Here is a 140444-nt window from a genome sequence, read left to right on the forward strand (position 1 = left end):
GGATGTGCACCTCAGCTGCTGACTGCTCACATGAAACCTGAGAGTTTCTGACTGCTAGTGCTATTTGCATGTGGGTAGTGCCCAGGGCCTAGGTCTTCACCTAACGATACCTACAGTTAGGGTGGAAACTGCTTTTCTGGGATACTCTGCCAGACTTAGGAGAGTAGGTGTCTTTCCAGGCTGGAGAAACGGGCCACAAAGGAAGCAGCCCTTGGGATAAGCCTGACTCTGTGTCCTTCATAGTCAAGGAGACATGTGACTAATGTCCTAGCCTGCTCCTCTGTGTCTTAGAAAGAGGTGTGGGGTGCTGGGCTCTAAGTCCTCCCCTGTATTGGTAGTGAGAATTCACTTGTCTGGATTTGGGGAAGCCAGAGCTCAGTCCATCTGGAAGGGACAGTCTGGACAAAGAACATGGAAAAGATTGGTTTCAAATCAAGTGGCTGATGTTGTAGGTCAGGAGTGGGGAGGTGAGGCATTTCTGAGGGAGCTGCACATGAAGTGGAAAGTGTCGCTCTGTACCTTTGTCTCTGAGCCCTAGCTGAAGCCTTGAAGGATTGCAGCACAAAGCCCCTTCCGAACAGGTGGAGTAGCCCGATCTGGCGGTACACTTATTTATCCCAGCGCTCCTGGGGCAGAGGAAGGTGGATCTCTGATTCCGAGGCCAGTTTGGTTCACATAGCAGGTTCCAGACCAGCCAGAGCTGCGTAGTTGGGGGAGGGGGGTTGGGAGAAGGAGGATGCTAAGACAGTGAGTTGTGAAGGGCTTCTGTCCTGCCCGAGTACCATCTTTCCTGAGTCCCGCTTAGATCTAGGCTGCGTCTAACTAACCTGGAGTGAAAAGAATCAGGAGAGAACAAGTAGAGGCAGTTTTAGCACAGCTCTTTGAAATAACTGTTGACAAAACTGAATCCACAGGCATGGGCCAAGAGGGGAACCCCAGTTGCTAAAGATGTCCCTGATTGCCACTGTGCTCCCTAGACCTGTCCGTGACACGTTTTAGAGCAGTATACCACTGCAGACAGGTTTGGAACAGAAGGTGAAGGTGCTGCCTTAGGACTCTCCCCACCTGCGGTTATGATGGGTGCCTGGTGGGAGGGGTGTGGCTAGGAGCAAGGCTGCTTCTGTCCCTGGTGGCAGTGGACAGGATTTAATCACCTTTTGGAACACAATTGTTAAGCTGGAACAGGGGGAGTGCAGGCAGAAAGAGCAAGTATCAATGGTTTTAAACAGCGTCTGTCTCTGTGCGACTCTCCTGACGTGAGGCAGTGAAACGCGTTATCGAGAAGGCCCGGAAAGTGGCTAAGTGCGTTTGACACACGCCAACTCCCTGCCTCCACACTGGATAATTGCATTGTCAACTGTTCAGCGAGGTGGCAGGTGACACTGCAGGCCGATTGATTGTCCCGCATCGCAGCTCCCCAGACTGTCAGCTCCCCAATCGATGGCGTTTACACAAGACACCGTAACTGCATCTGTAACTAATTCCAGTGTAAAACTCCCCGGAAGCTGCTGCCCCTGCCCTCCTGTAGGCGAGCACTGGGCTCTAGAAGGCCCCAAGACTTTCCTTTCTCCCCAGGCTCTAGTTTGGTTGGGAACAGCAGGTGAGGAAATCAGTGGTTCCTTTTTTGTGGTTTCAGGTTCCAGGATGTTACTGCCCCCAGTAAACGGGCATCTCCAGTTTCTCAATCGATCATTTGATCAATTGATTAAATTAACACTGATTTCCCACCCTCCTCAGTGGTCCAGGAAGAAATGAGTTTATGGGAGAAGGGTCATTTTCATAAGATTTAGACTTAGATGTCATCTGTGCACTTAGCCCTCTCCCACTCTGTTCCAAGCATTCACTGGAGGGAAGGGGACTCCGCCAGGCACTGTTGACCATCAGACTTAGTTCGTCAGCCATTTTGGTGACCGGGAGCTGTTCTGGATCATCTTGGAGGTCCTAGGGACCCAGTTGTTTCCTGCACAGCAGCAGCAGGAGCAGCAGCTTGGCTGGTCTTCCCAGAGCTACATGGAAGAGAGGCCAGAGACTTGGAAAGGGGCTGTCTGTGCCATCTTGCCTCTGAGTACTGGCTTGGGATATTCCAGCAGCTGAGAACATAAAATGACTGTGAAGCCTTCCTCTCCAAGATTGAGGAGGGGGGCAAGCTGGCAGGGCTGCTTTCGGCATAAAAACGGCTTTATGGCCGTTTCTTTTTATTATGATTCTGCCAGAAGTCAGCAAGTGACATTTCATTAAGAAAATAAAGTTTAATGTGCTGGGAAGGAGGTTGGAGCAGGTTGGGGCAAGTACCAGAGTGAAATTGGTGGTGGCAGCCTGCTTGGAACACCTGTGGGGATAGGGAGAGGTTCCCCACATCTGTCTCAGCTGGGGGATAGAATCAGTGTCGGAGTAGACTGCTCAGGCCAGAGGCAGAAAGGCCTTTTTTTTCCTTAGCTAACAAGATGTGCCATCCCCCCCACCACCCTTTGCTCCAACCCAGTCGGAGGAACAGAAGGTTGCTGCCAGCCTGGGGTGAGACTCTTGGTAGTTTTCTCTGGACGATAATCAACCAAGCCTTCCTTCTGGTGCAGGGTTCATAAGACATGGAGCAGTATTGGCAGTATTGAGCCAGTAAGTACTGCTGGGGTGTGCTGTGTGGATGGATGATGCTGGAAGTCAGGCCCAGGAGCCTGGAAGGTTCCAGTCTGGTGAGGAACAGTAGCATACAATAAATACGATCTTAAGTTGTAAAAGAGCTGGGATGGACATCTAGGAAGGGACAGATATGTGTAAGTACCTGAGGAAGTTATCACTCAGAGCACCTGGAGAGTGGGACCCCATCCTGAAATGTTCATACCGGGCAAGACAGGATGACCTCCAAAAGGTCGAAAGATATTGGAGGTGAAAGATCATTCATTCCTTTAGCCAAGAGGAAAATACTTCATGTCCCTGGGCTGCTTCACCTGTTAGGGCTTCCTGGCAACTTTGGTTTCTCTGTTTAGCCAAGGGAGCCATACTGGGCTCAGAGGTGTACTAAAGAGCTTTTCATTTTCCCCACCCACAAGGCAGGGGTAGGCTAGGCTGAGCAGGGAATATGAGGCTGCTGCTGAGCTGCGTGCACTTGGGAGTGGGGGCTGGCAAGGTTTGGCAGGACTTGTGGGGTGCGGGCTGTAAATGAACCTGATAGCTACATTCTGATTGATGGCGGAGTTTGTCTCCCAAACTGTCAGAGGGTTTATAGAGGTGCCACTCACCCTCGGGGTGGGAATTGCTTGTCAGGACACCTGGCTGTGAATAGGAGACAGAGCTGTAACTTGGTGTTTTCTCAGCTTAATGGCTCTGCTGCTGACCTGCCTGCTGCCTCAAGTGTGTCAGTCCCTCTGGGGATGTGCCAAATGAGGACTGTCAGGAAAGGTAGATCCTAGGCACTGACTAGCCTCTGGGTGGATGGATGGGATCTCAGACCTTAGACTGAAGGGGTAAGAGGGATGCGTCGGGAAGCGGGTACTGCTTGAAAGCGCATCCTGATGAATGGTCTGCATGAGTGAAGTCAGTAGCTCTGTTTTCTGTGTGCACACACAATGAGAGTGGAGACGTGGAGACTCCACCAACCAGGCTGGGGAGCCCCTGGTGCTTCTGGAGTCAGACAGTACGATTAAGTGGGCCGAGGCAGGAAGCAGACTTTCTGAGATCACTGGGCAGAGCTCTAAGCTTCTTCCTCGATGCAAAAGATTCCTTTGCTGGTCCTTTGAGCAGAGTCCTTCATTTTCTTTTGTCCCTGGCAGAGTTGCTGATCTGGCTAGTAAGATGTCACCTAAGATCTACTAGGACAAAGATGTGGGGACAGCTCTTTGGTCTCTGACCTTGGCCTGTCAGGAAATGTAGTTCTGGAGTCAGAGACCACCTGGCATATGAAGTGGGCTTGGTGAAGCCTTGGTAGCTCACCCTTTACATTAGCCAAGAGTCTGCCTTTGGTTGGGCCAAATGCCCCCTAGGGATCAGCAGACTGTCTGGCCCTCAGCCTGCCCTGGCCAGCCTAGCTGTCTTCGTGACTGCTCTGAGAGGCAGGTGTGCATGCCGATCCTCCCTTGTCTGTCCCTTTCTAATCCCTTTCTAACTACACTTGTCCAGGAATCTGAGCTGTGTGAGGTGGAGATGAATAATTAATGTCAGGCGCTTCAGACACCAAATATTTGAACAGCTGCCTGGTGTTTTTGCTGGCAAAGGACCTAGTGGTCCAAATCAGGATGTTGGCTGGGGGTCCTACTCTGTGACTCTGACTGGCTTTAGCCAGCCTTTTCTCCTCTGATGGACCTCAGGCTGGACAGTGAGATAGAGAAAGTCTCAGGTCCTATTCGGGAGTGACCTTTGGACTCGAGTTTCTCTACCCTCTTTCTGCTCTTCTGGAACTGGAAGACAGGTGTATAGGAGGCCGGTTATAGCCCTCTAAGGACCTGACCTAGTGTATGATTGTGCCAGTTTATAAACAGAAACAACCTGGAGCAGCATGCAGTACGCTAAAAGGTGAGGGAGAGGGACAGAAATAGAGTCAGAAATATCTGAGGGTTGCTAGATGGTGGTGGTGCACGCCTTTAATCCCAGCACTTGGGAGGCAGACTAGTAGATCTCTGAGTTCAAGGGCAGCCTGGTCTGCATAGTGAGTTCCAAGACAGCCAGGGCTGTTATACAGAGAAACCCTGTCTCAAAAAAAAAACACACAAAAGGAAAAGAAAAAGACCTAAATCCTACCTAGAAGCAGCAGCAGGGGCACCCTTGGCCTAGTTCTTGGCCTCTTGCCCTTCTTACACTCTGCTTCCCACAGGCTCTGGCTTCGTCATGTGCAGTGGCAGAGAGAACCCCGACAGTGATGCAGACCTGGATGTGGATGGAGATGACACTCTGGAGTATGGGAAACCGCAGTATCCTTGGGGTCCAGTGGGGCAAGCCACCAATACCCAAAGTAGCTGGTGCCTCTAAAACTTGACCCTGCTTCTGGAGCTAGTCCCAGCTTTGGGGGGCATGGGCGCTCCTGAGACTCAGAGCCCTTGTGGCCTACCACAATCTTGGATCGACTGTCCTTGACCACCATGCCAGATACACAGAGGCCGATGTCATCCCTTGCACAGGAGAAGAGCCTGGTGAAGCCAAGGAGAGAGAGGCACTCCGGGGCGCAGTCCTAAAGCAAGTGTGGGCAAAGGCGTGGGCAGTGTCTGGAGGGCTCTCTGCAGGCAGGGCTCCGCTGTCCTGACTCGGTTCTTTCTCCTTCCTTCCTCTAGTGGTGGCCCCCCCAGCACCCGCATCACACCCGAGTTCTCTAAATGGGCCAGCGATGGTAAGTCCTGACCCAGATTAGCAGGACTGAGGTTGGGAGAGGACATCTTTAGATGGTGGTGACTGTCTGAATCCCAAGCCCTCAATTGTGCTGCTCACCTGGCCAGAGTATAAGTTGAACTTTTGTCCCTACAGAGATGCCGTCCACCAGCAATGGTGAAAGCAGCAAGCAGGAGGCCATGCAGAAGACCTGCAAGAACAGCGACATTGAGAAGTAAGTATGGTTGGCTGGGAGAGTGGCCCTTTGCTAGCAGGAAGGTCTGCTGCCAGGGCTTCTGGCCCTCTGGGTATAGCTCAGTCCTGCTGCCCTGGGCACACAGCCGGCAGTGGAGCCCAGCTGGTGCTAAGCGTGACTCTGTGAATTGATCACTGGGCCATGGCCCTGGGAGCCTGGTGGAGAGAGAAGCAGTCCTCCCCTGCCGCTGTGGCCGCCCCCACCCGTGGAATGTGATGTATGGCCACCCAGCCCAGCCAGTGCACTTGATTCATCTCCAGTTTCTGTTTCTTAATCGGGAGCTAAATTGGTTTCATTTTTCTTGTCCCGGGTGGCGCTTGCAGCAGGTTTTAGGCAGGAGCATTGGGTCTCATCACTTCCAGTAGGAATTTTTGGCCAGAGTTCTCCAGCAGGGGAAAAGGAGATCCATTGTTACTTTACCCGGGGCTGCTGGACAGCGCCACAGGATTTGGTATCAGCTGGCCATCCTGCTGCCTTTTCAGAAGCTGAGAAAAGCCAATACCGGCCTCAGGAGGTGCTATTGTCCAGTCTGGCTGCCTGGAGTGACTGCCATTGGTCATTGCTTATCTCCCTGCACCCACCCCTCCCTCCAGCTGGAGGCTAGGTTGCCTGGGGTTAAAAGGTATCCTCTTCATTCTAGGGCCAGTGTTCCATTTTGCCTCCTGCCAGAAGAGTGGCTTGCAGGCCAGTGCAGGGCTGGGTCGGTGGCCTGGGTCACCTCCCATTTGTTTCCCTCCATTTTGTGTTGTCATAAATTCATTCCAGCCCGTTGTGCTTGATCAGTTTATCTCGGCCGGGGCCGCAAGTGCTGCTGGCATGATGTATGGGCCGCAGCGCAGGGCCCGGCTGCCCATGAATCACCGCAGCTGCTCCGTGTCAGCGCCGGAGCGGGCCATACGGATTCGGTGTAACCAGCTTAGGGAGGGGGGGTGACGTATGGATGTTTATTTAATAATTCTCTCCTACTCCAGCTGAGCGGGGCGGGCGGGGCTGTAAGGGGCGCCTACCCTCGTCTGGAGGGGCTGCTCATAAATCAGAAAGACAAGATCATTAATCAAGGATGGCGCCCAAGGGGGAGGTAGGGGCCAGAGCCAGTGGCCATCCATGAAGGTGCTACCCACCCAAGGCTGGGGGAAGTCAGCCTTTCTGTCCCACCTGTGTGAGCACAGACTCCAGTAGGCGGGGCACTCTAGGACAAGGTGGAGACTGATTGCTGCTATCCAGAGATCTCCATTGGGTCTAGATCCACCGGGATTGATGCTCTTCGGTCCCCATGACATCCTAGTTCACAAAGTACAGGTTCCAGCCCGAGGTCCATTTTATATCCAGGGAAGGGGAAGAGCCCATCCATGTTGAGAATTCACTAACAGTCCAGCTAGGGATGGCACAGAGAGCATTGAGCGAATGCCAGAGAGGAAGCTAGTGGAGTAGGTGCTAGGAGGGAGAAGTGGGTGAAGACTTGCCAGGGTCTTCAGATGGAACATGGGGCTCCAGCGAGCCCACCAGCACTAAAAGGAGCTGGCAAAAAAAAGCCTTTTCACTATCTCTGGGGGCGTGGGGTGGATAATTATGGGCCCATCATGCCAGCCACTAGGGAGTCATATTCTGTATTGCTGCTGATATCCTAAAAAAATTAGAGATTGAAATCTGTTGTACATTAAATGTTACTCCTACCAGCTAGCTGGGCATGGTAGTACATTCCTGTAATTTCAACACTCCAAAGGCCGAGAAAAGAGGACTAGGGGTTTGAGGCTAGCCTTAACTACATAGTAAATTTGAAGTTAGCCTGAGGTATGTAATGAGACACCATCTCAAAAGCATAAAACAATAAACATGTTCCCATGACCGTCCCTCTATTTCCTTCTGACCATTGTGTCCAGTAGTCACAGACCACCTGTAAGTTGTAGTGGTGTTTGCTCTGCCTGTGACCTTGGACCATACAGCCCGAAGGAGGCAGTGCTCTCCTTGCCTTCGTACATGACACTGACTGATGTTCCAGAGGAACCGGGTTCAATTCCCAAGTGATCCAGAGTCCAATCTCGCCGGGGACAAAATAAATAAATAAAAGGAGGAAGGGACCATGTGACTCCTCCTCTCCTCCTTTAGACCTTATAGCCAAGGTCGTGGGCAGAGCAAATACATTACATTAAGTTCTGCACTTTTGTGAACATATTGTCCCCATGCTAGCCAAATGTCCCCCTCACTCCAGAGTACTGTCCGTTCCCACACCATTACTGTGTGGTCCACCTAAGCCTCCACTACCGCAGTCCAGTCCTGATGGAATGCATCTTTTAAACCTCCCCTGTTCTGTCATACCACACCTCTACCCCAGCTTGCTCGTGACTTAACCAGTTCCTGCTGTTGGCCGGACAAGTCTCCTTTCACTTTTGACTGCTTGGTCGTCTTCGTTTCTACCACCTTGGCCTGGGGGACTCCTCTCCTTGTAAGCAGGATGGCCTTGGTCTGCCACAGTCTGGGCAGGCTACCTGGTTTTTCACATGTGAAATGAACATCTTCTCACAGAGGTTTAGGAGGTATAAATAATTATCAGTTCCTCGGTAAAAATACCTGGCAGTTAATAAGTACTTAATAAACTTCAGCTGTTTTGTTTAGTATTGTCATTCCCTAAGGCGTATTCCCGGTATCATTGTTTCTTCTGCTCCAGGAAGCATTTCTCTCCTTAGAGTGTCCCCCTTGGTACTGTTGCTTTTCAGAGGGATCAGAGGGGCAGGTGGAGGGAGATCTTGGAGATTATTCTAGCTATTCCTTCTTCTCCGTGCTGCTGGTTTTGTGTTTCAGGAATTGAATCACAGGCTTGAGACTACCTAGAATAGTTAGGTCCCACATCTCTCTTCCCTGGAGGTTGGACTGGCAAATATTTTCTCATGCTTACATGCCCCAAGTAGGGCTCATCCACTAGTAAACAGTCACTGGGAGATGTTTTCAGCAAGCAAGCCTTCGCCTTCAGGGAACTCAGGCTTGCTGGGGAGATGACCCCTTTGCTGTGAAGGGTTCAGTACAGAACCTCGGGAGAGCCTCTGGGAGGAGCCTGAGCCATAAGGCAGGGCTAGTGCTTCCCGGAGAAGAGGCCGGGGGAGCGGGGAGACTCTCTGTGAATAGCATAAGGATGTGGCACATGACAGGAGAGATGCAGCTAATGCTGACAGAGACACTGAAATGCTGGAAATACAGATGCCTGGACTGGCCTTTAGAATGGAGGTTCTGCCAGGTGCTGGCAGAAGGGGCCAGAGCAGGGATCACAGCAGAGAAGCGTTGGTTTGGGTTAGTAAAATGATCCTTAGAAACCTGAAGGATGAGGGGCTGGAGGTATGTCTCAGCTGCTGGGATGTGGGAAGCCCTGGCTGTAACCTCAGCACTCTGGAGGGGCGGGAAGTACCTCTTTAATATGCCCTAACGAAACTTCATGTTTTGAATGTTAATTTAAGAAACAGATGGGGGTTGGAGAGAGGGCCCAGCAGTTAAGAGTTCTGGCTACTCTACCAGAGGACTCAGGTTCAGTTCCTACATGGCAGTTCACAACCATCTGTACCTCCAGTTTCAGGGGATCTGATGCCCTCTTCCAGCCTCCACAGGCACAACACCCATGCACATAAAATGAAATTTTTTTTCTTTTTTTTCAAGACAGGGTTTCTCTGTGTAGCCCTGGTTGTCCTGGAACTCACTGTGTAGACCAGGCTGGCCTCAAACTCAAAGATGCAACTGTCTCTGCCTCCCTGAGTGCTGAGATTAAAGGTATGTGCCACCATGCCTGGCCAAAAAAATTTATAAAAATTTTTAATAAATTTAAAGATTTAGTTTTAAATTTTCAAGGTTATCCTTAGTTATATAGAAAGCTTGAGGCTAGCCTGGGCTACATGAGACTGTTGGTTTGGTTTGTTTTGAGACAAGATCTGTGTAGCCCTGGCTAGCCTAGAACTCCCTTTGTAGACCAGGCTGGCCTCAAACTCACAGAGGTCTGCCCGCTGCCCACTTCTGCCTCCTAAGTGGTGGGATTAAGGTGTGCACCAACATATTCAGGGTGAGTTGTTTTGTTTTGTTTTGTTTTTTTAAACATAAGGGCCACAGCATAGTGGTGTGTGGTGAGAGTGGGAAGGAGCGGAGATTGCAGAGAAGCTGGGAAGAGGTGACAGGCTTAGAAAGCTGAGGGTATTTGAAGGTGAGTAAAGGTGATGATTGCCAAGGCTCGGGCTTAGCCATTCGTCAGGTAGACACGCAGGAGTACTGAGTTCAGCTCTGCAGGGAGAGATGTTGAGAAGAGGTTCCTTGTGTGAGTCTGGGCCGAGAGCACCACCTTTACCCCACTGTCCATTGTCTCTACAGAATCACCGAAGACTCAGCTGTAACTACATTTGAGGCCCTGAAGGCTCGCGTCAGGGAGCTGGAACGGCAGCTATCTCGGGGGGACCGATACAAATGCCTCATCTGCATGGTGAGTGGGACGGAATCAAGGCATGCTCTTGGTCCAGTGGCCTGTGGGTTGGGGAGGGTCTCGGCTGCATTGGGCTCTCAGAGGGTGAGCTTGCTTCAGTGACTCCTTCTCTGCCACCTCCTCCCTAGGACTCCTACTCGATGCCCCTAACGTCCATCCAGTGTTGGCATGTGCACTGTGAAGAGTGCTGGCTGCGGACTCTGGTGAGGTGGCACACGACGGAGGAGTGGGTGGGCAGCTGTTAGAGGCACTGTCCAGATGTTCACATCTGGGGCTGCACCTGTTTGGGGGAGTTAAGGAAGAACCTGAGTCAGGGATTCAGCCGCCAGGTTGAATACCTTGTCTGCGCTCTCACATCGGGCTCATTCAGTTCTCCTCCATGGACTCACTTCACACTCCTTCTTCCCACCCCGAGGCAGCCCCGTATCACGTATATTGCTGAGACCCCAGATCAGAAAGAGGCTGGTGGTGGGTAAGCCAGACCAGGGCCTCTGCCCCTCCCCCTCCCATTACTAAGCTCCTTCTGCTCCTGCCCTGTTCTTAGCTCAGGAGCAGCCATTAAAATGTCGCCCGGAGACAGCAATAAAAGGCCCGGACGTGGGCTCTGTGTCCTGATCAAAGGCCGCGTGTAATCTCGTTAGGGCCGAGGCAGCCACAGCTGGACCCAGCCTTGTTCTCATTACCAGGGCTCCTGCTGAGGGGCTGGCCAGGCGGTTTGATCCTGGCGTCTCCCCAACACAGGAGCATGTCTGCCTGCTCAGAGGCAGCCCATGCCTCCCTAGGCTGGCTGACAAGAATGAGGTCCCAGCACACTGGTGCAGACATGGCTGCAGGCCCAGTGCTCCTGTGCACAAACACAGGTCTCCTGTGTCTAACCGAGCCCTCCCCGTTCTTCTCTCCACAGGGTGCCAAGAAGCTCTGCCCTCAGTGCAACACCATCACAGCGCCTGGAGACCTGCGGAGGATCTACTTGTGAGCTAGCCATCCTGGCAGGCCTTGCCTCGAGCAGCCCCACCTGCCCCAGCCTCTGTGACAGTGAACCCCTTTCCCTTTGTACATAATTGCACACAGGTTCCCCGTGTACATACATGCACATACACACCCAAACACACCTATAGGACTCTGGAGCCAGAGTGGAGCAGCCCTTCCTGCTTGCTCCTTCTGAACTTGAGGACCATGCCTCTCTTGGCTATTTCCAGTGTGGGGCAGGAAGGTAGGGATGGGGAGTAGCGGGGCAAGGCTCCTGAGATCCATCCCCTGGACTGACTGACAGACATGCAAACACCAGACTGAAGCACATGTAATATAGACTGTGTATGTTTACAATGTTGTGTATAAATGGGACATTTTTGCCCTCCACCGCTTCCCCTTTGGTTGTATGATTTTTTTTTAATGACTCTTGGAAGCAGTGCTCCCTTCAGGGCTGGCTGGGGGCTCGGCCCATCCATCTCTTAAGGTGCCTGCCTTTCCCTCTCCATGGCGTCCCTTCCCCTTCCCTTTCCATGTGCTCGGTGTTCAGTGGTGTATATTTCTTCTCCCAGACATGGGCCATGTGCCCCAAGGGATATGATCCTCTCCTTAGTCTTAGCTCATGGGGCTCATTTTGAGGAGCTGGGGGGTAGGGTGGACAGTGGGACCGAGCAGAAACAGAGGCTGCAGTCAGGCTGGCTGAGGGTGCCCAGCCTGCTGTTGAGAGCAACTCCTGGGAGTAGAATGGTGCTCCCAGGGAAGGGCTGTCTCCCTTGCCCTCCCGTGGGCCCTGTGGTGTGATGCTGTGTCTGTATATTCTATACAAAGGTACTTGTCCTTTCCCTTTGTAAACTACATTTGACATGGATTAAACCAGTATAAACCAGCTGCCGTCTGTGTGTGAAAGGGGCTGATGGGAAGGTGGTGACTGAGGCCGTTAGGAGGGTCATTCTCTGCAGCTTTACGCTGGGGTGTGAAGCCATGCAGGGATGGTGGGGGCACCCTGGAGCATCCCAGCAGGTGTGTGGGGGTGGGGCTGGGGAATCTGGCCTCCCAGCTATTGATAGGCAGGGCTCTAGGTTAATTCCTTATCGATGGAGCATCGTCAGCTCATTAATCACAAAAGAGGTCAGAGCTTGGGGTACAGAGGGGGGATAGAAGCTCTAGTCCCCAACCTAGGGGAGAAGCAGCTACAGACGAGGGAAATGGGCCTGGGTCTCTGACCCCTTTCAGTCACCTAAAATGTGCCCTGGATCACCTGCTGAGCTTCCCTGGTGCCCTGTAGCCTGGTATAATTCCTGCCTAGATCCGTGTAAAGAACTGTTTGGCTGCCGGGACTGCCAATGGGGCTCCTTGGTAGTCATCTCCGCTGTCCCCCACCGCCAGGGAAGAACTGGCCACCTTCCAGGCAGGCCTTCAGAGGTATAGGTAAGCCCTTACCACAGGAATGTCTTGAGGAAAAGGTGGTTGCTCAGACTCGAAGGCCAGGATCCAAACTCCTTGACATGTTTTCACAGTGAGAGCCACCTCCCACCTCCTCAAATCCTTGCCTTAGATTCCCACTTGTGGGGTGCCCACAGTACTACACAAATCAGGTCCTGTTGGCAGCCCCTGTCTCCCTTTGTACCCAGCAAAGGAGATAAGACCTCCTTGTTGGAACCCAGCAAAGGCCCTTCATGGCCCTCATGCTCTGTGCCTGGTGGCACCAAATATCCTGAGCAGAGCTGCTAGGGCTTGAAATCAAGACTGCATGGCTTCCACTGTGAAGTGAAGCGGCAGCCTTGATGGTGCCCGGGAAAAGGTAACCTGCTTCAGTGGTCCGTTCTGGGCAGCCAGATCACATCTACCCTCCCCTTCCATGCCTTGGACTCAGTGGGTCCTTGGCAGCTGCTTACCCCACCCCAGGGGCCAGGTACTCTTAAGAGGGAGGGCACCAAAGCAGCATGCCCTAAGCTGTCTCATGGCACAGGCAACACTGCCACCTGTTGGCCATGGCTAGGAATGCACCCACATCTCCAACGAATCAGAAAAGTAGCTGAGAACCAGAGGTTTGATGGCCTGCAAATAGAGGTGGCTGCTGGAGACTTAGGGTCCATCGCTCAGAGAATACCAGGAGTTTCCTCCCACCCACAGGTTTCAAACTGCTGGCCTCAGCCAAAAAAAGCCTTTAGTTCCTGTCTCCTCACGACTTACATACCTTTCTCCACCCAGACATCACTTCCTGGGAATGAAGGCATGTGTGCTTCCTGGTACTGGGATTAAAGGTGTGTGCCACCACTTCCTGGCTCTGTTTTCTCTCCTAGACTGAGTCAATCCAGGGGGCCTTGAACTCACAGAGATCCAGATGGCTCTCTGCCTCCTGATTGCTAGGATTAAAGGTGTGTGCCACCACTGCCTGACCTCTATGTCTAATCTAGTGGCTGGCTCTGTCCTCTAATCCTCAGGCAAGCTTTATTAGGGTACACAATATATCACCACATTTCTCCTTTTTATTTTTGTCTAAAATAATAAAAGGTTATAACTAATATAAGAAAAACTATAGACAATAAGTATATATAATACATACAGTCAAGAATTACATTAACAATGTGCAGTCCATTAACATTTGACAGATTCAGAGAAAATACTCCATTATTTATCCTATTTGGTGAGTCCAAAATGTTGTACCTAATTCACATTCTATCCTTTTTTTTTTTTCCCGAGACAGAGTTTCTCTGTGTAGCTTTGGAGCCTGTCTTGGAACTCACTTTGTAGACCAGGCTGGCCTTGAACTCCGAGATTCACCTGGCTCTGCCTCCCGAGTGCTGGGATTAAAGGCATGCACCACCACCAACCAGCTCTATCCTAACTTGTACTACCAACCAAAAACTATATTTTGATGTCTTTCAAGCTTACACACTTTACACCTCTTTTTTTTTTTTTTTCTTCGAGACAGGGTTTCTCTGTGTAGCTTTGCGCCTTTCCTGGAACTCGCTTTGGAGACCAGGCGGGCCTCGAACTCACAGAGATCCGCCTGCCTCTGCCTCCCAAGTGCTGGGATTAAAGGCATGCACCACCACCGCCCGGCCACTTTACACTTCTTTAGTGAGTTTCTTTTCTGAATTTGTTAACAAGGAAAACTATAATTATCTAATCTTCAACTCCCTCAGAGACCCAAGAAGGAAATATATCACCTAAGTAAGCAGAAGTACAAACAAGTGACTTCCAAAAACTGTGAGAAATGACAGAAACAGCTGGCTGCCTGGACAGTTACCCAAGGTTCCTCTGCAATGTTGAGGCATCTATCTTCTGCCTACAGGCCTAGCATATCTGACAGACTCATCTGTGAAGCAGGATTTTCTGAAGGGCCTTCCTACCTTATCTTGACAAGGTTCGACAGTCCTTTCTTTTGTGTCCTGCTTGTCCATTTGTACAGTAGCATACTGTCAGCAGTTGAGGGAAGGACACTTTCTTGTGCAGTGGTTAACTTGCCACAAAGAAAGTAAACTCCATCTGGAGTTTCTTCGATGCCCATCATCTTCTCTTAAGTAGATTGGTGTTTCAAGGAGCAGACATGTCTCATAGTCATAAAAAAAGAATCTATGTTATTAAAACATCTTAAATGCCATATTCTGTAGCTCTCTGAAGTGTTTGAAGATGACCTGTATATCTAAAATACATCTGCTAAATGGCTGGTAATAACTTTCAAGGACTAGAAAATTGCATTACATTGTTAAATGAGCTGTATAGGTACAATACCTTGAACAAGATTAGAAACATATGTACAGTATGTTCTAACAAAAATAATCTCAAATTTGTATCAATATACAAAAATCTAATCCAATGTAAAATATTTAAAACTAGTAGCTGCTTTTTAAACATAGATTTAATAATCTACCAATTCATCTTATCATATCCATATTCTCTCTTTTTTCTTTTCAGAGTAGATTCAATAATCTGCTCTTTATCCATCATTTCTTTTTTTTCAGAGTAGATTCAATAATCTACCTCTTATCTATAGCCTTTTTTTTTTCTTTTTCTTTTTTTCAAATAAGAACCCTGAATCTGGGGGCTGGAGAGATGGCTCAGAGGTTAAGAACACTGCTTGTTCTTCCAAAGGTCCTGAGTTCAATTCCCAGCAACCACATGGTGGCTTACAACCATCTGTAATGAGATCTGGTGCCCTCTTCTGGCCTGCAGGCATACATGCAGACAGAACACTGTATACATAATAAATAAATCTTAAAAAAAAAATTGTCAATCCATTGTTAAAAAAAAAAAAAAAAGAACCCTGAATCTAATCTCCTTTGTTTGGATTTTTTTCTTGACCATTATCAACTAACAACTTGTAACTAACCATCCTAAATGACAATGACAATTATTTATAACCCATTGAATAACCAAAAACCACCCACTCCACCTCTTGGGGATGTGGGCGTCATGTTCTTAAAATTACTTTCTGCTGATTGGGGGTGCTGTTAATCTTATGAGGACACAAAGAAAATTTAGGATTATGATCAAGTCCTGATTGGAGTAGTCTACAAGGTTGTATCGTCTCAGCTAGCCATCTCAATATTGTCCTGAGCAGTTTGTAGTCCAAAGCTGATCTTTGGGTGGTGTTTGTCAGCTTAATGGCATTATCATGGTCCTGATGGAATTGTTGTTGTGGGGTCCCATCATCTTTTTGGAGACTTCAAAGTCACTGTTAGGCATAGTCATGGTTCACTGCAGAAAACTGATAGACTCTCAAGCCCAAAATCATGTACAGGAAGCTAGATGAAGCCTTTTTTTTCTAGAATTAGTACTGTATATGACCGTTAATATCATGACAAAAATTTAATATATATATATTAATCTTATAAATGTTGATTTAAATTCGTACCTTAAGAAAAGTTTTAAAGAGTCAAAATAAAACCAAAGGATCGTGAGATTAATAGCAATAGGATAGTCCCTTAATTTTGGTTTTTTTCTTCTGTCCCATATGAGGTCTGACATGATACAGAGATTTTGCACTTTCTTTTAACAAGCATGCTTGGGTTTAGAGAAGTAGAGAGCCACATTCCAACTCCAAAGCCAGCTTTAATTTTTAATTAAACTGGGACTACATAAAGACCATTTGCATTATGTGTCTGTAGAGAACAGCAGAAACAAACATTTAGGAAGACTTATGAAATTTTATCCTGTTAGATATGTGATATACCAATAGGCCAATTTACTCTTTTTCTTGGGACATTTTTTCTGGATGATTTGTCCTTTTTCTTCAGATGTCTCATTTGTCCAGTGTTCTTCAGATTCCTTAGCCTTCATTCTCCTGAAACATAAAAACAAAACCCTACCCCAACCCTAACTTTGGGGAGTTTCTCTTTTGCCAAGTTATATCAGATCTAATGAAAAGCATTTGTTAGTGGTATAAGTTAGTTTAAATTGGATGGTCATGTTGGTTGGTGAACTATCACCTCTTCTAAGTAAGAGGTCTCTCTTGTTCAAATCAAACCTTTATCAATTTTGATGGTATCCACAGCTTTTCTTCTTCCGTGGAAACAAAAGCAAAACCTCATCCCCAATGTAACACATATTCTGGTTTCCATTCTGAGGTCAGCACATCTTTAAAGTATACAGGCTGATTTTATTCTGTAGTTTTTTTCTGTCATCCAATGTCTCTCTGCAGCTGTTGTTCCTTTCTCATTAGCACTGAGAATTCAATGTTAATGAGAAATTAAAATTATAAAGTTAATAAAGCATTATGTAATCTATTTCTTGGGGTTTTTGTTACCCCTCTCTGTTTATTTAGCATATCCTTTAGAGTTCGATTTGATCTTTCTATGACTGCTTGGCCTATGGAATTGTGTGGTATACCTGTAATGTGCTTTATATTGTAATAAACAAAAAACTGTTTCTTTTTACCAGAGACATATGCTGGAGCATTGTCAGTTTTAATTTATACAGGTATACCCATGCTAGCCATAACTTCTAGCAAATGCATGATTACAGAATCAGCCTTTTTGGAACTCAGAGCAGTTGCCCATTGAAATTCTGAATAAGTATCAATGGTGTGGTGTACATACTTCAATTTTCCAAATTCTACAAAATGAAACACATCCATCTGCCAGATTTCATTCCTTTGAGTACCCTTTGGGCTATATCCTGCTGGCAGTGGAATTTGATTGTATAAAGAACAAGTAGGACATTTCCTCATAAGTTCCTTGGCTTGTTGCCAGGTTATGGAAAAATCCTTTTTAAAACCCCTACTATTGACATGATGTTTTCAATGAAATTCTGAGGCCTCCAGCACATTTCCTATCAATAGTTGATCGATCTCATCATTACCTTGTGCTAGAGGGCCTAGAAGACCCATATGGGACCAGATGTAAGTTATATATAAGGGATGATTCCTATTCCTGATTATTTCTTGTAACTGAATAAATAATTAAGTTAATTCTGACTCATCAGGGATAAATTCAGCAGTTTCAATGTGTAATACCACTCTTTCAGCATACTGAGAGTCAGTAACTATGTTGAGAGTTTCCAAAAAATCCATTAATACCATCAGAATGGCATATAATTCCTACTTTTGGACAGAATTATAAGGACTTTGAACCACTTTACTTACATTTTCTGATTTGTAACCTGCCTTTCCTTTTTGGTTTGCATCTGTATAAAATGTAGGGGCTCCAGATATTGGTGTTTCCCATACAATATGAGTCAGGATCCAGTTAGCTCTCTTTAGAAGTTGAATTCTATTGCTTTTGGGATATTTGTTGTTAATCTCTCCCAAAAAATTACTGCAAGCCTTTTGCCAAGGTTCACTTTCTGCCCATAATTTGTAAATTTCAACATTAGTTAAAGGCACGACAATTTCTGCTGGATGGCCGGGTGGTGGTGGCGCACGCCTTTAATTCCAGCACTCCGGGAGGCAAAGCCAGGTGGATCTCTGTGAGTTTGAGGCCAGCCTGGTCTACAGAGCAAGATTCAGGAAAGGCACAAAGCTACACAGAGAAACTCTGTCTCAAAAAACCACACACACAAAAAAAATCTGCTGGGTCTATTCCTGCTAGTTGACAAAGTCTCAATTTTCCTTTTTTTTTTTTTTTTTTTTGTGGTTTTTCAAGACAGGGTTTCTCTGTAGCTTTGGAGTCTGTCCTGGACTAGCTCTGTAGACCAGGCTGGCCTCGAACTCACAGAGATCCACCTGCCTCTGCCTCTCGAGTGCTGGGATTAAAGGCGTGCGCCACCACCGCCCGGCCAATTTTCCTTTTAAAATCAACTGAGAGATCTTTTCCACACAAGTTTTAGTTTTTCAGTCTGTTTATTTGGTAGAAATATCCATTCCAGCCAGGTGGTGGTGGCACACGCCTTTAATCCCAGGACTTGGAAGGCAGAGTCAGGAGGATCTCTGTGAGTTCAAGGCCAGCCTGGGCTACAGAGTGAGTTCCAGGAAAGGTGCAAAGCTACACAGAGAAATCCTGTCTCAAAAAACAAAAAAAAAAAGAAAGAAAAAAAAAGAAATATCCATTCCAATATAATATCTTCCCTCTGCATTAAAATTCCTGTAGGAGAATGCCTAGAGGGTAAAATAAACAAAATGCAATCAGGCTTTGGATTCAAACGATCCACATGTGCATTCTGTATTTTCTTTTCCACCAAAGCCAATTCTATCTCAGCTTCAGCTGATAATTCTCTTGGACTATTTAAGTCCTTGTCACCCTCTAAGGTTTTGAATAAATTACTCATTTCATCATTTTTTACCCCAACAGTGGTTCGTAGATTAGAAATGTATCCTAATAATCTTTGAAAGTCATTAAGAGTCCATAATTGATCTCTCCTAATTTGTAGCTTTTAAGGTCTAATTTTTTGTAGAACTATTTTATATCCTAAATAATTAATAGACTATTATTTCCTCTTTATATCTTTTCAGGAGCAATTTGTAATCCCCAACAAGGCAAAATTTTCTTTACTTCTTCAAACATTCTTTCTAAAGTATCTGCATTTGAGTCAGCTAGTAAAATGTCATCCATGTAATGGTAAACTGTAGATTAAGGACATTGTTTACATATTACTTCCAATGGCTGTTGTACAAAATATTGGCACAGGGTTGGACTATTTAACATTCCCTGTGGGAGAACCTTCCATTGATATCTCTTAACAGGCTAAGAATTAGTCCAAGTAGGCACCATGAAGGCAAATTTTTCTCTGTCTTCTTCTTGTAAGGGTATTGAGAAGAAACAGTCTTTTAAATCAATAACTATAAGAGGCCATCCTTTAGGGAACAGAGTAGGCAAAGGAATTCCAGACTGTAGAGAGTCCATTGGCTGAATTACCTTTAATAGCTCTTAGGTCTGTTACCATTCTCCATTTACCAGATTTCTTTTTAATAACAAATACAGGAGAATTCCAAGAGCTGGTTGATTCTTCAATATGCTGAGCACTTAACTGCTCTTGTACCAGCTGTTCTAAGACCTGAAGTTTCTCTGTTGTCAAAGGCCATTGCTGAACCCATACAGGCTTGTCTGTTAACCATTTTAAAGGTAGGGCTGTTGGTGTCTTTGAAAGATCAGTAGCTGTTGTGCCCTGTTCTTGTACAATCTGGATGGTTGGTGACTGTTCTTTATAATATCTTCTAACATTTTTCTCAGAAGCATATACTAGTTTGTTTCTGAGATTAGAGGAATGTTAATCTGGGTATTCCATTGTAACAAATTATGGCCCCATAGATTCATAGCTATATTAGCCACATATGGCTTTAATTTTCCTCTCTGTCCTTCTGGCCATATACATTCAACCCATCTCATGCTCTGTTTCACTTCAGATAATGTTCCAATCCCTAAAAGCTGAACATTTACCTCCTGAAGAGTCCATTTGGATGCCAAGATTCTGGTACAATTATTATTGCACCTGTGTCTACAAGACCTTCAATGAGAACATCATTTATTCCTATTTTTAATTTTGGTCTTTGTTCATTTATAGAAGTTTGACAAAAAATTCACTTTATGGTTTCTCCTGAATTTTTTGTTCTCTCTTCTATAGCTGTTCTATCACTCAGAGTAGTGTGGTTTTTTACAATAGGCATTAAATTCTTTAATTGCTCTGGGAAGGAGTTTCTTCCAGGGTGACAGGAAAGGACTGAACCATATTTGTCTTGGGAGCCTGTGGGAGGCCCCTCAGGTAGTACCCTGACAGCAAAGGCAAAGGATTACCTTGTCTGTCTCTTGTTGCTCTACATTTGTTAGTCCAATGTTTACCTTTGCCATACCTTCTGCATAATCCAGAAGGGAGGGACATTCTGTTGGAATTATTCCTTGAAAAAATTTTGTTTCTAGGACTGCCCTGTTTATAATCCCTTTTTAGGTGAACTTGTTTACTGCAATTGAAACACCTGATATTACTATTTTTCTTCAAATCTCTGGAAATCACCTCTCCTATCCAAGCATCATCATGGTCATGAGATTCAAAATTAATTGTATCTCAGATCCATTCCTCCAGTGGTGCTGATCTTGCCTTTAATGGCCTAATTACCCTTTTGCATTGTGTATTAGCATTTTCAAAAGGCAGAGATTCAATTATTATCTGTCTAGCTTCTGAATTGAATATCATTCTATTTACTGCTGAAATCAATCTTTGTAAGAAATCAGTGAAGGTTTATTTTGTGCCCTGTATAACTTTAGTAAATGACTCAATTTTCTTTCCTACTTCTTCAGTTCTGTCCCAAGCATTCAAAGCTGCCATGCAGCATAAAGTTAGGGTGTAGTCATCATATAAAGATTGTCTTTGTATAATAGCATAATCACCTTCTCCAAAAAAGTTGATCTAGGGAAATTTCAAGACCTCTAGCCCTACTCCATTGTTCAATGGTCTTAGCCTCATCTTTCCAACCAAGTCTTCCATTGTAATTGTGGACCAGCCTCTAAGACGGCTGTAACCAAATCTCTCCAGTCTTGAGGGATAAAAATATTACAAGTTTAACATCTGCTTCATGAAAGATGAGTGGATGCCATATGAGACTATTGCTTCTTTGAATCTTTTCAAATCTAACATTTGCACAGGAGTCCAGTCAGCTCTTACACAGCCTTGAGGATATTTCTCACTCGGTAGTTCCTGTAAGGTTACTGGATAGATTAAGGTTGCTGTTTGAAAGCCTTAGGCTGTTTCTCTGTAACCTTATAATGCAATGTTGAGATTGCTTCTCCTTTAAATTCTTCTGTCTGGGTCTAAACATATCTATGATCTGTTTTAACAAGTTTTTCTAAAACTTTTATCTTGGCACTCATATTAACCAATTTTTTCATGATAAAAATGATCAAATAATATTTATAATTGACATTACATCTATTCCATCAACATTAATTACCCTCTCATTTAATTGTTCCATTTTCAGACCATTTAATATATAATCAAACAGACACCAAATGCCTTCCATTGTAAAAATGTTTCCCATTTTTTAATATGGTAAAAATTTTAACTAATTCCTCCCTTTAAGAAATCTTAATTGACTCACCAAATCTTCTGACAACGATTCAGAAAACAGTGTGGCAGCAGCCTGAGGACAAGGCCCAGAGAGGGTCAAAGGAAGGAAACTAAAGAGCCTGCTGTTTGTACAGGGAGCGTGTGAAAGCCGCTAATTCCAGCGTGTTCCAGCCTGAGCCTGGGGAGTTTGCTGCAGAGAGATGCAACAAAAGCCTGGCCAGCAGGGGAGGGACTCTTGCCCAGGTCGGGTGGAGATTCCAGACACCTGTAGCTCCGGCCTGAGCCACAGGCAAGTAGCTCTTTTCGTGAATTCGTGCCCCAAAAGTTGGACGCCAGATGTAACACGAACTGCTAAAAGGTCTTATTAATAAAAAAAACCCAGTACCAGATGTTGGGGAGAAAGCTGAAAGATCAGAGAAGCAGACCTAACCACAGCCGACCTCACCTTGCCAACTCCTCAGCCAATCCTGTTTCCACAAATTCTCAGACTGAAAACCTGAGTCCTCACCCAAAAGGCCTCAGCCAAAAAGAGCCTTTAATTCCTGTTTCCTCAGTCTTATATACCTTTCCCCACCCAGATATCACTTCCTAGAATTAAAGGCATGTGTGCTTCCCAGTACTGGGATTAAAGGTGTGTGCCACCACTGCCTGGCTCTGTTTCTCTCCTAGACTGAGTCATCTCATGTAGTCCAGGGTGGCCTTGAACTCACAGAAATCCAGATGGCTCTCTGCCTCCTGATTGCTAGGATTAAAGGTGTGTGCCACCACTGCCTGACCTCTATTTCTAATCTAGTGGCTGGCTATGCCCTCTAATCCTCAGGCAAGCTTTATTACGGTACATAATATATCACCACATTCCTCAGATTCAATGGCTCCCTAACAAAGTGTGTGGCACCAAGCAGGCCCCAAATACCCAAATACTGAGACCTCATCTGGTGTCTGTCTCAGATTCCCAGACCACGAGATCAGAGACAACCTCTCTCAACCTCTCTGAGTGACAGGCCAGGTGAGGACAGTGCTTAATGTGGATCTTTGTCCTTCCAGAGGGAGACCACAGCCCTGCTCCCCAGCTTCTCTCCTTTCATTCAGGAACTCAAAATTCAAGCCAGGAATGGTGGCATATGCCTGTAATTCCAGTACTTGGGAGGTGGAGACAGGAAGATCAGGAGTTCAAAGTCATCCTCAGCTATATAATGAGATTGAGGCAGCCTGGGCTACATCACACACACACACACACACACACACACACACACACACACCCCTAAACTCAATTCTGGGAACAAGTATAGAGCTTCAGTTATCCAAGATGATAAAGTTCTAGATCATGCAAAGTACCTTAGGACTGGGGATCTGCTAGACAGGCTGTCCGCATAGGGACTGTGCTCCCACAGGTAACAACCGGGCAACTGACTACACATCTAGAATTTTGTTGGGAGGTCCCATGTGAAGGGTTCTTACCACAATCTGGGTGTGTGTTTATGTGTGTGCAGCTACACTGTGTGCAAATGCATGCGGAGGCCGAAGTCCACCCAGGGTGTAATTCCTCAGGTACCACTCACCTTGCTTTTTGAGACAGGTCCTCTTGCTGTCCTGGGGCTCAACAGTAGGGTAGGCTAGTTGCCAGTAAGCCTCCAGGCAAGTGACTATCTCACCTCCCCAGATTTTAAGTGTGTGCCACCATGCCTGGCTTTTTTTCAAAAATGTGAGTTCTGGGTTTGAACTTGTGATTATATAACCAGCACTTTACCAACTGAACTAGCTCCTCAGCCACCACTTTTTTTTTTTCAAAACAACTCTGGGGTTTAGCCTCAAGCCATTCACCCACCCCACACACTGTTAACCTTTTATATGGCCAAACACCATAAGAGCATTGTACTTGTCCAAATAACTGCAAGGCTGCCCCACAGAAACTTGCCCTGGCACTCCCACCCCAGGATCTGTGGGAGTGCCACAGCACTGTGGCAGCAGTCCCCCAGGACAGATGTAAGTTGAAGGGATGTTCCCGGCTTTTATTTCTGGTCAGCCCTGGACACAGTTATGCATGAAGTCAACACACAGACTTGTATAGTAAGTGGGATAGTCACGGAGGTGGCTGACATGTGCAGACGACACAAAGTCCACCGAGCGCACCAGGACCTGGTGAGCCAGGCGTGACTCTACCATGCGCTCCACATCCCTGGCTGAGACCATCCGATCAGCTCTGGAGTAGAGGTAGAGCTCAGGCCAGTGGGAGCCCGAGTCCTGCAGCCTGTCATAGAAGTGGGTGTGGAAGAGGGCAGTGAACGGAGCCAGCAGGAAGTGGAACAGTACTACCACCAGGGCAAAGGCCACCACGAGCAACAGGCGCAGCACAGCGGGCCGGTGCTCCAGGATGGTTGCCAGGGCCCTCAGGGACCCTACCAGGTTGCTATCACCGGGACCACTGTCAAAGATGGTGCCCACGACGTGCAGGTGGCCGAAGCGCTGATGGGTCTGTAGGAGCTCTAGCACGTAACGATAGAGCATGACCCCAGCGTTGCTGAAGACATGGAAGAGCAGAGGTTCCCGCTCAATCTCGTAGTCAAAGAGGAGCTCGAGCAGCTTCTGGGCCATCACACGAAGTGAGGGGATGCCCAAGGACTCAGAGAAGAAGACCATGTGCCAGGGGGCCGTGTATCGGATCACAATGCAGCCCTGGAGAGAGGAGAGGGCCCAGGTCAGTCCCAGGGACACGGTGGGGTGGTGGGTGCAGGTTAGCCCAAGGAGCCCAGGAGCTCTGATTTCCACAGCTGTGTCGCAGCGAGCTCACCAGCTGCAGCACAGGAACACTCAAAGCCTGTTGCTTTGTTATTGGGGCTGGGGTTGTTTGTTTTCATTTTTGTGTTGTTTTGTTTTGTTTTTCGAGACAGGGTTTCTCTGTGTAGCCCTGGCTATACTGGAACTCGCTCTGTAGATCAGGCTGGCCTCGAACTTACAGAGGATCTCCCTGCCTCTGCCTCCCAAATGCTGGGATTAAAGGCGTGCTCAAGGCCTGTTTTTGAACACGCTGCTGCATGCTGTTCATGCCTCCTCAGCCTGGGATGGTATTTGAAGCCTGGAGCTGACAGCATGTTTTGGAGACATCTGATCCAACCAGAAGAAAATCTCTTCCCTCTGGTTCCCTCAGGCCTCCTGACCAGCCCTTCCCCAGACCCTGCAAAGCTTTGGGACTTGGATTCACTGGGTTGCAGCTACTTTGCAACCCCCTGAGACAGAGAGGACGGCATGCAGGCCCCAGTCTTAACCACCAGAGGGCGCTTCTGAGCCAGAGCCAGCTCTGCACGGCAGTCCTGTCCCCTTCCCTGCTACAGCGCCCTGAAAACAAGAGTCCGCACTGTCTGGTTTGGGGGTCTGACCTTTAGTTATATCTGGTTCCTGGACTTAGGATCATTCCTCACACTCACCTTCAAATTCCAAACCAGAAAGAGAGGGAAGCGGGGAGAGAGAGGGACAGGGAGAGGGAGGGAGGGAGAGGGAGGGAGGGAAGTAGAAACAAAACAATGAAAGAAATTCCAAATCCAGAAGACATTGTTGCTTTTAAATCCAAATATCTAGACCCAAGCTCACTTTCAGCTCCCATACCCTTCCTGCGTGTGTCAAGTGTACCTTTAATCCTCTGGACAGGTCCCCTTGAAGGCCAGTTGGAGAAGGCACCAGACGCTACCCTGTCTGGGCCTTAACCCCTCTTATTAATTTGTTCTAGAGACAAGGAGCCTCTCTGTCAGGGACATCTGAGCGGGCAGGCTCTGGGGTCAGACAGGCCTGTGCTTAATTCTTGGCCCCGCCATTTACTAACTGTCTGGGCAAAGAGTAATTTACTTCCTCTTTCTCTGTCTGTGTTCCCATCTATAATTGGGATGACACCCACCTCAAAAGGTTATCGTAGAAGTTAAATTTAAAAAAAAATGCATCTCAAGAGACAAAGATGGTACCTGGCACAAAGTGAATCCAGGTACAACAGCCAAATAGGAAAGGCCAGCCATGGTCGCCAGCCAAGGTCACCAGCCATAGACGCCTGAGCTTCCAGCCAGTGAGGCACTAAAAACTCTGAAGGGGGTTGCTGAAGGCCACCCACACTCCCAAATGGTTATGCCTGATAGAGGCTTTTGAGCCCCCATTGGTCCCCCCTCCCCCGCAGCAGATGGGACTACACACTCTGACTATATATATATTCCCTTACAGCCCAGTCTTCAGTAGGCCAAAGTAAGGGCCTTTTTAAATCACAAGGAAGAATATAGAGTTAAGGAACAGAAGAATTAACTGCAGTTGTGTGACCCTGTATTGGACTCCAGGGTTGGACAAATCAGCTGTAGAAGATGCTTTGGGAACATGCTACTTGGGTCTCTAGACACAGACTGGAAAAGGCATGCAATGAAAACTTACTAACAGGACAGATGGAGTCTAAAAAAGCAGGCTGCACATAGTAACTAACTAGAACCTACGTATACAAAAGGTATACAGAGAAAACCTAGAAGGACGCAACCCTTACAGGGTAAGCCGGGGCAGTCTCTAGATGGCAGAATAAAGTGGCGTTATTTTCTTTCAAATAAAAAAAAATTGGAGTTTTAGACTGGAAAACTCTTCTTCACAGCCATCTTCTCTTCACCAGGGGTAAAGGCAGGCCTTCCTCTCTGAGGCTGTCCCTACCACCTCAGCTCCTGTCTTCCCTGGGACCTTCCACCCCCCACTTTCTTCCTCACGCCTTCTGCCCACATAACGGCCTCACTCTGCAAAAGGCAGCCTCCCGAACGTCTATGGACGGGCATGCCCTCCGGGGTTTTCTTGGCCATCCCCTCCCCTTTCCCTGTGGAAGTCTCTTCATTAAGTCTGGGTTCCTCATTGCTTCCCTAAACGAGTGCTGCTGTCTCCTCACACCCCTAGTGTCTCATCACCCTAGAACCTATGAATTCTCTTTAATGTTCCTGTCTCAAAAACACAACTCTACCCAGAAAATGCCCCAGCCTGGACCCTGGCATGACCCTACGCCTCCTTATCTTACTCCCGATCTACGGGTAATCTTCCATTCTTCTTCCCAGAGCTCCGCAATCCATCACCGGGCCCCGGGCTCCTCGGCACCCGAGTCATTGAGACCCCTCTAAACTACTTCTGGTTTCTAGTGCCAGCGTTTCCAATCCTCCCGCCCCACACTCTGCAGCGAATGGCTTTTTTTTGCTTGCTTTCCCTCTCTTTTTTAATGTGTGGTTTTTTGAGGCAAGGTTTCTCTGTGTAACCCTGGCTGTCCTGGAATGGCTCTGTAGACCAGGTTGGACTTAGAGATTCGCCTGCCTCTGCCTCCTGAGTGCTGGGCTTAAAGGTGTGTGCCATTGCCGCCCGGCTTCAATGGGCTTTCTTAATGGCAAACCTAGCTTTACAGTGCCATCAATTCTCTGAGGACAAGGCTCTGGTGTCGCCTCTAAACACATACACTTTGTCTCCTTATTTGTACCCTCTGTTGAAGGCTGCTTTGAGGAGATCTGACTAAGCATGTAAAAGGGGGTTTTCCACACTGTACTCAGGCCCTCCTGGGACTTTGTCAGTTACCACAACCTCCACAGCCAAATTTTAGAGCGGTCTAAGAAGTGTGACTCTTCTCCGAGAAACCCTGTGATCCCGGGAATGGCAAGGGGAAGGTGCTGTCAGTCCTGAGCTCACTTGGTCAGAAAGGGAGGAGGTCCTAGAAAACTATGCCCGGTGTACCCTGTCCTGGCTCCTGCCATCCAAAGAGGCACAGTCCAGGGTGTGGGGCGTGGGCTTACTTCACAACCAGGGAACACATCAAGGCCTCGGGGGAAGAAGAAGCAGGTCAGGGGACTGAAGCAGCCGCAGGAGGACATGGTATAAGCCTGCCAAAGTCCCAGGAGTCCACTGCCTTCCCCACAGGCCTTTGGCACGGCTCTAGGGCTACCACACAGGTGCTCAACCTTTGCTCCAGCCCAAAGGTGAAGCAGCCAGGCTTCCAGCTCCCCACAAAGCAGCCAAGAGTAGCGGAGGCCCACAGCCGGGGCAAGCACTTACGCACAGTACTTACCCTTTTGTGGTAGATGGCACTGTACTTGGCCAGGTTCTTGTCTCTGCAGCCACCCCAGCCCAAGAGAATCACCACAGGCAGTCGCTTCCTGGCCTCCTTCCCATCTTGGCTGGGGTTCTCTGAAAAACAGATGGGGACTGTCAACACCCGAGGCAGGATTGGGGTTCTGACCAATTTAGAGCTGTGGGCAGAAACCAAGGTGGCTCCATTTCATGTGGCTCCTGCCCCCATCCCTCTGGTCAACTGCCTTTTCGTGGATCTCTGTGGAGGCACCATGGCATCACTGGAAGAATCCACATGAGGACACCACATTTTAGTAACTCAAATCCCAAGAAAATAAAGTGAATGCCCTTTCCAGACAATAGCACCTTCCAGCCCAGGGAACCATGACCTATGGGCTAAATCAGACCCTTTTTCTTTCATTTTAAAAAATTACATTTATTTCTTTGTGTGGAAAGGGCCACAGCTGCCAAGATGAGAGTGTTTGGAGGTCAGAGAATAACTTTGGAGTTGGTTCCCCTTCCACCACGTGGGTCCTGGGCATCAAACTCAAGTCATGAGACTTGGCAGCGAATGCCTTAACCCACAGAGTCAGCTCACCAACCCACTGTTTTTCTACAGTCTATGAGCTAAAGTGGGGCATGTATGTGTGGTGTGGGCCCTTGTCCATGTGTTGTGTACATGCACTGTGGATGTCAGAGGTCAACACTGGGTGTCCTTCCCAACCATTCTCCACCTTGTGTGTGGAGACAGTCTTCCTATGAACCTGGAGCTCCCTGACTCATCCAGGCTGGCCAGCCAATGAGCTCCAGGCTCCACCTGTCTTAGCCTCCCTCAACCCTGGGGTCACAGATGTGTGCTGCCCTGGTTTTTTTGTTTTTTTTGTTTTTTTTTTGATAGTGCTGCTGGGAATATGAACTCAGTGCTCAGCCTTGAACAGGAGGCACTTTACCCATGAGCCACCCTCCCAGCTCCAGCAATGGTTTGGATTTGTTTGATGTGTTTGTTTTACATTGCTAGGGATCAAACTTTGGGCTCCACGGTTCTCTACCACTGAGCTACCTGAAGCCCCAGGCTTTTACTTCTTCTTCTTCTTCTTTTTTTCTTTGCTGGCCTAGAACTCACTATGTAGATCAGGCTGGCCTTGAACTCACAAAAATCCACATGCTTCTGCTTCCTGATATTAAAGGCATGCACCACCATGCCAGGCCCCCACACTTTTACATTTTTAAATGGTTAGAAAAAAATTAATATGGTGACACACACACCTATAATCTAGCACTCAGGAAGCTGAGGCAGGAGGACTGAATAGGAGAGCAGCCTGGGCTACATATGAAACCACAGTCTTTAAAAAATCACAATAAAATTATATGAACTTAAATTTCTGTGTCTAGCCAGGCGGTGGTGGCGAATGCCTTTAATCCCAGCACTGGGGAGACAGAGGCAGGCAGATCTCTGAGTTTGAGGCCAGCCTGGGCTACAGAGTTCCAGGAAAGGCTCCAAAGCTACACAGAGAAATCCTTTCTCAACAAAAACCAAAATAAATAAATAGATAAATAAATAAATAATTTTCTGTGTATATAGCTGGGCATGGTGGCACATGCCTTTAATCCCAACACTCAAGAGACAGAAGCACATGGATCTTTGGGAGTTGAGGCTAGCCTGGTCTACATATTGAATTCCAGGACAGCCAAAGCTATATAGAGAGATCCTAGCTAAAAACAAATAAATAGCAGGCAGTGGTGGTGCATGCCTTTTAATTCCAGCACTGGGGAGGCAGAGCAGGTGGATCTCTGTGAGTTCAAGGCCAGCCTTGTCTACAAAGCAAGGTCCAGGACAGCCAGGGCTACACAGAGAAACCCTGTCTCGGAAAAACAAGACAAACAAACAAACAAACAAACAAATCTAAATTTACACAAAGTCTCATTTGATGTCAGAACTGTAGATCAGTGGCAAACAGCTGACCCAGCACGGATACAGCTGTGGGTTCAATCTCTATCACATGATCGTGCAGGCCCCCCACCACCCCGCACAGAGTTTTATTAGGGTCTGGAAATGTAGCTCATTTAACAGACACTGACCTAACACGTGTAAGGCTGTGAGTTCAATCCCCAGCACCAAAAACCCAGCATGGCAGTACATGCCTGATATCTCAGCACTTGGGAAGGGAATCAGAAAAGATCAGGAGTTCAAGGTCACCTTTGCCTACATAGTGAGTTTGAGACTAGCCTTTGCAACATGAGACTCTGCCTAAAATATAGATAGATGGATGGATGGATGGATGGATGGATGGATGGATGGATGGATGGATGGACGGACAGACAGATGAGTTACATTGGAACATAGCCATTCTTACCCAATTTATCTATTGTCTATGACTACCTTCAGATGAAAAAAGTACAGACGAGTGGTTACAAAGGAGATCGTTGGCTCACAAAGCCTTAACTATTGCTGTCTCTTTACAGAAAAAGTTTGGCAGCCTCTGTTCTAATCTATGAATAGATGGAGGGAAAAGATCTTAAGAGTGCTTGCCTAGTATGCTCAAGGACCTAGGTTTCACCTATGGAACCACATTAGGCATGGTTGTACACCTCTATAATCCTAGCTCTCAGAGGATGGAAGATCAGAAGTTCAAGCTCGTCCTCAGCTACAAAGTAAAGTCAAGGCTCAAGACCAGCCTGGGGTACATGAGATACCCATCTCAAAAAAAAAAATAAAAATAAAATAACAAAACAAAAGACCTGGGTAAAACAGCTTTAGCAGTGACAGGAGGCTGACTGGCCACACCTCCCCTGCTCCCCCAAGAGTCTACTGTGGCCTGTACTCACAGAAGTTTAGCTCCGTAACACCATGATGCAGGGACACTGTGTAGTCCCGGCTCCCCACCCTGAGCACCCCCGGGGTTAGCCCCATGCACAGCTGGAAGCTTGCTTCCTTCAGTGATAGGAGCACAAGCTGCCTTCACCATGCCTGTCTGAAGAGGCCTCCCTAAAACCATGTCCCACCTACCTCATTTCCCCCCCCCCCCCCCCCCCCCGCAAGGTGAGTGTCGCTCCTTTGTGGGGCATCTGCACAAGGACTGTCTGTAGCTAGACAGCCGGCCTCTAAAGAAGGGCTGGTGCGTACCCGTCCAAGGACCAAGCCACTTGGCTATGCTCAGCCGACACCTGAAATTTATGGATGCTGGTGGTGACCTGCCAACAGTAAATTTCAAGGCTAGTTAAGAAGATGGTAAATATAAATCACTAACCTTTGGACAAAAGGAAGACAACAATTTCCTGTGGAAATTAATGTGATTGAAAAGTTCAATGTTCCTGCTCTCCAGTAGCGGCGACTCTGGCCTTCAGAGATTAACTGCCCGCACCCGCAGGGCTCTAGGCCAGATGGAACAGAAGCTGCCAGACCCCCAGTCCCTCGCTGACACCCACTACCCCTTCCAGGCTCCACTAACTCAGGTAGCTCCAAACAGTCACAGCCTTTCTTATCCCTGTGCCCGCTCTATCTTCTGCCAGGGTGGCACCTCAGGACCTGCACTATGTGGGTGGAGACCAGCCCAGTCTTGCCCACCACGAAGCTCTGGCTTAACCCAGGTTAACCAGCTGCCTATTCCCACTGGATGACTCTCTAAGGTGAGCCACTGGATTTGATATCCTCCAGTGGCCACTTGACAAGACCAGCCCCTCACAAACACAGAACGGGCATTTCTAAACAAGAGATTTGAGCAGGTTCTGCAGGGCTTCCAAACTGTCCTTCCAACACTGAGATCTAGAGCTCTGCTCAGCTCTGGGGTGAGATCTGCTAGGTCCCTTAAGAAATGATTCTCAAGATGTTCATCTCTATGAAGACACCAGTGCCCGGACATCCTGCCCACTCCCAGAGCCAAAGCACTCCTTCCTAGAATTCGTCTCTACTCTCCAGCGTCTGTACCCCACATGCTCTTCACCAGGTCGGGGAGTGCCCACTGCCCCTCTGTAGTTCACATTTGCTTTTACTTCTTTGTGGTGCTGGTACCCAGGGCCATGCGCATGGTCGGCAAGCATTTTAGCAGTAGGCTCTACCCATAGCTGTCCCTTTGGATTCTATACATGAAAATTCTATAAAAGTACCTTTCAAATATGGCTTGGAAAGTGATAGTGGCCAAGAAAAGTCTGTCAGAGGAAGTCATGTTCCCTACCGTGGCCTCAAAGGCCCAGTGGGGCATGCAGGGTAGACAGAGGGCACGGGCAGGGCAGGGCTGTGATAAGCTGTCCTGGTGCTGAGAGCCTGAGGACAGAGAGCAATGGGCAGAAGGGCAGCAGAGAGGGGACTGGGGCCTGAGTCCATGAACTAGGGGCTTGATTCCACAGCAATAAAGAGTGAGTGAAAATTCTGGAATGGCAAAGTGGCATGATCCAGTCTGTTCCTGATGACTGTAGACTCCCACCACTGTTGAACGTCTCGGTCACTCTCCCCTTAACCAGCAGGTTCCACAAAGCAGGAAGTGACATCTACCGCATTTATCCTCCCATGCCCAGTGGACAGCATCATGGCTGGCCCGCACAGGAGCTCACCCCACCGCGATCATCAGACTAGTCAGGAGCACCCGCCGACACCATGCTCTCCTCATGTGGCACCGCCAGTGTCTGCTGGAGAAGTGAGGCTGCCACGGCAGGCAAGGGTGGTGAAGGTCTCAACCAGGGGAGTGTGGAAAACCAGAACCGGAGAAGCCGGGCGGTGGTGGCGCATGCCTTTAGTCCCAGCACTCAGGAGGCAGAGACAAGTGGATCTCTGTGAGTTCAAGGCCAGCCTGGTCTACAGAGAGAGTTCCAGGACAACCAAGGCTGTTACACAGAAAAACCCTGTCTCAAAAAAAAAAAAAAAAAAGAAGGAAATGACAGGGCGAAAGTCACAGGCTTGGAGTGCTGTCACACGCTTCTAATTCTAGCATTCTGGAAGTTGAGAGTTCTAGGCCAGCCTGATCTACACAGCAAGAAAAATAAAGCAGATTCATAATAATTTTGAAACATGAAATTTCAGTAGGTCACAAACCTCAATATAAGAATTAAAACTAGGGGCTGGAGAGATGGCTTAGTGGTTAAGAGCACTGTCTGCTCTTCTAGAGGACCTGAGTTCAAGTCTCAGCACTCACACAGCAGCTCACAACCATCTGCAACTCCAGTTCCAGGGGATCCAGTGTCCCCTCTCCTGACCTCTGTGGGCACCAGGCACGCACATGGTGCATAGACAAACACGATGTAGGCAAAACACCAACACACATAAAATCGATTCTTTTGGAAAGGAGAACATCTTATGAACTCAACTGAGCAATAGTTTTGGACCGTGACACCAGCATCACAGGGAACAAACAAAACAGATAAGCTAAAATTTCAACATCTGTACTTTTATTTAATTTTATTTTATGAGTGTGAATGTTTTGCCTGCATGTACGCATGTGCACTGTGTGTGTGCCTGGTGCTGAAGCCAGAAGGCTCTGGATCCTCTGAAACTAGATCAAGGTGACTATGAGCCTCCAGGCGGGTAGAAGATCTGGAACTTGAGGCTTTTGCAAAAGCAACAAGTTCTCTTAACCTCTCCAGGACCAACTTTTATACTTTAAAGGGCACTTTCAGAAAGAGAGAGAGAGGGAGAGACTCACTCACCTCTGAACCTCTGATATGGTACTTGTATTCAGAACATACTTAAAACTCTTACAGTCTAAAACCAAAACAAATAACCCAGGTGTGTGTGTGTGTGTGTGTGTGTGTGTGTGTGTGTGTCCACACTAGAGGTGGGTGGGAGCAGAGAATGTATATGTATATGAGTGTAGTATGCACCCTTATATAGGCACCCATACACATATATGGAAGCCAGAGGAGGACAGGAAGTGTCACACTATGTGAAAGGTGGACATCCGTACAATGGAATACTACTCAGTCATAAAAAAGAATAAAGTACTACTCAGCCTGTAGTATAGATGAGCCTTAAAAACACCATGCTAAGGGAAAGGAGCAAAAGGTCACATATCAGAGGATTCCATTGATATAAAATACCAGAAAAGGCAAATCCATCGAGACATAAGGTAGATCTGCGGTTGTCAGCAGGTGGAAGGAAGGGCGGGGAGTGACCACCAATGAGTCCAGGATTTGTCAGTGTAAAAATTCTAGAATTGGATCCTACCAATGTTTTCACAACCTTGTGGATATACTAAAATGAATTATACATTTTAAAAAGATGAATTTTATGATATGTGAATTATATTTCAATGTCATTTTTTAAAATGGTAACTGAAAAAGTAAGCTGCAAAATACTATCACAAAAGAATATCATCTGAATGAACAGACAGCCATTCTCTACATGGCAAAAGCCCCGACTCTTAATGGCAAATTTCTCTGAAATTAAAGGCAATTTCTTTTTTGAGACAGGGTCTCACAGCTTTGAACTTGCTGCCTAGTTGAGGATGCCTTCAACTCTGATCCTCTTGCCTCTCTAAGTGAGGGGTTACAGATGTGCACCACCACAGCTGGCTTAGAGTTCTTTTTTTTTCATGTTTTTTAAACCATTTTCTAAAACATATATGAGGCTGGGATGCAACTCAGGGCTAGAACTTGTCTGTCTTGTGTAGGACCCTGAGATACTCCAAAAACAAAAAAAATTTCAAAGCAGAGAGCATCAATTTTGCAAGGAAAGTTACAATACCATTTCAAAACTACAACTGAGAAGATAGTCCCATCAAAGCAACCAAACCAGCGTGGTTAAGGATACCCAGAAGCCCCTGGGAATGAAGAAGCATTCTTTTCTACCCTGACACTACTTAAGCATGCTACAAAATAACTCAATCCCAGGCCGCCTGTCATCTGTCAAGGAATAACGGGATGCTGGGAACACGAGAATTACAAATATGTCTGCTGTTCAGCAAGCAGTTCAAGTCATAAACTAAAGCATAAATTAGGTTGTGTGTGTCCCCCGGGCGTGTAGAGAAGACAAAGAGGGCGACTCAACACAGGCTGTTTGTAATGGGAAGCGAGAATCACACACAAGGAAGCCATGTGTATTTAAAAGGCAAACAAGAAAATGACTCCCCATTTCCCCTACCCCCCAGAAGTCCTCTCTAGAGTCTCACTGCTCCTACATTTAATCCAAATTATTTTAAATTTAGCCTTTGAAATAACATAGTAGAATTGTATTCCATCTAAGAAGCCACATCGTCCAAAGCTGTACATCCGTCCACATCTTTAACTCTGTGACTATGAAACAGACCTAAGGTAAGCCCTTTAATTCCCAATTCCTCTATCTGTGGAATGGGCTAATACTTACTACAAAGAATTCAGCAAGATCATGACTACAGAAGGCTCAACAATGTATCCACCCAAAGAAAGAGTTCAGTAAGTGAAGTGATTATTACTTTGCTGCATGCCTACTGTAGAAAAAGTAGAAAATGAGTATCAAATAAAATCGGAATCATACTCTTTGTCATCTGCTTTCTTCTGCTCAGCAATATATCGTGACCATCTCTCCCTGTCAGTTTCTATATTTTTACACCATTATTTTCAGTGGCTGCAGAACAGCTGTAGAATGTTTTCATAATTTATGGTCACCAATCTCCCATTATTGAACATGATGTTGCTCCCAATTTGAGGCTATAATAAAAATACTTCAGTGGACGACTTTCTTTGTGTACAGCCCTCACTGTGGTGTCCTGTTCCTGCAGCCCTTCCTGACGCCAGCGGAAACCTTCACAGTCACAAGCTCTGGAGTAAGGCTCTCAGGCTGAAAAAAGTGTTACTTGGAGCAAGGTATTTCATGCCCTCCATACGCCCATCCGTCATCTGTGAAACACGATTAAGGGTACCCCTCCTGCCAGGGTGACAGTGAGGATTAAAAACACAATGAAAGCAGGTCCCAGAGGACTGGCATGGGGATGGGGCACAGCATGGTCAACAGCAGAGGATGACAGGTGCAAAGGGCACCCTGGGTCTAGCCCTCAAATGCAGGGGCCAAAACAGAAGCAGGCATGGAGCAGGCCCCCGGGAAGAGGTTTCCATTGCCTTGTTAATGGATGAAAGAGAAGGCATGAGAATTCAAAAATAAATAAAATCTGTGCTTCAACAACACACTAAAATTGGCACAATTACAGAGGAGATTAGCATGGCCCCTGCACAAAGATGACATGCAATATATGAAGCATTCAGTGGGGTTTTGTTGTTTAGTTTTGGTGTTTTTTGGTGTTTTTGAGACAGGGTTTCTCTGTGCAGCCCTGGCTGTCCTGGAACTCTCTGTAGCCCAGGCTGGCCTCGAACTCAGAGATCCACCTACCTCTGCCTCCTGAGTGCTGAGATCAAAGACGTGAGCCACCACCGCCCAGATGTGGTCAGCGGTTTTTAAATAAATGAATGGAACACTTCGGAAGAAGGTGGCAGTCTCTGGGGTCCTACAGATAAGAACAAATATTAATTGTCCTTTCCTCCATCCTTCCTTCCTTCCTTCCTTCCTTTTCCTTTTGAGACAGGGTCTTGCTCAGACTAACCTGGAAATTGCAATCCTCCAGCCTCAGTCCCCTCTGTGCTAGGATTATCACCATACACTTCACACCTGGCCACCTCTCGAGGTTCTCGGCTCTCCGTGAGCAAAGCTTGCCAAGCCTCCCCTGGACCCCTGCCTCCTGCAGCCCCTCTGCTCTCACTTCTCCTCCAGTGCCTTTATTTTGGCACCTTTGCTGATCACCACGACCTGTCAGGCTTCTGGAAGCTCCACTCGTCAACACCCGCCCCTCGTGATGGTGGGGACCCAGCACTGCTTCTGTGCCAGAAAAAGCTTCCTGAGTTTAAAGATATGGCTCCATTTCTTTGACCGTTGCCACTGGCAGGCAAAAGAGAAGGCTCACAATAAAGTCTGGAACCCTCAAGTCACCTTAGGTGGCTGCCTTGAGGCCTCTGGTAACTCAAAGAGTGAGAGCCCTGTCTTCAAAGTTTCTATGAAGTTTGAAGCGTGGTGTTGAAAGATCAAATCCAAGATACTACACGTTAGGCACGCCAGTCTGCCTAGCCTGCCCCACAACGACTGAGTGACTCCAGCCCACCATTACAGTTAGCAACGGCTGCTCACTTAACTGTCAAATCACTCCAGTGCTTGGCTCTGTGGCTTTGATGTGATTTCCTATTCGGGGAAAGGGTAAGGCAATTCCAAAAACTGAAGATGACTGACCATCCTGCACACTTCCTCACTAAACAGCAACCACAGAGGAAAGGCAATCTCTGTCCTGGGCCTTCCCATGAGAGCCATTCTGTGCAGCCCGGCCATCCTACAGAGGAACTCTATCCAAAAGGAATCCATAAGTTCAGAGACCACAGTGTACAGGTTGGGGTTGGGGTTGGGGTTAGGTTTGGGATTAGAGTTAGGGTTGGAGCTAGGAGTTAGGGTTAGGGTGAGGGTTGGTGTTAGGATCAGGGTTAGAATTAGTCTTAGGGTTGGACTTAGGTTTAGTGTCAGGATTAGGGTTGGAGATAGGGTTAGGGTTGGTGCTAGGGTTGTGTTTGGGGTTTGGGTTGTTGTTGCTAGCATTTAGATAGTGTTGAAGTTAGTTTTAGGGTTCGTTTTAGGTTTGGGTTAGTGTTGGATTAATTCTTAGGGATGGAATTTGTAGGGTTAGTATTGGGGTTTAGGCAGGTGTTGGGGTTGGGATTCTTTTTTTTTGGTTTTTCGAGACAGGGTTTCTCTGTGTAGCTTTGCGCCTTTCCTGGAACTCACTTGGTAGTCCAGGCTGGCCTCGAACTCACAGAGATCCGCCTGGCTCTGCCTCCCGAGTGCTGGGATTAAAGGCATGCGCCACCACCGCCCGGCGGGGTTGGAATTCTTAAGCAGTCCATGTCCTCCCACTTAGCTCTGGGTCATGCACACCTAGCAGGCAACTCAGGAAATAACTGAATGCTCGGGAGGACTTCCTCTTGGAGGAGAGATTCAAGGAAGTAGGAATGCTGTCTCTTAGAGAGGAAGAGGGCTTACTTTGTAGATGGAAACCACAGAAATGTGAAACCACTGCTTCCACATTCCTTCTCTCTAGAAACCACAGCTCTCCTCAGCTGCCTGTACATGAACCCCTCGAGGCACCAACAACTAACCCTTGGAAGACACAGTAAACGCCAAACTGAGCAGAAAACAACCTGAAGGCTGATGTGGTTCAAGAACAGGAAGTGCTTTCTAACAATCCCTCCAATAGGCCCTGGTGTCTGGGAGGAAGCGTCTGCCAACAACACAATGTCCTGCAGAGGAATGCAGGGTAAACTGGCCCCTCAGATGTCTTCCAGTGCTAAGGCCCAGCCTCCTAAAGCAGCCTGGGGAAGCACAGGGGAGGAGAAGGATGGACAGAGCAGCCACTCTGTTCCAGACACACACTTCCAGCATCTACCCTGTGGACCTTTACAATCCTAGTGGTTGTTATTATTATTTCTGACACAAGAGAAATACATGGCTCAGAAAGATTCAATGATCGGCTAAAGCCAAGAGTAGCAGTGCACGCCTTTAATCCTAGCACTTGGGAGGCAGAGGCAGGAAGAGCTCTGTAAGTTCAAGGCCAGCCTGGTCTCCATCATCATCATCATCATCATCATCATCATCATCATCTACCAAAGCCAGTTCCGGTGGCACATGCCTAGAATGCTAACTACTAGAAAAGATTAAACAGTATTTGTAATTTCAAGCTTATCTGGGCAGTAGAGTACGTTCAAGGCCAGTTTAGACAACAGAGTGAGACCGTCAAAAAGGAGGGCTGAGCTGGTGAGAAGGTCCAGCAGGTTAAAAAAAAAAAAAAAGCACTTACTGCTAAACCACATGACCCAAGTTAGATCTCCAGCTCCACAAGGCAGAAAAAGAGAACCAACTGTCCTCTGTACCGTGTACATACACTATGCTGTGTATGCATACACACAAATAAACATGTATGGCATAGTGGTAAAACACTAGCCTTAGCATGCATCAGGCCCTGGGTTCAATCCCCTAGTCCTGCCAAAATAAATAAATAATAAAAACTTGCCAAAGCCAGAGAGCTACTAAGAGATGGGGCAGGAAACACAAACCAAGACTCTCTCTACCCACCTGGGCAGAGAGAGCATCCCTGCCTTCCTGGCCATGCAGAAGGGAGTGCCAGCCCTTTGCAGCTAATGGTTCTGCAAGGATAGCAATATTAACCGACTTCATCTCATGCTAAAATCAAAAGCCCTTTCATAGCATAAGCCCAATGACCCAGCTCTAGGGACAAACAGATAGTGGCAGCCATCCGTGCTTTGGGAGCTGAGAGGCTGCTGCCCTGCTCTAAACTCCAAGCAAGGAACACACAGTAGGACCAGAGGGACCTGGGAAGGCTGTTGAAGGAAGCTAAGCTTTATGATGAGCTGGACAAGTGAGGGGCAGCGGACTGGAAACACTATTCCAAACAGACCAAAGAGCAGAGGCAGAGGCCGACCTGTGTTCCAAGCCTTCTCTGCCGTAGTTTCCAACAGAGACAACTTTCCATTCTCTGGTCCAACAACTTATATTGCTTTACAAGCTACTAATCTTATGAAGCCTCCCACACATCTTTTTTAATGATATGAATGTAGGGGGTAAACAATGTTAATTCTAAATGCCAACTACTAAACTCATTTCCATCAGGATCTATGCCAAGTTCTTTACACAAATAATCCCAGTTGTGCAACCAGCAATTTTTCCTCATTTTTGCAGATAGGGAAAACTGAAATTCAGAGTTGAAACTCTACCGAAGGTCATCCAGTTACTAAAAGCAGCTGATAGGATTTCGACAGAGTTCAAGCCGGCCTAACAATCGGTTCTGTTAACCACTGCCAAGGATTGTGGGGAAGCGGAGAACCAGGCACGCTGGCCCCTGGGCATTTCTGGGGACCAGAGACTCCCCAGGGACTCCATTCGTTCTGGAAAATGAAGGGTGGGCCTAGCCACACTTGGCGATGAGGGGAGAGAAATAGGAAGCCCGATCCAAAACAAAAGAATTAGGGTGAACCTCGAGGGTCCTCCTGCCACAAAGAGAAGCAAGAACACGGGCCTTGAGAACCTGGCGTGGAACAGAAAGACCCTCAGTCGACTGGGGGGGGGGGGGGGGGCGCGGGGGGCGGGGCTCTGCGCGCCCCGCAAGCTCCGTCCTGCCCGGCAGACCCCGGAGGGGGCGGGCCGCGAGAGGGCGGGGCCGCGGGGCAGGCGGGGCGTCGCTGCAGGGCTAACCTCCCGAGTCCCCTTCCATACTCTGGCTCCAGCAGGGCTGATCCGGGATCTCGATGCTGTAATCCAGCTCGGCCGAGGCCATGGTGAAGGTGCGGGCCGTCAGCACGGGCCTCCCGCCGGAACTCCCGCAGTTTCACCTCGCCTGGGCCGGACGCCGCCAGGCCACGCCCACACCCCGCCCACGCCTGGCGCTGCCCAATCCTCGAGCCGCGTTCTGTGACCTCCCTCCTAGCAACCACCAAGTCGCTCCGCGCCTCCCGCCGCACCCACTAGCCGGGCCCTAGCAACCACGCTCTGGCCCCTCCTGTCTTTGGCCCACAGCAATTGGCTGACTCTCTTGATATAGATCAAGTATTGGTCAGCGGGCCGCACTCTTGGAGCGTCCCCATCCCCCTGTGAAGGTAAGAGTAGGTGGGAGAGTGGAAGTATTATGGACATCTCAGAACTTTGACTTCTCGAACCTGGTAGAAAACTTGGACTTGCACATCTAACTGCGTGTACCTCCATCACCAGCCACAGTTCACAGGCTGGAGGCAAAAAAAAAAAAAAAAAAAACGAACAAAACAGCGTCAGGCGGCAGGTGCGGACCGGTCCTCCCACTCGTGGGAGACTGGCTGCCTGGCTGGGAAGGGGTCTTCAGATAATGACTTAAGAAATGCCCTTTCATGGGTGTGGCCAAATAGCTTAGACTAGTACAGTTTTCTTGCATTTAGTAAATATTTACTGAACAGCTAGCTGTATGTGCCAGAGACTGGACAACATACAAATCTTTGGGCGCTAGTGAGCTCCGCCATTGGTCCAGCGGTTCTCGGCCTGTGGGTCATGACTCCTCATAGCAGATATTTGCATTATGATAACAGTAGCAAATGTGCCGTTATGAAGTAGCAACGAAATAATTTTATGGCTGGGGGTCACCACAACATGATGAACTAATTGTATTAAAGAGTCTCAGCATTAGGAAGGTTGAGAACCACTGCCTTGGTCCTTATGGTCTTAATGGGAGAGAGGGAAGAACCGTGTATGAACCACCTCTAATCCGATGGGGAGGATAAATACTTCAGAAGAGTAAGGATTGGGGGAGCCCAAGAGAAGTAGCAATTGTGACAACAGGCTAATTGTGGAGCTGGGTCTTGAAAGACTTGTGAAGAAAGGGAAGGTAAGAACCCACGACTGAAAAGTTTAAAAGGGGAACAGAGAGAGGTGAGTACAAGAAATGACGTGAATTGTCTTCTGGCCGGAGGGGAGACTAGTGCAAAAGAAACATAGGAAGGACAGGCACAGACCCAGGGCAGCATTTGATGTCAAGCTCATCTTGGAACTTGCAGATAGACGATGCCAGTGGTAATATGTTTTCCCATGTGTCTTGCACCTTTGAGTACAAGGGCTTAGATTTACCATGAAGACAGCAGGAAGTTGTTTTAGTACAATGCAGAGCCCGGATTGGGGTTTGGAAGAAGGAGGGAGGCCAGTTAAGAAGCTGTTTGAGGCCGGGCGGTGGTGGCGCACGCCTTTAATCCCAGCACTCGGGAGGCAGAGCCAGGCGGATCTCTGTGAGTTCGAGGCCAGCCTGGGCTACCAAGTGAGTTCCAGGAAAGGCGCAAACCTACACAGAGAAACCCTGTCTCGAAAAACCAAAAAAAAAAAAGAAAAAAAGAAAAAGAAGCTGTTTGAGTGATGGGGAAAGCTTTGGGTATGAACCTAGGAGATGAAAGCCAAGGGGAAAGTGTTGAGAACTGGTGGTTAAGTAAGGTAAATAAAATCTCAAAGATGACACTGGACTCACAAACAAGGAAGTGACTAGTGACCTTTGCCAGGGCTGTTTCAGTAAGCAAAGATTCAGTGGCTTGAGAGGTGGATTGGAGGTGACAGGCACGGTGGTAACCTGTAATCTCAGCATTTGAGAGGTAGGCTGAGGAAGCTGATTGTTCCAAGGTCATCCTCGGCTACTTAATGGGTTCTAGGCTAGCCTGAGCTACCTACCCGAGACTTATCTTAAAAGAAAAAAAAGAGATGGAATACTTTCAAGGCATTTGCCATTTATTGGCAACCTCTAGGTCTATAGGCTTTTGTTCAGGTGGGAGAGAGCGAGCAAAGAGGTAAAAGGTAAAACTGTAGGGGGGAGAGAGCAGGTAAAAGAGTGTGGCCCCCAAAGTGGAAAAATTTAAACGGTTGAGGAGTGACCAGGGAGATGGCTCGCCAGTAAAGTGTTTCCCGGCTGAGCATGAGGAACCAACTTGGATGCCCAGGACTCACGTAAAAACTGCACAGTGACAACAAATTAATATTTTAAAAAAGAATAAAAAGGATCTCTGTGAGTTCGAAGCCAGCTTGGTCTACAGAGCAAGTTCCAGGACAGCCACAGCTACACAGAGAAACCCTGTCTCGAAACAAACAAACAAAAAACCAAAAGAATAAAAAGGTGGAGAGAGAGAAAGACACTGAGTGTGGTGGGATCCAGATATAGAACTCTCAGCTACTTCTCCAGCACCACGTCTGCCTGCATATCACCATGTTCCCTGCCATGCTGACAATGAACTAAACCTCTGAACTGTAAGCCAGCGCCAATTAAATGCTTTCCTTTACAAAAGTTGCCATGATCATGGTCTCTGTACAGCAATAGAACACTGACTAAGACAGAAGTTGGTACCAGGGAACAGTACTGGTATTACTGTGACAGGCCTGACCATGCCCTTATGGGTAGAGTGTGGACTTTGGGACTTTGGATTAGGTAACCTGTTGAGGGAAAGCAGGGAACTGGGGCTTAGTGGGCCACACTAGTAGGTGTGGAAAAGAATGGTGCTGAGAGCAATGTAGATCATGATGGCCCATATAAAGAGGTTTTAGAAGAGAAGATTATTAGTATGTGGTCTAGAGACCATTCTTGTGATATTTTGGCAAAGAATGTAACTGCTTTCTGCCCTTGTCCAAAAAATCTGCCTGAGGCTAATGCAGCAGGCTTTCTTTTAGGCCACAAACCAGCTCCCAAATAAAAACACAGAGACTTAATACTAGTTATGAGTGCTTTGCCTTAGCTTATGCTTCTCCCACTAGCTCTTGTAACTTAATCTAACTTGTTTTTCTTCATCTATGTTTTACCTTAGGACTTTGACCTTTCTTTCATTCTGTATGTCCTACTTCATGTCTGGCTGGCCTTGGGTGTAGTTGGTTGTTTTACTCTTTACTCTTTGGGGGTCCCTCATCCAGCTCCCAGATAAACCACACAGAGTCTTTTTTTTTTTTTTTTTTTTTGGTTTTTCGAGACAGGGTTTCTCTGTGTAGCTTTGCGCCTTTCCTGGGACTCACTTGGTAGCCCAGGCTGGCCTCGAACTCACAGAGATCCACCTGACTCTGCTTCCCGAGTGCTGGGATTAAAGGCGTGCGCCACCACTGCCCGGCCCACACAGAGTCTTATTCTTACTTATAAATGCCCAACCTTAGCTTGGCTTGTTTCTTGCCAGCTTTTCTTTTTTTAAAGATTTATTTATTATGTATACAGCATGTATAACTGCCGACCAGAAGAGGGCACCAGATCTCATTACAGATGGTTGTGGGCCACCATGTGGTTATGGGAATTGAACTCAGGACCTCTGGAAGAGCAGTCAGTGCTCTTAACCTCTAAGCCATCTCTCCAGCCCCACTTTTCTTAACTTAAATTATCACATCTATCTTTTGCCTCTGGGCTTTTACCTTTCTCTATTCCTGTATACTTTTCTTTACTTCTTATCCATGGCTGGCTGTGGAGCTGGGTGGCTGGCCCCCTGCATCCTTCTATCCTCATTTCCTTGTTCCTTGATCTTTTTTTCTCTCTTTTTCTCCTTCTGTTCACTCTCTTTACCAGCTAGCCCTGCTCATCCATCTACTGCCTAGCTATTAGCCATTCAGCTTCTTATTAGACCAATCAGTGCCTTAGGCAGGCAGAGCCACACATCTTTACACAGTTAAACAAATGCAGCATAAACAAATGTGACATACCTTTACATAGTTAAAACAATATTCCACAACATAAACAAATGTAATTCTCTTTGCCTAGTTAAACAAATATTCTGCAACAGGCTAAACTGAAGAGTTTTGGATTAATGGCACTGGCAGAGGAGATTTCAAGGCAGCCTAGTATTGACTCTGTCATGTGGTTATTATATCACTCTTGTGTAGATCTATAATTAAAGGAGCAAGCCAAGCAAGGAAAATACAAAATGTACAATTTGAGGAGGAAATGAGCACCCAGGAAATGTAATGGAGCTAAGTCCAATACTCAATGAGATAAAAAGATTAAGGAAAAACCTGATGCTCCATGGAATAAAGGGAGTGGTGACCTCGGGGCAAGACCCCCACACAGCTAAGCCTCCAACTTATGAAAAGGAATTTTAAAAATTAGCCGGGCGGTGGTGGCGCACGCCTTTAATCCCAGCACTCGGGAGGCAGAGGCAGGCGGATCTCTGTGAGTTCGAGGCCAGCCTGGACTACCAAGTGAGTTCCAGGAAAGGCGCAAAGCTACACAGAGAAACCCTGTCTCGAAAAACCAAAAAAAAAAAAAAAAAAAAAAAATTAAAGGAATTTAAACAGTGAAGAAAACCATCAAAAGCAGAAAGCTGATGAAAATGTATTTGAACAAGGTGGCCAAGTTCCAGCCCCAGCAAGCAGTAGAACTTGTCAGCTTCAGCCACATGGTTATGGCTTTAGAGTCCAGGATACAAGATGGGGTTGTGGAATCTCCCTCCTCGACTAAGGAAAGCCGCCAAGGTCAGGCATGTGTCAGTGTAGTCCCTGCTTGGAGCCCAGAAAGGCTGTTGTGTGAAGATGTGAAAGTGAAGCCTGGATTTTGTTGGAGACACCAAGATGTTGGAGAAGTCATAGTCGTGGGATACCTGCTGAGGAAAGCTGCTAACAGAGTGTGAAAGCAACCCAAGAGAGAGAGGTGTGTGGCGGTCAACAAAGCTGCAAGGAGTTGGAGATCTGAAGAGCATTTTGACATCTTGGAAATGCAGAATTTGGAGTTTTTCCAGCTGGTTTTTGGTCTTGCTTTGGTCCAGTGTTTTCTTACTATGTTTCCTTTCCTCCCGTTTGGAATGGTAATGTATATTCTGTGCCATTGTATGTTGGGAGTATGTGATCTGCTTTTTTATTTTGATTTTATAGGGGTTACAGTTAAGAGATTTCCTTGTGTCTTAGAAGAGATTTTGGACTTTTAAACATTGTTGAGACTGTTATAGACTATAGGGACTTCTGAAGTTGTACTGAATGCATATTTGCATTATGATATGACTATAAGCCTATGGGGGCCAGGGAGTGAAATGTGGTGGTTTGAGTGAGAATGCCCCCACAGGCTCATAGATTTAAATGCTTGGTCACCACAGAATGACACTATTTGAAAAGATTAGAAGATGTGGCCGTGTTGGAGGAAGTGTGTCACTGGGGGTGGGCTTTGAGATTTCAGAAGCCCATGAAAAGCTGGTGGTTTGAAAGAAAATGGACCCCAAAGGGAATGGCACTATTAGGAGGTGTGGCCTTATTGAAGTAGGTGTGGTCTTGTTGGAGGAAGTGTGTCACTGTGGAGGTGGGTTTTGAGGGCTCATATGTGCTCAAGCCTCACCCAATATCTCAGACTACTTCCTGTTATCTGTGAATCAAGATGTAGAACTCTCAGCTCCTTCTCCAGCACCATGTCTTCCTGCATGCTGCCTTGCTTCCCACCATGCTGATAATGGACTAAACCTCTGAAACTATAAGCAAGCCCCAATTAAATGCTTTTCTTTATAATAGTTGCCATGGCCGTGGTGTCTCTTCACAGCACTAGAACACTGACTAAGACACCCAGCATTGACCTCTGACTTCCATATGCATACACACACACACACACACACACACACAAAGAAACATTTGAAACGTGACAGAAAGGAAGAATGCATGTTGAGATTAAGGCATTGGTAGGTGTGGTAATGAGAAACTTAGGGAATTCTTGTTTAATGGTGTATTAGTCAGTGTTTTTAGAGGAACAGAACACAGAATGAATATATATGGGGTTTATTAGAGTGGCTTACAGACTGTGGTCTAGCTATTCCAACAATGGCTGTCTCCCAATAGAAAGTCCGAGAGTCCAGTGCTTGTTCAGTCCATAGGGCTGAATGTCTAAGGTGGTCTTCAGTAAATGCTGGAATCATAAAGAAGTAGGTGCTGATATCAGTGAGTCACAAGTGAGGACAACCAGACAAAGAGCAGGTGCTTCATTCTTCCATGTCCTTTATATAGGCTGCCACCAGAAGTGTGGTGCAGATTTAAATTGGATCTTCCCACCTCAAGAGATCTGGATTTAGGGTGGGTCTTCCCACTTCAAACAGCCCAATCAAGGAAAATTCCTCGGGCTGGAGAGATGGCTCAGAGGTTAAGAACACTGGCTGCTCTTCCAGAGGTCCTGAGTTCAATTCCCAGCAACCACATGGTGGCTCACAACCATCTGTAATGAGATCTGGTGCCCTCTTCTGGCTTGCAGGCATACATGCAAGCAGAAGAGTGTACACATAATAAATCTTAAAAAAAAAAAAAAGAAGAAGAAAGAAAGAAAGAAAGAAAGAAGAAAGAAAGAAAAGAAAAGCCCCTCAAAGGTGTACCCAGCTGATAGGGTTATAGTTAATTCCAGATGACAACCAGTAATAGCCAGCACAAGTGGCACGTTCTCTCTGAGACACAGGGACCTGTTAGCCAGTGAGAGTCAGGATTAGAGATCCTGTTTGAGGTTGGAAAGAATAGATAGCAACAGTGAAGGAGAAGACATCTAAGGAAGTCTAGAGACTTCTACTGTCATGTGCCTGTTGTGGTCTGAGAGCCGGAGCCGTAGCACCAGTCTGAATGGCAGTACATTATCTCCCCCCCAACAATATTCAGCTACATAATGGCAGGTGCGGGGAGGCTGGGGGAATCGCTGAGTTTATCAGGTAGATGCAGTGAGAAGACAAAGGGCAGGAACTTGAGGATTCTGGCAAAGGAGTGATTGAAGTGATCAAGCCCTAAGACCTAATGTGGATAGGAGAGAGAGAAAGTGGCATGAAACCTTAGACTCACAAGTATAGGATAGATAGGATATCTTCTTTAATTTTGCCAAATACAAATAGACTAGATATTATAAAGAGACTAGATATTGTAACTGTAATTCTTGCTTGATAATTGTTTTGTTATATGTAATTTTACTATGTGAAAGTTAAAACCTTCCTTTTGGAAAAAAAAAGAAAAGGGGAAGTGCTGTGGGATGTTCTGGATGTTAAATGTGTTGCTCTGATTGGTTAATAAATAAAACACTGATTGGCCAGTAGCCAGGCAGGAAGTATAGGCGGGACAAGGAGAGAGGAGAATTCTGGGAAGTGGAAGGCTGAGAGAGACACTGCCAGCCCCCAATGTCCCAATGAAGTGAAGGAAAAGAACCCACATCTTGAAAATAGATAAATAAGATAGTGATGTGGTTTAAGTAGTTCTGGGTGAAGACAAGGTCTCAGGTGTGGCCAACATGGAGCCCAGGAGACAGTCAGGATGCTGACATTGGATCCCTTCAGGCAGTGGCGGACCTTGAGCGGGCATGGGTGGGGAGAGCGTACCTGTGAGTGAAATATTAATCCTTTATTCTGTTTGTTAGTTTGTTTGCCACCACACCCAGCCTAATCATTTTCTTAAATTACATTCTAGCCGAATACTGTGGTACACACCTTTGAATCCCAGCACTCCAGAGATGGAGACAGATGGATCTCTATAAGTTCAAGACTAGCTTGGTCTACATAGTGAGCCCCAGGTCAGCTAAGTCTATAGAGAGAGACCCTTTCTCAAAATACCAACAAAATAAAATAAATTACTCTTTATTTATGTGCATGTGCCACAGCACATGTGTGGAATTCAGAAGTTAGCTTGCAGGATTCACTTCTTTCCTTCCACTTTGTGGGTCCTGGGGATTGAACCCAGGTCACTAGGCTTATCAGCAAGCCCTTTTACCCACTGAGCCCTCTCATGGCCCCTTAGATATTTATCTTTGAAGAATAAAACAGGTCTTTTTGGTGTCAGCATGGGGGACAAAGGTACATACACATGAATGGCCTGACCCTTAGCATCTCAGGGGCTTTTAAATGAGGATATAGATCTCATCCATTTCTCTGTCATTGGGCGATCCCTGTGTCTTTCTTAGGGTCCTCTTTACTAGGTTACCTCCCTGGAGTTGTGAGTAACAGTCTAGTCACCCTTTGTTTTACATCTAGTATCCACCTATGAGTGAGTACATATGTTTGGAACCTGGGGCCTACCTATGCTGAGACACTTTGCTCAGCCTGGGTGAAGGGAGGAGGGGACTGGACCTGCCTCAACTGAATCTACCAGGTTGAGCTGAATCCCCAGGGGAGTCCTTGCCCTGGAGGAGATGGGAATGGGGGGTGGGTTGGGGGGGAGGGGGGGCAGCGGGAGGAGGGAGGACAGGGGAATCCGTAGCTGATATGGAAAATTAATTTAAATTATAAAATAAAAAAATAAATGAGGATATAGGATAAGAAACTTGGATGGGCTTTGCTGAGGAGACACCAGTTCCCCCTCTCAGTCCTTGGGATGTGAGAGTATAAGAGGCCACCACCAGTGAAGGCTTTGCAGAGCCCAGGACACAGCTTTGGAGCTGGGCAGAGTGGTCGTGAGGGAGCTGAGGGTGGAGGAAGAATTGTCACGGCAGAGTGAGGGGGCCAGGAAGAGGAAGAAAGACGGGAATGAAGGAGATGAAACATGGAGCCTTGGGAGGGGTGAGGAGAGTGGGGGAGAGTGTGGCTGTGGAGCCTTGGGAGGGGTGAGGAGAGTGGGGGAGAGTGTGGCTGTGGAGCCTTGGGAGGGGTGAGGAGAGTGGGGGAGAGTGTGGCTGTGGAGCCTTGGGAGGGGTGAGGAGAGTGGGGGAGAGTGTGGCTGTGGAGCCTTGGGAGGGGTGAGGAGAGTGGGGGAGAGTGTGGCTGTGGAGCCTTGGGAGGGGTGAGGAGAGTGGGGGAGAGTGTGGCTGTGGAGCCTTGGGAGGGGTGAGGAGAGTGGGGGAGAGTGTGGCTGTGGAGCCTTGGGAGGGATGAGGAGAGTGGGGGAGAGTGTGGCTGTGGAGCCTTGGGAGGGATGAGGAGAGTGGGGGAGACTGTGGTGAGATCTAAGTTGTGTTTTGCAGAGCTGGAGAGGAGGTCTGGGGAATAGAATTAAGGGCAGAGTGAGTCTGGGTAGAAGAAAAGTGGGGCTTGTGAGTGAATAATTATATATTAATAATTATATATAGGTTATGTAAGGAGATATAGGGAAAGAGGTAAAAGCGTGAAATCAAACATTCTAAATTGGGGCTGAAGAGGTGGCTCAGTGGTTAGGAGCACTGGCTGCTCTTCCAGAGAACCTGGGTTCAATTCCCAGCACCCACATGACAGCTCACAACTGTCTGTAACTCCATTTCAGAGGACACCCATGGCAAAACACCACTGCACATAAAATAAAAGTAAATACATTTTTTTAAAAGCTCCAAATTGAGCCCGGCGGTGGTGGCGCACGCCTTTAATCCCAGCACTTGGGAGGCAGAGGCAGGTGGATCTCTGTGAGTTTGAGGCCAACCTGGTCTACAAAGCGAGTTCTAGGAAAGGTGCAAAGCTACACAGAGAAACCCTGTCTCAAAAAAAAAAAAAAAAAAAAAAACACCTCCAAATCTTGTGTTGACTGTGCAAGTAGGTTTGAACACCAGAGTTCAGATCCCCAGAACCCACATAAGTTGGGCAGAAATGGCAAGCACTTGGGAGGCAGAGACAGGGAATCCCTGGGACAACCTGGCCAGGTATACTACCCAGAATTGGCAAGCTCTCTGTTCGTCAAGAAACCATGTTTCTGTTGTGTGATATTTTGTTTGTGTTTTGACAAATAAAGCTTGCTTGGAGTCAGAGGGTGGAGCTAGCCACTAGTTAACCATAGAGGTTTGGAGGACTGTAGAGAGAGGGACAGGAAGTGGTAAGGCAGGGCTGAGACAGGATCTCAGCCTTTTTGGTTGGAGGAACAGAAAAGGTAAGAAGTCATTGGTGGCTGCTCCCTGCTTCTCTGCTCTTTCAGGTTTTTACCCCCTATCTGACTCCTGGTTTTTATTGATAAAATTAATTAAATTTATGCATCATCTGGTGCCCCATGTTGGGCACCATATATAAACAGACATTTCTCTCCTGCCTGCCTATTCCCAAATACCCAGAAGCCACTTCCCAAATTACTACACAAAGGCTTATATTACTTATAAATGCTCGGCCAATAGCTCAGATTTATTACTAACTAGCTCTCACATTTAAATTAGTCCATTTCTATTCATCTATGTTTTGCCACATGGCTCGTGGCTTTACCTGTCCTCTCGCATGTCTTGTTCCTCCAGCTGGTGGCTGGCATCTCTCCTGACTCCACCTTCCTTCTTCCCATCATTTTGTTTGGCTTTCTTTCCTAACTTCTTGCCCAGCTACCAGCCTGTCAGCTTTTTATTAACCAATGAGGGTAATACATATTCATAGTGTAGAAAAGGCTTGTTCCACAACATTTCAATAAATAAAGTGGAGAGCAATAAAAGACACTCAGTTTCAGCACATGCACCTATCCACATACATACAAACGTGCATACACACACCACAAATACACATATGCAAAGAAAATCCATGGTCTTCCTCCCCCATATAGGGAGTCTGAGGCAAGCCTGGGCTGTATGAGGCTCTGTCTTTAAAAAGAGAGAAAAGTACTTTAAAAAGAACTGACATTGTGTATAGAAAGTAACAGTAAGTGCTGGGTATGGTGGCACACGTCTTTAATCCCAGCACAGAGGCAGGAACACAGGGATTTCTGTAAATTCCAGGCCAGCCTCATCTACATAGTGAATTCTAGTATAGTCAGGGCTATGTAAAGAGACACTATTTCCAAACAAACAAACAAATAACAGTAAGCTGAATATGTTGGACAAGTAGCAAAATGCTTTGTAACAAAATGAGAGAAGCAACTTAAATAGAGGTTTACTGTGGTTCATTCTTGAGAGGTTCCAGGGTTTGGTCGGCCTCTCAGCTCCCCCGCTGGTGGCAAGCAGAATGCCAGGATGAGGAGACTGTGACTGTGGGAGAGAGAAGCCACAGCCTGGGGTCCCAGCATCCCCTTTGACAGCGGGCACCGGTGATTGGCCTCTTCCCAACAGATCCATCTCCCAAAGGGTTCCACCATCTCCCCGGGTTCTCATGCCTGCTCACCAGGCCTCTAAGCTCCAGCACATTTTCATTTGTGTTTTGTTCTTTGTTTTAAAGTGAATTTATTATTGAAGAAATAAAAATGTTTATACATGTAATAACTGTTGCTGGAGATCTTCTCTCCAGGTCCCACCAAGCCCCACAGTCCCACAACCCACGTATAAAATAATCACTCAGATGCTTATATTACTTATAAATTGTATGGCCGTGGCAGGCTTCTTGTTATCTACTTCTTCTATCTTGAATTAACCCATTTCTATTAATCTATAAGTTGCCACGTGGTTCATGGCTTACCGGTACCTTACATCTTGCTTGTCATGGCGGTGGCTGGCAGGTCTCTCTCCCTCAGCCTTCCACTTCCCAGCCTTCTCCTCTCTCCTTGTCCCACCTATACTTCCTGCCTGGCCACTGGCCAATCAGTGTTTTATTTATATAGAGCGATAGCCACAGCAAATAACAGCCCAGAATGTGGTACTTATAAAATCTGTACACAGACCCGGCATGGTGGTGCACACTTTTAATCCCAGCCTTGGGAGGTAGAGGCAGACAGCTCTGGGATTTCAAGACCAGCCTGGTCTACATAGTGAGTTCTAGGATAACCAGAGCTACATAGACCCTGTCTCAAAATAATTAATAAACAAATAATAAGTAAAATCTACATAACCTACTCTAACATCTTAGGCCTTCACTCTCACACTACTTACAGTGTCACACAAAACAACCTCGGATTCTCTAGGCTCCATTAGGAAGTGCCCTACACAGGTGTGTCATTTTTTTATGGCTATGATATCAAGCCCAGGGCTTCACACGTACTAAAGCAGATTCTATGCCGTTGAACTACATTTCCAGCCTTTTAGCTATTTATTTTATGGATGTAATTGTTGTGCCTACATGCATGTACATGTATCGCCTGCAGAGGTCAGAAGAGTTCATCTGTCTCCTGGAACTGGAGTTATGTGTGGTTACAAACCACCATGTAGATGCTGGAACCTGAACCCAGATCCTCTGAAAAGTGCTTTTAGCTATGGAACCATCTCTCCAGCCCTTGACATGTTTTCAGTGTTCAGATATGCAGTGACTAATGTGTTACGTTACCTACAGCTAGTGTGGTAGCATGCTGTATAGATTTGTAGCCTAGTAGCATCAGGCCATATCATATTGTCTAGATATATGAGTTCATGTAATTACGTTCTGTGATGTACACACAAGGATGTATTTCTAAACACGTTTTTCAAAGTGTATTTCCATCTTTGAGTGACACACAATGTCTTAGTTAGGGTGACTATTGCTGTGATGACACACCATGACCAAAAGCAACTTGGGGAGGAAAGGGGTTATTGCACTCACACTTCTATATGACAGTTCATCATCAAAAGCAGTGAGGGCAGGGACTCAGGCAGGACAACAACCTGGAGGCAGAAGCTGGGGCAGAAGCCATGAAGGGATGCTTCCTTTTTGGCTTGCTGTCCGTGGCTTGCTCAGTCTGCTTTCTTATGGAACCCAGGACCATCAGCCCAGGGATAGCCCCACCCACAATGAGCTGGGCCCTCCCACATTAATCACTAATTAAGAAAATGCTTTACAGCTGGATCTTAGAGAAGTGTTTTCTCAACTGAGACTCCCTCCTTTCCAATAACTCTAAATTGTGTCAAGTTGACATAAAACTAGCACACACGACTTATCTATCTCTGTGTGAAGGCTGAGGGTGGGGAAGCAGGCCAAGACTCCAAGGGGAAGGCCTTGTTTCATTCTGACCTGTGACCTCCCCCAGGAATGGGATCCAGTGACCTCTTTGTCTGTGAGGGGACCTGGGGAGCGTGAGCCAGGCTGATAACCATGTCTTGGAAGTTTCTTGCTTTTATGATGGCTTGCCATGGACAGCAAGCCAAAAAGAAGCACCCCTTCATGGCTTCTACACCAGCTTCTGCCTCCAGATTCTGTCCTGCATTTAGGGGACAGAGTTGGCAAGGGGAGCTCTCTGGGAAATTTTATCCAGAAACAAGACGTAGTGAGCTCTTGTTTGTTTTTGTTTGTTTGTTTGTCTGGCTTGGTTTGTTCTTTTGAGATCTTGCTATACTGTCCTGGATGGCCTGGTGCTTGTTACATAACCCAGAGTAGCCTTGAATTTATGGTAGTTCCCCTGCCTCAGTCTCCCAGGTGCTGGGTTACAGGCCTGGCTCCTCATAGTTGTTGATGGTTGGTAGCTTCCTTCTGAGTGTGGCTAAGGACCTCTGACTTAGCATGGGAGCTAGATTTTGAAATTTTGTGATTTTGGTTTGCTTGCTTGAAGGACTTTTTGGCCACTGTAGAAATGATTTGTGGATAAGACCCCACTTCTTAATCACCTCTGATGATGGAGGGGAAATCAAAGAGTTCGTTCTGGAAAGAAGACAAGGCATGCTGGTCATTCTTGCAGAAGACTTTGCCAAGGCTAGAAGGCCACAAACAATTTGGATGAAGGTTTCTAATCTGGATTTTAATTTCATGTACTGTGATTTCTCACATCATTTTCTCTCCAAGGTAAAATAATGAGTTGTAATTGGCTGCCACTTAGAGAGAGAGTCCAATGAGCATGATGGAGTCGGACGTTTTTCTCTGGCATTCCACGGGAGCTCCGGTTCGGATCAAGCTGGTGAAACTGACTTTTATTGCCCGCTGCATGCCATGATGGGCTGACTGTAATTTAAATCCTCTTCCCCAAAAGCCATTTTCCATTAGTGCTAATTTGTTTGCTTCTCATTTCTCCTGATCATTAGAGTCTCTGCTGGTGAGCACCAAATTGGAAATGATTTCTTTGACATTTCAAAAAATTTTTCTCCCCTTCTTGGATGCCATTTGGCTGCAACTGAAGAACATTATGGTTTTCAGAAGAACAGCTCTCTCCAATTACAATTTAACTGACCGTTCATGGCACCAAATCCCTGTCCTTAGTGTCCAAAGATGACGCCACGCTGACATGGCCGTCCCTGTCGCTGCCGTAAAATGCCTCATAGACCTCGTGCTGGCCTCCTTGGATGGTGCTTCCACCACTCTGCACATGGCAGCTTGGAGAAGGCAGTAGTTTTATGTACCTACATATCATGGGCATTCGGATATAACCATCAAAACAAGAGCTGGCTGGCTTCTAATCAGGCGGCAGGCATTTTTAAACATCTATTTTATGCCACCCTGCCCCGGGACACAGGGACAGGGACATCAACCCTTACCCTTGAGCTCAGCCTCCAGCGAGGGGAGGGTTCATTTTGACAGCACAGGGAGAGAGAAAGGTGATAGAAGAAGGACCACAGAGCCACGAGTCCCAAATGGCCCAGAGGTTTTGCCAAAGGACAAAAATTTTTTATTCTGGTTTTTCAAGACAGGGTTTCTCCGTGTAGTTTTGGTGCCTGCGCTGGATCTCATTCTGTAGACCAGGCTGGCCTCGAACTCAAAGAGATTGGCCTGGCTCTGCCTCCTGGGTGCTGGGATTAAAGGCGTGCGCCACCACTGCCCGGCTTGGAAGCTGGCCACTCTTGGTGGCAGGGCATCATTGAGAGTTCTGGAAGGTCTGGGAGATTGAGCACTGGAGGTCTAGTCATATGAACGTGAACAGGGATAAGGTTAGATAGGGACCTTCTTTAAAATCTATTTATTATTATTGTGTATGGTGTGTGTGAGCATGTTCAGGGTCACCCTGGGCTACATAGCAAGTTGAGGACAGCCTAGGCCACATGGAGTGTATCTCAGTGGCATAGTGTTTGCCTACATTGTAAGTGACCCTAGGTTCTATCCCCAGCACTGCAAAGAAAAATGGAGACGTGGGCTGGGGTTCTCCTGACGGGCCCTGCGCTTCCTGTGAGCATGCTTGGTTCCTCCCTTCTCTCATCCTCCGGTCCTGTTGTCTCTTCCTGAGAGGAGTTCTGCTTCTGTCTTCCCCGTGGTGCCCTGAGCATGGCTTCTGAGCTGGCACCCACCTCCAGTCTTGCCTCTTCAAGCATCCTTTTATTAGTTACTTAATTTTCAAGGTTTTTTTATTGCTTTATGTGTATGAGTGTTTTGCCGTATGAATGTCTGTGCACATGTGCATGCCTAGTGCCTTGGAGGCCAGAAGAGGGCATCTGATCCCCTGAAACTGGAGTGACAGAAGGTTGTGAGCCACCATATAGGTACTAGGAATCAAACCCAGCTCTTCTCCAAGGGCAGTCTGTGCTTCTAACTGATGAACTGTATCTCCTGCCCCATCTTTTTTTTTTTTCTAATGTGTATGTTTGAATGAATGTATGCCATGTGTGTGCAGGTGCCCATGGAGGCCAGAAGAGGGTGTCAGATCCCCAGAACTGGAGTTACAGCAGTTGTGAGCTGCCCAACATGGGTGCTTCGAACTGCACCCCAGCCTCTGGAAGAACAGCAAGCACTTTTAACAACTGAACCATCTCTCCAGTCCCATTCTCCAGTCACTGGAGGCAATAATCAAGAGATTGCCAAAACAAGCCATGCCAGGCATGGTGGCACATGCCTTTAGTTGAGCAGAAGAGGCAGGGGCAAGGGGATCTTTATTGTCTGCTCACTCACCTCTGAACTAACTGCATGCTTTAGTCCCTCTGCCTAGAATTTCTCCGTGTCTCCCCTGGCTGGCCATAGGCCTTCCGTAACAGCCAGCACCCAAACCAAAGCAAGTGTCCTGGGCTGATGTCCTGTGCTGGCCCTATCAGATCACACTATTAGAACTATAATGATTTCTTCATAAGGCTCTATGGAGGGCTGGAGAGACGCTCAGAGGTTAAGAGCATTGGCTGCTCTTGCAGAGGCCTTGTGTTAGGTTCTCAACACCCACATTGTGGTTTACAACTACCTGTGACTCTGGTTCCAGAGAATCTGAGGTCCTCTTCTGGCTCTGAGGAAGCCCCAGACACAGGTGATATATATATATATATATATATATATATATATATATATATATGCATGCAGATGAACACCCATACACATATGACAAAAATAAAAAAATCTTTCAAAACAAAAAGGGGGTAAGGATGGCTCAGTGGTTAGATGAGCTTAGTTCTATTCTGGGACCCATATGATGGAAAGAGAGAACCTGTTTCTACAAGTTGTGCTCTGACCTCTGCACATACAGTGTGGCATGCACAAATGTGTGCGTGCACAAATAAATAATTGTATTTCTAATGTTTTTTAATACAATAAAATAAAAGGCTCTGTGCCATCCTCAAACCTTGTACCCATCAAGCACAAGATCTGTGCCCATCTCCGCAGTTCGAATTATTCAAACAGGACTCACGCATGCTCAAGTTAGCGCTCCACTACTGGGCTTCATGCCAGGTCCACAGTTTCAGAAAAGGTTTCAAAGTCCTGAGGAGAGGAGAGCCACCAAGGCACAGGCAGGAATCAGAATGACGTCAGACTTACCAACAGAAGCAAAGGGGACTGTGTGATGGATCAAGCCTTGCCTTATTTGTTACATGGAGTCACACACCCAGCCCGTCCAATAGGGGTTAGCCTCCAATAGAAGAGGCGTTAGCAGATTTTCCGGGACACACCTACATTCACCACTACAGAGCATGCCCCAGTTAAACAAAGGAGTAAATCAAGAAACAAGGTGTCCGGTGCTACGATGAAGAGCGGCCAGAGGAAACCCCAAGGCAGATTTGTAAACCAGGCTTTGTAACAGCCCCACCTGAAGGAGAAAGAGGTCTGTGGACACAGGTCTCCAGGGAGAAGAGGCTAGTCAGATGTGGGTTGAACACTTAGAAAAATAAATCCTGCTACATATGGAACATTTGCAGGGTAAATCACTGCAGATAATTAGAACTAAATGATTGAAAAGAAATGGCCATGATTGACTCTAGGTAAAAGCCAAACCGTAAGGAAAGAAAATGTAATAGTATTTTATTGCTTGGCTGAAGAGTTTATTTACTTGGTCAATAATGTAAACACTATTGATTTAACTGTAAATTGTGGGAAATTATATTGTGAGGATGGGCAAGAGGAAAGGGAGGGTTGGAGTACTTCAAGAGAACTAATTCCTCATCCGCCAGAATAATAAATAATAAATTTTGTCCAAGATTGATAAATCAAGTAATAGTAGTATATTAGTTGGCTGAGGCTACCGTGACAAAGAACTGCAGGCTGGATGGCTTAAAGAACAGGAATAGGGCTGGAGTCGTGGCTCAGAGCTCACCTGGGTTCTATTCCTAGCACCCACATGGTGACTCAGCCACCTGTAACTCCAGTTCCAGTGTGTCCAACGCCCTCTCCTGGCCTTGGTGGGCAATGCATTACATGGCTGACACTTGTCCATCTTTTTTTTTGGGGGGGGGGGTGTCCGAGACAGGGTTTCTCTGTGTAGCTTTGCGCCTTTCCTGGAACTCACTCTGTAGGCCAGGCTGGCCTCGAACTCACAGAGATCCGCCTGCCTCTGCCTCCCCAGTGCTGGGATTAAAGGCGTGCGCCACCACACATGTCCATCTTTAAAAGAAAAAAGCAGAACTGTATTACTGCCCAGGTCTGCTGGCTGAGAGCTGAATTAAGAGTGCTGTAGGGCTGCTGGCTCCCAGACCTCTCTGCTTTCATTGAAGATGGCCATCTTTCCCTATATCTTCATTTGGCTCCCCATGTCCTAATACTTTCTAACATTTTGTTGTTGGTGGTGGTTTTTGAGACAGGGTTTCTCTGTGTAACAGCTCTGGCTGTCCTGAAACTTGCTTTATAGACCAGGCTGGCCTCAAACCCATAAAGATCTGCCTGCCTCTGCCTCCCAAGTGCTAGAATTAAAGGCGTGCGCCACCACCACCCGTACATTCTTTTGGTTTTTGAGACAGGGTCTCACTATAGCCTATATCAGGCTATAGCCCTGGCTGGTCTGAAATTCACTATGTAGACCAGGCTAGCCTTGAACTCACAGAGATCTGCCTGCCTCTGCCTCTCACAAGTTAGGATTAAAGATGTTAGCCACCACATCCAGCCCTGATCTGTTTTGTATATAATACCTTCACATTAAACAAAGGTGCACCTTGATGACCCCACTGTACCTTCATATTAAACAAAGGTGCCTTAATGACCCCACTGTACCTTCATATTAAACAAAGGTGCACCTTGATGACCCCACTGTGTCCTAGATGCTTTTTAAAAGACCCTGTCAGGGCCAGAGATGACTCAGTTGGTAAAGTATTTGCTTTGATTTCACAGCCTTGAGCCCAGGCTGGTTCCAAAGCTCCTGCTCCTCCCCAGGAGTGCCTCCAGGGCCCTGGTGAGGCCACATGCACCTCTTGTCTCCCACGCCTTGTAGAGAGCTACTCTCGATAGGTCTTCCCTGCACACTTGAGAGTTGAAGCTAGGTGTGCTGGGCACAAGAAGGTCATGTTTGAGGCCCGCCTAGTGAGACCCTGTCTCAAAGGAAGAAAAAGCAAAGAGAAAGGAAAGGAGAACAGAAGGGAAGAGTGAGCTCCTGGGACTCTGGGGGACTGTCTCACGTGGCGCATCCTGCCTGGAGTTTTCTACCCCAGAACTGCTGGATGCTTCTCTGATAGCACTCGAGTTCTGACCCTATGAAGAATCCATCCTGATATGGTTAATGCTGGTGTCTCATCCCCTCCTCCCTGGGGTCTGAAACAGCCACTGGTCCCATCTTCTTCAGGCTGGTTTGGCTGTTGAAGGTGGCCACAGCCTATGACAGTATTTTTATGCCTCTGACTGCAGTAGATTTGCCATAATTGATGGCATCCCATGAGGCTTTGGTCATCTTTTGTGTTTAGGTTGGTCCACACTTGTTCCCCCAGTTCTAAAGACTGATTGGACCCTGCGGTGTCTTCCTGAAGCTGCGTGGCTACCCTTCCCAGGAGCACGGACCCCGTGTCCTCTGGGGAGTAGTAGAGGTTGGTATGTATGTACGTCTGTCTCAGCCTGCCTCAGATTATCACTCCCTAATAAAAGCCTGATAGCAGGGCCCCATCAATATCTCAAATACATGTGAGGAAACGTTAATTTAGAATCAATTTTAGGATGTTTCAGACTGTAAAGTCCTTTTAACTAGATCTCTGGCGAAGATGTAGGAGCACTTTATGGGACTGTAAATTTCATGTTGAACAGTCTTCGTGAAATACACATCTCCCCTACACACAAGCTGTTCCCTCCATATCAATCATGGCCGCTGCAAGTAATGTTTCACAAATATTCTGTAAATCACAGAAAACCCCATGATAATGTGAAATATGACTTTCACTTGTCTGTCAGACAAAAGAATCGCACATGCCTCTATCCCATCAGCACTAACATTTGTTATGGATAATAACACTTTCAATCACAACTATTTTTGGGAAACGGGTTTATTTTAAACCTTCCCTCCCCCCACTGAAAACACTCTCCCAAGGACACAGGCTCCTACAGACCACAGCCCATTAATCCAGCTGTGGAATAAGAAGCTGTTCTTCCCACTAACTTTACTTTGCGGTGTTTTAAAGAGTTAGAATAAACGCTTCAGGTACAAGGTTAAGAAGAACTTTGCCTAAACTAATCAACAGAAAGCGGGCGGAGTCTCGAAAGACCCCAGTCTCCCATCATGCTTGAAATGCACTCTGAGAGACACTGAGGCTTTTAGCAAACACCTTCTCCCTACCACCCTGGATCTTGTGTTTCTCTGCTCCGGCCTTCATGCTGATGCCAGGCATGGTAGCCCTCACCTATAAAGCCATCACTAGGTGGTTGCCAAGGCAGGCGTATCCCTGGAACTCCATGGCCAGCGAGTCTAGCCAAGCTGGTGAGTTCCAGATTCAATAAAAACCTTATCTCAAAAAATAAGGTGGCAGGGCCAGGCATGGTGGCGCACACCTTTAATCCCAGCACTCGGGAGGCAGAGGCAGGCGGATCTCTGTGAGTTCGAGACCAGCCTGGTCTACAGAGTGAGTTCTAAGTCAGCCAAGCCTAAATAGTGAATCTATCTCAAAAAATAAAAATAATAAATAATAAACTAAAAAGCAGTTAAGGAAGATACCAAACATCAATCTTGGACCTCCACATGCATGTCCACACACGTGTGCACACCAACATACACACGCACATTTTACACATCCACATGCATGTCTACACACGTGTGCACACCAACATACACACACATTTTACACATCCACATGCATGTCCACACATGTGTGCACACCAACATACACACACACATTTTACACATACACATGCATGTCTACACACGTGTGCACACCAACATACACACACACGCATTTTACACATCCACATGCACGCCCACACATGTGTGCATACCAACATACACACACACATTTTACACATCCACATGCATGTCCACACACATGTGCACACCAACATATACACATGCACATTTTACACATCCACATGCATGTCCACACATGTGTACATACCAACACACACACACACACATTTTACACACAGTCAGGAAAAAAATGTTTATCTGAACTCCTCTAATCCAGCATTCAAGAGGTTAAGGCAGGAGGTTTGTCAGAAGTTCAAGGCCAGCCTGGGCTCAAAAAGAAAAAAAAGAAGCAAGCAAGCACTGTGGTACAATCCTAACACCTGGGAAACAGAAGCAGGCAGACCTGAGTTCAAGGCCAGCCTGATGTACGTTATCAATGCTGTTGAAACAGCTCTTTCTCAGCTTCAGCCCATGCTAACTTTGAAATCCTCCTCCTCCTGCCTCAGCGTCTGGAGGTCCTGGGACTGTAAGTCTGTGTCACTTCCGGACCACCATGATGCTTTTCACTCCGTTACAACCTGGCTAAAGCCTGCTCAAGTAGCAGTTGGCCATTCTGATAATGGATTTTTTTCCTAGTGTTGGGGATCAAACCCAGGGCCTTGCACATGCTCAGCAAGTACTCTACCTGTGAGCTACAGCCCCAGCCATCATTCGTTCACTTGTTTTGTTTTGCACACTGCTAGGGATGAAATTCAGAGGCTCCTGCAAGCGCTACCAGTGGGCCACGCCCTCAACCACCTTAGCATGGCTTTTGTACACAAGTCCATCAGCACGAAGGGTCCCCTTGCCTGCAGTAGATCAGTAGAAAAGCACAGCTTGCCGGGCGGTGGTGGTGCACGCCTTTAGTCCCAGCACTCGGGAGGCAGAGGCAGGCGGATCTCTGTGAGTTCGAGGCCAGCCTGGGCTACAGGCTGAGTTCCAGGACAGGCTCCAAAGCTACACAGAGAAACCCTGTCTCGAAAAACCAAAAAAAAAAAAAAAAAAGGAAAAGAAAGAAAGAAAAGCACAACTCATGAAGTCACATGGTTCTGAACATTCCAGTACCTTATTTTCTGTACCTTGTAGTCAGCCTTGGGACTGGCTGAGCATGACTTCTGTAAAGGAGCAGGCCGCAATCAGTCGCCTCCTAAGTTTTCTGCAAGAGTGGGACAATGCCGGCAAAGGCCTAAGAACTCAGATCCTCACCAAGTTCATCGAGACCAATGAAGGCAAGACTGGCCCTGAGCTGGAGCTGGAGTTTTCCCAGGGGGCCAGCTTGTTCCTCATACGGCTGACCACCTGGCTTAGAATCATGTATCCTTGCTGAACTGGTGGGAAGTGGGGAGTCATTCAAAGAGGGGGGCAATTATAGTGGAGGAAGTTTTTCTCTTGGTTCCAATATTTTAGAACTGAAACAAAATGGTGATAGAAATATCCCCAAAGGCAAGAATTCTATTGACGGTCTGTCTTCCCGACTCTAAGTGTGTCCTTATTCTAACCTCTGTTTGTCTCCTGAGGCGTGGGCAGCTAGTACTCTGTCTGGGTCAAATTTATGTTTATTTTACACTTGACTCTCTTCCTTAGGGACTTTGGTTTTGGTCTTACATCTTTCCATTTTCTTTATCACCAACTTGGCTGCATGTATGTCTGTGTACCACATGTGTTACTAGTGCCCTCAGAGGCCAGAAGAGGGCATCAGATCATCTGGAACTGGAGTCAAGGATGGTTTGTTGTTGTTGTTGTTGTTGTTGTTGTTTTGTTTTTCGAGACAGGGTTTCTCTGTGTAGCTTTGGTGCCTTTCCTGGAACTCAGCCTGTAGCCCAGGCTGGCCTCGAACTCACAGAGATCCGCCTGCCTCTGCCTCCCAAGTGCTGGGACTAAAGGCGTGAGCCACCACCACCCCGCGAGGATGGTTGTAAACCACTATGTGGGTGCTGGAAAGAGCAGCCAGTGCTCTTAAGAGCTGAGCCATCTTACCAGCCCCACTCCACCCCTTTTTTTTTGGGGGGGGGTAAGGGGGTTAGAGTCTTATGTAGCCCAGGACAGCCTCAAATACTGTGTTGCTAAAGATGTCTTGATCCTTCTGCCTCCACCTCCCATGCGCTGGGACCACAGATGAGCGTCACCATGCCTGGCATTAACTCTAAAAATTAAAATTAAATCCTAGCCTCAACCCTGAGCTCAGCCAGCCCTTCCCCTTCACAATGAAACCAGCTGAAAAGGTCATCATGTCTCCCAGTCTCCCCTTCCGCTGTTTCCTCTGCCCACTGCGGTCTCACTTCTGCCTGCCCGGCTCCACCAGTGCCCCAAGGTCTCCATTGGTTCTCTGACTGCCAACCCCGGTGGCCACATCCTCATTCCTCATACATGACCTCTTGATGGCATCTGTCAGTCAACCCTGCCCACTTCTCAAAACCGTTCCCTTGACTTCTGTGGTTCGGCTCTGGTGTTCTCTCTTTCCTTCTGGCTGACCTTTCTCCTCTTCCTCGGCCCTCTCCCTTCCCTTAACTCTTGGTGTTTCCTGAGCCTCTGCCTTTTCTACGCCCATTCCATTCTGCTTCTTCCTAGATAATCAAATCCATTATTGTGATGCCAGTGTCACTCAACTGGAAGTCACCAATTTCCTTCCTGAATCTGAGCCCTTTACCTGGAGACATCCAACCACTGGCTCCGCTCATGCCGCAGGCAGACTGTTACACTTCTGGTTTAGGAAACTAGAGAAAAAGGGGTTCAACTTCAATTAAGAGCCCTGGCTGCTTGTCCGGAGGTCCTGGGTTCAATTCCCAGAACCAGAAGTGACTTATAGTCATCTATGATGGGTCTGATGCCCTCTTTTGGTGTGTGAGCGCACACACAGACAAAGCACTCATACGTAAAATCATAAACAACTCAGCCTAAAAAACTTGAGGGACAAGTTACAGTGCCTGTGCTGTGTGGCGTCCTGGACGCAGATCATGAAGACAGTTTGGTCACCGTTGCTGACAGTGAGTGAGTGGAGGCTGAACCGTGTGTGAGCCCCACAGTACTTTGCTCTCCCTGGATTTTCTTCAGACCTTTTCTCCCTTAGTGCTGGGGCTAGAACCCAGGACCTTACACATGCTGGGCAAGCTCTCCACCACCGAGTTCACCCCCAGCCCACCTCAGACCTTCCTGTTGTGTATCTTTCTTGTTCTCTGAACCCTCTTCCTTTCTATGAGCCCTTTTATCTGAATTTCTCCTCCCTTAATAATTAAATGCAGATTGCCAGCCTGCCTCTTACCTTATCAGAAGGCTTATTTAGTAGACGGAAGCTTTAACCCTGCCATTTTTCTTGATTTTTTTTTTTTTTTTTTTTTTTTTTTTTTTGTGACAGGGTCTCATTATAGCCCAAGCTGGCCTTGAACTTGCTTTATGGCCAAGTGTTCGGGTTTCTATTGCTGTGATAAAACACCACCACCAGAACACCTGGGGGGGAAGGGTTTATTTCATTTTACAGCTGGTAGTCTATCATCTAGGGAAGTCAGGGCGGGACCTCAAGGAACGAACCTGGGGGCAGGAACTGACGCGGCCGCCATGGGATTGCCCTGCTTACTGGCTTCTCTCCATGGCTGCTAAGCCTAGTTTCTTCTACCAGCTGGGAACACCAGCCTAGAGGTGGCACCTCCCGCAGTGAGGTGGGTCCTCCCATGTCAGTCATGAACCAGATGATGCCCTACAGGCTTACCTGCAGGCCAATCCGGTGGAGGCATTTCCTCAATTACAATTCCATCTTCCCAGATGATCAGAAATGTGTCAGGCTGACATAAAAACTAGCTAGCCCACCAACAATAACCTTGAACTCCTGGCCTTCCAAGTGCTGGAATTACAGGTGTGTGCCATCTCAGGCCAGCTGTTCACAGATCATCTCAGCAAACACTGGTGTTTTGCAGAAATTTAGTGACTTGGTGGTAGAGCTGCCAAGCTTGGGAAACCTCAGTTCCTGAACTCTGACTTCTGCCCACTCACACCCCCACACCCCCCACACCCTCCACACCCCCCATACCCCCCATACCCCACACCCCCGGCTAACCTTAACCTCACCAGTTAGCAGCAGCCACTTCACTGTCAAGTCTAGACTGCATTTCCTGTTTGTCTCAGCATTTCCTGTGACCACAGGGTGAGGTGAAGGAGGTACATGCTCTGATCCTGGTTCCATTTAAAACTTGGATATTTTATCAAGAACTTTATACTAACTTTTTTTGTCCTGGGTTTGTTTGATTTTGAGACAAGGTCTTCCTATATTACTGTCTGGCCTAGAACTCATCATGTAGCCCAGGCTGACCTGGAACTTATGGAGATCTTCTGCCTCCCTCACCAAGTGCTGGGATTACAGGTGTGAGTTCCCACACTTGGCCTTAATGTCAATATTTTGAGTATTATGTTGACGGAATTTGATGAGGTCAACAGAAGGAAAGAGAGCAAAGCAAGATAGGCATGTGGGTAAATGTCTGTAATCCTGGAACTTGGAAAATGGAGGGAGGAGGATCAGAAATTCAGGGTCATCTTCTGCCTGTATAACAAGCTCAAGAGTTCAGTCTCGGCTACATAAGACCGTGCCTGGCTGGGCAGTGGTGGTGCACGCCTTTAATCCCAGCACTCGGGAGGAGAGACAGGCGGATCTCTGTAGCCCAGGCTGGCCTTGAACTCACAGAGTGAGTTCCAGGAAAGGCGCAAAACTACACAGAGAAACCATGTCTGGGGTGGGCGGGAGGGGGGGGGACACGGGACGATGGGACGTGACAGACACCCTGCCTGTCTGAAAGAAGAAACAGGAGAAAAAAAAAAAGAAACACAGTGGATTTGACTGGGGATTGGGTTTTGTGCCCTTTCAAGTTTTTCAACCCTTCTACGATAGCCACTGCACCTCCATTTTCCTTTTACTGGACGGAATCTTGCTTTGTCTCCCAAGCTGCTACCCTCGACCACGTGGTCGGCCTCCCTCAACCTCCCAAGTGCTGGCACTTGAGGAGTGCAGTGTTACTCTGTCCACTGCCCCTTTTGAAGCACTCTGTTCCTTGTCCCCCTCTGGCACCATGTTTTCTCTGCCTCTGCTGCAGGGTCTGTCCTAACCGCCCCTCAAGTGCTCTAACCGCCCAAGTGCTCATGCTTCTAAGGGGCATGCGCACTGCTCGCCTCTTCTCTTCTGTAATCAGTTCAGTGCATTTGATAGACTGGGGATCGTGCTTTCTCCAAATGCCGTGTGTCTGCCACTGAGAGGACCCTGACAAGATGACTCTTCAATAGACCCCATTTCCACACCTAGAATCATCCATAACTACCTTCTTTGTGATCCTGCCATTAGGAGTAGCCTAGTAAAAGTGACAGTATAGTTGGTTAGAGATCCCGCCCACCAACTCTTCCAGTTACCACCTAGAAGGAAAACAAACCAATATCACAACATTGTTATTCTTTGCAAAACTAATCACATAAGCCTAAACCTTTCGTCACTCTTAAATCTTAACAGATCGGCACAACCAATGATTTGTACAATAATAGTGACAGTATTAGCTGCCATTTTCTGAGTCTTTTTATGTTCTAGGCCCTGAGCTCTGTACCACTCATGTATTAGAAAGGTTGAGTAGAGCTATGTATAGTGACGCACGCCTGTGATCCCAGCATTCAGGATACTGAAGGAGCATCTTGAGTTCCAGACTAGCCTGGGCTACATACATAGCAAGACCCTTTCAAAAAGAAGGGAGAGAGGGAGGGAGGAAGAAAGGGAGGAAAAGGAGAGGGAGGAAGGGAGGGAGGGAGGGAGGGAGGAGGAGAGAGTGGGGAAAAGAGGGAGGGAGGAGGAGGAGGGAAAGGAAGCAGGGAGGGAGGAAAAGCATGAATAGTAAGTGACTGAAATCAAGACTAGCCTGGGACACGGGGAGGGAAAGATGACAGAAGCCGGTCAGCCTAGCTAGTAACTTCAGAAAAAGGCGGAATGGGAATGGACTGGAGGAAGAGTGGGACAATGTAGCAATAAAGAGATTACTATGTGGCTAATCGCCTAGCCCGAGATAGGATAGCAACAGGCGGGGGGCCTGGCTCCAGAGCGAACTGTTTTTGCAGTAAAAAGCCTTTCCTAATGAGCCAATCTGTCTCTCCTTCTATTGGCATCCTGGGAACTGGGGTGCAGCAGAGATAATTTGCCTCACCACACCCCCCCCCCCAACAAAGCACCATTACCTCCAGCCCATTACATTAGCCTGTATCAGTCCTGGAGGCTTTCACTCATCCTCATGGACTGCAATAATTCCAGCTAATTTCTTAAGTGTTCTAAGAGCCTGTGATGTGTTATGAGCCTAGTAATTGTTGACTGGCTCCCTTTCTGCTGTGGCTTGATTTCATACCTTGCATTTGAGCTGAAGCGTGCTCTGGATGCTTTATTGCATCGAGGCTTTTTGCAAAGGCTCACATTAAAAAATAACATTAAATACTGAGGTTGTTTTAAATCAGAGTTTAATTTTTCCTCCATTTCCTGTTATTCTTATTAGGAAGCCATGCAATTCTTCATAAGAATAGTGACCTCCAGTGTAAAACTTTGAGCAAGTACAGAATGGAGAATTAATGATAAAGCTAATTCTTTTTTGTTGTTTGTTTGTTTTGTTTTTCGAGACAGGGTTTCTCTGTGTAGCCCTGTCTGTCCTGGAACTCACAATGTAGACCAGGGTGGCCTTGAACTCTCAGAGATCCACCTGCCTCTGCCTCCCGAGTACTAGGATTAAAGGTGTTCGCCCCCACTCTCAGCTGAAGCTAATTCTTGGTAGAGAAGTCTAGGAATGAGGCCCAAAATAATGAGCTGTGCCGAGACCCAAGGATGCACCGCCTGTAGCTCTGAGAGGCTTGAGAAGGTGACCATCGGTTTTCTCCATACACTTGGATTTACGGGAACCTCTTTGCTCCCTCGGAAGATTGTAGAGCCCACATGGCTTGACTGCTCTGGAAGAACTTCTTAGAGAAGAGGGATGGAGGTAGCACCCCAACATAGCTCTGCCCTTCAGCCAGTGGTTCCCCTCAGGATAAAGGGCACAGGTCAGCCACTTGCTCATCCTGGGCCCCGGGCAGCACTAGGGATCAGTCTAAGTGGGAAATCGCCTGGGAGCACGCCTTAACTCCCTCTGCAGCTATATGACTGGCTTGGATTTAGAGAAGATCCTGAGGTCCATTGGCATCTTCTTGTCTGCGGTGAGCAGGTAAGTCCCATTCCAGAGACTTGGGTCTCAGCCACAAGTCAGACTCATTCAGTCCACATGAGGCCATGGGTTCTAGGTACCAGCAGGATGAGCCCAGAGACAACTATATTCTGCTCTTGTCTCTCCTCCATCCCGTTTCCCATTGACCCTTCACTAGTCAGCATCATGTTGGTTGAGTATATAAAAAAAAAGGAAAATAAAAAACACATTATACTAGACTAGGGAACTGGGGATTTATTGGCCCACTTAGCTGAAAAAGCCTAGAGGGTGGATGTACTTATTTCAGGCCTGATCGGACCCAGGGGTTTTACTAAGTTCACCAGGGTTTGCTCTCTTTATCTCTCTTTCTCCTTTTCTCAGTCAGTCCCCATATTCAGAGGCCTCTGTGCCCTGGGGTCCTCAGGCCCTCCAGAAACCATCCCTGTGGCTCAAGTACACCTGCAAGAGAGTGTGGTTATTCCCATGGGGTCTTCTAGTGAACCAGCATAGGCCACTTACCCGCCTTCTGCAGTCAGAAGGATGCCATCCCCTGTCACACGTTTGCTCCACCAAATCCACATGGCCCTTGAGTGGAGGAAGCATGATTCACCAAGGGACAAGTAAAGTGCCATTACAGAAAGAAGGGGACTGAGAAAAAAGAAAGGGAAGGGAAGGGGGGAGGGGAGGGAGGGGAGGAGACGGGAAGGGAGGAGAGGAGAGAGAAGGGGAGGGGAGGTGATAAGAAAAAGCTGGCCAGCTGTGGGGGCTCACACTTATAATCCCAGTAGGCAGAAAGCAGAGGCAAGAGATCCCTGCAAGTTCAAGGCCAGCTTGGTCCATATAGCAGTCCCAGTCTACATAGTGAGACCCTGTCCAAAACAAACAGGAAGCAGACCCAGAGACTAGAAAGAGACAAAGCCAAGGATGCCTGTTGGATTTAGTCCCAGCATTTCCTTGGCTAGGCACAGTAGCACGTGCTTGTAATCTCAGTGTCTCCAGCAGCTGAGGCAGGATAGCAAGTTCAAGACAGCATGGCGAGAAGTAATCTAAACAAATATACGGCTGGGTGGCTGTGGCACACGCCTTGATCCCAGCATTTGGGAGGTGGAGGGAGGTAGAGCTCTGAGCTTGAGGGCAGCATGGTCTACAAAGTGAATTCCTATATATATGCATACATACATATGTTATAATACTTATATATTTTAATGTTTTATATATTCTATAGTTTAATACTTTTAATATATATTAAAACTTAAAAATCCAAACAATTCTGTCTCTATCTGTGGACATCTCCTAGGTCTGAGGCAAGTTTGTGAAGACAGCACCTTTTCCTTAGATGCCTTTGGTTCCATGTTGAGGACCCTGATTTTGGAATATTTGTTTAACTATGCAAAGATGTTGCATTTGTTTAACTATGTAAAGATGTTCTGCATTTGTTTAACTATGTAAAGATGTTCTGCATTTGTTTAACTATGTAAAGATGTGTTGCTGTTTTACCTTGCCTGCCTGATTGTTCTAATAAAAAGCAAACAGCCAATAGAGAGGGAGGAGGATAGGCGGGACTTCCGGGCAGGGAAAGTAAGTAGTAGGAAGACTTTAGTCTCTGGAGAAGAAAGAAAAAAGATGCCAAGGAGATGCCAGGGTGTAGGCAGCCAGACACAGGAAGCAGGAAATTAGGGCACAGAGAATGAAAAAAAAAAAGATAAAAAGCCCCAAGACAAAACATAGATGAATAGAAACAGGTTAAATTAAGTTAAAAGAGCTAGTGGGACAAGCCTAAGCTAAAGCCAAGCATTCATAATTAATAAGTCTCAGTGTCTTTATTTGGGAGCTGGTTGGCAGCCCAAAGAAAATGCCAACTACAGCGCCCCCAGCATCTTGTGTGTGTGGTCTCCTCTCTGGACAGCAATCGGTACCTGATAGAATTTCTTGAGATTGGAGGTGTCCTAACGCTCTTGGAAATACTTGGCCTAGAGAAAATCAAGGAAGAGGACAAGAAGGAATCCATCAAACTGCTTCAGATTATTGCAAATACTGGCAGGAAGTACAAGGAACTCATCTGTGAAAGCTACGGTAGGTCCTGGGTGAGGACACCACCTCTCCTGTGCCTGGTTGGAGTTGACAACACCCACACTGCCAGGGAAGAAGCTATCATAGGACAGCCAGGTGCACAGGAAGCATTTAATACAGTTCCCTCCATGAGCTGCTCTGTCCATGTCACAACCAGAAGACCAGATTTATGGCTTCCCTGATTCATCATTTGCTCAAACCCTAACTAAGACAGTGGTGCACGCCTTTAACCCCAGCACTGGAGAGACAAAGGCAGGATGATCTTGTGCATTTGAAGTCAGCCTGGCCTACATAGGAGTTCCAGGACAGCCAGGGATACCTAGAGAGACTCTGTCTCCAGGACAGCCAGGGATACCTAGAGAGACTCTGTCTCCAGGACAGCCAGGGATACCTAGAGAGACTCTGTCTCCAGGACAGCCAGGGATACCTAGAGAGACTCTGTCTCAAAAAGCTAAAAATAAATAAATACAGCTTGGGCTATAGAGGTGGTTAACAGCACCTGCTGCTCTTTCAGAAGAGCCAGGCTCTATTCCCAGCACCAACACAATGGTTCACAATGTCTGTAACTTCAGTTCCAGGAGATCTGGCACTCTCCTCTGGCTTCTGCAGGCACCAGACTCATGAGTGGTGCGCAGACATACATGCAGGCAAAACACTCATGAACTAAACTTTAAAAAGAGTAATCATTTAAAATTATTGATGCCTATGGTGCTGGGTATATATAAAGGTGTTAGGAGAGAAAGAGGAAAAGTACAGTCCCTAAAACTAAGTGTGGGGTGCACACCTGCAATCACAGGAATTGGGGGCGGGGGTGGGGGGTAATGCAGGAGGATCAGAAGTTCAAGCTCATCCCCAGATACACAGTAAGTTTGAGGACACTCTGGGCAACATGAGACCCAGTAGTAGTAGTAGTAGTAGTAGTAGTAGTAGTAGTAGTAGTAGTAGTAGTAATATAGCATATTTTCTCAGACTGCCAGCCCCCAAGTCATGACAGACTTATTATTAGATATGAGTGTTTGGCCTTAGTTTAGGCTTGTTTCTGGCTAGCTTTTTTAACTTAAATTAACCCGTTTCTCTTCATCTGTTTTGCCTTGGGCTTTTTACCTTTCTTTCATTCTGTATGTCCTACTCTCCTGCTTCCTCTGTGTCTGGCTGACTGGCGGTTGCCTCACTGGCTGGCCCCGGGCATCTGCTGGCTGGCCCCGGGCATCTTCCTCTCTTCTCCCTGTTCTCTCCCAAGCCTAGATTCCTCTGTTGTTGTTTATTGTTACTCTTTGGCTCTTTGGGGGCCTGCCACCCAGCTCCCAAGTAAACACGGAGAGACTTATTACTACTTATAAATGCCCAGCCTTAGCTTAGCTTGTTTCTTGCCAGCTTTCCTTAACTTATCTCATCTACTTTTTACCTCCAGGCTTTTCCCGTTCTCTTACTTCTGTAAATCTTACTCCTACTCCGTGGCTTGCTGTGTAGCTGGGTGGCTGGCCCCTAAAGTCTCCTCCTTCTCTGGCGGCTACTTCTCCCTCTCAGATTTCTCCTTCTATTTATTCTTTCTCTGCCTGCCAGCCCCACCTGTCCTTGCTATTGGCCATTCACTCTTTATTAGACCATCAGGTGTTTTAGACAGGCACAGTAACACAGCTTTACAGAGTTAAACAAATGCAACATAAACAAAAGCAACACACCTTAAAATAATTCCCCAACATTCCTCCTCCCACTTACTCTCTCTGCCCGCCAGCCCTGCCCATCCCTCCCCCTGCCCAGCTATTGGCCGTTCAGCTTTTTATTAAACCAATCAGGTGCCCGTAGGCAGGCAAGGTGAAACATATCTTTACATAATTAAACAAATGCAGCATAAACAAATACAACACATCTCTTCTTTTTGTTTGTTTGTTTTTCGAGACAGGGTTTCTCTGTGTAGTTTTGATGCCTGTCCTGGAACTCGCTCTGTAGACCAGGCTGGCCTTGAACTCCCAGAGATCGCCTGCCTCTGCCTCCGCCTCCCGATACTGGGATTAAAGGCATGTGCTACCACCACCCGGTTTACAACACATCTTTTCATAGTTAAACAAATATTCTGCAACATAGACAAATGTAGCACATCTTTACCTATTAGTTAAACAAATATTTCACAACCTTTCCCCTTTTTGTCTAAATAAAAAGATTTTTTAACTTTAACATAGTAAACTATAAACAATAAGAACAGTTATCAAGTAAGAATTACATTTGATTGGTTGGTTGGGTTTTTTTTGTTTATTTGTTTGTTCATTTGTTTTCAGCTTTCCAGGCTCTATGTGGAAATTTGGGCCACATGTTGGAAAGCCAATAAAAGGCCCTGTCCTTAAAAAGATTACAGTCAGCTGGGTGTGGTAGTACATACCTTTAATCCCAACACAAACAAACAGATCTCAACAACAAAACAACAAAACCAAGCAGATCTCTGTGAGTCTAAGGCCAACCTGGTCTACATGGTGAGTTCCAGGACAGCCAGAGATACATAGTGAGATTGTCTTAAAAAGCGAAAACTACAGTCTGGTGAGAAAGGGTTATAGGACCAGCACAGAAAACAAAACTGTGTTTTGAAGTTTAAAATAAACTTACAAAGCCCAAAGCCGGGCGGTGGTGGTGCACACCTTTAATCCCAGCACTTGTGAGGTAGAAGCAGGCGGATCTCTGTGAGTTCAAGGCCAGCCTGGTCAGTCTACAGAGTGAAATCCAGGATAGGCTCCAAAGCTACACAGAGAAACCCTGTGGGGGGTGGGGAACCTTACAAAATATACAGATGGAACAATTTCTGATGTTGTTCTTTTGCTGAATATCAAACTCATGGCCTCATGAGTTCAGGGCAAGAAATTTTCCCTCTAAGCCACACACACACACACACACACACACACACACACACACACACACACACAGCACACACACACACATACACACTGGCCTATGCTGCACAAAACTACTCTGGCCACAGCTGGAGGTAAACAGGACAGTAATGCAACATGAAAACTGATCCTTAGCTTTGCTTTGGTTCAACAAGCTTGATTGAAAAGCTTTTAAAGCAATCCCCATTATGCAGCCTTGAATGGGAATTGTTTTCCTAAATCCTGTCCTATTTAGCATTTTCTCTTCTTTGTGCAGGTGTGAGAGCCATAGCAGAATTTCTGGCAAAGTCTAAATCAGAAGAGACCCAGGAGGAAGTGCAGGTTCTGCTGGACACACTGGTCCATGGTAACCCCAAGTATCAGAATCAAGTGTATAAAGGTCTAATAGCTCTGCTGCCCTGTGGGTGCCCAAAAGCCCAGCAGCTGGCCCTGCAGACTCTCAGGACCGCCCAGGTGAGCCACAGCTCTGCAGTTTGGATTCACATGGTGTAGTCTTACAATTACCTTTCCCAGCAGCCCCCACAGGCCTGAGAGGCAGAGCTCAGCCTCCCACTGCCTGTCTGATATTCAATCAGCATCACTTCCGAAGGCCAAGGCGGGCCAGCGGGTTCATGTCTCCCAGCAGAGTGATTTGTCCTGTTTATTTAAGGATCAGAAAGATATTGGCAGACTTCAAAGTGGCTGAGACAAGCAACAAGGATGACTAGAGAACTGTAGAAAGATTAAAGGCATCCATTTGACAGGGAGGGAAGCGTGGCACTTCTGTGGAAGTGTGGAAGTGGAGAGGCCAGATCTCTCTGATTACAAAAGCTCTTTTCTTTTCTTGGCTTCTGCCCTAGAATGTGAGTGAAGTCAGGTTTGGGGTATGGTGGCATCGTGCCTACTAAGGAGGGGAATGTGGTTTTGACATGAATGGTCAAAACTCTCACAAGTGCTCCAGAGGACGGGCTGGAGGGCGGCAGAAGACAAAGGGGTCTGAATGGTGGGCGTGGGTGCAGAGGTGACCGGTGGATAGACACTTCTAAGGTGTAGAACTAAGAACAGACATCAAGTCGGGCGATGATGTTGCACACTTTTAATCCCAGCACTCGGGAGGCAGAGAGATCTCTGAGTCCTGAGTTCGAGGCCAGCCTAGTCTTCAGAGTGAGTTCCAGGACAGGCTCCAAAGCTACACAGAGAAACCCTGTCTCGAAAAACCAAAAAAAAAAAAAAAAAGAAAGAAAGAAAGAAAAACTAAAAGAGACAGTGGGGGGAGAGGGAGAGAGAGAACCACTGAGGCCACCGGGCCATGGAAAATTAAAGGCTGAAACTCCGGAGAAAGGCCCAGGATGAAGACAGCAGTTTGGGTTTCACAAACAGTTAATAACAAGTGAAAATGAAGTAAATAAAACTCCCCAGGCTGCCAGGAGGTGGTGGTGCAAGCCTTTAATCCCAGCACCTGGGGGGGGGGGGGGCAGAGGCAGGCGGATCTTTGTGAGTTTGAGGCCAGCCTGGTCTACAGCGTGAGATCTAGGAAAGGCGCAAAGCTACACAGAGAAACCCTGTCTCAAAAAAAAAAAAAAAAACCCTCCCCAGGCAGAATGCACCAAGTCAGGAGAGAAGAAGGGATGCCTCCTAAAGCTGAGGGGGGCTTCGGCTCAGACCAGGGGATCCCTGTGTTCCTACCCAGTGCCTCCTACAGCCAGTACTTTGGTAGGCCTTGCTTACGTAGCTGTCTTCTCAGTAGCTGATGTGTGTGGCATAGGTAAAGTCTGAAGAGGTAAAACTAAAGGTGAGCTTCCAGAAAAAGATCATCTCAGGATCTCGGATGAGGAGTTTTCCCCTCCCGTGACCTCCTTCCCCCAGCCGAAGTCTCAGCCCGTGGCCCTGCATGTCTTAACAGGCAGCCAGGAGACTTGGCTGAAGGCTTCTTGAGCTAAAGACTAGAAAGTCAGTTCACCCCCTAGCCCAGCTGTCTAGGGGTCCTCACTGCATTTCTAGGCCCAAGGAGTTAACCCTCTTCCCCTCATGTCCTGTAGTCAATCATTGGGGCGACACACCCCAGCATCGTGGACTATGTGCTGAAGGTCCTGGACACAATGCATCTGGAGGTCCAGTATGAAGGTAAGGAGGCCTCCAGGTCCCCAAAGGTGGCAGCAAGAGGCCCTTCTCCCGAGTCTCCCTCCAGTCGTAAAGAGTCTTTTGCTGAGTGTCTAAAATAACATTGACCGGGGAAAGGCTGCTTTAGTGTGAGCCAGCAAGTCATTCAGAAAATGGTAGTTATATTTCATTTGTTTGAGCAGTCCTTAGAACCGACTAGGTCCAGAGCGTCTCTCACGTGCTTCTGGCTGTCCGCACTGAAGCCCCTGCCTGAGGGTGTGATTGAGTGATAGCATGCTCCAGTGTGCACAGGCCTGGGGTGGACTTCAAACACCAAGAAAAAGGAAGCCTAACATGGTGGTACTTCCTTCTATCCCCAGACGGAGACAGGAGAATCTCAAATTCCAGGCCAGGCAGGACTACAGTATGAGACTGTCTCATAACAAAACAAACAAACAAAAGACACCCTAGGGAATGTCTTTTTTGTAAAAAAAAAAAAAAAAAAAGAAAGAAAGAAAGAAAACTAATTTGGACTAGACTAGTTAATGGCATCCATAACTTTTCATTTATTGACCTTCCATGGGCTGTTTCACTTATTTCTCAAAACTGTCCTAGAAGGACAAAGCGGGCAACCTTCCAGGCCGTCAGAGGGAGTGAATGCTGAAGTATCTGGTGATGCTTCTTGATTTTGTTTGTTTTCTTTTTCCTTTGGAGACTGTTGTGCAGTCTAGGCTGGTCTTGAACTCTCTCTCTGTCCTCTCTATCGGCTCCCAAGTGTTGGGATTACAGGCACGCAGCACCACCACACGGGGAGAGTCTAGTCCTGAGCCCACGAGCCTCTCCACTCTACTTCCCTGCTGGGACTCCGAGCCCACACCACTGCTGTGACCTCAGTGGCTGGGTCCTGGACACCTGACTTGAGCAATGAAGAGTGGAGCAAGGACAGACAGACAGGGGAGGGGAGGCTGCAATCGGGTGGGCTAGGCGCTCTAATGGAGAGTGCCATAAGCCTTGTTGATTTCATGCATCTGAATCCAGAGGCGGGTGTATTGAGCAGAGCTGAAAAGGAGGAAGGAGGCAGTAGAGCTCCAGAGGCAGCTGTCTCCCGCTGTGAACATCTGGGAGGAGGAAGCGGAGGTGATAGTTCTGGACACACTGGTTTCAGCTAAAGACCGCAGTACTCATCCTGATTTGTACTTGGTCCTGGGGAAGAGACCTTTGCTGTCCCGCTGAGCCTCACCCAGGGAAGGCTTCGCCGTGTCCCTGCTCCCAGGCTCTGGGGTCCTTAACGTGGCTGTACTTGTGTCAATGACACACATTCATTCAGGACTTCATTTGTTCCCCACACTCCACCATCCTGGGCTAGACCCTCTACCGTGCTGGGCTGGACCCTGGTTCTTTTAGGTGGTCCTGGTCTTGAAACACAGCCCAACCTTGCCTGGAACTCTTGATCCTCCTGCCTCTCTGCCTGCTACTACGTCCAGCTGACTACTGTGATCTTAACACTGGCATCTGTTCCAAGAGTCAGGATTGTGAATGAATGAATGAATGAATGAATGAATGAATGAATGAATGTGAATAAACACAAGTGAATCCAGGCACAGTAGATGTGGCTCATCTCTGCTCTACTATCTGGACAGTTGAGGCCACAGCTGGAGCCACAGCTGGGGCCAGTGAAGAGCAGGATCCTGGGTTCTTTGCATTTGCGCGCGCGCGCACAGACACACACACACACACACACACACACACACACACACACACACACACACTAAAGCGATGCAGGATGCAAGGTTCATGTGACTTGTCACTGGGGTGGATGTCCCTGGGGGACAGGAGGGAAACAGCACTGTGGTCAGGGCTGTCTTAACTCACTCCAGGAGTTCTGGCACCTTTACTCCTGACCTGCTTCACTCAGAAGGATAAACAAGCGAGGAAGGGAGGGTGCCTTTGACCTAAGCTCACTGTGTCAGGGCTTTTATCACACCAAAGAAGACTTCGGAATTCCTTTAATGACCATCCCACTTAAGCTAAGGAAGCCAAAATCAGAACTAAGAAAGGACTTCTCCAAAGTGGTCCTGCCTGGAATTTACCTCCATTTATAACTGCTTTGAAGTGAAAAATGGCACTTTCCTCTCGGGAAAGATTGCTGTTCCAGGAATTGGTGGCAGGAGGGGACTTATCAGAACTAGCAGTTTAAAGTGACAAAACCAGGCCGGGCGGTGGTGGCGCACGCCTTTAATCCCAGCACTCGGGAGGCAGAGCCAGGCAGATCTCTGTGAGTTCGAGGCCAGCCTGGGCTACCAAGGGAGTTCCAGGAAAGGCGCAAAGCTACAAAGAGAAACCCTGTCTCGAAAAAAAAAAAAAAAAAAAAAAGTGACAAAACCAGGCACTCACTGTGTGTCCTTTCCCTGGAGAGGATAAAGCCCAAAAGCTTGAGGCCAGCCTCCGGAGCTAGGAAGCCCCTGTCTCAAAACCAAACCAAACAAACAGGGCTGGTGGGATGGCTGAGTAGGTGAACACACATGCTACCAAGCTTGTCACCTGAGTCTGATCCCTGGTCTATGCATGGAAGGAGAGAACTGTCTCCCACAAGTTGTCCTGTGACCTCCACAGGCACATGGTGGAATGTGCACACACACAAATACAACAAATAAGTTTGTGAATTTTATTTTATTTTATTTTTGGAGACAGTGTCTCACCATGTCGTCCTGGAACTCACACAGTCTGCCTGACTTTTTTTCTCAAGTGCTCCAATTAAAGGCACGTGTCACCACATCCAGCTAAATGTTAATCAAATTAATTTATTTTATTTTATGATATGGGTGTTTTGCTTGCATGTATGTCTGGTGCCTGTGGAGGCCAAAAAAGGGCAGTGGATTCCCTGGAACTGGGGTTACAGACAGTTGCTGGTTGCCATGTGGGTGCTGGCAGCTGAACCCAGGTCCTCTGGAAAAGAACTCAGGCTTCCTGCTCCATTGCCGTACTGTCTTCCCAGGTCTTGGAGTGAGTCACATGGCCCCGTGGGGAATGATATAGAAGTCACCTGACAAAGGATCCCGAGTCAAAGCTAGCTATGGTGATGCACACCTGTAATCGCAGCATTTAAGAGCCTCAGTTCTTCAGTATGAGACCTCTGCTTATGGCTGCTGAGTGTCTTCACAACACAGCAGTGATATCCCTCAGAGAGATCCAGCCTGGTGTGGTGGCCACAGCTATAATCCCCACATTTGGGAAACAGAAGCTATTGGAGCTCTGTGAGTTCAAGGCTAACCTGATCTAGAAATCAAGTTTCAAGGCAGCCAGGGCTACATGTACAGTAAGATCCTGGAAAGAGACAGAGAGAGACACAGAGGAGAGAGAGAGATCCATGGGCTTTCCAGGCCTTCCAAGGGCCTGCAAAATGGCTCAGCCAGCAAAGATGCTCACCTTCAGGTTTGATGACCTGAGTTTGGTCCCTGACCCGCATGGTGGAAGGAGAGAACTGACTCCCATAAACTGTCCTCTGACCTCCATAGGTGTACTATGGCATGCATGTACCTATTTGCACACACATACACACCTACAAAATAGATAACTAAAAATGAAAACAATAAAAAATGGGTAAAATAGAAAATAAATAAATAAAAATACCTAAATAAAAAGAGTAAGTCAACAGAACAAGAAAGATGCCCTAAGAGCTCTCTACCTGTATGCTTCTTCTACTTGGTCCTGTCAGCAAGAAGCTCGTCCAGCTCCCACTCACCGGAAAGTAGGTTCCATCCTTGAACAAAAAAAAAAAAACTAAAATGTTGGTGGGGCCATCAGGATGACTCAGCAGGTAAAAGTATTTGCTGTTAAACCTGATGACCTGAGCTTAGTTCCCCGAAGGCACATAAAGGTGGAGGAGAGAACTGACTTCACCGTGTCCTCTGGGCGCAACACACATGCTGTGGCACATGTACCTCCACACCCACACATGTCATACACAGGTAATACATACAAAACTTTTCAAACTCGGTAGGCATATTTAAAAACTGCCATAGTATCTAAAGAAAACCGCTGAGACAGGGCATGGTGATGTACACACACGTGTAATCCCCAGCGCTGAGACAGGACATGGTGATGTACACACACGTGTAATCCCCAGCGCTGAGACAGGGCATGGTGATGTACACACACGTGTAATCCCCAGCGCTGAGACAGGACATGGTGATGTACACACACGTATAATCCCCAGCGCTGAGACAGGGCATTGTGATGTACACACACGTGTAATCCCCAGCGCTGAGGCAAAGGAATGGAGAGTTCAGCAGGGCTACGTGGTGTGACACTGTCTATTTTTCCCCTTGGTGTTTTGAGATGAAGTCTCTCTATATCCTTGGCTGTCCTGGAACTCACTAGGTAGAACAGACTGGCCTCAAATTCAGAGAGATCCGCCTACCTCTCCCTCCAAGTGCTGGGATTAAAGGCATGTGACATTGTGCCTGGCCGAATAACACTGTCTTATGAAAAACAAAACTCCTTGAAAAACTGACAAATAGTATAATAAATAAGTTTATCATAAAAATGACTATGAATTTGAAAAAATGGTCCTTTGGAGAATAAAAATCTTACCTAACTGAACTGATAACTGGAACTCACTAGCGGTACTAATTAAATGATCACATGTCCTATAGGAAGTTGAAGCTGTGGCTGATTCATCAGCCCCAAAGTACAACAGCAATATTAATGACTGAGAAGGTCCTGCACCATCCCAGCAGGACCCTCGAGAGATGTCAGGCAAAGAGAGAGAAAAAAAAGAAACCCTCCAAGTTGTCCTCTAACCTACACGCACACACACAATATTAAAATTTTAACAATTTAAGCTTGTGTGTGTGTGTGTGTGTGTGTGTGTGTGTGTGTGTGTGTGTGTGTGTGTGTGTGTTGAGTGTCAAGGCATGGCAGCAAGCACCTTTACCACTGAATCATCTCACAGGCTCCCAAATCCAGTTTTTTAAACAAGTGCATGACATCTACCCAGTTATATTAGCACTGAAAGTGTGACTTTTTTTTTTAGCATTTGAAGAGTTTTACTATACAGTTGGTTATCTAGAGTCCAGGTAGAAATCCCAAGGCAAACTTGTTTCCAGTTTCCCCACCATGATGTTTGACTCAGTTCTTAGAGGGACTTCGCATCACAGGCTGGTTGTACTTGCCCAGGAGAGGAAGCTGGAGAAACCAGCCCGGTGATTAAGAACACTTGCTGCAGCCGGGCGGCGGTGGCGCACGCCTTTAATCCCAGCACCCGGAGGCAGAGGCAGGAGAAGGATCTATGAATAGGAGGCCAGTCTGCTCTACGTAGCAAGCTCCAGGACAGCCAGGACTACATAGAGAGACCCTGTCTCCAAATTAATTCATTAACAATAATGATAATGCATTTTTTGTTTGTATCTCGGGCCGATTCTTACTGAATTAACCAGGATGGCCTTGAACTCCTAGACTCAAGTGACCCATTTGTCTCAGCTTCCCTCAGCTATGTCCATAGGCTTACTACATCTTGCTAGACTTTAAAATTTATGTGTGTGTGTATGTGTATGTGTGTGCACATGCATGCTTGTGTGCATGCATGAGCTCGTGTGTGTACCCACATGTGTGCAGATGCATATGGAGGTCAGAAGTTGACAGCAAGTGTCTTCCTCCACTACTCTCCTTACATATTGCGGTCTCTCCCTGAACCTGTAACTCACCAGTATGAGCTGGGCTAGCCAGCTTGCCCCTGGCGTCCCCTGTCTCTAGCTCCCTAGTGCTGAAAGTCCAGTCCGGCCACCATGCCACCCCAGCACCTACCTAGGTGCTGGAGACATGAACTCTGCTTCTCAAGCTTGCCTGCCAAGTGCTTTAGCCGCAGACCCTCTCCTGCCCTTTAGCACATTTCTGTATTTGTTTGTTATTTATGGGGGAACAGGTGCACGCCGCAGGGCTGTGAAGGTCAGAGGACAGTGAACAGGACTTTTGTCCCTCACCATGTGGTCCTTGGGGAAGTACCCAGCTAGTCAAGTTTGACTTCACGTGCCTTTGTCCACTGAGCCATCTCATCGGCCCTCCCAAGCCCTTAAAAAATCATTTTCTAAAAGTATTTTTAGCTGGGCATGGTGGCATATCCCTGTAATCCCAAATGAAGGAGGCTGTGGCAGGAGGATTGCCGCAGGTTTAAGGCCAGTTTGAGCTATATAACTAAAACAGTGAAGGCTCTGTGTCTAATAATCAAGCAATCAGTTTTCAGTGTTTCAACACTGGTCTTTATGATGTCATGAAAAAGTAGTGAATTAGTCTATTTTTAGGGCTTCCACATTAGCATTTGAAAGGGATGACGTTAAAAGGGTAGCAGAACACACAACAATCAGAGAGCATATGACTGGTCAAGGATAGCCTGCCAAGCTCATTCGGCTGGAAGAGAATTTGTGTTGACATGCGCTTCCCCGGTACAGCCAGCAGGTGGCAGTCTTGTCTAGAAGTGCACAGTAAACTGGTGCCCTGGTTTCCCAAGACTCTAGGAGCAAAGAATTCCTCTGCTGCTTGAGAATATGTGGGCACCTTGGAAGTGGCTGAATGTGTACAGAAGTTTTAGATTTATTCTGTCCACTGTAAAGCCTTCTTCATCTTGATCTATAAAATGGTTATATTTATAGATAGGTTTATATTTATAGACAGATTAACAGAAAAAAAAAATCGTATTACTTCCCTAAACCAGATTCTACGGAGGAGGCTCAAGGGAGGTGCTGGTTAGCTGAACTCTACCTAGAGTGAAACAAAGGCCTCCAGGCTTCCAGCTATAGAGAGACAGGAAGTGACTGCAGGTTCTGGGAGGATGGAGGAGGAGGCAGGAAGCAAGGGTGTTCTGGCACGAAGCTCCTGTGATGGGGTCTGTCTGGATGAGTGTCAGACCCCAAACTCCTGTTCCCATGAAAAGATCTTCCCAGGACAAAGAGGAGAGTATGTCACAGGAATCCTGTTTGTAGGCACTGGCTGATGACTACAGATCCCTTCACGCTGTCAGTCCCTTACAGAGGGCAGCCTTTCTGATTCATTCCCATCCACAGAGGTTTTCGGTTTCTCTGATAACCAACTCTAACGTTGGACACACACACACCTGAAGTGAGGTATTTTACTTTTCCCCAACATATGGAGTATCCAGGGTTACCAGGTGCTGGGCCACTTCCTGCCCTCCTACCCAAGACAGGGTCTCTCTGTGTAGCCCTGGCTGTCCTGGAACTCACTCTGTAGACCAGGCTGGCCTCCAACTCACAGGATCTTCCTGCCTATCCAGGCAGAGTGCTGGGATTAAAGGCATGTACCACCCCTACTGGCGTGTGTGTGTGTGTGTGTGTGTGTGTGTGTGTGTGTGTGTGTGTGTGTAACTGGGCCACTTGACGTCCTTCTGCCAAGGAACATTAACCCTGCCCACCGCCCAAGCTTTCCTGTCCACTGGCTCCCTGAGGAGGCCACTTGTTCTCAATTTCTTCATCTGTTCAAAGAGGGATCAGCAGGGAAACATGAGGTACTCTGGTGCAGACAGGCTGTTTGCTTGTTTTGGGTTTTTCTTTTTTTTTTAGACAGGGTCTTAGCCTAGACTGGCCTCAGACTCACTACGTAGTAAACAATGACCCTGCAACTCCCAAGTATTGCTATTATGTCCATTGTGGACTCTAGTTATTCTCTAGATTTGAGGAATGACTCTTTCCTCTTGAACTAAGTGTCCACGGCCTGTGAGGGCAGCACCTTGTATCTGGTGAGCACTGGCATTTCCTCAGCACGGGTCCTGGATCGAGGACATGCCCCATCAGTATTGGCCCAGGGGGAGGTGGGGCTGGCTCAGTAACGTGCTTGCTCAGAGAGACATTTGAGCAAGGCCTTGCTTCTTCTCTGTGGGTATAAACAGTGGCAGCTGTGAATTTTTAAACAATCAGAAATGACTCCATGAATAAATCTTCATCTGTGCCAGGAGCTGCTAGTGTTCCAGTTGCACAGTTAACGAAGATGGAGCGTTTAGTGTAAAGCGGGATGGCAGAAGAAGATATTTCTCTCCTGGAACACTTGACTCTACATTACAGAAAACACTGCTTGTGGCCAGGGAATCACACCAACATATCTTCTTCCACTCACTTCTCTCTTCACATCTCAGACATATTTTCCCAGGGTGCCCCGGCACTGCTGTGGCATCCTGCTGGAGCTGACAAAGTGACCCACGGTCAGATAAAAGGAGCCAAAGCACTCAGATCCAAACTCAGCTGCACCGACCGACACACAGCAGCTGAGCCGTAAGAAAGACTTGAGAGTTTGGACACCGGCCACTGCCCAAGATGGCTGCCAAGCATTAGAGGCACCTTGACTATTATTTTGTCTACATAAGGTTTGGGAGAAGCCATAGAGGGCCCAAGTGCTCTACACCTCCTCAGGGCTGGACTCTGTCCCTGTACAATACTGTTGGCTCTATGGTTCCTTAGAACATCTAAGCAGTCAGTTATGGCAACACAGTCGGGAATCCCAGCACTCGGGAGGCAGAGGCAGGAGGATCTCAGTGAGTTCACGGCCACTCTGGTCTACAGAACAAGTTCCAGTCCAGCTAGGGATCCATAGTGAGACCCTGGGCCCCAATCACTACAATAACACAAAAATGCCAAGAACTCCATCTGAGTAACAGCTACAGGGGATGGGCATCAGGGACTGATGCTGAGAGTACCCGAGGACCTCCATGAAACACAACCAGAGAAGTGGCAGCCCGTCCAAAGGGCAGGGGGTGGCTGTGGTCACTGTTGTCCTGTCCTGGTTGGTCGTTGGTTCGAGACGGAGTTTCACTGTGTAGTCCAGCTTAGGATGGAATTTGCTATATAGTGCTGGCTATCCTCAGACTCACAATGCTTCTGCCTCTGCCCTTCCTCAGCCTCCCAAGGTGCTTAGAGTACAAGCCTGTACTACCATGCTGAGCTGCTTAAGAATCGTGTTCTGGATTTGTCAAAATGTGTGTGTGCGTGTGCATGTGTGTGTGCATGTGTGTGTGCGTGTATACATATTGATACAGGGTCTTGATCTACCTAAAACCTGAACTGTCCTCAAACTCACAGTCCTCCTGCTTCATCCTCTGGAGTGCAGGAACTATAGGCATCTCCCTATAGGAAGTGTCTGTGGAAGAAGCAGATGTTCTACGCACCTTTCCTGGCTATTTGGTTTTTCTTTTTTTCCCCCTTTTTATTTATTTATTTTAATTTTTTTGTTTTGTTTTGTTTTGGAGACAGGGTTTCTCCATGTAGCTTTGCGCCTTTCCTGGAACTCACTTGGTAGCCCAGGCTGGCCTCGAACTCACAGAGATCCACCTGGCTCTGCCTCCCGAGTGCTGGGATTAAAGGCGTGCACCACCACCACCCGGCTTTTTCCCCCTTTTTAAACAAACATTTAAAATCATTATTTTATACAGAAAATGATATGAAAATACAACATGGAGTTCAGTGGTCCTTCAGCATTTTCCATTTAAATTTTTTTTAACATAAAAATAGGTTATAATTCCAAAGTCCAGAGTTATTTGAAACTGGAAAATATTTTCCCTGTAGAAAATAGTAAAAATGATAACATTTGGTTTTTCTTTAATGGCCTCGAACTCCTGATTCTCCTGCCTCTACATCCCAAGTATTAGGGTTACAAGCATGTGGGGGGCATTAGCATGCCATGGTTGCACCTGTGAAGGACACCCGGTGGAGTCAGTTCTCTTCTATGTTTACCTGGTTTCTGGGGATCAACCTCAGGACAACAATGTAAGATGGGGAGTCTCAAAAAACAGAAGCCCAGCCCAGGCCTGAGGATGTAGCTGAGCGGTAGAGTGCTTGCCTAGAATGTAGGAGCCCCTGGCTTTGATCCATAGGGATCAAATTTTTAAAAGACAAATGAAATCTGTCTTAGCTCAGCCCTTTCCTCTTCCAACAAACCTGAATTCCTCCAAGCTGATGGCAACTCACTTCTGTGGGCCTCAAACCTCCAGCTCTGACCTCCAGGCCTTTCCTGGGTGGACTCACCACCCCGCTCCTTCCCTCTGACCCCTCCTCTTGCTGGTTTCTAGTCACAAGCTCCAGAAGGACAGGAAGTGTAACCTCCCCATATAAGGCCTTCCCTGGTGCTGAGCCCCAGAAAGCACTGCGGGAGGGTGTGGAGAGGGCAGGGGAGAAGGTAGTGGTGAGGACTGGACAGATGGCTCAGTGGTTAAGAGCACTGGCTCTTCTTCCAGAGGACCCAGGTTCAGTTCCCAGCAACCACATGGTGGATCACAGCCATCTATAGTGGGATCTGATGCCCTCTTCTGGCCTGCAGATAGAACACTCATACACATAAAATAAATAAATAAATCTTTAAAAACAGAAGAAGGTAGTGAAGAGTTTTGAAGGACTAGGGGCCTCTCCAGCATCTCTGTCCTTCCCCAGCCATCGAGCTGATAAAGGACCTGATCCACTACGATGTGCGCTTGCCTCTGCTCAAGGGCCTTGTGGCCCTGCTTATCCCACCAGTCAAGGAGACTTCCATACTGCAGGCCAAGATCTTCACTGGTAGGACTCCTGGTGGGGACTGCCCCGGAGGAGGGAAAGGGCTCCTGGCTAATGGTCCCTCATTTCTCCAGACCCTTCCCTTCTCCAGATCAGCACCCAGCTCCCAGTGTTCCTGAAGCAGGCTGCAGCCGCCAAGACCATTGGGTAGGCCAGCAGAGGGAGTGGGTGATTGCAGCAAGCCAAGCCTGACACTGTCTGCCTCCTGAGCCCTGGGACTAAAAGCATGTGCCACTGTGCCCAGCTCATAACATAGTTTAATTTTAAAAGAAAGACACAAGGCTGGGCACAGACTTGGGAGGTAGAGGCCAGCAGATTTCTGTGAGGTCAAGACCAGCCTTGTCCACATAGTGAGTTCCAGGCCAGCCAGGGTTTTATAGTATGACCCAGTCTCCAAAAAAAGAAAAGAAAAATACCGACACATAGTGTGGGTATGGGCTTCTCAGGAAAGAGTTGCAGCTCTTTGTTTGGTTTGGTTTGTTAGTTTGTTTTTGTTGTTGTTGTTTTTAGAGCCTATGGAGATGAGACTGTCCTGGAACTCTCTGCATAGACAGACTGGCCTGAAACTCACAGAGATCCACCTGCCTCTGCCTCCTTAGTGCTGGGATAGAAGGCATGCTCCCCTAATCCCGGCTCTGCTGGCATTCTTGCTTCTCAGCTGGAGAGAGAGAGGCTTCAGACTTGGGGTGAAGGGCTCCTTTCCTTCCTGTGTCCCCACAGTGTTTCCTGTCTTTTTATCCTTCCTCACAAGGATCCTGGCGCGCAATGACTTGAAACTGGCAGAGGAGCTGCTGCACATGCGCGTGGTCCACAGCCTGATGACGGCCATGGGCAACACCGACCACAGCAACAGCCAGAGGCTGGCCAGCCTCACACTAGAGGTGCTTGGGCTGGGGTGTGCATGGGGCAGAATGCAGGGCATGGGCAGTCAAGTCAGCCCATACCCACACTGTCCTGCCACCCCCCAATTTCTGCCGCAGTTCTTTGTGCAAATGTTCCCATTGGTGGAGGAACATGTCCGCAAGTCCATGGGGGAGGAACTCTACCAGCTCTTCCTTGTAAGTATTTCCATTCCCACCAGCCTCAGCAGTTGCCCAGGACGGAACGGGTCCCCTTGTGCACAGAATGAAGCTAGTCTCCTGACTTGACCACCACCACCCCCACTTGCACGTACACACACACACACACACACACACACACACACACACTGTCTTCTTGTCCCCTACCTGCCCTAGCTAGTAAGCTGGGAACAGGACCTTCTGCCTCAGCAGCTCTGCTTGCAGTTAACCTTCCTCTCAAGCCCCACTCCAGGAGCACACTGCTCTGGTGCCCAGCCAGGCTCCTCCTGCTTCCATCCTCAGAACAACGCCGAGCTCTTGTACACAAAAATAGACAGCATTCAGGCGGACATCCTGGCAGCCAACAAAGTCAATGTTACCAAAGGTGAGCAGAGGGTGAGGGGACCCAGAGCCCAGGCAGAGGCAGCAATCAGGCTCATGCTGGCCTTCGCTGATTGCAGCGTTACACCTCTGTGAAGGCACCACCAACAGCTGCTTCAGCTTTTTCATGGGCCCTGGAGATATGAATGAGGTGGAATACATCGCCCACTTTGAGAGGCTTCCTTCGGAACCCAAGGAGTGACAGAGCAGCCCCCGTGGCAAACCAGGAAGGCCAAGGCTGTGCCTCACAGAAGCCTGCCTGCCAGGAGGAAGGCTTTGAAGAAAGTGCCACTTGGTTCTGGGTGGGAAGCTGGGAGTTAGAAAATGCAGTGGGAAGAGGGGAAGCCGTTGCTGCAGAAGCGTCTAATAAAGAGTTTTGATATCTTGTCCTGTGTAGTTTGAAGGGAATGGAGAGCTATAAGAGCTGTGTGATTGGGTTGGGGAGTGCTCATGCTTATCAAAAGCAGGTCCCAAGGGAAGGGTCATTGAGGCTCTGGAAGAGCTCCAGGGCATACTGTGGCCTTAAGTGGAGGCCCTTGATTCTTTAAGACAGTGGTTCTCAACCTCCCTAATGCTGCGACCCTTTAATACAGTTCCTCATGTTGTGGTGACTCCAACCATAAAATCATTTTCATTGCTACTTCATTACTGTAATTTTGCTCCTGTTATGAATCGTAATGTAAATATCTGTATTTTCCCAATGGTCTTAGGTGACACTCATAAAAGGGTCCTTTGACCCCCAAAGGGGTCACAACCCACAGGTTGAGAACTGCTGCTCTAAGTTATCACACACCTGCTTCTCTCCTGCCTTTTGCCTTGCTTCTGTCCCCTCGACCCCTTCCATTTCCAGCCTTCGCGTTTACATCTCACTGTGTCTAAAGCAACTCCAGCCAGGCGGTGGTGGCGCACACCTTTAATCCCAGCACTCAGGAGGCAGAGCCAGGCAGGTCTCTGTGAGTTCGAGGCCAGCCTGGAAGAGAGAGAGGAAGGAGAAGAGTTTTACATCAGGATGCAGGGCGGTGCCAAGGGGTGGAATTTCAAGGGGCGGATCAGAATACTAATGTTCCTCCATTTTAATTATTATAAAAAGAGGTGAGTTATGGGAGCAGGTGGGGGAACAAGGGCACTGAATTCTTGAGACTACTCCAACCTGACAAGGGGCAAAGTATGTGGAGGGGGAACCAGGAGTCATGCATGGCAGAAGGTCTCAGGAACGTTCCTTGAGGGAGCTGAGGAGGCAGGTTGCAGCAGTGGTGTTCCAGGAGCTTGGGGGGAATGGCATGCCAAATCAGGAGCATAGAAGTCACGGCATCTGCTCTTTCTCTGGAGGTCAGGTGGGAACAGTGAATCTGCAAAATATGCTCAAAAAATATGTAGGGTCAGAAATGGGCTTTGGAGATTGCTAGTTTTCATCAGACCAGATCTCTTGATGCAATAGCAGAACTTTTCCCGGGAGCCTGTAGGTATCTGTAAGACAGCTGGAATAGATTTAGCAGAACTTTTTCTAGGAACCTGTAGGTATCTGTAAGATAGCTAGAATGGATTTATATCATAGCAAACGGGTTAAAAATCCATAGAAATTTAAGGATTCTTTGTAGTCAATGTTCTATCAGTTTATCAAAGCTGCATTTATCAGTATTAAAACTTTGAGCTTCTGGACTTATATCTGAAACCAGTCTATCCTGTACCATGAAGTCTGTGAATGAGGCATACCTGTCTGTAATTAGAGAGCATATATATATAATCTTGGGTTGGGGCTGTTAAACTGATACACCCTAGTCATCAAACATCGTCAGATCTGAGAAGGATAAATTTAAGAAGTGAGACAGCTTTCCAGCTACCTAGGCAGCAATCCCAAGTCTCTTCATGGTCGTTGGGGGCGGGGGACAGAAGCCCCAAAGGCAGCACTTGTTCAGATCATAAGCCCAGAAGATCTGACAGATTTTTTTCTGTGGAGTAGAAATTTGGGGAGACTGACCCACCTTGACTTTGCAGTATGGGGCAATTGGTCCTCCATTGTTCCACTTATTCAGTCTGAACAAGATCTCAGCTGCATAGCCAGCCTTGCCATGAGCTTCCGGTGGAAGTTCTTCTGCGGCCATGCATCTTCTTGGAGGAGATACAGGATGCTGCCAGGAGCTGGCATGTCTTTTTATCATAAAAAAGCTTTTATATTAAATGCCATATTCTCAGATCTACAGGTGTTTGAGGACGGGGGGGGGGGGGGGACACACAAAATCTGTTAGATGTATTTATAACTTTGAGAGCATACATATGACTTAAATCTGAATATACAGGTTTCCCAGTTAGTTACAGCTTAATGAAGTTAGCGAGGACAGGGGCTCTGATCTTTGAGTACAGCCAGATTACAATCCTGAATGACTTATATAGAAATCATTATTTCTTAAGCTGTCTCCTGAGAAGGCAAAGAAGAGTGACAGGGAAAGATCCCAAGGTGAAATGGGAACAGGAGAAAAGGGGCTTGTGAGTCAGGGTGCAGCCCAGCTCTGAGAAAAGAACTCTCTGAGAAAAGGAAAAGGACCCTCTTGGTGGACCAGAAACTCCATCCTGAATGATTTATATAGAAATAATAATTCCTTAAGGTCATACAATATCTCCCTGGTTCTGCATAAAGAAGGTCAAGTGTCTTATCTTATTGCAGAACCATTTTAATTAATAAATAGTAATGGGCATTGGATAGCCAATCAGTTCTCTATGCCAGGGGGTTTCCCACAGCATTCCAGCCTATTCTGGACAGGGAACATGGGATGATGTATTCTCTTCTAGAACTGCTTCAAGCTGGCACTGGGGTGTTGTGGTCAGGGCCCCAAAACACGCTGAAGGTCAATCAAAGGCTGGGCAGTGGGACATTTGTCAGGAGCATGATTATCTGACCCAGCTGTAGAGGCAGGGAATAATTGCGTCCACATCACATAGACAAGAATCTCTGCTGACATCCGTAGCAGGGAAAGCGCTGGAGGTTGTGGTCCACACTGCTGCTCGATGTATCTGCCAGCCTGCTGAGATATAGACTAGAGACGGGAGTTAAAATACATGAACTTATTTGGAGTCTTTTGGCCCACAGTCTTATAATTGAGAAGCGCAGAAGTCCCAAGATGGGAGAGAGAAAAAATACCATCCTTAGAAAGAGACAAGTGAGAAAAAAATAAAAGTTTTAGATAAATTAGTATTATCAGTCAGTACTGAAATCCAAATCATAGAAAAGCAGGTAGTGGGTAACCAAGGAGAATTTAAAAATCATTTTAAAATCCTGATCTTATGACTCAAAGTGTATCAGAATTGTATTAATGTAAAATCTTTTTTTTTTTTTTCAAGACAGGTTTTCTCTGTAGCTTAGGAGCCTGTCCTGCAACTCACTCTGTAGCCCAGGCTGGCCTGGAACTCACAGAAATCCGCCTGCCCCTGCCTCCCGAGTGCTGGGATTAAAGGCGTGCACCACCACCACCTGGCATAAAATCTTAATATAACAATACCACCTGCATGTGGTTTCGCTGATGCCCCAGAGGGGAGTCATACCTCCATGCCCCGCCCATACGAGAGGCTGCAGAGGAAGGAACAGCAGGCCATGGTTGGACTTCCCTCTGCCCAAACAGCTGAAGCCTGAGAGAGGCAGCTGGGGAACGCCAGGCCAATACCAGAGGACTTTTCCGCAGCCCACAAAGCAATGATGAAACAATACATGGCAAGAGGTGATTCCCTAACTTCCCTCCATACTGAAGGCCTGAACACTGGGCATCCCACCCACGCTGCCCTTAGTAAAGATGGCGGTAAGGTCATATGACCTGCCTGTTTTGACCTTAGCCAAGATGGTGACTAGACCACGTGATTGACGTTATTTAAGATGGCACTGCTCGATCACATGATTGCCCCTATCAAATATGGTGCCTGACCTTGTGTTTATGTGGGATTTTTTTTTTCCAAAATAAACTAAGCAGATAAGGAACAGATAAATTGAAGAATTTAAAAGTCAGTCAGAGGCTGGGCAGTGGTGGCACATGCCTTTAATCCCAGCACTCAAAAGGCAGAGCCAGGCAGATCTCTGTGAGTTCGAGGCCAGCTTGGTCTACAGAGCAAGATCCAAGACAGGGACCAAAACTACACAGAGAAACCCTGTCTTGAAAAAAAAAAAGTCAGAAAGAAATATAGATGGCCATATCAATCATAAATTTCCATTCACATAGGAAATAGGTTTTGTGAAAGAAAAATGGAGAAAAGTTTTTTGGGGGAAAGTTTTACAGTTAGAGAATTAGAGCTTGGAGGCAGTGCTGTGGAGCATGGGAAAAATGGGGTAGCAGTGCAGCTGGGCAGGAGAGAGAGACCGAATAAGAGAAAAGTAGGGTTCCCCCCTCCATCTCTCGCTGGCAGAAGCTGCAAAGGTCCTGTAAATACCAGGCTATGGAGTGCTGGGAAGCGGCCATTTTGATTGGTACATGGGACCAAGTCTGACTGCCAAGGCAGGTAAGTTAAGCCCTCATGGAGGCAGGCACATCTTCCATGAGTAAGGTGGAGAAGGTCCAAGGCTGGAATCTCTAGCATCCCAGAAATTCAACAAGGACCGAGGAGAAGGCACAAGCTGCTCAGTGGACCAGAATCCAAATAGTAGGGGCCAACGGACACAAGCCGTCTCCACATGCCATCGCATAGGGATCAGGGAAAGGGCTTAAAGCCCGAAAGACACGTGGTACCAGAACAAGACAAATCCTCACTTGTGGGAAAAGGGTCAGAAGGGAAGGGAGGAATCTTACAGGTCTGATAGGGCGAAGGGTCCCCGCGGTGCTGCAGTTGGAAAAATGGTGGGTGGTACCGGGTCCCAGAGCTCCTCAGACTGCTACAGGCAGGAGACAGCAGTGGGATTGCCTGGCAACTTTGGGCACCCATGTGATGAATTATTACTCGGGAGGAGGGGATCCCCCCAGCTAGGGTATCCCTCGAGTATAGGGAAACATGCTGGGTACATGCAGCAGCAGGCTGGGCAGATGCATGCCATTGGGGTATGGCAACCATGATGGCCAGCAATTCACAACCCAGACCCTGAATCCACGTGGAGAGTTATTATAACAGAGAGATGAGGAGAAAGAGAGAGCAGAGAGGGGGAGTGCACACCTCTTAGAGGAAAAGGAAGGAGAGAGGGAGGAAGGGGGGTTTTACATCAGGGCGAAGGACGGTGCCAAGGAGTGGGAGTTGGAGGGACGGATCAGAATATCAACACTTTGTAGTGCTGAGGATGGAGCCTCAGGCCTCTGAGCTGCCATGTAACATTCCGTCGTATGACTGGCTGTGTCTACTTTTTATTTTTTTTATTTTTTGTTTGTTTTTGTTTTTGAGACAGGGTTTCTCCGTGTAGCTTTGTGCCTTTCCTGGAACTCAGCCTGTAGCCCAGGCTGGCCTCGAACTCACAGAGATCCGCCTGCCTCTGCCTCCCGAGTGCTGGGATTAAAGGCGTGCGCCACCACTGACTGGCTCTGTTGGGGCTTTTGTTTTGTTCCCTGTGGTTTGGGTTCTATGTTGCCTTTAGATTTTTTTCTTTGCTCTTGTTTCTTTGTTGATGTTTTAGTTATTTCCAGCTAGGATCTCAGGCCGGTCCTGATCTCACATGCTTCTGCCTCCTGAGTGCTAGGGTTCGAACCGCTATACCTAGTTGAGACTTTTGCTCTTGTTCGCATAGTCTTAAGACAGTAGAACGTAGTCTCCTCCTACCTGGAACCTTGCTGCAGCCAGGAACAACTGAGTTTTGGTTCTGTGGCCTTTACCTCCACAGTACTGAGTGCAGCTGGCAGGAAAACATCCAAAGTTTCCTATCCACCACCAGATAAACTCTATAAACACCTGCTACTGCAGTCCGAGTCTACTCTTGGACAATTATTGGTAGCCTGCTAGAGCCATCAGACTACCTCCAAAAATTGGGTTCGAACGAAAACATCGGTGATTTGGCTCTCGACGCAAACCGATGGGCGAACCGCGCTATGAAAGTTGCCTTAAATATAAGGCGAGCGCTTTGACAAGCTTCAAATTGACTGCATGTATTATTCAAGTGACGAAAACCCTTATTACAAAAACGGTGATTTCTTTTAACTCCAAAATGCATCATGTTTCTGTTCATTCGCACAGACACCTGTAAACGTTCTGCCATTCGGAAGGAAATCAAAATCGAAAAAAGAAGCAACGATTTCTGGTTTTAAATTAAGCAACGACCCCTGTGCGGTGCATTGTGGATATGTAAATAAGGCTAAGGCGCCGCCCTCAAGTCTCCGGAAATACCTTAACTAGTTCCTTTTTCCTCCGGTGTAAAGGTGTTGGGCCGACCACCAGAGGGCAGTGCAACGCCAGATTTCCGGAATGTAAATCTACGAAGCAGTCTGAATTAAAATCGTCCCTCCAGGAGAAGGGTAGTCAGGAGTACAGCCCTTGTATGTACACGGGGCACTGGATTGCACCCTCCGCACTAATCAGTAAATAAACAACAGCTCAAAAGTGATTGTAGCCGGGCGGTGGTGGCGCACGCCTTTAATCCCAGCACTCGGGAGGCAGAGCCAGGCGGATCTCTGTGAGTTCGAGGCCAGCCTGGGCTACCAAGTGAGTCCCAGGAAAGGCGCAAAGCTACACAGAGAAACCCTGTCTCGAAAAACCAAAAAAAAAAAAAAAAAAAAAAAAAAAAAAAGTGATTGTATCTCTACATTCATTTAACACAAAGTACTGAGCATCCGAGTTCCCACAAGAGGGTCTCAAGAAGGTCAAAGAGGCACCGTAACTTTCCTCACCTAAGATTTTTTTTTTTCTTTTTTGTTTGTTTGGGTTTTTTTTATTTTTTTAATTTATTATTTTTTTTTTTTTAGTAAAACCAAAATTTATTATAAGCCACAGTCATCCTAGGGTCTCCCTTGCTATATAGCCTCCCTGGTTCTATGAGTTGCAGTCTGATTGTTCTTTGCTTTATATCTAGTATCCACTTATGAGTGAGTACATGCCATGTTTGTCCTTCTGGGTCTGGGTTACCTTACTCAGGATGATATTTTCTAGTTCCATCCATTTGCCTGCAAATTTCATGCTGTCATTGTTTTTCTCTGCTGAGTAGTACTCTATTGTGTATATGGACACATTTTCTTAATCCATTCTTTGATTGACGGGCATCTAGGTTGTTTCTAGGTTCTGGCTGTTACAAATAGTGCTGGTATGAACATAGTTGAGCATGTTTCTTTGCCTCATCTCAGATTTACTTCAAATGTAATCAGAGAATAATACAACTAGAGAGCTGTGGGATTTGGTTAGCTTGTTTGGGGGCGTTTGGGACAGGATCTCTTGTAGCCCAGGTTAGCCTCAATCTCTCCATGTAGCTGAAAATGACTTTGAATTCGAGATCCTTCTGCCTAGTGCTGGGACAACTGGCATAGGTCACCAAATCAAACTTGGTTTTTGTTGTTCCAGATAGGTGGTTTTGTTTCTGTTGTTGTTTGCTCATATAGCCCTTGCTAGACGAGAACTCAATGTATAGACCAGGCTGACCCTGAACTCACAGACGTCTGTCTGCCTCTGACTCCCTAGTGTGGGGGTGAAAGCTAAGACAATCACATCATGTTAGGGTGAACTGATACTCCCTTTCACCATCACACAAATTCACACCTGTGGTTTTGGGTTGTGACTAGCTGAGGGGCGGGAGTCAGGGAGCCAGCTGGAACAGTGTTTTCCGTTTGTTGGTTTGCTTGGTTGTTTTTTGGAGACAGTTTCTCTTTTCTCTGTGTAACAGCCCTGGCTGTCCTGGAACTCACTTTGTAGACCAGGCTGGCCTCAAACTCACAGAGAGTCACCTGCTTCTGCCTCCTGAGTGTTGGGATTAAAGGCTTGTGCCACCATTCTTGACAGCTAATTAATTTTTAAAAAGGAAATATGCTGCAGGACAGACAGAGACTCTGAGGGAGAGACAAAATGTCTCAGAGAGACTTATCTCTCTGAGAGGGAGTTGGGGTTAGGCTTGCTTGCTTGCTTTTAATAACTGGAGACTTACTTGGTCTTGTCTCCTCTGTCATTTGTGTGGGGTCCATATCTGGGTAGCTAAGTGGATTCCTCGGCATCTTAAGCAGTAAGTTTTACAACACCAGCTGTCTTTTTGGCCGTTTGGGGTAAGATGTGATGGGTCATTAGGAGTTGGGCTCCAAACACTTTGATTTGGGACCTTTTTGTCTCAACATGGTCCCCTGACAGCAAGGTCAAATCAAAATCTTGGTATCCCTCACCCACCCCAGCACACCATTTCTTATGGAGACAGGGACCTGGTGACGGAGCCCTGGTGACACTGATCCATCATAGGCTGTGAATCCTAACGAATAAAAGGACAGAGTGGCATTTTATGGGGGAGCAGGGTTAGTTACTCTAAGAAACTGAAAGGTCAGGCTGGTTCAGCTAGTGGTGGTGCGTATCTTCGATGTCTACACACACTGGAGCACTTGAGAGGGAGGAGGGTGGGTCTCAGTGAATTCAAGAGGCCATCCTGCGATATCACTTAGGGGTCAGAAGGTCCTCTGTGGTGGGAGACAGCTGTGGGTGTTGCTGGTTGTGATCGAGAGCTCTGAGATAACACAGACCTTCTAGAGTTCAAGGGCCTGTGACCTGGAAGACACCAACCTCCCCAAAAGGTTAAATGAACAAGGGACAGATGAGAAGAGAAGAACATTGGTGAGCACACCCAGGAGAGGTAGAACCACAAAAGCCACCCACGTGTCCACTACAGGAGTCCTCCTTGGAGAAAGGCACCCATGTGTAAATTATAGGAGTCCTCCCTTGGAGGTGCTCGCTTGCTCTTTTCCTAATTCCTTCCCCCTTTCCTCTACTGTGGACTACATAACACAGTACTCAAGGGCTTGAGGGTCTCTTTTCAATTTATTTTAAAGATTATTTATTTTAGTCCGGCAGTGACGGCACAAGCCTTTTAACCCCAGCACTTGGGAGGCAGAGGCAGGAAGATCTCAGTGAGTTTGAGACCAGCCTTGTCAACAAATCCAGTTCCGGGCAGCCAGGGCTGTTATACAGAGAAACCTATCTTGAAAAAAAAAAAAAAGGGTGATTTATTTTTATGTGTCTTTCACCTGCACATATACCACACGTGTGCCTGATGCCCATGGAGGTCAGAAGAGGGTGTCAGATCCCCTGGCACTGGAGCTACAGATGGGCGGAGCCACCACATGGAACTGTTAAAGAAAACAAACAAACAAACAAACTAGGTGGTGGTGGCCGACATCTCAACCCCAGCACTAGGGATGAAGAGGCAAGAGGATCTCTCTGAGTTTAGGGTCAGCCTGGTCTACAAAGCAAGTTCCAGGACAGCCAGAGCTGTCACACAGAGAAACCCTGTCTCCAAAACAGGCAAAAAGGATGATTTTAGGAAGACAGAGAAGAAGTACAATAGTGGATATGAAATTGAGAAGAACCCTGATGTCCAGGGGTATTGGAATGTGGGCTTGGGGACTCTCACTCAGAGCATGTGGGTCTAAGACTCCCTCCAGAAACAGGTCTAGGATAAAAGTTCCTAAACTGTCTGGGTTTTATTTTATATTTTTAATATTATTTTTAATTATGCATGTGTGAATGCAGGTGTTGGGGGCCAGAGTGAGCCTCAGATCCATTGCTTGGAGCTGGAGTTACAGGTGGTTGGGAGCCACGGGCTGTGGGTGCTGGGAAACCAACGTGGGTCTCTGCCAGAGTAGGAAGCACTCTCGACCGACCATTGACCCCTCTCTCCATCTCCTTGGTTGAATTTGTAGAATGTCAAAAAGGAAAGTGGAGAGTGCTTATAAAATTATATTCTAGAACTTAGGACCGCTAAACTTGCCTGTTTTCTTTGGCGTTTTTTGAGACAGGGCGGGGGCGGGCTCTCTGTACAGCCCTGGAACTCCAGAAATGTGTCTCCCGTTGTATCTTGCCAGCTTGATTGTCTCTTAGTAATATGACATACTGAGACAGGTAATAAGACATCTATCTGCCTGGAGGAAGAGCCCATTAAAAAATAATTTGAGCCGGGCGGTGGTGGCACACGCCTTTAATCCCAGCACTCGGGAGGCAAAGTCAGGTGGATCTCTGTGAGTTCGAGGCCAGCCTGGGCTACAGAGCAAGATCCAGGACAGGCACCAAAACTACACAGAGAAACCCTGTCTCAGACTCTCCACTACCTGCCCAAAAAAAGAAAATAAAACAAAAAACTTTTGAGAAGGCCATTAGCTATGAAGCCAGGCGGTGTGTGAGCGTAAGTCTTCAAGAAATTTATGGAGGTATCAGATCCTCCTTTGCCAACTGTCTACCGTGCTCGGATACATCAACTCTACTTTTGAACCGGCAATTGTCGCCCTGCACAAGCAGGACCTCAAAAAATTAGTTTAAGACTCAGAGTTGTTCCTCTCCACGGAAATCTTTAGTAAAAGGCGAAAGATTTATACGATCTGAAGAGAAACCAGAGTATGACCTCGCCAGTACGCCTACCATCCTCGGACGCCTGCAACTCCTACATAACCAATGGGAACTAATGCCACAAAATAAGTGGTCAATCACTTCTGCTTTCCTCTCACAGGAAGTCTCTGGAAGCCGCAGCACTATTCAGGAAACAAAATGAGAAAGAAAAAAAGTAAAAGAGTTGACACTTTTAAATGAAAGCGCGGGTCTGTGTGCAATGCATTGTGGGTATGTAAAAGAGGTTGCGTCACAAGCCGGGTTTCCAAAGCCCCAGCCTTTGGCCCTGGGCTGGCTAGAGCTGGGCCACCCTCTGGGACAGGGCGAAAGCCGTATTTACAGGAGTATACACACCAACCACGAGTCGGACTTTTCGGGAAGGGGTCTCCGCAGTCCCACCCTTAGAGAGGGAGCTGTTGGCAGCTGACTGACGGCTACTGAGGAGGGAGACCATGACAGGTTGCTCCTGCCCAGTATGACTCCACACCCTTGTGCATTTGGGCAGCACTAGTTGGACTGAGGAGGTTAATAAGAACTTGATAACAACAGAATAGTAAATAAAATAATAAAATTTATAATTAAGAATAAGCCTCTGTGTGTGATTTATTTGGGAGCTGAGTGGTAGGCCCCCCAAAAGAGTAAAATACCAAAACAACAATTGGCCTTTCATCCCAGCACTGGGGAGGCAGAGGCAGGCGGATCTCTGTGAGTTCGAGGCCAGCCTGGACTACCAAGTGAGTTCCAGGAAAGGCACAAAGCTACACAGAGAAACCCTGTCTCAAAAAACCAAAAAAAAAGAAAGAAAGAAAGAAGTAGTGTCTCACTGTAATCCAGACAGGTCCAGAACCCACTGTATAGCCCAGGAATGTGAATATCTTTGGAAACTAGGTTATACCAGGCATTTTGTCTAAAATGCTTGGAGTGTTCAGTTGGACTGCCAGGAAACCAGGAGCAGAAGGGGAGTCTGGAATCTCTGCCTTCACTGCATTTTGTGCTCTGCTTTGGGCTAGCTGCTCACTTCAGGATATAGGTAACTAATCGCTCACGGAGTGTCTCTGAAATCTTTGGCACTGAGACCATTCCATTCCCTTTAATGCTAAAGGCACAAAGGCACCAAGGACTCTTGCTGTCAAGGTTGTTTGTTGTTGTTGTTGTTGTTGTTTTGGGGTGGGTTTTCTTTTTTGCCATATTATATTCTAAACTCCCCAAAAGTGCCTAAAGGTATCCTGTTGTTGCCCTAAACCTTGTCACCTTGGATTCTAGGAACAATGGGACGTCAGAGAACTGCAAAGATGGGCAATTATCCCCTATAGCAATCATAGCAATCCCCCTGCCTCTGCCTCCTGAGTGCTGGCATTACAGACATGGGCCATCACACCTGCTTTGTTCTTTAGGGCTCCACTGTTACTGATGGTTAGGGTCTGAGTCTGTGCTTCCAGGCTCCTGGCATCTTCAAGAATTAAATAGGTACTGAGAAGTTGGCTAGAGGTTAAAAGTTCTTGTTGCTCTTCCAGAGGACCTGAGTTGGACGGTTCACAACTACCTGTAACTCTAGCTCCTCTTTTAAATCTCCCTGGACACCCACATACCCACACAGACACTCACCTACACATGGCTCAGCAGTCAAGAGCACTGACTGCTCTTCCAAGAGTTCCAGGTTCAATTCCCAGCCCCAACATGGTGGCTCACAACCATCTGTAACTCCAGTTTCAGGGGATCCCATGCCCTTTTCTGATCTCCTTAGGTACCAAGCATGCACATAATGTATAGACATACATTCAGGCAAACCATCTATACACATACAATAAAAATAAATCTAATTAAAAAACTTAAAAAAAAAAAGCTAGGGTGGTTGAGCATGGCTTTAATCCCAGTACTCTGGAGGCATAGGCAGGCAGATCTCTGAGTTCAAGGCCAGCCTGATTTACAGAGGGCATTCCAGGACAGCCAGGGCTACAGAGACAAACCTTGTCTCAGAAAATAAATAAATAAATGAAAGAGAAAGACACTAATGAGAAAGATTCAGGATTGAGGGAGAAAATGAAAATCCAGGAAAAAGGAAACATTGATAGGAACTCTGGACCAAGAAATGGGGTAGAGGACAGTGGAACCACTTTTCAGATGAGAGTGCAAATGTTACCACCTGTCGGGCCTGCCGACAGTCAGCTGGGTAGCTGGGTAGAGGCGTGCGGATTGAAGAGACAATGAAGAAGACAGAAAAGAGTTGAGAGGTCTGCCGGTCAATGCTGGACAGCCCTGAGTTTATTTCACAGCCAGCTTATATACAGTCTTGAAGGACAGAGGTAGAACAATGCACAGCACAGGCATTCCACCACTATCTATCCTGCCTGCCTGCATCAAGGAACAGGTAGTTTCATTTTCCATCTCAATGCACCTCTGGAAGGCATCAGCAACCTGCATCTAGCTAGATAGTATGATCCTTCTTGTGGGCTAATCAGGACTTTCTCCCAGCCTTTCAAGGAGACTCTGTGAACTAATCAGAACTTTATCACAGCCCTTCAAGGAGACTCTGTGGACTAATCAGGACTTTCTCACAGCCTTGGAGCAAACAAGCCTGGACTCTATTGACTCAGAATAGACTTCAGATTCAAACTGGGAAACTGAGTCAGTTGTGGGCTCCCACAACCACCCCACCAGAGTGATCATGGTCGGTCCTCATTCCGACTCCATTGACATTCCTCCATCTCTTGACTGGCCTTCCTTCTAGTTCTACCTTTTCAGCATTTACCCTGTGCTGAAGTGACAGAAAAATCAGGAAACTAGAGCTACCCATGGTGGCTCACACTGTCAATCTCAGCTCTCAGGAGGAGGTTAGGTGATGAGTTCAAGACCCACCAATTACAGGATGAGGTCCTGTTTAAAAAATCTATAAAAGCCGGGCGGTGGTGGCACACGCCTTTAATCCCAGCACTCGGGAGGCAGAGCCAGGCGGATCTCTGTGAGTTCGAGGCCAGCCTGGGCTACCAAGTGAGTTCCAGGAAAAGGCGCAAAGCTACACAGAGAAACCCTGTCTCGAAAAACCAAACCAAAAAAAAAAAAAAATCTAAAAATCTATAAAAGACTGGGTGGGCATGGTGGCACACACCTTTAATCCTAGCAGAGGGAACAGAGCCAAGTGGATCTCCGTGAGTTCAAGGCCAGCCTGGTCTACTTTTCTGTTTTTTGTTTTGTTTTGTTTTTTTCGAGACAGGGTTTCTCTGTGTTGTTTTGGTGCCTGTCCTGGATCTTGCTCTGTAGACCAGGCTGGCCTCGAACTCACAGAGATCCCCCTGCCTCTGCCTCCCGAGTGCTGGGATTAAAGGTGTGTGCCACCACCACCCGGTTTAAATGTTGTCTATTCAAATGCTAAACAGGCAGGTGCCTGGCAGACATCATTTGAGGAAGTCCTTTTTTGTTTGTTTGTTTGTTTGTTTATGTATACAGTGCTCTCTCTGTATGGCCAGAGAGGGCACCAGATCTCATTACAGATGGTTGTGAGCCACCATGTGGTTGCTGGGAATTGAACTCAGAACCCCTGGAAGAACAGGCAGTGATCTTAACCACTGAGCCATCTCTCCTAGTCTACTTGGCAAGTACCAAGACAGCTAGGGCTACAGAGAGATTCTGTCTCAAAAATAAATAAATAATCTAAGAAGGGAAGCTGAGTGTATGGCTCAGATCTGTAATCCCAGCAACTGGGAGGCTGAAGCCAGCAGCCAATACAAGTTTTAGACCAGCCTGTTCCACACGGTGAATTCCAGGCCAGCCAAGTTTATAACATGAGATCCTGAAAGCTGAGGGAGGAAGGCAGGGAAGGAAAACAGAAAACCAGGAAACTGAGCCAAAGGCTGGATGTTACTTGTCATGTCCCTGCTCCGTTTTTTGGCAAGGGCCGCTGCTGTCACGAGTGTTCCACAGCACCTACCTGAAAGGAAAAGTATCGGCTTCGGACCCCCAAGACCAAGTTCTCAGCACAAAGGAGATATATTTGCCCCAGAGGGACAGAGGACACGGATTAAGAGACAGAGACAGGAGACAGAGGATGGAGAAGGGAAAAGGGGCAGGGATATTTATCCTGGAGAGACAAAGGACTGCCTCTGGATAGAGAGGAGACATGTGGCACACAGGAAAGCGCCAGTTTATAAAGGTATAAGGGAAACCCTGTGTTAGGATTGGGTGTTTAATTTTAATTGGGTGTGTTAATTAGGGGAGTCAAAGAGAGCTTTTGATTGTTGGATTTTAATACTTCCATAGCTGGACCTTGGTAGTCAGCCTCAGGAGGAAGTGGCCAAATAAGGGACTAGACCTTGGTGGCTAGCTTTAGGAATGTAATCTAACGGTTTTTAGCAAGGCAGAGGGGACGCAAGAGAAGAGCAAGGCCTGCCAGAGTCACATGCTCACATGGGCCAGTGTCCCTTCACTACCCAGCTCTCGCCTTCCACCCATGGCCACAGAAGGGACCCACTTGAGTGAGCAGAGCGGATGCACTTCCTCACCCACCAGTGGCCCAACACCTGCCCTCCTCCCTTCCAAGGCTGACCCCTCACTGGGGCTTGAGGCCACCTCCAACTCCTTCCTCTCAGCCGGTCTGTCTCTCTCTATTGGTTTACTCCTAAGACCAAGTTGCGGGCTAGCAAGCTCCAGGGATCCACCTGCCTTTGTCTACGGCCTGTCCTCCTCCCCATCACTAGAGTTCAGACACCCGCTAGCTCCTGCACGGTGGTGCTGAGACCCAACTTAGGTCCCTGGACTCGAGCAGCGATCACTACCCAGCCCCTAGAAATACATACCTTTTCATTATGTGAAAATGTGTCATATCACTGAGCTATCTGCCTCAGCCCTTTAGTGGAGGGTGGGTTAAGGAAGGAGGCTTGGTCTTTTGAGATGGTCTTGTTATGGAACTGAGTCTGGAACTCTGTAATCCTCTGGACTTAGCCTCCTGAGTAGGTAAGACCACAGCCTGTCATCAGTCCCAGGGGTGTGGGGTGTTGTTTATATCATGTCTTGTAACTATTTAAAAATATGTGTATGTGTATGCAGATACTCATGGATGCTGGGGTTACAGATGACTGGAATCAAACTTGCAAGAGCAGTACACGTTTTCAATTTGCTTACTCATCTCTGCAGCCCCTGTTGTGTGTGTTTCTTCCTCCGCCTCTCCAGTAGTACTTGGTTTTACCCTAGGTCTCTGGGTTATCCAGTCTCTGGTTCTTGGTCACACAAGCAGTGTTGGGTATGAGTTCCCTCTGATGGGAATATAGGAATGAACCACCCACACCAATCCTGGCTGGTTGTAGTCTTCACAAAAGGAATCCAGAACTTGTAACATAGTGACTCATGCATTTAAACCTAGCATTTGGGAGGCAAAGGCAGATCTCTAGTCTACAAATCCCAGGACAGAGATACACAGCGAAGACCCTATCTCGAAATCACGAAACATTCAGCACCACTTAAAATCTGCCTGTGGTCAAGATTATAGATATAAGCCGGACACAGAACGGGAATTTAAGGCCAATCAGAAAACGCAGAGCTGCAAACACTAAAATACAGGAGAAAACAGAAACGAAAGCAAGGTTAACCCAAATGCATCAGACACCCAGCACGTGCTCCCACACTTCTTATATACCACAAGCATGTAGTCATTAGAGAGTTATTCTATTTTTCGACCGGTATTAGTAGCCCTGCATATGCAGGACCTCAAAAAATTGGGTTAAGACTCAGAGTTGTTCCTCTCCACGGAAATCTTTAGTAAAAGGCGAAAGATTTATACGATCTGAAGAGAAACCAGAGTATGGTGCCAAGCGTCTGCCAAGGGTTCTCAGGCGACTGTAACTCCTAGAAAACCGATGGGAGCTAGTTCCACAAAGTAAGTGATGATTTCTGCTTTCCTCTCACGCAAGTCTCTGAAAGATGCATCATTATAAAGAAAACAAAATGAGAAAGAAAAAAAAATAAAAGAGCTATCCTTTTAAATTTCGCATTGGGCTGAGTGCAATGCATTATGGGTATGTAAATATGCTGTTTCACCAACCTCGGGTATCCGGAAGTAGAGATTTCCTTTTCCCGGAGTAGACGTCGGGCCGACGCCAGGGGGCAGTGCAGAAGCCAGATTCATGGGACGATAAATGCCTGGTCCAACTATAAAAATCTGGTTTTATAATTTACACCAAGTAAAAGTTCTTTCTCCTTTTTTCAGGGGAGCGATATTTTGATTTTGCTTCTTGAAATTTTGAGACAGTATCTCACACTGTCCCTTAAGCTGGCCTTGAACTATGTAGCTAGTTGGGCCTGGGAAGTTGAGCGCAATTCCCTTTGCCTCAATCTCATGAGTGCTGGGCAGTCATTAGGGAGTCTCCTGTATCCCAGGCTGGCATTGAACTCTCCTCATCACCTAGGAAGATCTTGAATTCCTGATCCTCCTGCCTCTACCTACTAAATGTTGGCATGACAGGTATATGCCCCACACCCAGCTTAAAAATTCTCTTAATTAGCCGGGCGGTGGTGGCGCATGCCTTTAGTCCCAGCACTCGGGAGGCAGAGGCAGGCGGATCTTTGTGAGTTCGAGGCCAGCCTGGTCTACAGAGCGAGATCCAGGAACGGTGCAAAGCTACACAGAGAAACCCTGTCTCGAAAAACAAAACAAAACAAAAAATTCTCTTAATTAATTAAAAATAAAATAAGCAGGGGCGGAGTTTGTCTAGCAAGCAGGAGGCCCTGGGTTTCATTCCCCAGCAAAAAGGAATAAATATAAAAATAAATAATCAAATCTTGAGACTGGTTATTCTAGTACATTCATTTTCTAAAAAATGTATTGAGAACAAGCGGCGCTTGCTCTAGGACACAGGACTGTGTGTTGAGCTACTGATAACAAAATATTTTCTGACACAGGCCAAGCACTGAGGATCCAGAAGAGCAAGATGGTAATTGTGGAGAGGTACCTGATGTCGGGACTTATTGAAGGAAAGGAAAGCTGAGGTGAAATTACACTCTGGGTGAGCTTTCCTAGGAGAGACAGTATCATAACCATGGCCACCCTGAGCGTGGGACTTGACGAGAGAGGACATAAGGAGAGATACAGCATCATAAGAGAGGCAGAGGCAGAATGGTGGTTTCTTTTTCCCTTCTCCTCGTTCTACAGGGTCTCAATATGTAGAATTGGCTGTTCTGGAACTTGCTATGGAGCCCGGGCTTGCCAGGGACTCATAGATCCACCTGCCTCTGCCTCCTGCCGGGATTAAAGGTGTGCATTACCAACCCAGGCCAGAATAATGGAGTCTTGAGGGAAAGAAGACAGCCCTCGCTTCTGGAAGACAAAGTGAGATTCTGACTCTTACAGGTTTTGGGGGTAAGCAAGCTCCATACTATGGAATCTAGTCTGGTGTGGCCTGAGTGCCAGGAGTCGCAAGGCAGGAAGACACTATATTAAAAAGCAAAGTTATAATTCAAGTCTGTCCTCGGTCTAGGGCTGAGGTGCCCTCCTTGCTCACAGTTGCGAGGAAGGATGAGAGCTGTAAGCTCACAGCTCATCTGATCTACTCTGGCTCATAGAGACTTGCATAGACGCATGGCCTCAATTCTGGGGGTGGGGAGAGGAGGGAGAGAGAGGAAGGAAACTGGGGTCTGTGATTTGTTTGACCTTGACGGCAAGAGGAAGGCACTGAAAAGCTACAAAGCAATCCCAGGACTTGGGAGGATGAGGTAGGAGAATTGTTCACAAGCTCAAGGCCATGTTCTTCATAGTGAATCCCAAGCCAGCTGGTCTGCTTTTTTTGTTTTGCTTGGGGATTTTTGTTTGTTTGGTTTTTTTTTTTTTTTTTTTTGGTTTTTCGAGACAGGGTTTCTCTGTGTAGCTTTGTGCCTTTCCTGGAACTCGCTTTGGAGACCAGGCTGGCCTCGAACTCACAGAGATCCGCCTGGCTCTGCCTCCCGAGTGCTGGGATTAAAGGCATGCGCCACCACCGCCCGGCTTGTTTTGTTTTTTGAGACAGGGTTTCTCTGTGTTGCTCTGGTTGTCCTGGAATTCATTCTGTAGACCAGTCTGGCCTCCAATTCACAGATATCCACCTGCCTCTGCCTCCCAAGTGCTGGGATTAAAGGTGTGAGTGCCACCATGCCTGACTGTTGTCTCCTTATTGGGCCTGGGATGAAATTTAAGTACTATGACAACCTGGTATTTTGTTTAGGAAAAAAAAATGCTGCCAGTCATGGTGGCACGTGTCTTTAATCCCAGTGATTTCGAGGCCTAGGCAGGTGGATCTTTGCAAGTCTGAGGCTTGACTGGTCTGGTTTACAATATCCAGTTTCATACAGTCAGGGCTATATAGTGAGACCCTTTCTCAGAAAAGCAAAAAATTAAAAAAAAAAAAAAACAAGCAAAAAGCCCAAATAAACAGCTGGACAGTGGTGGCACACACCTTTAATCCCAGCCCTCAGGAGGCAGAGGCAGGCAGATCTCCATGAATTCAAGGCCAGCCTGGTCTACAGAGGAAGTTCCAGGCCAGCCAGAGCTACATAGTGGAAACTCTGTCTCAAGAAATTAAAAAAAAAAGGCTGAGCCAAACTTCTGCTGAAGGCTGGATATGACTTGGGATGTCCCTAAAGCCACTGGTTTCCAAGGGCCTCTGCTGTCACCAACACAGAAGAGGAACTCAATAGATGGGCATTACTCTCTACCCATACCCCTCTTATGCAATATAGTAACCAACCATAGCAAAGAAAAACACTGAGACAAATTACATGCATACTTCACCAAAAGAGTAGATTTTTTTTGTTCTGTATTTTTTTCTTTTTTCTTTTCCACACTAGTTCTTCTGTATTTGTTGTTGTTGCTTGTTTGTTTGTTTGTTTGTTGTTTTTTGAGACAAAGTTTCTCTGTGTAGCTTTGCGCCTTTCCTGGAACTCACTCTGTAGCCCAGGCTGGCCTCGAACTCACAGAGATCTGCCTGCCTCTGACTCCTGAGTGCTGGGATTAAAGGCATGCGCCCACCTGGCTGTTGTTTTTGAGACAGGGTTTCTCTGTATAATGGTCCTGGCTATCCTGGAACTTACTATGTAGACCAGGCTGGCCTGCAACTCACAGAGATCCGCCTGCCTCTGCTTCCCGAGTGCTGGGATTAAAAGCACACACCAATACCACCTGGCGATTTTTGCATTTTTGAGACACGGTCTCATTATGTAGCCCTGGCTGGCCCCAAACTCAGAGAACTACCTGCCTCTGCTACTATGCCCTCATAAATACATATTCTTGAAAAATACTTAGAGCTATTCATTTTGTGTGTATGAGTGTTTTGCCTCATGTATGTCTGTACATCACATGTATGCCTGGTGCCATAAGAGGTCAGAAGAGGGTGTCTTGGATCCTCTGGAACTGAACTTACAAATGTTTGTAGGTAGCTGTATGGGTGTTGGGAATGGAACTAAGTCATCTGCAGGAGCACTAAGTGTCCTTAACTGCTAAGTACTCTCTCCAACCCCAATAAATGTGGTTTTAAAAAGAAAGAAAGGAGGCAGTAGTGGCGCACGCCTTTAATCCCAGCACTCAGGAGGCAGTGGCAGGCAGATCTCTGTGAGTTCGAGGGTAGCCTGGGCTACAGAGCAAGATCCAGGACAGGCACCAAAACTACAGAGAAATTCTGTCTCGAAAAAACCAAAAAGAAAGGGGACTGAAGAGAAGGCTGAGCTGTTATAGCTGTTAAGGGCACTGGCCACTCTTCCAGAGAACCTGGTTGCTTACTTTATAACAAGACCCTGTCTCAATGCTAGGTTTAAATTTTTTTAAACAGCTAAGCCTGGGACTGGAGTTCATGCTTGTGATCCCAGCACTTGGGAGGGGAGACAGAAGGATCAGGAATTCAAGGTCAGCCTCAGTACACAGTTCTAGACAGAGAGAGAGAGAGAGGAGGCAGGCTTGGTGGTTCAGAACTTTAAGTCAAAACTCAGGAGGCCGAGGCAGGTGGAGCTCTGTGAATTTGAGGCCAAGCAGGCAAACATAATGAATTTCAAGGCAGCCAGGGTTGAGGTTCAAGGCTAAGACAGTGAGAACTTGTCTCAAAAAATAAAAAAATAAAAATAAAACAAACAAAACAAGGTCACGCTTGGCTACCCAGTGAGTTAGAGTCCAGTACAGGATACTTCAGAGACTCTCTGTCTCAAAAAAGAATCGTTTGTGACACGACGGTCGGTGGCTGATCTAGCTGCTGTTCGCAGCCTCCCCTCTCCTTGTTTATCTGCATGTTCACAACTGCACTTTCCATAGTCTCTACCCTGAGGCATATGAGAGGTGTTCACGGACAAGAGGGTGTTTCCCTTTTATATTTTAACTTTATTATTATTATTATTAGTGTGTGTGTGTGTGTGTGTGTGTGTGTGTGTGTGTGTGTATGTATGTGTGTGCGCACATGTGGAGCTCAGAGGACACTTTCAAGGTTTAGTTCTCTCCTTCCATCCTGTGTGTTCCAGGGACCGGCTGCATCAGCAAGTGCTTTTACCCGGAGTCGTCTGGATGCCCCCCACCTCCTTTCACTGTTGTTCTTGCTTTTAACTTAATTACATTTTACTCATTCATTTTGTGTGTGTGGTGCGTGCATGTGCGCACCTGTGGAAGCTTTCGGGAGTTCAGTCCCCACTATGTGGGTTCAGATCAAACTCAGGTCATCAGGCTTGGCAAGGATTGGTTAGACGAACAGCTAGACATTATTTCTTTGGGGGGGGGGGTGTTGGGGGAGGTGGTTTCTTGTTTTTATTTTGGTTTTGGGGTTTGGTTTTTCTTTTTCTTTTTTTTTTTTTCTTTTGTTTTGGTTTTTTTGAGACAGGGTTTCAAAACTGTGTAGTTTTGCACCTGTCCTGGAACTCGCTTTGTAGACCAGGCTGGCCTCAAACTCACAGAAATACGCCTGGCTCTGCCTCCCGAGTGCTGGGATTAAAGGCATGGGCGACTACGCCCGGCCCAACGAGACACTATTTCACACACACTCTCTCCCATAAAAGTGTGAATGCACAAGGTCCTGGGATCGATCCCTAGTACCACAGAACAAAAAGACTTCATATTGGCCGGGCGGTCTTTAATCCCAGCACTCGGGAGGCAGATCCAGGCAGATCTCTCTGAGTTCGAGGCCAGCTGGGCTACAGAGTGAGTTCCAGGAAAGGCGCAAAGCTACACAGAGAAACCCTGTCTTGAAAAACAAAACAAAACAAAAAAACAAAAGACTTCATATTATAGTATAATGACAAAAATCCCAGCATTTAGGCAGCTGAGACTGCAGTTCATCACCACAACCATTTTTGGTTTTGTTTTGTTTGTTTATTGAGACAGTTTTGTGCAGTCCAGGCTGGCCTTAAACCCGCAGCGTAGCTGAGGTCGGTTTTGAAATGATTCTCTTGTGTTCATCTATCCAGAGCTAGGATTATAGGCATGAGCTACCATGCCCCACTTCCCCCATATTCTTTTCGGTTTTGTCTTATTTTATTTTATTTTTGAGACAGGGTTTCTCTGTGTAGCCCTTGCTGTCCTGGAACTCACTCTTTAAACCAGACTGACCTCGAACTCAGAGATCTGCCTGCCTCTGCCTCCGGAGTGTTGGGATTAAAGGCGAGGGCCTGGTACCTGGTACCCCACCCCAACCCCCATGTTCTCAATAGAAAAATTGTCTGAAGGACAGGAACTATTTGTCTTTTCATTCTACTATTCCTGTCTAGCACCATGTCTAGCACTAGCATGTGGCAGACACTCAAAACTATGTTAAATTGGTGTCTTCGAAATCATTTAGACATTTCAAAGAAAAAGCAAGCATCAAGTATCTGATGTCTTTAAAGTCATCGAGCTACTTACTAAGGAAGCCAGGATTTGAACCCCTGTCTGCAGAACCACAGGGCTCTCACTGAAACATAATACGTAAGTTTCCCAGTGGTACATAAAAGCAGAGGGTCGCCGGGCGGTGGTGGCGCACGCTTTTAATCCCAGTACTCGGGAGGCAGATCCAGGCGGATCTCTGTGAGTTCGAGGCCAGCCTGGACTACCAAGTGAGTTCCAGGAAAGGCGCAAAGCTACACAGAGAAACCCTGTCTCGAAAAACCAAAAAAAAAAAAAAAAAAAAAAAAAAAAAAAAAAAAAAAGCAGAGGGTCGAACTGGTGGTAAACTGGCAAAGCGCTAAGGGTCTGAAAATATTCTCATAGGTCGCAGCGCCTTGGAGATCCGCCGCCCCCACGCGCCGGAAGTCGTGAGGCCAAGACTACATATCCCAAAATGCTCTGCGGTGCCTTTCCGCAGTGGTGACGTCGTAAGGACGCTGGCGCGCGGGATTTAAACTGCAGCGGTTTAGGCGGCGTTAATACTGTATTAGCAGAGTCGTGGTTTCCAAGCTTCTTGCATTTGTTTTACCTGCTGGTGTTCCCGAGTCCATGGAGTCGCTTCACGCCCGATTGTTTCCTGGTCTCTCCATCAAGATTCAGCGCAGTAATGGTGAGGGCAGGGTCCTGAGGCCAAGGGGACGCAAGAGCAGTGAGAATGCCAAGATGGTTACCCAGCCCCCAAACGGCAAGGTTTGGGACACTCTTTCCCCCATCCCTCCCTGAGGGGGTCCATGTCCGTGCACTGGCGGTCGTTGTCCCCTACACTGGGGGAAAACACTGCCCTGGTTGTGGGACCCTTGCCTGCTTTCTGAGTGTGGGCAGAGCACCTCTGCGAGTCATAGACGTGCCCAGGCTAGGTTAGAGCCAGAGGCTGTACTTCCTGCCGAAATCTTTCTCTGAAAGTGCTGGGCTTCCTAGCCCCAGACGGAGCTGTATATGGTGCTTTTGCCGTATGTTAGGCGCAGGGATTCAAAGTAAACGAGCAGGATCCCTGCTCTGTTTTTGTTAAGGGACGACTGCAGGTCTGATAATGTCATTCGAGCAATAGCCAGACAACGACTGCCAAAACTGAGTTGGGAAGTCAGCTCTTCAGCGATGCGTTCAGGAACAGCTCCCCTTAGGACTGTAGTGATGTCCTTGCTCAAATGAACCTTCATTCTATTGCAGACTCTGGAGCAGATATGAACCCTTATTCTATGTAGCTGGGGTTTAAAACCTGTTGCCTACCCACCTCACTGTGGGGTGGTCTATGGTGAATCCCCACTAGGATTATTAGTGTTTGTGCTGATTTTTTTTTGTTTTTGTTTTTGTTTTTGTTTTTCGAGACAGGGTTTCTCTGTGTAGCTTTGCGCCTCTCCTGGGATTCACTTGGTAGCCCAGGCTGGCCTGGAACTCACAGAGATCCGCCTGGCTCTGCCTCCCGAGTGCTGGGATTAAAGGCGTGCACCACCACCGCCCAGCTCTGTAGGATCCTGAAAGCAGAGTGGAGTGTAAAAGTTAAGTTTTTAGGAGACAGGTGGATGACCTCTGCTCTTTTCATACACAGGCCTAATTCACAGTGCCAATATAAGCACAGTGAACTTGGAGAAATCCTGTGTTTCAGTGGAATGGACAGAAGGAGGTAACACAAAGGGCAAAGAGGTAGGTTCTGTAAGAATGTTTCTGTGGCATGTCACATGATCCTGTGTGGAACATCTGTGTGGAACCTGTGAGAGCCCAGTTTCTGATGTTTGCTGTCCTCTCCAGTCTTAAAAAATGGTCCTCTTTGGATACGCAGACGTTTCATTTAGTCAGGTGTGTGTGGTTTTTTGTTTTTTGTTGTTGGTTTTTTTGTTTTGTTTTGTTTTTGTTTTTTCGAGACAGGGTTTCTCTGTGTAGCTTTGCGCCTTTCCTGGAACTCACTTGGTAGCCCAGGCTGGCCTCGAACTCACAGAGATCTGCCTGGCTCTGCCTCCCGAGTTCTGGGATTAAAGGCGTGTGCCACCACCGCCCGGCTGTTTTTGTTTTTTTGTTTTGTTTTCTTTTCTTTTTTCTCTGAGACAGGGTTTCTCTTTGTAGCTTTGCGCCTTTCCTGGAACTTGCTTTGTAGACCAGGCTGGCCTCTAACTCACAGAGATCCGCCTGGCTCTACCTCCCGAGTGCTGGGATTAAAGGTATGCACCGCCACCGCTCAGCGTCAGGTGTGTTCTAAATTGAAGCAATTAACAGTTTCTGGTGTGTCTGTGGAAAGCAAATTTCGGCAAAGCCAGAAGGCTTTGCTTACTTACCTAAGCTGGGTTCTGAGTGCACACTACTGCTTCAGTTTGGGTAATAAAATCAGTAACCAGGAAAGGAAACAAAGGTGTGTTTTCAAAATGCCAAATCATAAAGCAGCTGGTGATGGATGACACAGATGGACAGTGTAAGATCTGACCCAGGGTGGGACTTGGATGGAATATGAAGGCTAATGGCATGCATCCATCCTGAGGTCTGAGTGACAAGCTGGCCATAGACCGAGCAGACTCAGGATGCTTTGGCCCCAGCAAGAAGTCTGAAAAGAGATGGGAGAGTCTCTGGCAACTACGATGTTTAGGGTTAGTGGGGAGCCTTGCAATATTGAGAAAAGTAGAGATGGGAAGAAGGCATGGTGTTGTGAAAAGGTCACTGGTCTGTGAATTTAAAAACTCAGATTTCTATTCTGTCTCTGCTTCTGCTTTCGTGTTTCTGCCCTTAGAAATTTCATATGCTAACCTGTAAAGTGAGGTTGATAATGTCTGTCTCAGAATATTGTGAGGATTTAGCCACAAAGTCCTGGACTGATTCCAAAATGACAGACCATGTGTTGAGGGCTGGGAATGTAGGTGAATAAGATGCGTTCTCTCTCAAGGAGTTTCATAGGGTGACACAGATAGGTCTGGTGTGTGGTACATACCTTTAATCTCAGTGCTCAGGAGGTAGGGGCAGGCAGATATTTATGGGCTTGAGGCTAGCCTGGTTCACATAATGAGTTCTAGGCTAGCCAAGACTACATAGTGAGAGCCTGTCTCCAAAAAAAAAAGATACATGTAAGTCTCTTTACAAAGATCTCTGTGAGTTCCAGGCCAGCCTGGTCTATACAGTGAATTCCAGGACAGTTTGAGCTATATAGTGACACCAAAAAAATAATGAAGCGTGATCCTAATTAGTCTTAACAATAAAATGCACAGAGTCAGATATGGGAGGTGGGGGAGGAGGTGAAAGCTGAAAGATCAGTGAAGCAGGGGAGCAGCCATTATCTCCTCCTACCTCTACAAATCCTCAGACCAGCTGGTGGGTGGGGGAAACCTGTCTCTGAATCCTCAGACTGAATGGGGCCTGAGATCCTGTCTCCACCCACCTTATACTCCTGTCTCTACCTCCCTAGTGCTGGGATCAAAGGCTTGAGCCTCCCATGTGCTGAGATCAAAGGCATGAGCCTCCCAAGTGTTGAGATCAAAGACATGATCCTCCCAAGTGCTGGGATCAAAGGTGTGAGCCACCACCAACTGGCTCTGTTTCTCTTTTAGACTGGATCAATCTCTGTGTAGCCCAGGGTGAACTCCTGATTTTCCAGCTTCCTCCTCCCAAGTGCTGGGATTAAAGGTGTGTGCCACCACTGCCTGGCCTCTATGGTTAACTAGTGGCTAGCTCTGCTTTTTGATCTCCAGGCAAGCTTTATTTGTCAGAACACAAATGAAATATCATACAACAAAATAAAGTTGTGTGTGTGTGTGTGTGTGTAAGGAGGGAGGAAGCACTTGAGTGCCATGGTGCATATTTGTCATGTGTGATGATTTCAGGACAACGTTGGGAAGTTGTTTCTACCTTATTGAAATAGGGGTCTTTTGTTTCCACGCTAGCTAGCTTGGGAGCCTCTGGGTGATTTTCCTGTCTTCATCTTCCATCTTGATTTAGGAAAGCTGGGATTATAGATTTTTATGCCTGCCCATACAGAGTTTGTGGCCAACCTGTATTACACAGTGAGACCCTTTATCAAAAAGAGAGTGGGGCAGTGGTCACCCACATCTTTAATCCCAGTATTCAGAAGGCAGAGGCAGGTGGATCTGAGTTTGAGGTCAGCCTGGTACGAGTTCCAGGACAGCCAGGACACCCTGTCTTGAAAAAACAAAAGAGAGAGAGAGAGAGAAAACTAGTGTGTGTGTGAGAGAGAGCTATACGTGAGTGTGCGCGTGCATGCGTGCGTGCGAGTGAGAGACAGACAGAGGGACGGGGGGTGGGGGAGAGTGAGAGAGTGAGTGTGAGAGTGTGAGTGTTCCTCTCAGGGCCTCACATATTATTGTATTATTCCACTGAGCTACATCTCTGTCTCTAGAGCCTTCTTAAGACCTCAGTCAAATGAGGCCGCTCCCCCTCTACCGATCGATGCCTGTGCCTTCCTCTTTTCACACTCTTGCTCCTGTTCTCTGTCCTAGGATGCCCAGTGTGAATATACATAGGTAGTATTCGGTCTGGGCTCTTGTATTTATGCTCTGTGTAGTTTGAAGCTTGAGCATGAAGTAGGAGTATGTAGCAATGCAAGGAGTGTCCTCAAGACGGCGCTATCGAAGTACTTGCCAGCTTTTGCAAACAGGGATGCTGTCCTCATTTTATCCATGCTGCTTGATTTCTACCATTGGACACAGGACTCTCCTTCCCCGTTAGAATTTGAATTCACAGAAAGGTGATGTATTTGAGTTTATTTGTGGTTACCCTCTCTTGCATGCTGCTGGCTTACTTGTTCCTAACACGTTTGAGTAGGACAGTTAATAAACAGTCTGGGCTGGAAGTGTAGCTAAATGATAGAGTACTTGCTTTGTCTCTTCGCCCTGGGTGCCAGCTCACCAGCCCTATAGAAAGTAAACAAGTAGATGCAGCTTGTGGATTGAAGTGGTAAAGCTTTCACCTTAGGGTGTATTCGTTAGCTTTGTCCGTTTCAAAATCTAAACAAAGTGAGATCCATTTGGTGTCTTGCGTGCATGTGTGGTGCTGAAGAGTGAATTCAGGGCCTCACACATGCAAAGAAACACTCTACTGTGAGCTACATCCCTCAGCTGGATTGGCTGCTCCAAACCTATGAGTTATGCTGGTGAAATTTGAGCTGTTCCTAAAGAGTTATAGGACTCTGGTGATGTAAACCCAGAATTGTGACCTCACTGTGGGTGTGAGCAGGACTGGAAAGGCATCAACGGAAAGGTGTGACTGGGAGAAGTTTCTGGGCCCAGTAGAAAATGTAGGTAGACTTAGGGTAGCAGCTTTCGGGAACTTACCCCTGCTGATAAGATCCTGAGGGGCCCTCCATTGTGACTGTCACCAGATGGTTAGAACTTGTTTCCTCCTTCGTGTCAGCCAGCAAGAAGTGATCAGGGGGCTGTGACCAACAGGACTGTCCAGCAGATCAGTAGGAGAGCCAAGTAACGTAGGTCTCCTGTGACTTCTGAGTGCCTGCTTGTCCGCTTCTTCTCCACCTCATTCTCATCACTCACAGTCTCCCACTGGCTTGGAACCTGGCAACCCATTCCATCTAGATGGTAAACCATTACTAAGGAATACTATTTTGTAGTGGTCAGTGCTTAATGGAGCGTAAGGTTGGTAAAGCCTGAGTCTTGGGCGGCCTTGATTACAGCACCTCATTTAGGTCAAACCCTGTTGCTTCACTGAAACTCACTTGTCCTTGCAGATTGATATTGATGATGTGGCTGCAATAAACCCAGAACTCTTCCAGCTTCTTCCCTTACACCCGAAGGACAATCTGCCTCTGCAGGAAAATGTAACAGTCCCGGTAGGTATCTGCCTGTCATCTGACTGCAGCTGCTGTCCCTGAAGAATCACTTGTTACCTTTTTGCTGATTTCGGTCTGGGACTGCCCGGGGGCCTTGTCACAGTACGCAGGCTCATGATAGGACCCCGAGGACTGATAAAAGCCATATGTTGTGGCGATTTGTTCTGTTTTTCAGAAGCAAAAACGCAGATCGGTCAACTCCAAAATCCCAGCTCCCAAAGAAGGTAAGTGACTGGCTGTTGTCGTGGTGTTTGCTGTGGGTGAGGTTCCTAGGGCTGAGTGGAAGCCAAAGTAGACCCCTTGCATGTGACTCTGTGTAAGCTGAGTTCTATCCTTTGTTCAGTCATCTTGTTGTGTGAGGAAGAACCTAACCTACAGCTAACCTCTGAGAGAATTGTACATTTCAGACATTTGTTTTCTGGCCTAAACACTTGTTCTATAGACCAGAGTCTGGTACAGAGGAGACCGACTTCCTTCCCTCAGAACACGAGCCTTGCATTGAGGCTGTGAGAGAAGCATAGATATAGTTTTGGGCTATTTAGATGAGCAGTGGAGCTGAATACAATGATGTGTGGCTATGATCCTCATGGGAAGCTGAAACAGGAGGATTAAAAATTCTAATTGCCTTGGACTATAGAAAGAAACCATCCCCCCAAAAATAAAGAAGCTGGGGGAGGTGGTGTACACCTTTAATCCCAGCTCTTGAGACAGAAGCAGGAAGATTTCTGAGTTTGAGATTAGCCTGATCTATATAGTAAGTTCCAGGGCAGCCAGAGCTGTATAGTGAGACCCTATCTCGAAGGGAAAAAAAAAAAAAGATGATACATTCATAATAACTAAAAATTTAAAAAGCAAGAAGGCTGGTGAGATAGTTCATCAGGCAAAATCACATTACACAAACCCGACAACCTGAGTTCCATCTTAAAAATACCAAGTTGTAGCCGGGCGGTGGTGTCGCATTCCTTTAATCCCAGCACTCGGGAGGCAGAACCAGGCAGATCTCGGTGAGTTCGAGACCAGCCTGGAGATCCAGGACAGGCACCAAAACTACACAGAGAAACCCGGTCTTGAGGGGGAAGAGGGGGGCGGACGATCACCAAGTTGTTCTCTGATCTCCGTGTGCACCATGGTATACAGGTCCCATAGACATGCTTAACACAGCCTGCAAGAAAGGCGCTGATTCCGTTCCAGTGCATGTCCTCAAGGGATAGGGACGCTTTCCCGGTTGGTCTTGTTTGATTTTGCGTACATGCTCACACACAGAGTCAGTTCTCTTCCACCGTGGGTTCTGGGGATCAAACTCAGGCCATCAGGTTCGTGCAGCAAGTGCTTTTACCTGATGAGTTATTGTGCTGTTTGTTTTGGTTGTTTTAGATTCATATTATTATTTTTTAAAATTCTGTGTGTGTGAGTATGTGCTACACGAGTGCAGGAGCCCAGGGAAGTTAGAGGTGCTGGGTCCTTCTAGAGCTGGAGTTAGACGCCATTGTGAGCCACCTAATGTGGGCGCTGAGAACTCAGCTCCAGCCCTTTGGAAGAGCAGTGCGTTCTCTTAACTGCTGAGCCATCTCAAGCCCTGGTTTTGGTTGTTTTTTTTGTTTGTTTTGGTTTTTTTGACAAACAATCTCTGGTTCAGCCTGTCCTGGAACTCACTACAGAGCTCAGGCTGGCCTCAACCCGTAGTTTGAGCAATCTTCTTGCCTTAGTTTTCCAAGTGCTTGGATTACAGAGGGAGCTATCAAACCTGGCTCTGTCTGACTTTGTTTTGCTTTGCTGAGGGCTGGGCCGAAGCCATCTGTGCCCCACCACTGAGCTGTCCTCCCAGCCCTGGAGCTCCTTAAGTGTGTATGTGAGTCCAAAGTAGGAACGAAGGTTGGAGAGGTGTCTCAGTGGGGAAACTGCTCGGCCATGTCAGTGTGAAGGCTTTATTTCAGATTCCCCATTACGTATGTAAAAAACAGATGTGATGACATGTGTTGTGATACCCTAGTGCTGGTGAGGCAGAAACAAGATGAGCCCCGGGACTGGCTTGCCAAGCCAGGCCAGTCAAAACGGTAAGCTCCAGGTCCAGAGAGACACTGTCTCAAAAATTAAGGGGAAAGTGATAGAGGAGAAATACAGTGTCAACCTCTGGTCTGTATAGGCACAGCCTAGGTGAGTGCCCTCTGCAAAGTCATGGACACACATTCATCTATCACACACCCAAACAAGTGGGGATGAAGTGAAAGACTGCAGAATTACTGTCATTCGTGAAACACAGAATTAGGGGGTTTGGAGGAGGGATTGAGGCAGGTTCTCATACTGTAGGCCAGGCTGACCTCCAGTTTGCACAACTACTGTCTCGCCCTTCTCACAAGCGTTAGGATTGTAGGCGTGAGCTGCCCATTTAACTTGACTTGAAAAAATTTTTTAATTTTTATTTATTTTTGATTTTTCAAGACAGGGTTTCTCTGTGTAGCCCTGGCTATCCTGGAACTTGCTTTGTAAACCAGCAATGGCCTCAAACTCAACAGAGATCCACCTGCCTCTGCCTCTTGAGTGTTAGGATTAAAGGTGTGCACCACCACCACCCGGCAAAAGTGAATCTTAAATTTTTTTGAGGTTTTATGTGTGGGAGTGTTTTGCCTGCCTTTATATATGTTTGTGCACTATATCCATGTAGTGCCTACAGAGGGCAACAGTTTCCCTGGGACTAGAATACAAAAGGGTACTAGCTACCATGTGGGTGCTGAGAATTGAACCAGGGTCCTCTGGAAGAGCAGCCAGTGCCCAGTGTTCATAACCCCTGAGCCATCTCTCCACCCCTAAAAAATGAATCCTGAAAAAGGATTCTTTTTTTTTTTTTTTTTTTTTCCCATCAAGACTAGAAAAATAGGCTGGTTGGTGGTGGCACACGCCTTTAATCCCAGCACTCAAGAGGCAGAGGCAGCCGGGTCCCTGTGAGCTCAAGGCCAGCTTGGTCTACAGAGTTGCAGAACAGCCAAGGCTGTTACACAGAGAAACCCTGTCTCAAAACCAAAAAAAAAAAAAAAAAAAAAAAAAAAAAGACATAGAATAGGTCTTTCTCTCCAGAAATTATTTTAGATTTTCTGTGGGTCCTTTCATTTATTTTGTTCCTCCCTCACTGCCCCTGTACTGAGGATTAAACCAGGGCCACGAACATTCTAGATAAGCCTTCAACCACTTGGCTATATGGCCAGCCCAAGACAAATGCTCTTAAGGGAGATATCCAGGTGGCTAAGTTTGGGGATGGTGGTGCTTGGCCTTGCTGCTGTTTCCAGGCTCACATCCAGGTGGCTAAGTTTGGGGATAGCGGTGCTTGGCCTTACCACTGTTTCTGGGCTCGCGTCCGGGTGGCTAAGTTTGGGGATAGCAGTGCTTGGCCTTGCTGCTGTTTCCGGGCTCGCGTCCGGGTGGCTAGGTTCCATCCTGCCTGTGCACTCCCCTACTGCTTTAGCTCACCGTATTGTGTGGTCTTCTGACCTTAGGTCTTCGAAGCCGGTCCACTCGCATGTCCACTGTCCCAGAGGTTCGAATTGCCACTCAGGAGAATGAAATGGAGGTGGAGCTGCCTGTAGCTACAAACTCTCGAAAGCAGTTTTCAGTTACCTGTGAGTAATCGGTGTTCTCCCTGTATAAGGCCCTAAAGCAGCTCCTTATGCTTTATGTGTGCCGTGCTGAATTTCCCAGGGTTCCTAAAGTGGTTCAGGATAGGCTTGTCATGGAGGGAAAGCCTTCAGAGGCCTGATTCTACAGACTTGACCCAAGCATGGCTTTTTGGGCTAGGCCAGCCCTTTCTGACTTCTCCAAACTATATTGACTCAATGAACTAGGTGACTGTGGTTGCTCACCACTAAAATACCAGTACTTAAGAGATTGCCATGAGCTTGAGGTCAGCCTAGGCTCCAGAGTGAAAATCTGTCTCTGAACACACATACACACACACCAAGAACAACAACAAAAACCCAAACTGAAAAAATTAACCAGACCAAAACACCACAAAAATGTCCGATAACAATCCATCATGCCTTGTTACACTCATACCTGGTCATGAGCCTTTCACTTACCTTCATTTAGATTAATATTTAAAGCATAGTGATACACTATCTCACAAAATCTCCATCTACTTTACACATCTAGTTGAAAAACCACTTTAGGGGTTAGATTGTCGCTCAGCTGCCAGAGTGCTTGCCCAGCATGCACAAAGCTCTGAGCTCCATCCCAGCACTACATGAAGCTGGACGTAGTGGAACCTAGTGGACCCCGCCTGCAATTCTAGCACTTATGAGGCAGGGTGATTCCATACGAGGTCAACCTCAGTCCAGCCATACTGAGTTTGAGGCCAGCCTAGGCTGTGTGATATGCTGGCTCAAAACAACTGTTGTTTTATAAGACAGGGTTACTCTGTAGCTCTGGAACTTGATCTGTAGACCTGGTTGGGCTTGACCTCAGAGATCCACCTGCCTCTTGTGTACCACCACGCCCTGCTGTTTGTTCTTTTGAGACAGGGTCTCTTTCTTCTCGTTCTGTACCCTATGATATCCTGGGACTTACTGTGCACCCTAGCCTGGCCTTGAACTTGTAGAAATCATTCTCCCTTAGCCTCCCAAATGCTGGGATTACAGGTGGGAGCTACCTGACTCAGTTTAAAATTATTTTTCAAGTTCTGCTTTCATATTTAGTTTAAGGCTTTTTGACCCCAGGTGCAGGCAGTCCTTGGCTGGAATGGTGCTTGAATTTGGACTGGGGGTAAGAGGAACAGCCCAAGTTTGTCCATGACCAACTGTTGAGTCGCAGGTTAGGACAGCTGCTCTTGCTGTCTGCTCTCCAGTGACTCTTGTCCCCCCCACAGCCGGCTTCCCTAGGCCCTCCTGCCCTGCAGTGACAGAGTTACCATTGTCGATGGTCAGCGAGGAGACAGAAGAGCAAGTCCACCCCACCCGAAGCATGTCTTCTGCAAACCCTGGAAATTCAGGTAGACGCGCTGAGCTGTGTGCCCCTCTGCTCTAGCACAGGTAGTTAACATTGGCCCACCTGGGCCCTGAAGGTAGGTTATCCTATGCTTATGGGCTGAGTCTTTCACAACACACAGAAGTTTGGCAGAAGCCATTTGCTGTATGTATTCACCGCTAAGTTCTTGATAAACAGCCCAGAGTCCTTTTGAAAATGAAGTGGGATATCTTACCTTTTTTTTTGTTTTGTTTTTCAAGACAGGGTTTTTTTGTTTTGTTTTGTTTTTGTTTTTTGTTTTCAAGACAGGGTTTCTCTGTGTAGCTTTGCGCCTTTCCTGGAACTCACTTGGTAGCCCAGGTTGGCCTCAAACTCACAAAGATCTGCCTGCCTCTCTCTGCCTCAGAGATCCGAACTCACAGAGATCGGCCTGGCTCTGCCTCCCGAGTGCTGGGATTAAAGGCGTGTGCCACCACTGCCCGGCTTTTTTTGTTTTGTTTTGTTTTTTTTTTTTTTTTTCAAGACAGGGTTTCAAGAATGGGTTTTTTATTGTATAACAGTCCTGGGTGTCCTGGAACTGCTTTGTAGACCAGGCTGGCCTCAAACTTTTTTTCTTTTATATAGATTTATTGATTTTTGTGTATATGAGTGTTTTACCTGCATGTGTGTCTGTGCACTGTGTGCATACCCGATGCCAGTGGAGGTCAGAAGAGGGCATTAGATTCCCTAGGGCTTGTGTTATAGAGAGTTGTGAACCACCAGGTGGGTGCTGGGAATCAAACTTTGGTCTTCTGCAAGAGCAAGTGCTCTAACCACGGAGCAATCTCTCCACCCTGCCTCATTTTGATTCTAGAGATAATAGCTGCAGAAGCATAGAGCTTAGGTCAAAACCAGAGTGGTGTGGTTGTTGCTCTGACCTCACATTGGCCCAGTCAGTACTTCATGGACTCATCCATCCAAGAGTCAGCTAAAACTCTAGAAAAGGGCGTAGGCTGTGTTAGTGAGGTGGCTCGGCAGGTCAAAGGTGCCTGCCATCACGCCTGATGACCTGAGCTCAGTTTCCAGATCCCACATGGTAGGAGGAGAGAACTGACTTCCAAAAGTTATCCCCACTTCCATGTGTGTGGAGTGGCATGAGCATGTGTACAAACACACACACTAATTTATAAACAAACAGAAGGCCAGGCATGGTAATGCACACCTTTGATCCCAGCGCTTGGGAGGCAGAGGAGGGCAGATCTGAGTTTGAGTGAGGCCAGCCTGGTCTATCTACAGAGTGAGTTCTGGGACAGCGAGGGCTACATACACAGAGAAACTCTATCTTGAAAAAACAACAACAACAACAACAAACAAAATAAATAAAAACAAGAGTCTAGAGAAGGGAGACCTGTTTCTGCAGAAGGCCCAGTGTCGGCGGACTAGCCAGAAAGTCACAAAAGAAGCAGAGGGGTAAAGAGTGACTTCCTTTCCCCACAGTTCGGAGGAAATCATGTATTGTGAAGGAAATGGAAAAAATGAAGAACAAGCGGGAAGAGAAGAGGGCCCAGAACTCGGAAATAAGAATAAAGCGAGCTCAGGTGACTCCTGGGAGATGCGGGCGAGAGTTTCAGGACAGGCACCCTGGCAGATAAGCAGCCAACACATAGCTGTCCCTGGGATTTCTAAGGCTCCAGTTCTGATATCCAGGAAGTTTAATCGCTTCTTATCAGAATTCAGAAAATAAATGCATAATTCAAAAATTATCTGAAGATGTTCCAATGAGCCATATTTGATGCTGATTGGGGAAGCCCATCCTGTGCTCACAAGATGCAGTCCTGTTGCTGGGCACACCTGCTTGCCTGCCCTCCATCCCCTGTAACCGGTATTACCATACAGGGTAGAAGCAATGGCAGCAGAGTCGTCTTAGTGGGGTAATTGATCTGAGGAAACGCATTCTGCTGCTTTGCCTCCTAAGATGTGGAAAGCAGCTCTTGTCCCTGGTGCATACTTGGGGTCCCCTGACAATCCTGCTCCCCAGGGCCCCTGCCTGGCTTCTCACACTAGAGCCAGGGTTGAGGCAATCAGCTGTGAAGCCGCTGCTGCCTGGTGTCTCTGGGTCTAAGCGCTCACACCTTAACAGTCTGCCCTGTGTTCCTCTTGCCTCAAACAGGAATATGACAGCAGCTTTCCAAACTGGGAGTTTGCCCGGATGATTAAAGAGTTTCGGGTTACTATGGAATGTCACCCACTTACTGTGACTGATCCTGTGAGTATACCTGAAAGTTTTTCTACCTCTCTTCCCTGAGCAGGACAGGGAAGGACATTGAAGGACAAGGGAAAGGCATGCTGGGATCTTCATTCACTCTTGAGTGTTGTCTGAAGAGTTTTAGGTTGCTCTCTCTTTTCCCTCCCCTCCCTTTTGTGTGTGTGTGCGCGCGCAGGTATTTGTCTCTTCCCATGCCCCCATCTATAGCTGAGTGTTTCTGGGGATTGAATCCAGTACTCCCAATATCTGAGCACACAGTCTCCCACTGAGCCATATCCCTGGTGGGGGCCCCCCAACACTTTTCAAGACAGTGTCTCAGGGCTGGAGAGATGGCTCAGTAGTTAAGAGTACTTGTTCCTCAAAAAAAAAAAAAAAAAAAAAAACCTGGGTGTAGTTCCCAGCACCCGCATGGTGGCTCACAGCCAGCTCTAATTCCTTCCCCTTGGCATCCACTGGCACTGCTCTCGTGTGATAAACGGACATACGTGCAGGTACAATATCTGTACATGTTTGAAAAACCAAAGGGTCTGTCTCACTAAGTAGACCTGCCCGGCCTGGAACTTGCCTCCCAAGTGCTGGGATTACAGGTACATGCCACTACATCCAGTTAAAAATGTCTTTTATATTTTTGGTTGTGAGCCTAGCCTTTAACGGCTGAGCCATCTCTCCAGCCGGGCGGTGGTGGCGCACGCCTTTAATCCCAGCACTCGGGAGGCAGAGGCAGGCGGATCTCTGTGAGTTCGAGGCCAGCCTGGTCTCCAAAGCGAGTTCCAGGAAAGGCGCAAAGCTACACAGAGAAACCCTGTCTCAAAAAAAACCAAAAAAAAAAAAAAAAAAAAAATGTCTTTAAATTATGTTTATTTATACTGTGAGGATGGTACTTGTACACATTCCTATATGGAAGTCAGAGGACAACTTGCAGGAGTCATTTCTCTACCATGTGGTATTGAGAGCTATTGAGGACCAGCCTCAATGCCCTCTCAGGGTTCAGAGGAAAGGCTACACCCATTGTACGGTTCAAAGGATCTGAGGGCAAAAAATTGATCTCTCACTCCATGCTTCTTTGTTCCAATTTCTTTTTCCCTTAGCTGTAAGGTTTTTCAGTTTATATACATACACAAACAAAGGCAATTCTCTGGTAATCGCAAAGTTACAGAATTTTCTCAGGGTCAAAAAGAAGATAGGACCTGTCCGGAGTGACATCCTCAGCATTTTCATGGTTCTGGGGAGGCGTGGCTAGAAGGGTGTCCCGGGCAATGCTAAGAGGCAGAAAGGCTGATTTCATAGGCTTCTCAGTTGTGAAGAAGTTCACACATGATCTACAGTCGTAGGTGTGCGTATTTACACTAGAGGTTAGTGAGAGAGAAACGGGGAAGAAGGGTGAGTAAGGGCGCAGCCATCAACGGTTGGTTCCGCTGCCCGCGGCCGGGCAACTGCGAAGAGCCTCCAGGTTGCTATGGCGACCGGCATACTGTGGGAGAAAATTGTGGAGTCTGATTTGTGCCAACACTTTGGCCATTGTAGCTAACTGAAAGGGACTTCTTTAGATCAACAATTTACATCTATCACCCAAGCGTTAGAATGAGGGGAATTTAAAGCATGTGGTACAAGGTCTGGAGCCTGATGAATTCCAGCCGCCCTAACCACACAGCGGGACTTGTCTCTAAATGCCGCCCGCAAGAAGGGAACTACTTTATTCCTGCACTGGGTAAATAAGCAGTGGCTACTGTTTTTTTGTTTTGTTCTCTCTCAGGGTTAGAACACCGGTGGTAAATTTCCTAGGTAAATTTCTATATCCAGTAAATGGAAGTGAAAGTAGGTGAGGGGTTAATAGCTCTTAGGGTAGAGCTGGAAGTAGCTGAGGTTAGCACTTTGTCAAGTCAGCTATGGGAGAATTTAGGGCACTCGCTCTCTGTAATCAGGAGGGACCAGAATCAAATCGCTTGAATGTCCCTTTATCTCTGAAGGTCCAAATGTGATCTATTTGAAAGACTCCTTTCCTGACCACATGTCCTGCCAAGTGGGATAACTGCAGGGAGCTGGCTTCTAGTGTCTGTCACAGGGAACAGAGCGGAGATTAGGCTGTGGGAACCAAGGTTATTGACTTCGCGACTAAATTCTCCCACTGGAGATGCTACAGAGTGGAAGGGGGGGGGGTTTGTAGGAGGAGGGAGGAGTCACCCAGCACGTGGGAGAATTTATGCCCAGTAAATGATCAAAACATTGCTATGCTATGGGAATAAATCCCAAAATTGTAATAGATAGGGAAAAGCTTAGGGCTTCACACAAGAAATCCACAGCAGGAAACAGCCAAATCATTCAAAAGGCAGTAACACCAATACGCCTTGTGTTCTTTGTTTAAGTCCTCCATCAGAACCCTGGCTCTAGTGGGTTCGCCTTTTTATGGTGGCTGAATTTCTTTTTTTTTTTTTCCCCACTTTTTTTTTCTTTTTCTTTTTTTTCAGAGCTGAGGACCGAACCCAGGACCTTGCTCTTGCTAGGCAAGCGGTCTACCACTGAGCTAAATCCCCAACCCTGAAGCATACACATGATTTTTTTTTTTTTGGTTCTTCGAGACAGGGTTTCTCTGTGTAGCTTTGCGCCTATCCTGGAACTCACTTGGTAGCCCAGGCTGGCCTTGAACTCACAGAGATCCACCTGGCTCTGCCTCCAGAGTGCTGGAATTAAAGGCGTGTGCCACCATCGCCCTGCCTTTTTTCCCACTTTTTAAAATTTATTTTTCTATTATCAGCTTGATACAGTATAAATTCTTATCCTAATTGTGAAATGTTTCATTGAGGCTTGCCCAGTAATTGAGTAAAACCAAAATTTATTATAAGCCACAGTCATCCTAGGGTCCCCCCTGCTATGTAGCCTCCCTGGTTCTGTGGGTTGCAGTCTGATTGTTCTTTGCTTTATATCTAGTATCCACTTATGAGTAAGTACATACCATGTTTGTTCTTCTGGGTTTGGGTTACCTCACTCAGGATGATTTTTTCTAGTTCCATCCATTTGCCTGCAAATTTCATGCTGTCATTGTTTTTCTCTGCTGAGTAGTACTCCATTGTGTATATGGACACATTTTCTTAATCCAGTCTTCAGTTGACGGGCATCTAGGTTGTTTCCAGGTTCTGGCTATTACAAATAGTGCTGCTATGAACATAGTTGAGCATGTATCTTTGTGGTATGATTGAGCATTCCTTGGGTATATGCCCAAGAGTGGTATAGCTGGGTCTTGAGGTAGATCGATACCCAATTTTCTGAGAAACCGCCATACTGATTTCCACAGTGGTTGTACAAGTTTGCACTCCCACCAACAGTGGAGGAGTGTTCCCTTTGCTCCGCATCCTCTCCAACATTGACTGTTATTAGTGTTTTTGATCATAGTGGCTGAATTTCTTACTGCATAATCCTGCGGCCTGCAGAAATGTGGGTCCTGGGGATTGAACTCGGGTCATCAGGCTTGGTGTAGTGAATCTACCTTTATCTGCTGAGACATCTCCCTGGCTAGTTTTTTGGTTTTTCTTTTTTTCCCACCTCTTGAGACAGTCTCAATGTGTGCTGGAATTACAGGTATACGCTGTGAAACTTGGCCTTTTTAAAAACAAAACATTCTGTGCGAGTGTGTGTGCGCGCGCCATGGCCCACATGAAGAGGCCAAAGGACTACTTACTGGAGTTGGGTCTCTCCTGTCATGTGGGTTCCAGGGATGGAGCTCAGAGCATCAGGCTTGACAGAAGTGCCTTTACCTACGGAACCATCTCATCAGCTAGTTGTTTTTGTTTGTTTGTTTTGTTTTTTTTCAAGACAGGGTTTCTCAGTGTAGTCTTGGCTGTCCTGGAACTTATTCTGTAGACCAGACTGGCCTCAAACTCCCAGAGATCCACTTGCCCTTGCCTTCAAAGTTCTGGGATTAAAGGTGTGCGCCACCTCTGCCCAGCATCAGCTGTTTTTGTTTTGTTTGTTTGTTTGTTTTTAAATACTTTAGTGAGAGCATTAGTTAAGGCTCAGCTGAGACTCCCTGCTTCAGGCTGGCCAGACTGCTAAGGGCTGGGAGAGTAGTGCTGCAGCCTTGAAGGTAGCAGAGTGAGAGAGCCAGGAGGAATTCAGGCCAGCTTTCTTGTACTCTAGAATGGTTAACGGGGCACTGGGTCCTAGTGTGAGATCTCATTGTCCCTTGCCAGGGCCAAGAGAGGGGTTATGGGTGTTTGTTTGGTGATGACCTCGCTTCGGCTGTCTCCTCTCATCCTCTTGCAGATTGAGGAACACAGGATCTGTGTCTGTGTTAGGAAGCGCCCACTGAATAAACAAGGTGAGCTGTTCAGTCAGAAGCATCTGGCTAACTGAGAGGAAGATCCCATGTTCAGGGAGTAGCCCCTGAAATATTCTCCTTCTGCAGAACTGGCCAAGAAAGAAATCGATGTGATTTCTGTTCCCAGCAAGTATTTCCTCTTTGTGCATGAACCCAAATTGAAAGTGGACTTGACAAAGTATCTGGAGAACCAGGCGTTCTACTTCGACTTTGCCTTCGATGAAACAGCTTCAAATGAAGTTGTATACAGGTTAGTCCCTTTAATGTTTTTTCTTCCTCATACCCCGGGCTCCCCCTCCATGTTTTCTCTTTCTGACATCAGACACTGAGCTCCATCTCTCCTCCCTGGCCTGTTGTGTATAGGCGGAAGTTTCTGTCCTGCCTGCCTGTTCTCAAATACCCAGCAGCTGCTTCCCAAATAATTGACTCGGAGGCTTAATATTACTTATAAATGCTCAGCCAGTAGCTCAGGCTTATTACTAACTAGCTCTTACACTTAAATTAACCTATGATTCTTACCTATGTTTAGCCACGTGGCTTGGTACTTAGTGTGGCATTTCTCATCTTGCTTCCTCTGTGTCTGGCTGGCGACTCCTGACTCCGCCCTTCCTCTTCCCAGAATTCTCCTAGTCTGGTTGCCCTGCCTCTACTTCCTGCCTGGCTACTGGCCAATCAGCGTTTTATTAAACCAGTTCGAGTGACAAATCTTTACAGTGTACAAGAGCATTATCCCACAGCGGTTGTGTTTATTGGGCAGCTCTCTGATCAAGGAGCTCTGGCCCCATAACCAGAAGACCCACTTTGGGACCTGTCATGTCACCTTTTAAGCTGTAGCAGCCCAATCTTGGTCATTCATGAGTGACCTATTACCAACTGCAGTCAGGCTAAAGGGCTTCTTCTAGTGGTTTGTTGTTGCTGTTGTTGTTACAAAATCTTCTGTAGCCCACGCTAGCTTAAATGTGTATGTTACTCTCAGATGGTCTTGAACCATGACAGTCCTGCTTTAGCCTCCCAAGTGCTGAGATTGCATCTTCCAATGGCTTATGCAACTACCTCATTACCTAAATGAGTTTAGCACACTCAGATGACTTCAGATCTGTCCCAGTATGCCACTCGGCGTTTAATTCTTTTTGTTGTTGTTGTTTTCGTTTTTTCAAGACAGGATTTCTCTGTGTAGCTTTGCGCCTTTCCTGGAACTCACTCTGTAAACCAGGCTGGCCTCAAACTCACAGAGATCCGCCTGCATCTGTCTCCCAAGCTCTGGGATTATAGGCGTGCGCCACCACTGCCCGGCATGTTTACATTTTATTAGAATACAAATACTCTAGAGATATATAGAAGCATATGCAAGTAACATGCAGGCATTAGGCCCTTTTATATAAAGGACTTGACTGAGGGTCAACCCAGTAGTGAAGTGTTTGCCTCGCATGTCCTAGGCCCTGGGCTCTACCCCCCTACAAAAAGAGTCAGTGATTTAAACATCAGCTATGTGCTGAGTATCAGTGGGGGCTTCCATCACCAATCCCTCTTGGATATGAAGGAATAGCTACACAAATGCCCTTTCCTCTTCTCCATCCTTTCTCCTAGGTTCACAGCAAGGCCACTGGTGCAGACAATTTTTGAAGGGGGAAAAGCAACTTGCTTTGCCTATGGGCAGACAGGCAGTGGGAAGACTCACGTGAGTACTTCAGTCCAGCAGAGGAAGCCTCGTACAGTGCAGCAGGAAGTTCTTGGGACGGGCGGTACAGATGCCCGTCACTAGACACTGGCCATGGCAGATGAAGAGCAGGGTTTAGCAGGCCCAGTCTCCTGGCTCTGGTGTGGCCCACTGTGGGGGCAGAGCCAGCTGTGCTCCGGTACACTGTGGTCACGTGCTGTTTCCTTCGGCAGACAATGGGTGGAGACCTGTCTGGGAAATCTCAGAATGCATCTAAAGGGATCTACGCAATGGCTTGTAAGTAAACTGTTTTCCATGTAGGGACTGGGTGTGGAAAGCTGCTTACTTACCAGGCTCTCCCTCCCAGCCCGGGATGTCTTCCTTTTGAAGAGTCAGCCTCGCTACCGGAACTTAAACCTGGAAGTTTATGTGACATTCTTTGAGATCTACAATGGGAAGGTAAACTGACGAAAACCTTAAAGATGGCTAGAAGTGGTTGAAGCCAGACATCTTGTTAGCTGTAGGCCTTGGGGCTACTCTGCCTGGCATGTGGACCTTTCCTCTGAAGGTGAGGTGGCAGTCAAGCTTAATAAGGAGAGCAGATATCCTCTTCCAGGCTCCCTGTGAGGCGGGAGGTCTGCCTTGTATGTGAGCTGTCCTCCCGTGACCCCCTGCTTCCTCTATGTCCTCCTTCGCCATCCTGTATATTCTCATATCCATACCCTCCACGCCTCCCTCTCTCTCTTCCTCTTACCTTCTAGTCTCAGCAGTTTTGTAGGATTGCCTTTTGTGGAGCAAGACCTCAGCAATAAAAATAATGGGATGTTATGTGCTAAGCACTTGCTAGTCTTTTTTTTCCCTCAAGACAAGGTGTCTCTGTGTAGCCCTGGCTGTCCTAGAACTCACTCTGTAGACCAGACTGGCCTTGAACTCACAGAGATCCGCCTGCCTCTGCCTCCCGAGTGAGCGCTGGAATTAAAGGTGCAGGCCACCACCACCGCCCAGCTGCTATTCTAGTCTTTTCTGTCTTGACTTTACAGGCTGTGAACAGTCTGGAGTAGCTCAGTAAACTTGCTCAGGGTGACACACCTTGTAAAGTGGTGACATGGATGTGAACCAGGAAAGCGGGGTCTTGTTACGTTACCTGTCAGCACATGCTCTGCCTTTCCTGCTCCTGGCCCTTGTCCAGGCTGGGCCAGACTCTGTAGGAAGGAGTCAGGCAAGGACCCAGCACCTATGCATGGCCCCGTCTTTATGCTCCGTGCCTGCCACAGGTGTTTGATCTGCTCAACAAGAAGGCCAAGTTACGTGTACTAGAAGACAGCAAGCAACAGGTGCAGGTCGTGGGACTGCAGGAGTACCTGGTTAACTGTGCTGACGATGTCATCAAGATGCTCAACATGGGCAGCGCCTGCAGGTCAGAGTTCTGGCGAGGGGAGGGGAAACCACTTGTGATACCTAGTTCAGATAATGAGGCCTGAGATCCACAAACAGGCATGGGGAGTCGAGGGGTGGGGGAGCATTTCTTTTTCTACATAGTTCTTCTCACCCCAGCAGGGTAAGGGCTGTGAGAGCCTCTACCTTAAGTGGGGTGGATAATCCCAGGGTCTCAAGAACAAAGTCCAAGCAGCTTAAATCTAACAAAGGCAGGCTTTATTCACAACCATTCTTGCCTGGGGTCTGGGATCCTAGTTTTCTCTGCGGAAGAAGTTAGCAGCCCTGAATCTGTTCTGGGCTAGAAGGAATGAGACCATGGTGTCTCTGTGTAAATGTAGGCCAGTGCTGATATGGTGCAGTAAGCTGTGGGTAGTTGCGGGGCTCAGATTTTTTTTCTCCCGGTGTTGAAGATTAAACCCAGAGTTTTACTTCACATGCTGGGCAAGTGCTCTACTTACTGTTCGGCTCCATTCACAGCAAGAGCCCTCAAGTTTGGGCAAGTGGTGTATGACTAGACCATCATAGCAGACTCAGCTCCTCCTCATCTTCATGAGCACCGAGTCTGGCAAATGCCCGAGCACTGAGTCCAGTACTGATTTGGCTGCCTGAAAACTATGAGGTCAAGAGCCGCTGTCTTGGAGGCCAAAATAGAGGTTAGAGGCAGGAAGACACAGGACTTCTTAGGATCGTGATCCCTGTCCCTCTTGAACTGCAGATTTTAACTGCTGTGCCTGGGGCAGTGGTCCCCAAAGTTTATAACTTTGCATTTCCCCTCCTCTTAATAGGACTTCTGGACAAACATTTGCCAACTCCAATTCCTCCCGCTCCCATGCCTGCTTCCAGATTCTTCTTCGAGCCAAAGGGAGATTACATGGCAAATTCTCTCTGGTAGATCTGGCAGGGAATGAACGAGGGGCCGACACTTCTAGTGCTGACCGGCAGACTCGCATGGAGGGTGCAGAGATTAACAAGTCTCTCCTAGCTCTGAAGGTAGCAGGCACTTGCTAGTGGTGGCCAGGAGGGCAGCTGGGAAGGGAGAGAGTAGGCTGCATAAGAAGTGGAAAGAGACTTCCAGTTATTTCTGCTGCTCCACAGGAGTGCATCAGGGCGCTGGGACAGAACAAGGCTCACACCCCATTCCGTGAGAGCAAGCTGACCCAGGTGCTGAGGGACTCGTTCATTGGCGAGAACTCGAGGACGTGCATGGTGAGTGGGATGACTCTGCAGGTGGGAAAGAAGCCCCAGAGCTGCTGCTTCCCAGGGAGACATTGCCCTGACTCTGGGCAGGGAGCTCAGTACCTCTCTGCCTGTGTTCTCGGGCTCCTGACGGGACTTCCATGGCCTGTAGCCTCTACCTTTCCTATGGGCGAGGAGGAAGAACTCCACTCTGTGGGTGCTGAGGGCAGCCGTTGCTCCCTTATCTGGTAAAAAGGGTTCTGGACTTCAGGAAGTAAACCTTAGTAGATGAGATGCAGGAGAAGTAAGTCCTCCCCACTCCTAAAGCTTCCCTCACGCTACATCTAGCCTCATATTCCGAACCTCGAATGACTTCTTCCCTTCCTATTTTATCTACAAGTGCTGCTAAGTGAGATTCGCCACTATCCAGAGCACACCCTCACCCCTGCCTGTGATGAGCAGGGCCTTTTCATGACGAAGGATAGATTTCTCTGTCTCAGCTCTAGTAATATCAATTAGTCCTACTGCTCCTTCTCCTCCCCCCCCCCCCCCCCCCCCCCCCCCCCCGCCCCAGTAGCGTAGAGGATGGAACCAAGAGTTCTTACTCCTCTTGCCAAGGGTTTTACCCCAGTCCCTAAGCCCTTCTCTCTAAGGCAGCCCCTCATGGACTGGGTGATCTGAGCAGGGGCCACCAAGCTTTGAGATCTGTCCCTTTTTTTTTTTTTGGTTTTTTGAGACAGGATTTCTCTGTGTAGCTTTGGCTCCTGTTCTGGAACTCACTCTGTAGCCCAGGTTGCCTTGAACTCACAGAGATCTGCCTGCCTCTGCCTCCTGAGTGCTGGGATTAAAGGTGTGCACCACCACTACCTGGCATTTTTTTATTTTTATTTTTATTTTTTAATTTTTTTTAAAAATTTATGTATTTATTATGTATACAGTGTTCTGCCTGCATGTATCCCTTTAGGCCAGAAGAGGGAGCCAGATCTCATTACAGATAGTTGTGAGCCACCATGTGGTTGCTGGGAATTGAACTCAGGACCTCTGGAAGAACAGCCAGTGCTCTTAACCTCTGAGCCATCTCTCCAGCCCCATTTTTCTTATTTTTTAAATTTGTTTATTATGTAAATGCACATGGCTATATGTCATGGTACTCATGTGGCGGTCAGAGGACAATGTGCAGGAGTCTCTTCTCATTCCACTGTGTAGGTTCTAGGGGTCAAATTAGGTTGTCAGTTTTAGCAACAACGAAAGTGCCTTATATACCCAGAACAAGTTGCCGAGTGGAGCATATGTGCTTTATGGGTCCTGCTTTACCATGTCAGTCTCGCCCGTTGACAGACACTCCTGGCAGCTGCCCGAGCAGCGGGTTCCTGGTGCCCTCACTTGATTCCCAGCCTCTCACCGCTGTTCCCTCTTTCTCAGATTGCCATGATCTCACCAGGCATAAGCTCCTGTGAATACACGTTGAACACGCTGAGATACGCAGACAGGTATGAGGGCCTGCGTCCAGGCGGGATGGAGAAGGGAATGGCAGGATGAGACGGGAAGTGGCTGGAGCACTCAATGACCCCTGAACTTCCTCCCTTAACAGGAAATCTGAGGTGTGGAGTTCAGCCACATGCTAGGTCTGTCCCAGTCCCCTTCAGTCAATAAAATAGTGTGTGAGGGTCTTTCCATGTCAGCCTCAGGTTTATGTCACCTGTCCCGGACTGAAGACTAGCTGCTTTTTACCCCTGGGGTCCCTAAGCTTGTTATCTGAGTGGTGATGCACTTCTGTAGTGAGTGCCCAGGGGACTGCTGGGAAATTAAGGACCTTATTTCCTCAGAGTCAAGGAGCTGAGCTCCCACAGCGGGCCCAGTGGAGAGCAGCCAACTCAAATGGAGACAGAGGAGATGGAGGCCAGCTCTAATGGAACCTCGCTGGCAGTTGATGTAAGTGGAGTGGGGGTGGGGGGCAAGATGGAATGTGCCTTTTGAAATAGACCCTGGGCCATGGTCTTGACATTGTTGTCTCCGCTGTGGCCTTCAGTTCACCAAGGAAGAGGAGGAGCTGTCTTCCCAGATGTCCAGCCTTAATGAGGCCATGACTCAGATCACGGAGCTGGAAGAGAGGGCCATGGAGGAGCTCAAGGAGATCATACAGGTGCACACTGGTCCCAGCCAGGAGGGATTGGCAGGCCCTCCTGCACAGCCCATAGAGCTCAGCCCTATTCCTGGAACGTGGGCTTACTCCTGTGGGTCTCTGGTGGGATGGGACAGGGAGACTAGCTTTTCCCAGACTGCACCTGCTCACCTGTGACACTCTCTTGTGGCCTGGTGCTGCTGAGCAGAGGGTGCAGAGGGACATCCTGTTTGTTCAGTGACTGTTCCTGCTCTGTGGTGACACACGGACCACAGCACCTCACTCTTGTGGTGTGAGCTCCTTCCCTGTGAAAGGCATTTAGTCTCACTGAGCCTCAGTTTCCCTGTCTGTCTCTAAACTGAGCAAGACACAGTATTGTCTTTGAGGATTAAGTGGTGGGCTTCTGTAGCAGCAGCACAGGACCAGCATCAGATGGAACCGAGTAAGTGGGAAATGCTCCTTGTGCTGTGAGCCTGCTGTGGGAGAAAGTGGGGAAGTGTCTCCTGTCGGTGGCAGACTTGGAAGCAGAAGGAAAGAACTTGTGTCACTGAGGAGACTGCTGTGCAGACATGTCCCCCTCCTGCTGTGTCTGGGCCACTGTAACAAAGTACATGACCCTTTCAGGACACGTGAGAGTTGATGAGTCAGTGCAAAGGCTGTGAACAGAGGGCGATCGATAAAGGCAGTCAGTGGGGTCCTGGTGCTGATGGGCCTTACGTCTGGCTCATACCAAAGACTCCAATTTCATTATGATGCAGTGAAACCTTTGGAGGGACTTCAGCAAAGTGGTGATGTGGTCAGAGCACGGGTTTGGGGTCTTTTGTCTTTAATGTGTTGGAGTGTTTCTGCCTGCATAGGTGTACCATTTTTATGCCCTATGCCCAAGGAGGTCAGAAGGTGGTGTTGGAGCCTCTAGAACTGGTTATGAGCTGCCATGAGTATGCTGGAAATTGACCTCTAGAAAAACAAGTTCTCTTAATCTCCAAGCCATCTCTCTAGCCCCTGGTTTTGTTTTTGAGACAGAGTAATGTATATATCACATACATATACATAAAACCGTGAACTCTCAGTCCTCCTTTGCCAACCTTCCAAGCACTAGAATTTCAGGTGTGTGCCACCATGCCCAGCTCATGCCAGGAAAGGGAGAAAAGGAGGTAACCAAAGAGCCAGGTGTGGTGGCTCGAATCTGTGACCCCAATATTTGAGAGGCTGAGTTGGAGGCTAGCCTGGGTTATAAAGAGCGAGCCTATCTCAAACATAGGGCCAGTAGAGCTCAGTGGTTGTTTTCCTAGAGTACACGTGAGGCTCATCAGCCTCGTGTGGTGGCATGCCTAAGCTACTGTTGAGGAGTTCAAGGCCACTCTTAGATACATTGTGAGTTCCAGGTCAGTCTGGGCTACATGTCACAAAGAAAGGGAGAGAGGAAGAAAGTTGTCATTCTAATTTCTGACTCTTTAGAACAGGATCATCTGGACAGTGGTGGCACATGCCTTTAATCCTAGCACTCAGGAGGCAGATGCAGGAGGATCTCTGAGTTTAAGGACAGCCTGGTCTACAGAGCTAGTTCCAGGACAGCCAGGGCTACATAGAGAAACCCTGTTTAAAAAACAAACAACAACAACAACAAAGACAGGATCAGTGATGTTACTTATTGGACATAGGACATAGGGACAGCTTTGGGGTAGGAAGGTGCTGACTAAGGTCAAGCTAAGGATTTCTTCTGTTTTGTTACTGCTGTTTGTTTTGAACCAGTGTCTCTTGAAGCCCAGGATATCCTTGAATTCCTGGAAATTTTTTTTTTTAAACATTTGTTTATTGTTTGGGTGGGTGGGTAGGTTGTGGAGGTCAAAGGACAACTTGTAGGAGTCAGTTCTCTCCTCCATGTGGGTCCAGGTAGCCCTACCTCCTGATCCTCCTGCCTCTGAGGGCTGAGATGATGGGCATACACCACCGCACTGTGAGTTGACTAGTTCTCCTGTTGCAGCAAGGACCAGGCTGGCTTGAGCTCTCTGAGATGACCGATCAGCCTGACTACGACTTGGAGACCTTTGTGAGCAAAGCAGAGTCTGCCCTGGCTCAGCAGGCTAAGCACTTCTCAGCCCTGCAAGGTGAGCTCGCACCTGCCCCATGGGTGCAGGCAGTGGCAGGGGGCCAGGCGGTTCCACGACGCCCAGTAACCCTTTGTGTGCCACCTCCCCTTCCTCACAGAAGTCATCAAGGCCCTGCGCCTGGCCATGCAGCTGGAAGAACAGGCTAGCAAGCAAATGAGCAGCAAGAAACGGCACCAGTGATGACTTCAAATAAAGATCTCTTTGGTATCACACCAGCCTCTTCCCCTCCCCAGCAGACTTTGGGCACCTTTGGCTTTGGTTAGGGACTGAGTTGGATGGGTTTTGGTAAATGCCAGGTAAGAGGCATCAGGCCCAGGAAAGCTAGGGGAGGAGGAAATGTGTTCTCTTCCTCAGTTTGGAGCCGGAGGAAGGAGCTTTTCATGACTGTGCTTCCCCGTTTCCTCCCTACCGGAGGGGAGTGCTGTTTGGGTAGAACGGATGGATGCTCCTAGAGAACCTGCCAGGTCCAGGCTATGGGAGAGAAGTGGGTCCTCGTCGTGCTCCGCTGCCTTTGGCCTGCAGTATCACCCCTGTTTTGAGCACACTCATGTTTTATACTTACAGAAAAAAAGTTTTTTTAGTTTTTGAAGCCCAAGAAAATCTATTTCGTGCTTTACGTATTTTATGTTGTACCTAACAATAAAGAAAGAAAAGGTCAGACTCTGTCGGAGAAACTTCAGTCTCTTGAGCCTTTAAGACCAAGGACGCTGCTTCCACCTTGGGCTCTGAGTCTCTTTTCTTCCTAGGAAACCAAGTCCACACTTGTGGTTTCAGCAACAGGCTGAAGTTCCACCCTTTGGTTTGTCTTAAGTAGGCTAGTACTGAGCTCCAGACCCTGGGCCAGGAGCTCTAAGTGAATGGGGTGGAGTTGCATTGCGCTCTGCTCTGTAGCCCTAGCTACAAAGCACAGGGGATTAAACATGCTAGGTAAACACTCCCAGTACAGCTGGGTTCCTACTTTTGTGTTGGAGTCTTCAGCTGAGAAGCGAGAAAGGTGATTTATTGTTACACTTGGCCACAGTGAGAACAGAACTGTTAGTGCAGAATGCCTCAGGTCCAGGGCAGAGGGCCAGCCGGACTGTCTTGGGTATAAAGTAGACAGTCAAGTCTCTGGTGGTCTCTGAGCCGGTGGTCATGTTCCAGATCTCGGAGACTCATGACTGACAGCAGCACACAGTCCACGACTTGTCCCAGCGTCCCGTCCTTCAGTCCCTCACTCTGCCCCTGCAGCCTTTGTGGGACACAAGCTAAACTTCTTGCACCTCTGCCTCATCTTTCCTCTCTTGACTTGAGCCTGGGCGTTCACTCTCATGGTGCAGGAGTTTTGAGGAAGGTGGCGCTAAGGCCGTCTTGGCACATTCTTACTTTTGAGACAATGTCCCACTAAGTCTCTGGCCTTCAATGTGTGATCCTCCCTCCTCAGCTCTGCATTTAGCAGGGATACAGCCTGCGGCACCAGGCCTGGCTTAGTCTGCTCAAGACATATTGAGAAACTGGTAACGCTGACAAAGAAGCCACTTGACTTCCTAAAGAGAAAAGGCATCTGAAGGGAAAATTAGTATGGTTTTGCAAAATAATTAGTTTGTCAGGTGGACTGAGGAACCAAGCTTAAGGCATGGGTGTTTGGGCATGATATGCTATTGATAAAATGTCATAGATTGAATTTAGTGAGTGGTACCCTGTGTTCCTAAAGGACGTGCCACGTGTTCAGATTGGGTAAAAACAGTGACTCCGCACACAAATCCAGTGAGAGAAGGCCAAGTGGGGAAGGTCCTTGGCCCTGCCTCTCCTGTGGAGGGGAGAGCCAGGTTTACACGCAGTACTTTCTGGGAAGTAGCACTCAGGCCTGGCCTGGGTCATCCTAAAATCCTTTATCTTGTACCTGTGTGATACGCAGAAGTTGCTTCTTTCCACAGACCATTTCCATGGGTGTTGGAACTCCCAACCACGCTGATGAAAATGGTACCCATAAGGTCTGGACCGACAGTTTCTGAGCTGGGAACTGAGGGGTCTTTGGCCACTGTGCAAGACCGGCTTCTGGATGGCACCCATCTCGCAGGAGTTGCTGGACACTGGCTGTAGTTGCAATCCATGATGGTCTACAAACCTGTGTCTTGTACATAATAACCTTGGGTCTCTGGACCAAAAGCTTGCAAATCCAACTCCAGTGGACACATGCCCATCTCGGTCACATGCATGGACAGTGGACGCAGGCCCATCTTGGTCACATGCATGGACAGTGACTGACTTGTCAGGCTAGAGTTATCCTCTCCACCAGTGAAGTGCTTGCTCCAGCTGCTGCTGCTCGGAGGAATACTGCTCGTCCCCAGTTCAAAGTGATCCAAAAAAGCTGGATGGGTGCTGAGTCAGGAGGATTCCCAGGAGTTCAAGGCTAGCCTGGGCTACCTTTGAGTTCTAGGCCAGCATGGAAGACTCCTCCTCAAAATAAAAAATATAAAAAGAGAGAAAAAATGCAGATCACTGAGGAGCTTATCCTGGACAGTGGGCTGCTGGGCTCTTCCAAGGCAGAGCTTCCTCTGCCCTTTCACACCCCATCCTTCTCCTTCATTCCTTCCTAATAGGTTTTCTGTAACTCGATTATAGGTTTCTCCGCTGAGGCAGTAAGCCAGATCAAGCCGAATTGAAAAGGTAAAAGAACACATATATTTGAGCAGAGCAACTCCTGGGTGAGCCCTCCAGTCCCAGAGATAGGGGCAGGAGAAGTCACATGGCCCAACAAAAACGGGGAGCTTATGTACCCTATAGGCAAGGGGTGATGGTGTGTCTGCCACAAACTGGGTTTAGGCCCAAGTATGGTCAAAAGCTGACCGCTTGAAGTAGGGTCTTGGGCTACTGGCAACTTCAGGGTCTTACTATGTAGCTCTGGCAGTCCTGGGACTCATCTGTAGACCAGGCTGGCCTCAAACTCACAGGTGTGCGCCACTAGCACCCAGCTCCTCTTCTGAACTCCAGACCCTCACTTGAGGGGCCACCGGCCTCTTGTCATCCCAGTATTGGTAGAATCACTTGACCTCATTCCTGTGACCCAAGGGTGGTACAGTCCACCAGGAGTCCTACCCTTGTGTGGGGAGACACCCAAAAGTGCAAATGAGGGTCCTAGGAGCTGGAAGAATAATGGCTGAAAGGTGGGGCTGCTTCGTCCCACCCCACCCTGCATACTGCACTGGGCTGGCCAAGGGACCCTGACTGGAAGAAAAGCATTGATGTGACTGTGGGATAGGGGTAAGGTTTGAATGCTAAGAGTCACGTAGGTGTGCGTGTAAGAAGGTGTTTAGCTGGGCAGTGGTGGCTCATGCATTTAATCCCAGCACTCTGGAGGCAGGCCAGCCTGGTCTACAGAGGGGGTTCTCCAGGACAGCCAGGGTACACAGGTGAACCATGTCTTGGAAAAAAAAAAAAAAGTTGAGCAGTGGGTAAGTATCGTGGAATATATAAACTCAGAAGACAAGCAATGGGAAAGAAGGAAACCAGTTCTGGCTGCCAACCTGTTTTGTTTCTTGAGAGAGTCTCACTATGTAGCCCTGACTGGCCTGGAACTGGCATAGCCCAGACAGGCTGTCCTCGAACTCATGTCCTCTACCTCCAGAGTGCTGGGATTAAAGGTGTGTGGCACCATGCCCAAACTGTTGTGCGTGTTGGTTTTTGCAGTTCTGGGGATTCAGACCATGTGGTCACATGCTCAATCATTGAGCTAAACTCCCAACTCTTCAGTTTATGAAATGTAGGCATTTTCTACCTTGTGGCAAAAATCTAAGATGCCATTAAGTAGCCTTTAAAATCTGAATTTCTGTATTCAGAATTTTGGCTTTTTCTCATGTTTGAGAGAAGTAGCAATCGCGCTGTGGCCTTGACAACAGCTTCTTGACAACAGGTTAAGTATGGAACTCGGTGGCAGACCACTTGCCTGGCATCAGCAAGAGGAATGCTGGGGAAGACAACAGCTTCAGGGGAACCCAACGCTCCCACCCCCTCTCTCAAAGGAGACTACAGAAACCACCTTTTAGTATCACAGAGGTTCAACCAAAGACTTTCATCTGGAAAGTTAGGAGCTCTGGTTAGGACCCCTAACCAGTCAACCTGCTTGAGCTCCTGGCTCCCAGTTGACCCATTGTCAACCAGCCAGAGGAATGGTAAATTAGTCCTCTGCTTGGGGTTCTTCGGTAACTTCCCTGGCGCAAAGGATGAATTCTGAATGCCCTCCTGTGACCTAATAAGCCCTGTCAGGTCAGTTTCTCTCTGCTGCTCTGCTGCGTCCCACTTTGCAGAACAGTTTGGAGGTTCACAGCTCAGTTTTTGAAGCCAAACTTTAGGGTGGCTGTCGAGTTATGACCTGCAGCTCTGCCTGGGTTGTCCAGTCTATCTGCTACCTATAAGGATATTTACTTTGAAATTTAAAAAAAATAAATAAAAAAAAATAAGGGAGCTGGGCATGGGAGGCAGAAGCAGGTGGATCTCTGAGTTCAAGGCCAGCCTGGTCTACAGAGCGAGTTCCAGGACAGCCTGTGCTACTCAGAGCAACCCTGTTACGGATGGAACTGGAGAGATGGTTTAGTGGGTGTGCAAGCATGGTGACCTGAGTTTGCGTCCATGAGCACGAGGTTCAGTCCCCAGCTCCCATAAAGCGGTTCGTAGTCACTGTAACTCCAATTGCAGGGGACCTGATGCCCTCTTCCGACCTCCTTGTTAATATTCACCCCTTGAAATCCCGCCCCTTGGGGCCGCCCTGCATCCTGACCTAGAAGTCTCTTAAGGAAAAACTCCGCCCCTTCTCTCTCTCTCTCTCTCTCTCTCTCTCTCTCTCTCTCTCTCTCTCTCTTCCTCTCTCTCTCTCTCTCCCTCTCTCCCTCTCTCTCTCTCCCTTTCTCCCTCTCTCCCTCTCTCCCTCTCCCTCCCTTCCCTCCCTCTCTCCACTCCGACGAGGTGTGCACCCCTGGACCTCTCTCTCCCTCTCTCTTTTTTCCCTCTTTCCTATCTATCTCTTTTTTTTTTTTTTTTTTTTTTTTTTTTTTTTTTTTTTTGGTTTTTCGAGATAGGGTTTCTCTGTGTAGCTTTGCACCTTTCCTGGAACTCACACTGTAGCCCAGGCTGGACTTGAACTCACAGAGATCCACCTGCCTCTGCCTCCTGAGTGCTGGGATTAAAGGCGTGCGCCACCACCGCCCCACTCAGGTGCAGCCTCTGGGTTGTGAATGTCCACGCGCCACTGCCCACACCATGCCTGCATGGCCTGGTGCCACAAGCCGCTGCATCCGCTCCAGCATGCCAGCATGGTCCCCCTGCACACGTGGGATACCCTGGCCCTGCCAGCTGGAAGTTTCCCATGTGTGCATAATTCATAATATTTCCTGTGCATCAGGCAATCACATGGTGTACAATATACATGCAGGTAAAACACATAGTGTGGGGGCTGGAGAGATGGCTCAGTGGTTAAGAGCACCGCCTGCTCTTCCAGAGGACCTGGGTTCAATTCCCAGCACCCAGATGACAGCTCACAACTGTCTATAACTCCAGTTCCAGGGGACCTGACACTCATGGCAAAACACCAATGCACATAAAGTTTAAAAAAAAAAGTGTGATAAAGAATTCCTGTGACCACAGTGCGGCGGGGCACAGACAGGATTGTCTGGGTTTGCTGGGTCACAACATGTATGACTGGCATGTGTAGAGGTCAGAAGACAACTTTGTGGAGATGGTTCTTTCTTTCCATCTTTTCCTGGGTTTGAGGTTAAACTCAAATCACCAGGCTTGTGAGCACCTTTACCCATGAGCCATCTCACCAGCCTTTGTTATTTACTTATTTTTGAGTAAGGTTTCACTAAGGTGCATCTTCACCAGCTTTCTGTTTTTGATGATATCCTTCAATGCCTGAGCTTTGCTGTTCTGGAATTTGTTCCGTAAACCAGGCTGGCCTCAAACTCAGAGATCCAAAGCCTCTGCCTTCCCAGTGCTGGGATTAAAGGTATGCACCACCATACCAGGTTCTCAACTTTTAGTTCCTTTTCAGAAGTTTGAAACTTAGCTGGGTGGGATCTTGTCCTGAAGTCACCACTCCCTTTATTCCATT

General features: G+C 47.4%; 4 protein-coding genes and 3 non-coding genes across 20 annotated transcripts in view; 4 read left to right on the forward strand and 3 right to left on the reverse strand.

Moving 5' to 3' along the window:
• Positions 1–11853, forward strand: part of Rnf220 (ring finger protein 220) — a 228919-nt gene extending 217066 nt beyond the window's left edge. For all 6 annotated transcript variants that reach the window (XM_052716267.1, XM_052716268.1, XM_052716269.1 and 3 more), the window contains 7 exons: positions 4805–4901; positions 5077–5163; positions 5259–5314; positions 5449–5527; positions 9890–9998; positions 10127–10201; positions 10903–11853. In XM_052716267.1, the coding sequence (XP_052572227.1) occupies positions 4805–4901; positions 5077–5163; positions 5259–5314; positions 5449–5527; positions 9890–9998; positions 10127–10201; positions 10903–10974 (575 nt within the window). In that variant the 3' untranslated portion in view covers positions 10975–11853. The remainder of the gene's footprint in view (positions 1–4804; positions 4902–5076; positions 5164–5258; positions 5315–5448; positions 5528–9889; positions 9999–10126; positions 10202–10902) is intronic.
• Positions 11854–23391: 11538 nt separating this feature from the next.
• Positions 23392–39844, reverse strand: Tmem53 (transmembrane protein 53). Of its 4 annotated transcripts, none has more exons than XM_052716281.1 (4): positions 39679–39787; positions 35746–35860; positions 27454–27572; positions 23392–24080 (listed from the first exon to the last, which is right to left on the reverse strand). In XM_052716281.1, the coding sequence occupies exon 4, from the start codon at positions 24042–24044 to the stop codon at positions 23427–23429; it is 618 nt and encodes a 205-aa protein (XP_052572241.1). In that variant the 5' UTR covers positions 24045–24080; positions 27454–27572; positions 35746–35860; positions 39679–39787; the 3' UTR covers positions 23392–23426. The 4 variants fall into 4 exon arrangements, with proteins under 4 accessions (XP_052572241.1, XP_052572242.1, XP_052572240.1 ...); XM_052716282.1 differs by lacking the exon at positions 39679–39787 and adding an exon at positions 39658–39672; XM_052716280.1 differs by lacking the exon at positions 35746–35860 and having other exon boundaries at positions 39679–39844.
• On the forward strand, positions 35529–35630 carry LOC128098019 (U6 spliceosomal RNA). Its single transcript, XR_008214066.1, has one exon. It is a non-coding gene; the product is annotated as a U6 spliceosomal RNA (small nuclear RNA).
• Positions 39845–39944: 100 nt separating the features above from the next.
• Armh1 (armadillo like helical domain containing 1) lies at positions 39945–86661 on the forward strand. Of its 4 annotated transcripts, none has more exons than XM_052716275.1 (13): positions 39946–40058; positions 58625–58744; positions 61171–61398; positions 67215–67283; positions 69169–69335; positions 72468–72664; positions 74230–74314; positions 84715–84837; positions 84909–84981; positions 85586–85715; positions 85815–85892; positions 86196–86277; positions 86354–86661. In XM_052716275.1, the coding sequence occupies exons 3-13, from the start codon at positions 61193–61195 to the stop codon at positions 86473–86475; spliced, it is 1332 nt and encodes a 443-aa protein (XP_052572235.1). In that variant the 5' UTR covers positions 39946–40058; positions 58625–58744; positions 61171–61192; the 3' UTR covers positions 86476–86661. The 4 variants fall into 4 exon arrangements, with proteins under 4 accessions (XP_052572236.1, XP_052572235.1, XP_052572237.1 ...); XM_052716277.1 differs by having other exon boundaries at positions 86372–86661; XM_052716276.1 differs by lacking the exon at positions 58625–58744 and having other exon boundaries at positions 39945–40058.
• Positions 86662–96622: 9961 nt separating this feature from the next.
• On the reverse strand, positions 96623–96738 carry LOC128098132 (U5 spliceosomal RNA). The gene has a single exon (XR_008214149.1). It is a non-coding gene; the product is annotated as a U5 spliceosomal RNA (small nuclear RNA).
• A 5664-nt stretch (positions 96739–102402) lies between these two features.
• LOC128098131 (U5 spliceosomal RNA) lies at positions 102403–102518 on the reverse strand. The gene has a single exon (XR_008214148.1). It is a non-coding gene; the product is annotated as a U5 spliceosomal RNA (small nuclear RNA).
• A 6484-nt stretch (positions 102519–109002) lies between these two features.
• On the forward strand, positions 109003–136009 carry Kif2c (kinesin family member 2C). Of its 3 annotated transcripts, XM_052718241.1 has the most exons (21): positions 109003–109183; positions 110120–110214; positions 114248–114349; positions 114525–114573; positions 117838–117960; positions 119202–119324; positions 120776–120876; positions 121449–121544; positions 125802–125856; positions 125944–126106; positions 127444–127534; positions 127747–127810; positions 127881–127972; positions 128788–128930; positions 129736–129940; positions 130046–130156; positions 131549–131616; positions 131953–132058; positions 132156–132269; positions 134233–134356; positions 134457–136007. In XM_052718241.1, exons 1-21 carry the CDS (start codon positions 109123–109125, stop codon positions 134537–134539), a joined length of 2169 nt encoding a protein of 722 aa, XP_052574201.1. In that variant the 5' UTR covers positions 109003–109122; the 3' UTR covers positions 134540–136007. The 3 variants fall into 3 exon arrangements, with proteins under 3 accessions (XP_052574201.1, XP_052574203.1, XP_052574202.1); XM_052718243.1 differs by lacking the exons at positions 109003–109183; positions 110120–110214 and adding an exon at positions 113006–113251 and having other exon boundaries at positions 134457–136009; XM_052718242.1 differs by lacking the exons at positions 109003–109183; positions 110120–110214 and adding an exon at positions 113876–114098 and having other exon boundaries at positions 134457–136006.
• The last annotated feature ends 4435 nt before the right edge of the window (positions 136010–140444 follow it).

This window comes from Peromyscus californicus, unplaced genomic scaffold (assembly GCF_007827085.1).
Source record: "Peromyscus californicus insignis strain IS unplaced genomic scaffold, ASM782708v3 Scaffold_5__1_contigs__length_169319896, whole genome shotgun sequence".
In the NCBI taxonomy this organism is placed as follows: domain Eukaryota; kingdom Metazoa; phylum Chordata; class Mammalia; order Rodentia; family Cricetidae; genus Peromyscus; species Peromyscus californicus.

Bases quoted from the DNA above. Each gene is read 5' to 3' on its own strand.
- Tmem53 (XM_052716279.1), bottom strand. From the start codon at position 39,739: ATGGCCTCGGCCGAGCTGGATTACAGCATCGAGATCCCGGATCAGCCC. The intron at 27,573-39,657 runs GTTAGCCCTGCA...TCTGTTTTTCAG, and splicing joins TATGGAAGGGGACTCGGGAG to AGAACCCCAGCCAAGATGGG. The intron at 24,081-27,453 runs GTAAGTACTGTG...TCCTCTCTCCAG, and splicing joins GTGCCATCTACCACAAAAGG to GGCTGCATTGTGATCCGATA.
- Armh1 (XM_052716276.1), top strand. From the start codon at position 61,193: ATGACTTCTGTAAAGGAGCAGGCCGCAATCAGTCGCCTCCTAAGTTTT. The intron at 61,399-67,214 runs GTATCCTTGCTG...CTCCCTCTGCAG, and splicing joins ACCACCTGGCTTAGAATCAT to CTATATGACTGGCTTGGATT. The intron at 84,982-85,585 runs GTAGGCCAGCAG...CTTCCTCACAAG, and splicing joins GCAGCCGCCAAGACCATTGG to GATCCTGGCGCGCAATGACT.
- Kif2c (XM_052718241.1), top strand. From the start codon at position 109,123: ATGGAGTCGCTTCACGCCCGATTGTTTCCTGGTCTCTCCATCAAGATT. The intron at 114,574-117,837 runs GTAAGTGACTGG...TTCTGACCTTAG, and splicing joins AATCCCAGCTCCCAAAGAAG to GTCTTCGAAGCCGGTCCACT. The intron at 132,059-132,155 runs GTAAGTGGAGTG...TGTGGCCTTCAG, and splicing joins GAACCTCGCTGGCAGTTGAT to TTCACCAAGGAAGAGGAGGA.